Source organism: Trichoplusia ni, chromosome 25, assembly GCF_003590095.1.
Source record: "Trichoplusia ni isolate ovarian cell line Hi5 chromosome 25, tn1, whole genome shotgun sequence".
Classification (NCBI taxonomy): domain Eukaryota; kingdom Metazoa; phylum Arthropoda; class Insecta; order Lepidoptera; family Noctuidae; genus Trichoplusia; species Trichoplusia ni.
In genome coordinates, this window is record NC_039502.1 from 2,689,037 (window position 1) to 2,833,215 (window position 144,179).

Consider the following 144,179-nt stretch of genomic DNA (forward strand, 5'->3'; position numbering starts at 1 on the left):
CCCTTATTGCTTCCTGTACAATGAGCCATGAAAGTGCATAAGTCGCATGAGGCTTTATTTTCCTTTGACGTAACACTGTCAAGCAACACAGTTTGTTTAAGGGCTTGCAAAGCACACAGATAATGTCAAACATGGAGTGTTGGACATCTTTGTCTTTTCTTTTGTGTGTGTTTGCTCCTACTCGGTCACGGCAGACCTGTGGTTTAACGTAGGTCAAGAGCGATTTTAATCTTGATTCTATTTGTTATTTATTTAGTTTATAACCTGGGTATTTCAGTTGATGAAGTCATAGGCTAAGAGTACGCTTAATCAGTTTGTCTATAGTTAAACTATGTAATTTTGTTATGATTGCATCGTATTTTTTCCTAAAAATCCGTATGGATCCATTTTGGTTCAACAAGACGTGATTGATTCGTTTTTTTAAAAGGCGTCTTGCTCCTCGTAGTTTTTGCTCACAAAAATAGGTGACAATATTACTTTAATGGACTTATTATTTAAAATCAGTTTATTAAATAATTTCTTAACTTTGTTAAAAATACATCATTTAAAAAACGCCATGATTTAGTAAAATTTTGTTCGATTTCTGAGATTATGTATGACACAGATTAGAGGTAGACACAGTGAGACACACATATATTTTTTTGCTCCTATTTATTATTCTTTATTAATCTTATTCTAGAATATTTTAATGTTTTGATCGGCCCAGTTGCTTTATAGACCCCCCTTTACTCACTAATAACTGTTTTCAAGTCATTTACGCTACTCTTTAACTTTCACCTTTGACACCGCACTTCATCACCATGGATGCTAAACTAGCACTGAACCTGGAAGAGTTGGAATCCCTCTTCACTACAAAGATGGCTGCTTATGAAGCAAAGTTGGCATCCGCTACCGCTGGCTCCTCCTCCTCTGCTGCTTCAACACCAGTTGCAAGTCTAACCTCACTCTCGCAAGAATTTAGTGACTTCAAAAGCTTTGTTATGCAAGCTCTTTCAAAGTTCAAAACTCAATTGGAGTTACTTTCAAAAGGTTTTGACAGGCATGAAACTATTATGCGGCGCAAGGTGCTTTTAATCCATGGAGTCCCTGAAGCTAAAGATGAGAAGGTCCCTGATGTTGTCTCTCAAGTATTCCATGACAGCTTGAAGTTGAACGAGCTCTCCAGGGAGAACATCCATGTGTGCCACCGGTTAGGATCAGGCAAGCGTTCCAGGCCAATACTTGTCAGGTTTTTCACCACCGAGCATCGCCAACTTGTTTGGGATGCCAAGAAATCACTTAAAGGTACCGGTTACACTATATCTGAATTCTTGACTCGTATGCGACACCAAACCTTCGTTGCCGCACGCAAACATTTTGGAATGTCTAATTGCTGGTCGAGTGAGGGCAAGATATTAATCATCACTCCTGACAAGTCTCGTCACAAATTAGAAAGCATGGATGAACTTCAAAAACTTCTTTCTAAATATCCCCTGAGCAACGATGTCCTTGCGCAGCCGGCAGTTCCAACTTCGCCTCAGCCTGCTCCATTGTCTTCCGAGCCCGCTACACCCGTCAACAAGCTCCAAAGAAGGTTAAAGCGTCGCAATTAAGTAGTTTTATAATCATGCATGTTTATCTATAGTATCCGTTCTGACTTTGCTGCTTTGCACCTCTTTTTACTGCTGCATCATAGCTTACTCTTATATAACTTTTTGTTTCAACCACCGTCTTGCACTTATTTTATTTCCTTTCGTTGATACCTTCATTTTTATTACATTATTATTATAAATTAGTCGGTAACCTATTCAATATTGTTATTGACATAGAACTGACAGCTGTCAGCTGCCAACTGTCAAACGCAATAATGCGTTCTGTTCATTACGTTTCGTTTCATCATTAGTCTAGGTGCATCGCAGTGAAGTCTTATTTTACTTATAATTATTTTTTCTTTTTTTCCGTATTTTGTATTTTTCTTGAGAGTTGGGGAGGTTGTCTTTTAAGCAACCCATCGAGCCACTTATTGTATATTTTAACTTATTTTAAATTTTAATTTTATACATTTGTATTAAATTTATATATCATAATCTTACATGGATGTTGTAGAAAATTTTAACGATAGCTTCTTCTCATGTTCCACATCCGATAGTTTTGCTAGCGCAGACAGTCACGATGCATCAATCCCACGTTCGCTGCATGAAAACCTTTCTCATCTTTTTTCTAATTACCCCAAAAATCTCCATATCGCCCACATCAACGCTCAGAGTGTTCCTGCTCACTACTCCGATCTTCTGGCATCCTTTAGTAGCGTCCATCTTGACATCCTTCTCGTTTCTGAATCGTTCCTTAAGCCCTCCCTTCCTTCGACCCACTTTGCGCTTCCCGGTTTTGTGTTGATTCGCAACGATAGAACTGGGAAAGGCGGGGGTGGAGTTGCTATCTATCTCCGAGCCGATTTATCCTACAAGATTATTTGTACATCTCCTTCCCTTTACTCCGAATCGGCTGAATACCTTTTCCTTGAGGTCCTGGTCAATCACTCCAAAATTTTAATCGCTGTTTTTTATAGTCCCAATTGCCACATTAACTATTTTGATGATCTGGAAATGCAGCTCTCTAACCTTTGTCCCCTGTATCATCACGTCATCATAATGGGTGACTTCAATACATGTTTATTGAAGAATGACTCCCGTGCGAGAAGACTGCAAGGCCTACTATCGTCTATCAATCTTCATATTCTCCCTCTTTCTGCCACTCACTTTGCCCCGAATTCATCTCCTTCCTTGCTTGATCTCATGTTTGTATCGTCTCCATCTAATGTTTCTGACCATGGCCAACTTCCTGCATGTTTTTCCTACCACAACCTTCTCTTCCTTTCATATCGTATTCGTACCCCTAAACTCAAACCTCAACTCTTGAGGTTGCGTAGCTTTAAGAGTATGAACTTGGAGGCATTGCGCCATGATGCCAATCTTATTGACTGGAGCCCTGTGGCAGATATCTGTGACATTGACGACAAAGTTAACCTATTCACATCTCTCTTACTTGATTTATTCGACCGACATGCTCCAGTTCGTTTAGTGAAAGTTCGACGTGAACCAGCTCCTTGGATCACACCCACCATTTTGGATGCCATGGCTCGGAGGGACAGAGCAAAGCGCAAATTTGAACGCAGGCCTACTGTTGACAACCTTGTCCACTACAAAACTGCACGCAACCACTGTAACCATCTATGCCAGTCCGCCAGGAGAAAGCACTTTCACGATAACCTCGTCGATCGTGGCTCCAGCGACGTCTGGAAATTTCTGCGGTCAGTTGGAATCGGCAGGCCTAGCCTGAGAGCCGATAAAGAAATTGACCTTACTGCCTTAAATCACCACTTTTCTCTTCCCCCTATTACTCTTGACATTTCTACTAAATCTTCCACTCTACTCGAGCTTACTTGTCTACCGGCTCCTCGCTGTCCTCATTTCTATTTTTCTCCTGTTACTGAAGATGACGTCAGAAAATCTGTTTTAGCCATTTCATCCTCTGCGGTGGGTAACGACAACCTGTGCTCTCGTATGGTATTCCCCATTCTCCCACAATTACTCCCCATTCTTACACATTTATTCAACTATTCTCTCTCATCCAATTCCTTTCCCTCTGCGTGGAAACGCGCTCATGTTATTCCTCTCCCGAAATCCTCGAATCCCACCTCTTTCTCCCAATACCGACCTATTTCAATACTTCCTTTTCTCTCCAAAGTACTTGAGCACATAGTCCATCGTCAAGTCTCTGATTTTCTGACGTCTTTCAGTCTTATTTCTCCTTTCCAATCCGGTTTCCGTCCTGGCCACAGTACCGTCACAGCTCTCCTTAATGTCACGGATGATATCCGCTGGGCTATGGAAAATAAATCTCTCACTATCCTTGTACTTCTCGACTTCAGCTCTGCTTTCAATTCTGTGGATTTTGATATCCTCCTAGGTGTTCTGCAGGCTCTTAATTTCTCCTTCTCTTCCTTGACCTGGTTTGATTCTTACCTCCGGGGTCGCTCTCAGCGGGTCCGCCTTGATGAGACCTACTCTGACTGGTGCGATCTTGTTGCGGGCGTACCTCAAGGAGGCGTCCTTTCTCCTCTTCTTTTCTCAATCTTTATTAACTCCATTTCCAAATTCATATCCTCAAACTTTCACCTATATGCTGATGACCTGCAGGTTTATTGTCATTTTTCTTTGCCCGATGCTAACTCAGCTATAGATGCTATGAATCGTGACTTAGCGAGCATCGGCAAGTGGGCTAAATCTTATGGTCTACAAGTAAACCCTGCAAAGTCAAAGGCAATGATTATTGGCAGTAGGCACTATCGTAACGCTCTTGATCTGTCCTCTCTAAGGCCTCTGTGTCTTGATGGTGAGATGATCCCCTACTCGGAGACGGCTAAAAACCTGGGGGTGTTAATGGATTCACACCTCTCATGGCGTGATCAGGTAAACGAGGTTAGTCGCAAGGTCCACTTTTCCTTACACTCTCTTCGATGCTTACAAACTTTTCTTCCCCACAAGACTAAAATTCTATTAGCCCAATCCCTTATCCAACCCATTATTGACTATGCCGATGCTTGTTACTTGGATGCCACCGAGGAGCTGCTTAATAAGCTTGAGTACTTGCAAAATTTGTGTATCCGCTTTATTTTTGGGCTAAAAAAATACGATCACATCTCGCAGTTTCGCAAAGAACTCAAGTGGCTCCCGATTCGCCTTCGCAGGAACACTCGTATCCTATGTCTCCTATACAATGTTCTTCACAACCCACTATATCCTTCCTATTTGCGTGACCGCTTCTCCTATATCCGCCCTCCCGACGCCCTTTGCAGATCACACCTTAAATCCCATCTCAAAATTCAACCCCACTCCACCGACTTCTATTCCTTCTCCTTCTCTGTTCATGCAGCGCGACTGTGGAATGCCCTACCGCCTAGCATTCGTGGCTCCCAATCTGTCAGCCTATTCAAACGTCGTGTCAAAGAACACTATCTCGCCTCAGTAAGATAGTCTTATTTCCTCATCCATGTAACTTTATATATATATATATATGTATATATCCATGTATATATTTGATATAAATTGTACTTCTTTTTTTCCTATATATTTTTTTTTTTTACACACTGTGTCTATGTTTCCTTTTTTCTTATCTCCTGTCGCAGGTCTGCTGGCAGAAATTTCTTAAGAAATAAGCAGTACCTTTGTACCTATTGTATTTTCATTTTTATACTTGTTTTATTCCTACAATGTTGTGTGTACATAAATAAATAAATAAATAAATAAATACAGATGGAACTTTCAATCAGGATCTTTTAAAATTAAGACGTTTGTCCTCAATACGATGGCACTTCTTACTTTCAAGCTTTCCGCGTCTTGTGTGGTACATCGCCTTTCTTCGCCAGTCAAACCAGCGACTGTACAGCTGCAACTTAATTTAAACAGAACCCACAAGAACAAAGAAAACGTATCAATTAAACAAATACAGGAAATGAACATTCGCTTACGAAGTTAATTATGAAGTAAGTTGGGCGATCAAAAAAAAGATTGTCACGTGCGAAGGAGGTACACATTAACATAGCCCCGTTTTTTCGTCCCAGATTCGTGACACATCGTGTGTGAGCCCCGTGGTAAATAATAAATCTTTCTAATAAATAAAACAAGGGAACGTGAGCGAGATAAAGCGCGTATGCCCGTTCGGTGCGCCCTAAACGCCATTGTGGACGCCGACGGCGGATCGTTAAACGAAGGTGAAAATATTTTGTGCCTTTTTTAGAGATCAACTGGAAGTTGGGCGTTGAATGTTTCGTTTGTGAAGTACATGCCTTTACGTTACGCTTGCCTGAAGTAATTGCTTGATGGTCTATGACCACGCGTGGAGAGTAAGGGCGGTAATTTTCGTCCGCGTCAAACTGCGACTTGGACTGTGCTTTCTGCTCTTTTTGCTTCATCTAGTTGCTTAGTATTCGAATCCAATATTTTAAATATTCAATATATTAGTTTTTTCTAGGTGTTGTAGTGGTTTTGGGTGGTTATAGTTTATAACTAATTTAAATAAAAATATTCTAAAACATTCTAATTGTTAAAAAAAACAAACCTGTAATAAGACTACTACCTACAAAACCACGTATCCCAGTAATCCTACTAATCAAGTGTCACAAACAATTTTTTGCCGAAAAAAAAAGTGAACTCACTATGTGGTAGGTCACCCTCATTGAGCTAAGGTTGTTAATGTGTAAATATGTGTTTCCCATTTACACGGCCGCGACACCGGCGGACACAATGACCCGGAATGTCACCCTTTGCCTGAGTCGGGGGCCTATCACCACCTCTTGAAATCAAGTCCAGGGGTGGAATCAAAACATCGTAGAGGAGTATTTCTCTTTCGCGTAGCCAATAGTCTTACCTCGGAGGCAGTGATGGCCCCCCTAGATTGTAGCAAGTGGACTTGTACAATCACTGGGTATTACATTATTCTATGGATATTATTTTTAGTAGTATCATTTAAGTATTAAGTAATATAATAATATTTGGATATTTGTCTGTGCATCCTATCGTGCAATTTTCTCATTTTGTGTGGTCTACCTTTCTCATCAGTCTGTGATGAGCGTTATTAGCAAATGGTATTTTTTGGTATATACAAGAAAAAAGATTGATCAATTTACCATCATACTCGATCACTTACAAATAAGCAATTGCAAAATCCTATCATTGCGTATTCACATACAATACACCGCTGGCATAGACATCGTCCAGGTTAAGGCATTATCTTAATTAAGACTGTCTTGTTTTATAGCGTAATAAGTACCAAATTATACCCGTATTTGGCGCCACAATTATCTATTTACGACTTGTAATTAACATCAAGGGCCGCAGTATACCAATACTTACCGACCAACTAATTTGACAGTCCTTATTTACTGTGATCATTACAACGAGGCGATGCCTTCATTTCCTTCGACTCCAAATCTAACACCCGCGGGTTTTTGACGGCTTATAACGTCGTCGTCACAACACATTAAACAAATATGGCGGGAGCCGTTTGTCAGTTCGCTTTGAGATCAGTAGCGGGACGTGTTACACTACACAAACAAACATACGCATATCGATCAGAACATTCGATTTTGAACTTTATGTTAAAGATATAGAGTTCCATGAATCTCGTTTGGTAGTAAAAGTAATATTGTGTGGTGACTTTTTTATTATTTTTCAGGTCCCATCGCCTTGGTCGTACTAATTTGTCGGAGACCAAGTCACCAATGCAAATATGGCGGGTGTTGTGAATACCTTGTGTAAAGATATGAAATTGTTTCGAGTCCCGGCTCATGGGAACATGCGTGATTCGACCTGTGTGTGTTTGGACAGACGACTGTGACTTAGGAATGTTTAATGAATATTTGCTTAAAAACTTTTTATGGCTATTAAAGCGTTCTACATTACTAAATTTTAATTAAAGGTATGAATTTATAAGTCAATAAAATTACTTTTAAAACTCCAGGTAACACAAAAATATTTTCTTTTGAGAAATTATATTTTTTGAATTGAATCTGTCTAAGGTTTGTGTGTTTTCAAAATAGGTTATAACTAGGAAGTTGTAGAAAAAATAAAAATAAAAATCGTTGAAATAAATGTAATAATAATTTAATTTCACAAACATAGAAGCTATGTTTGTGCTTCAGTTATAAATAGGTACTATTTGAACTATACAAATAATGATTAAGTTATAAATACACTGGCTCTGTATTTTTACAATAATATAATTAACAGCTCTATTAAAGCTAGTCATATTTCATTGGATTTCTGTAACATATAAATAGTTAACAAAGAGTCAAGTAATACTAAGGAAAGTAGGAATATAATGTACAATTAAAATTATTCGTCTCAGCCTCAAGCTACCATGTCTAATATGGATTAATTAATATCGACAACAGCAGACAAGAACTGTTCTGATACATCGTTTAACGCATTCATATTCCGACTCAACAATTTCATCAACATAGTCCAAGTGCTGGAATGAAGTCTAATACTAAAATCTAAATTAAATAATACAAATAATAAAGAAATTGAAACTAAAGTGGAGTTAAGCGAGAAATAAATAAGACCTTGACTAGGATAATCGGGAAATTTAGAATGTTAATCAGCAGACAATAAATAATACATTTTAAATTCGTCACTATTTACAAAAAGGAACTAATTCGTTCTAGACCAAAATGGCAATGTAATGGCAAAGACAGTTTTTTTTTTCTATACATTAATTCGCTATATAACAGCCAAAAGATACAAATAATTCTACTAGAAAGAGTTTTTTTTTTCTTGGGGCTAACTATACTGAAGAATACTGCGCTTCGCTATGCGGTGCAAACACCAAGATTAAGTAGACTGCCAAAAGTGACATGGGTTGCAGTTTCTCCTCAAGTCGCGTTGTGAAACTCTTGTTGATACCCGCTGTGTTCAAGAATCCATGTCGTACAGCTTTCTAAACACCTGCTCAAGATACTGCAAGAAGTTCATGGTGTCTCTGTATAGAAGGACGCCCATGTTGTTGCCGAAGTCCGTGGGGATTTCAGAGTCCGATAGTTTCAAGATTTTAAGATTGCGAATGTTCATGATGTCCTGTAAAAAAAGAAAAGTTCGATTAGTGTCATGAGCTAAGCAAAACTGGTGTATCATATTTCTTTGGTTTGTTTAGTGTGGCTATTTGGACCATAGTATAATAAGACAACATTTTGTACACTTACATTAAAATAACAGAGCACAGCTCGCGAATCATGCATGGTCCGAGTGAGGTTATCTCTCAGTGGCTCGTCAGATATGAGGCCTGCATTTAGCTCCTCCGTTGTAAACGCGTACAAACCAGCCACAATCATCTTCAGCCCCTTATACATCCCCGGCAGCACTTCATCTATTTTTGGCTGTAAAAAAGATAGAAAGGAATTTAGTAAACCAATTTATTACACAGAAATTTTGAACGGTCACAAGCAACATTATAGTTGTCCTTCTAATTTTAAGCAACTTGACACATTGCCAAATCGTCTTGACTTAGATAAGGACAATCGTAATTGTGATAATCATCCTAAATTCGATTAATTTTTCGATTGTTAGCAGCACATTACGAAACCATTGTGTTCTCACGTAAGCGATAGTCGGCCGACAACAATGAGTGCCACCGACGATGTCAATTCTTTGAAATCGATTGAAAAACTCATACGGATGCACGTTTTTGGCATCAGCGAATTCGCCGCCCTTCGGTGATTGTTTTCGTTTAGGAAACGTCAATCTGGCAACGTCCGTATTATCAAAAACAAATGATTATGTGTACATCACTTAATGCAGATCAAGGGACATTTCTTTTACACTTATAGTGATACAACAACATTTTCCAACTAAACTCAGGTTATTATTTTCTAACGATTTAAACTAGAGTTAAATAATTAACAAAATTCGATGCTTACCATCAACTCTGTCATATATTCATCTGACATTGTTTCGTTTAGGACCTTTTCCTTGGGAAGTCCTTCTTCAGGTAGCCAGGAATAAGCTTTGAGAAACTCTTGATTACGCCACGAGGTAAGAAGTGCATCAAAACTTGGGTAACTATGAAGTTTCAGTGCCTGGAACAAAAGATAGACAACTCATTAGTTATCTTAAACATATGATTATAATCAATGAAATACTAAGTAGAGAAATAGCAGAGAGAACGACAAAACCCTTTAGGATTAACTCGTAATAACACAGTTGTAAGACAACGAAGGATCGCAGTGAATCAACTCTTATTGTGTGCAGTTGTTTTCTATGAAAGATAGAAATAGATCGAGTTAATACAATAAGTTGATTGACTTTCATGGAAAAGGAAGATTGAGCGGATGATGAGTCCGTGTGGTTTCCTGGAGTGATGGTATAAATGTGCTTGGAGAGGGGCTCGCTCTGCAGTGGCCAGTCGAGTACTCTTACATATCTGATAGATCTTTGAGTTAATTTGTTTAGTGTTTTTGTGCGTTTGCCTAACGGTATGTAGTCATTTTCATGTGTTCTTGTAACTCTTATTTAAGGATTCGAGATACCATAATTTTTATTTTATTCACTCTTATTGCATACATAATTTTGAACTTAGTTATAATAAAAAATATGCTATAATAGGAAATAAATCAATTGTACTGCAGAATCAATGTAACTTTATAAAAATCTTTCTTCAATAAGAACAAAGAAAAATAAATGTATATTTGTAATAAATGATTAGCAAACAAAAATATCAGCTAACGAAGTTGCACTCCCACGTAAGAACACGCGTTACCTAGTCGCAAATTGTTCTAAGAAATAACAAACGTTTACTGCCCTCTCGGGAAACAACCGCTCTTACTTGAGCTCTTCATAAAAGACACTCGCATTTAGATAATAGGTCAAGTAACAACGGAGCAATAGCCGGTCCTAACTGCGATCTATTTATTTCAAGACTCTGTCTTTCAATTAGATAATCACGAATAAAGGCTACGATTTTTATCGTTATTAATAGAATAAGATTCTATTTCGCAATGTTTGTGTCATAAATGATTTAAAGGAGATCACGAAGCCCATTTTCAACGAGTTTGATTGGATCATTTTTCATTCAATTCTATATTCAATACACGTTAAATACTTGACACTAACGTGTTTATAGTCAATTTATCGGCCAGCGAAGGTCGTGCGAAAGATGAGATCGAAACCGGAGGTTTGCGGCCGCCGCCGACGACATTTCACGTAACAAAACCGTTTCGACATTAAAATTTGACACTAAGTCGATAGCACACGTGATGTTAAGTGACCAAACAAAAACTGCTCCTGTATTAGAAGCGTAGAGTCGAAATAGCTTTGACACGTCAAACAATCGGTGCCTGGACGGGCAGATGTGTCGCGCGGTAGTTAAGTATCCCTTATGTAGGAAATATTGTTAGACAACAATACGACTAATTAAATGTGTGCATAACCCCGGCGAAACACCCAAAATATATTTGTGCAACCGTTTATCGGTGGCGATCAGGAAAGTTTATCCAAATATTAATTTGCTTCATTGAAATTGAGATACCGCTGATATAAAATTCGTTGATAATACGTGCAATGAAATAAATTTACGATTATTTCTTTGGATATAAACCGAGTTTCGGTGCATGAATGGACTCGAACCGGCGATGTTATCCGTTGCCGAAGTGGTAAGTAATTGGCAGGAAAATTAGTGTTTACAGTGAGATTATTTTAAAGATTGAAAAAACATTAAATATTTTATTTTTCGTTATGAATGTGAAATTTGCATCCTATGAATAAAACGAGTGCAGATGATTTAACAAAACAAAATAGAATGTGTAATTAGTAATGATATCGTTCAGAGATGGAATGTGCTATGTAGTCAGTGGCATACTAAATACACAGGTGTGCGTCCGGTCCATCGGACCATATCCAAAACATTACCTACTGTGTGAAGTTTGCATCGAAACTGATTCGAATCTACTTGATAGCTTATTTTACATTTGTTACATTTTCATGCTTTTAATGTCGCTGCTTTTTTATCTACAAACGCAAATGTATGTCTACTAATTATACGCACCACTATTACTACTACTTCTTCTAATTCATTTTTAACCAAAAATGAATTAGAAAAATAACCTTTAATTCTGAATGGCAAAAAGGGGAAAGAGAGGAAAAAATGCTGATGAAGTTATTTATAACCAGTCTACTTAAACAGCTTCAGTCATAGTAAAGTTTCTGTTGAAAATGTTTCACTTTTTTTTAAGTTTCATAACACTATTCAGTTATAAGTTGGTAGAAAATCAAACTATGAAATTAAACCAATTAGATTAAATAAGCTTTTACGAAAAATATGGATTCAGCGCTATGCAATTCCCGTGGGTGGGCCATCAACTAAGAAATTTGACGACCTAGCATCCGAATGCCTAGCTCGAAACATCGGAAGCTTATCAAATAAACATGCACCCACACAAACGCAGACATTGATATATTTACGGCACACGTACGCACCCAACGCCCGCAGACAGCCTGTCGCCCGTGTGAACAACGCTATCGTACTATGTACGTACATATTGTATGTATGTGCTATGTAATTCAATGTTTATATAGCGACGCTATTGCAAAGATAAGCGAGCAGATGCACACGAGTCGCGAGTGTTGCGATGTGCGACACGCCGCCAGCCGATCGCGACCGCCGATCGGGTTACATCGCGAATCCACTCTCGTTTATTTATCATAATTACTTTTAAAAGTTAACGTGCACTTTTTAAGGAAGCGAGTTGAATTCCACAGTCGAAAATGTGATGCGATAATATGACACCGGTGTAGTCAAAAGCACGAGTGTTATGACACATTCACACGGTGGTCGGTGGCGAGTCACACAGTACCGGTAGAGTTCGTTGAATTTGTTATTGCGTTCTTAGTACAACGCGGCCAGTTATTATTTATACGGAATGGGCTTGACGACAGATGTAGCAGTCTGATTTATTTAGGATATCTTGTCTGTCATACGTAACTTAGACGTTTATCTTGCTTTAATGGGATGACTAATATTAACAGGTCAAGATCAAAAATAGCGATAGGTACGCATAGTATTTTGTTCATTTAAATAAGTGGTTCAGAAAAGATTACATAGACGTCCTTGCCAACTAGCAACAATGGCAGTTCATCGCCACGATTTGCTTCTAAATCGCAATAAATATGGTACATTAGTAACGAATGACCGACATTAAGGGGAGAGACAGAAAAAATCGTCGGGCAGGTGTGTCGCGCAATACTAATGCGCAATCAGTATTCGAAGCGTACGCGCACCGTCCTGTACCTCGTTCCGGCTACTGTGAGTCGATAATGTCGTTTTACGAGGAGGCAGCGGACAGGACGTCGCCGTCGTTACGACCGTCGAGCCTATTACAATGCCACCATACCTCATACGCGAACATCACACTCGATAACTGGACGCATTCGACATAAACGCTTCCATTGTTCCGCTACCATTGACTGCCCAACTCTCAATAAATCGATTATATTGACAACGATCGCCGAAATGTATACGCGGTAGGTGCGGTTATCGTGTCACCGTCGAGTGCGTTGGTATGGGGTCATCCATAAATGATTCGAGGCGCGACTTCGACATCGCATTATTTCTCGTTGATCGGTCCACCTTACTTCCGATTCGGAAATTATTATATTCCTAGGATTGGAATGATAGAGCCGTCATATGAATCGTTGTATTAACATGCTAAACGTTTGTTTCTAATAATTCGTGAATGTTTTATGAATTCTTGAATGTAGGTTGAATTGTCTGCGATTCTTATGCGACATATTACCATCTGATAAGAAATGTAGGTGCTTTGTTTTTAATATAAACTGGTTTGTAATAAAACTGCATCTCATTTGTAAATGGACTTGTCGGGGCAAAAAATTAACTAAAGCAAGTTTTAAAGCTGGACAAGTAAACTTGGTGGGCAGATGAAATATAGTGTCGTTGATTTAATGTGATTTGGTCAGTTACATATTTTTATTTTATGTAACGTGTGCTGTTTACAAAGCATTTTATCGACAAGGTTGTCGATACCGACGTGGCGTCACAGAAATGCAGCGCGAAATTATAATTAAAAGGGAGGAAGCGGCCGGCCGGACGTAGAGACGCGAAACGGCGCCCGGCCGATGCAATCTCTCTTCCACGCCCGCGCCCGTGCACTCCACGGTGAGAAAACCGCACTAAAAACGTGCACGCCGTGAATCTTTAATGGGTCAAATTTCGTGTGAAACTTTTTGACAAAAGGACTTTAACATTTATTTGCTTAAATTCAATCGATTCTAAGCAAAATGACGATACCAGTATAAATGAATCAATTTTACACGATCATAAAATCGTTTCTTTTGATATGCTATGGGCAAGTTTCTTTGATTGATCTAGTCTACATAATTTTCCTTTTGATTGAAAGGTTTATTTTCTGATCCCTTTTACAGACTCTCGTTTTTTAATCAAAATATCTTCGTAGATACAAACGTTAAAGGCATGCGTCGACGTTAGGCTTAAGTTTTATTGGTATTGGTCGACCGCAAGCTCCGTCCGTTCATTTAGAGCGACGCGGCGGGCATATAGATGCGAACGCGAATACTACGCGACAGCCTCGTGCAAAATCGATGAATGAAAGCAAAGAAAGGCCTTTGCAGCCATCACTTCATATGCTGTGCTGTGCAATACGTTTGAACAATTGCTAGGTATGTAGTTATGGGTCTATTGGTTCTATTGGTTACAGAAGAGTATGGTAAGAGTCAACTTTTGTAGCGTTTCGTGTTTGATGTCTCTATGGTTTCTAAAATTTAACCTATTCCATGATAATAAAATTCAGTCTCATGTACTTACAAATTCCTCCTTGTACTTCGCAGTTTTTGAGTAAGTGCTTTTTGCTTGCACGACGAGCTTCATCGCGACCTCCCTTGCATGAGTTTGCGGGATGACTGGTTTTGACTGTAAAACAATAGAAATTTTGAAAACTTTCATTAAATTTCAATCGAATCGACAATCACACGAAATTGCATTGAATTATTTTGCGTCAATTCTGCTTTCTATTTATTCCATGTAATGCCAAATCTGTAGCTACTTACTTGAGAGTCATTATAATCGCAGGGGTTAGCCCACAGACTGTTCTCTCCATCTGCGTCGCGTCGTTCCCGGTCCATGCTGGCTCGTCTTCTATGAGGCGCCGCCGACGACCTCGGTGACAGCCCGCAAACCAACAATAGCAGGCACACCGCCGCGCAGACGTTGACGTATCCTGAAGAAAATTTACTACGTTACTAATAGCCCAAGGATTATATAAATATAGTTCAGTTTCAGAGGAAGATTGGTTGACATGCAAACTCTTGGTTTGTTTTCGATTCGAAAAGACGTAACTTTCCTTGACTACCTAGTCACTGTTTGGTATTAATGTATTCAGCATCACTATAATCAACAGCATTATTGTCGTACACGATGTTCAATTATATGTAGGTAAGCAGAGTACAACCGGTAAAGTACATCGTAGCTTTGCTTGTTATTCAATTTTCTGAATGAAAGCTCTCGTATTTTTCAATGCATCTCATTTAATGAAATCGCTCAAGAGTCACTTGTTCCGTATGCGGCACGCGCGATGGTATCGATTATGGTAATCGATGAACATCCGATGAATAAATACATCGCGGCCCAGAGGTGGACAGCCTTTGCTAATTGTCCAGTGAACCTGTGTGAATCACTAATGCGGCACTATTTAACGGTGGCGCGGTAATCGCACTCACATTCTTCAGATCGGTTACTTCATTGAGCTAATTTATCGATTTTATTATCGATAACGTAAATGGAATCGTTAACGCCCTTTTTAGTACTTTATTATTATTTCCTATGGCAATAATAATTGCACACCTAGGAGGGTGGCGTGGCTAGTATTTACGTAATTGTATATTATGTCACGGGCAATATGTAAATACCTAGTTATTTTGAATTTAACAGAAAAACAAATATTAATTGAAACTAACTACTGTCACCAGCAGAAGGTGTCCAACGTTGACGTAGAAGTATTTATTGACTTGACATTCGTTTTACTCGTTAAAATTGAATAATATTACCAACGAAGGAAATAATTTGAAGTGTGATTGACATAATTTTTTATTTGAATGTAAAGTTAACACATGATGCACCTGTCTCGATTACAGCCAAAAAAATATTAGCTTGGCAGTTATTTGAATAATTGGATATTGTTAGGATGATTTTTTTAAATGCTATAATTTGTAATCGCGCTCGTGTTGTGACTCGCAGTGTTATGACGAGCTGTCATTGGAAATGTCATCGTGAAGAGCAAACTGCTACAAAACGGATCATTTACGTCCAACGCTCACGTGTGCTTGCTGTGACAAAAAGATAATGTGTGAAATACATCATCAATAATTTCGGACGTTTTATTTTGAACATAGATAACAATTAGTATGTTCCAATGACGATAGTATTATCGCGTCAAAATACGTGTGATGTCAAATAATAATGTGCGGGTTTACGTTGACGTACAATTGAGATAAAACTATTTGCTCATTAATATGATAACGAATTGTCGTTGATTAACAATTGGAATAAATAAATTTTATAAGGTCTTCCATTGTTTCTTTTTATATAAATCACATTGTGTTCTTCAACTTAATGGTACCTACTGAATCGAGAAATTATGACTTAATTATTATCTTAAGAAAAATGTAAAAGATACAGTGTCAACTACACATTGATGATTAATTACTTTTGTGATTTAAATTAATTAACATTAGGGAACAGTTTTAAAATAAGCTTATTCACTTAACAAACTTTAACAAAAAGCGAAAGCTAATCTCAATAAATATAACCAACAATTTATTAATTTATTTGAACTAAATCATAATATTAAAATAAAACAATGAGCTTAACAATTATGTCTGTACTAATAAATCGAAACAACATCAAAGTTGTATCGAGTCACTCGCATAGAATGTTATTTATTTTTTCAGTGTTTTGACTCAAGGTGTGAATCACAAGTGTAGTGTCTGCCGGTTAGTGACTAACGTAGATAAAGATCTCGCTTATTTGTTATAGTAATGTAGCACAATTAGGAGGTGAAATTAACAGTCAGAATTCTGAAAGTTTTCGCAAAATATTTAGCGAGTGTCAAGGCAAGTAATGATTACGGATTACGAATAAGACATATCATTTTTTAAGGAGTCTTCATCAAATTGTGGTTTTTAATATCTTAGATCTCCAAAGAAGCTATCAATATTCGCAAAGACAGCGGCAAACGATCAAAAAGGATTTAAATCCAGATTCATCAATACACTCACACAATTAGCACAAACGTGTGCGTGTAATTTTTTTCATCATCTCGTTAGCGGTCTGTGGCGGTTTCGTTCCGAAGGCCGCAGGCACCGCGGACAAATAAAAGAAAATTATAGTTATAGGGCTCAGCCGCTTATTATTTAACTAGGCCCTGTGAACTGATACCGATTACCTCCTCTTACTAAAAAAAGAACAAAATCGTAACGTCTCACAGCAAGAAACATAAATGAATAATTTGCATAAACAAACCCCTCTCATTAAGTATGCAATCCGTATAACTAGCCGTGATTTAGTTGTAGGTTATATTGCCCTCTAATTGACACGATAATAATGTTGTACCAATTGGGTTACAAAAGGCGACCGCAAAGGTGGAGTCGGGCAATAACGATCATGTCAAAAGGAAGGTCCGACACACACAACACGCGTTAAACACACGATCATAACATTTTATTAGTGCTCCGGTCAAAAGCAACCGCGAGACCGCCGTCAAAAGTTCATGTACAAAAAAACAACAGGTCAGCTCGTAAAAGACGTAGAGTCACTGTGAGACAAATATTTTCACTGAGTAACCATGAGATGAAGATAAAATATGGAGCTAATTAAATTTTGAACCTTGACATGAAAACTTTTTAGTTCTGTTGAAAATTAATTTTCTTTATTAACTTTCTTTAAATAAGTAGACTAAAAAAGTTACATGAACTATTTAATTAAATGTTAGCAGCCACCTTGATTTTGAAAGGGTATCATACTTTAACATAATTAAAACAAATGGATGTTTTTTTTCTAAAGCGGCAAGTAATTGATATCCTCTTTATACCCCAACCACTTATACGTGGAGATATTTGAGATGAACAATGAGACTCGATCGAATTCCTTAGCCCATTGAAGAACTGACCGGGCGACCATAAAAACCGTAGATACCTACACGTAGGTAATACACAGGTTATAAGGGGGCATAAAAAAGTAGGGACCGCGTCGGAGGTCGGACCGACTACCCGAGAAACAAAGACTTCGTTTATTTTTTAACAGCTCGCCCGTTCACAAAAGAAGGCTTCGCGGCACGAAAAACGACCCAAACGAGACCATCTTGTTAACCTTTTTAAAAAGAAATCGCGCGCCCGCTAACTAGAATTTCGACTCGAAAACCGAGAAAAGTTTGCCGGCGTTGTGCGCACCGGACGTCGCAGGCGCCTGCGCAATCATTATGTAAATTCTGATTATTATTGTTATAAATGCGGTAAAAAAATTCGGATGAGAGTCGCGGGCATCATCTTAGCGGCTCGTTACAAAATTCCCGTCAGTATAATTTGACGGGTTATCTTTTTCGAATATCTGTGCTGTTTACCGTGAGCGTGGAGCGCGGGCGCAATGGGGCTGCTGCGCTAGATCATTAACGGGATTACTGATACCCGTCCTCGTGACATTAAATAGGAAAAGGCGTCATGTTTTAGCTATAATAGAGGTTTAATTTGAGTCCGTTCATCATTTTGTTAGTAGCCAGCTAACAACCGATGCGCTCGTAAAATTTGACTGCGCATAATAAGGGCGATTATCGCTCAAAGACGCGCGTGGCGGCGCGTATCACAAGATACGCGGTGATACCACTCTTCATTACCTGAAAATCGCTCTAAACGGTAATAGCGTCGCGAAGAAGATCGTTGATCGACCCCGTCTTTCGAATTAACGAAACAAGCGCAAATTTTTCTTGAATTAATTTTAATAAGCTAACAACTGTCATTATGCATTTTTAGTAACTGTTTTTTATCGACCGAACCTAAATGGAATATCTTGTTAGGTATTTACAGCGGTGTAATTTCAGTCCTTATTCGTGTCGAAGCGAGGCATATATATTTTTTTATATTTATCGTGCTGTAAAAAGAGTTAATTAGGCACGTCTAAGCTAGGATCGACATCTCTCACTAAATGAGTGACAGCTAAACACTGCAATTATGAGTCTCCCGTCTCACTGAAATAACTGTTTATAATTGAAGCGGCTGCCTTACTCTGCGTAAATGAACAACGTTTTATGTGAAAATGTTGCTAATGAGAGAGTGGATCGCGGCCCTAATGACGCGGACATAGTTCATGAAATCGAGCTTAGTGCGTGTACTTTGCTTTAATTATTATGACATAGCTTTCTTATGGATAAGCGCTGCGACAATATTAAAACATTGACGAGTATTGTGGCTACGCATTCTAAGACATTGTTTGAGGTGACTGGATATTCATTACTAACTTTGTTATTGCTTATCGCGATATTATGGCGAGCCCCTAAGCGCATAATAAAGGAACTTTCGCATTAACATAACTAACCTTACCCAACACTGTTTCCAGCTTAGATACAATAATGTAGTTCATTTCATTAACAAAGCATTATTCATATCTTCCGGGAAAATTAGAGCAAATATTGAATATTATATTGCTGGTTCAATATTATAATTGTCGATGTTTTCCCCGTGGGGTGGCTGTTTCATAATAATTGATATTTAATCATTCGGGTAGCTGCGGTTCTGAGCAGTAAGACAATTTACCGTGCTCTATATTGTATCATTAAGGGATTGTTCACCTCTGTTGTTAACTTTTTTTAAAGGCTGGGGGCAAAACATGATTGTTTTTATTTTACTTTTATGGATGTAATGTGATGCTGGTACTTATACAGCTTCACTAGAAACTATTTATTAAATGCTAAGTAAGCATCAATACTAATATGAAAGCTAACTGTTATAATTCAAGTAAATTTAAAAGACTATAAAAAGTCCAGGATTTACCATTTACGATCATTAATTTATCGGCAATAATATAATCGATGTCTCAATTTAATATCGAAATAGATAAAAAACTTGACGGCAAATGGGTAAATCAATTAGTGTTTGATACGTATAGGCATAACGTCACTATTAATGGCCAGGATCTAGTTTTTGTGGGTTGAAGTAAGCAGAGGCATCACCTATTAAATATAATTTTGATAGTCTAATGTAGTAATAACGATGACGATGGAACTACATCAGTGATTACATCATGGGGATATGGTAATGACTGCACGAATCGGTATCGATTGCCTTTTCTAACAATAAACGTTTTTCCTTATAATCTCATTGATGTAACGTGGAATATAGTCTGTAGTCTATTTATAAACGTTTTAGTGATTTATTGCTATTTCAAGTTTTAAAGTTATTACTTATCTGAAGTTCGTCATTAAAATGACTAATTGAATTTAAAATGAAAATACCTACTAAAATGTATTTTTGGTTATTTTTATTAACGCAACCTTTGAACTTATTAAAACATGAATCAAAGACGAATTTACCGGTATCGGTTTATGAATGAACTGTTTGCATGAGTAACACGTTATGGTCTCAAGCATAACAATCTAGTTCCGGACGGATTTACCCAGTTCTCGCAAATGCAGTGAGATTTATTAGAAGTCATCAACATTATATAAATAGAACCACACGTACAGTGTTAAGAACCTTTCCTACGATGCAATTAGCTGACTTTTAATGAACACTCTTTGTATTAACTCTTAATTTAAGTAATGAACGTTTATTCAAGAACCGTTATTAAGAGTTTTTCAACTCGTTACGTTGTCGCATATGCATACAAAAGCTACGAAAGAAAACAATCCTATCACAAAAAGAGAAGATACATGTTCCCTGCAAGTAATCTAATAGGCATAAGTTTTTTATTGCACGACACTTAAATCATTTCTTGGCCCTATATAGAGAGCGACCAAGCGATAGTACTAATTACGAAATAACCCTCTGCGCGCCGCTTGGACGTAACTGTCCGGCTCTTAAAGGATAGAAACATTTAGTCAGATATGTCATTCCGGTAACAGTACGTTACTTTAATTACAGTTTAAGCCTAGTTAGTTAGCTCTGATCTTCGTGTTTAACATTGTAAAGGGAGACTGAGCCAAGTTTTTGCGCGTAATGAAATTGTAATCTCGATTACCGCGGTGGAACGAGACAGCCCCGACAATGCGACGAGGATGCGAGAATAGGCGTGCGTTTGTACGGACCGGATACTTAGTTTATAAATAAATAACGCTTACTAACGCTGTGCCTAGCTTTATTATGATAAGGACAGTTTATCGTTGCGGGACTCTACCTGCCCTATTGTTATTACACTGCTGCGAGCTTTCATTGTCTTATTAAGTTTACATTAGAAACGCACGCAGAAGCAGCGTTTTGTTTTGTCGTATAAGCTTGCTGGTAACTTACAAAAGCTTCATCACTTTTAAACTTTGTAAGTTCATTTATGAAAAAATGAGTTAATTGATGTTCTTTGCCTAGCGCAAACTTTGTTAAAATTATGACATTGGGATTTAATAAAGTTTTGAATTTAAACTATTTTTTGCAACAAAAATATTTAGATTACTAAAGTTTGACAATTAATTTATAAATATGATAATTTAAAATTTTCGATCTTAGGGAAAGGTTCATAACATTGATAATCCTAATGTGAAATTAATTAAATATATGAAAAGTGTCAGAGAAAACTGAAAAGCACTGAAAAAGTGTAAAGTAAAAAAATATAGCTTACTACTTCTGGCTGCACTCGATCTATAGGGTCGACATTTTTCCACAACATCACTATCACAGTCACTATATTGGCTAATTAATCTAGTCCTAGTACATTGTTCACATCCGGAGGGCCTGTGCAGCAGATCAGCACAGCTGGTGGCCGGGCACACCTCACGCTTGCAACAACTCGTGTCCACATCCATCTTCTTCAGTCTTACTATAATAGTGCCAGTATTCCTGTACAACGCACACGCTGGTATGCTACTGTGATCCATAACAGACGATCGCAATTGACATCCCCCAAAATGCTACGATGTCGCACGCGTGGTGTCGTGTGAGAGACTAAATGAATTTGTGTGAACGCGCGTAAGATAAAGGCTAGTGCTCACCGAGGCACGTGTTTCTGTCGAAGGCAGTGGGGCACGGAAGAACGAATCGCAGGTGGGTTTCTCCCGTGTAGCCACGCCGCAACCAATGGTGGGCGGCTTAGCCGGGAGGCGGGCCTCGATCCCACCCAGTTGCAAGTACTATTATGTATGCGAGGGGTCCGTTTGCTCCGCTCCCAGTAAATAAGGGTTGACCTTTCTTGTATTCTTTTTTTTATATACGTGCCGTTGATTTTTAAATATTGGTTTGTTTTACAGTTGGTATTCAACATTTACTATGAAATTAATAAATTAATTATTGTTTTAATTTATTATTACTCACCGAATTTTTATTTTATAAATGTTGTTTATGATAACAATAGTTAGAAATAATTAGGTTACACGGTACTATTACTTTAGGTAATTAACACCTCAATACAATGATGTTTTATTTTTATTTTTAAAGTAAAATATAGTCCATATTCATTTGAGATTTTCTCATTTGCCAAATATACAAAATAAAAGAAAAAAAAAACTTTAAACAAGACATTATTCACCAGCAGTTTCTACTGAATACTGACATTATTTTGATTATTTTTAGAATTGATGATGGATTTCATTAATCTGGAGCAATGTAAATAAAAAATTATATAACGTCAATGATTGTCAGGTAAAACATATATATTAAAATTACTTGTATCATTTACTTAATACACGCCTACCTCAAATAGTCAATTATAATGCCAAAATGTTATCATGAAATATTTGACGAGATGATATAACAATTGTCATATCAAATTCCAATATTACAATTATCTGATTATTTATTAATCTAAAAAATATACCAGTTTTAAATAAAGTGTTATGAGATACGTAACAATGTTTATTTAGATTTAAAAATATTTAATGAAAGTAGAACGGATATAGTTTTATTTGTGTATTTTAATTTACTACATAAAATCAGTGGATATGTTTATCTTTAACAGAACATGTCTTTTTTTGTTTTTCTTCTGCAAAATGTTTTTATTTATTTTAATGTTTAATTTGATTTAAATTTATTTCAAATCCCCATTACACTGAAACCCGTACTTAGTAAACAAAATATGGGGCTTTCTACAATAACACAAAAACAAATATTAATTTCGTTGCCAACTTATAGATGTATCAACAAAATTTGATAAAATACTGTAAAACAAAAACATGGGCTTTCCCAGTTTTTCTCGATTTAATTATGAAAACAAACAGTTCGTTTTTGTTGACAAATATTTTTTTCACATTGAGTTAATTTTGTTTTGGCACTATTGACAATTTCTCCAGTCTTTCATATTGAGTCATGGTCCATGCGTTCTCATCTCGTTAGTCACGTTTCAGTTGACTCAGATTTAACCGGATTACGCTGAGATCGAAGAAAATTTCCTGAATTTTCCTTTAAACTGTTAGGCTATATTATATTTGCATTTCCAAAACATTGATTTGTTTATTCGATAGTGTATATTGTTTATCTATTCGATATAATAAGAAGGAGAAAACTAACGTTTAGGATCGATTCAACTATTACAAACAACTTATGAAAAATAAACTCAAAACTAGACTACGATTAGTTTTTCAGACTACTGTCCATGATACAGTATCGGCTAAGTATATGCTGAACCATTTTACGCGTCTTTATAAATTGACCGCCGAATGCAATTAGCTAATAAGTATTTTATTGATACAAGGAGCTTATGTGCACTACTAATTTGTACAATCTAATGATATCGCTTTAACTAATTAGCGGCTACTTTTGCAAATAATCGTTCAAAAATCATTCCTTTGTAAGAAGTCCAGTAGCGACCGGAAAGTTCTGCATTCATTTTTTAAACACTCATTACTAATAACCCTCTCTTTGTAAAGTCGGTCAAATAGATTAGTAAGGAATATTAAACATTACACTAGGTCTTTAAGCTCCTGTAATTAGTCATTGACTGTAATCCTTTGAATGAATAAGCTTGGGTATTTTAATGTTAATAAAAAAATGCTGGCTGCTTTTAAAACGTAGGAATAGTACAATAACTGGAATGATGTATGACGTGCCATATTTTAATTAACATATTCTGGTGTACTCATTCAGGTCCCTACTCATGGATAGCGTGAACGATGGGTATGATTCATACTCCCATGCACATATTATCCACATCCACATGATTTCGGTTGTGTCACCGGACATGGGCCACTAGTTCCGTGAAAAGACACCTGTGCTAAATCAGCGCGTACTTTCCGGTTGATATAATAACAACCTATTTTGTTTGCATACTTGAGATAAGAACGACGTCGTGCAGTCTGGCAACTTGGTTTCTTGTAATTGTATCAAATGATTTCGCGAATCGTCGCCGCTGAATTCCCGGGTCGATTAGATAATTTTTGTGAGTGGATTCAGTGAGGTTTTATATCAAATAAATACCTTATATTGATTATGTCAATTTAATTATTTAATGTGTATTTTACTGTTTTAGTATTTATGTTTTATCACTTTGATACTAAATGATGATTCATAGACAAAATGCGTTTGATACACTTTAAACCTTCCTTTAAAACTTCTTTATAGTTCTCATAAACTATTTAATTATCAAACTAATTTCCTCATCGTAAATTTATAATTCAAAAGTCTTAGTAAGCAATTCTCACATTCAATGCTTTTAATCGTAAATCATTGACGTTACCTGTTTAACAATAATTCAAATATAAATTCGTCAAAACAACTCTACAAAATTGCCTTTTAATGTTCCAAATCTTTCAAACAAGGAAAATAATACTATCATATTTAATTTAGTAAATAGTATACAAATTTCATTGAACTAATCGGTTGATATCAGTCATGAAAATACTCTATCACACCAGTAACGTTACGATAATTCAATGAAGCTAGTACGTTGACTCATACATATAATTGTTCAATTACACGTATTAGGTATGCCGTTGACATAACGATTTACATAAACAATTTACCATCACTACGATCGAGGAAAATTTACTACGGAAACTTATACATAAATAACTTTTACTACAATGTTTTTTGCTCAAGTGTTGATTCCTGAGTCATTGATGAAGTTTCATTCATAAAATGAAATATACGGAAAATTTTGTCAGAGTGAATTAATTGCTTACGAAGAAATGACAATCTAGCCACGGTTTTTGAGCTTAATGACTATACTAAGTAAATTTTTATAACCGAATTAGTTTTTTTAAACAGATGAATCAACGTCAAATACTGTTAAATAGAAATGGCGTCAACTGAAATCACGGTAAAGCAGGTGAATTTAGACATGAAATCGTAAGTATAGTAGGTACTATTTTTTTCTTCTAAACACTTTGAAAAACACCATTAGTTGCAATCCACTGATCGATTCAATCACTAAAGCTAAGTAAGCCGAAGATAACCGAACAAAAAACTATTTTTATTTTTATCTATTAAAGATTCTCTAAAGTTTGTATCGGAGAAAGACAATTTTGAACATGATTTTGTTGAAAATCTATCGTTAACGCACTAAGCAAGCTACTTCAACTTCTAAAGAAAAAGCTCACATATAAATAGAGTCTAAGCCAAATCAAAAGAAAGAACAACGTATTGAAGAATATCTAGTGCAAAAGTATTGACAGAAAGGGACCGGACATCCGAGTGATACACTTAGAGGCACACACACATAGATTGTTTCTATTTTAGGATGATAACAGGAATATCAGTCTATTACGGAACCTTATTTAATACCGACACACTGACTCTCGTAGCAAGGTTCATAGATATTATCGATAATACATATCTATATTGAATTTGAGAGGAAGGTTTTATTGCATAAAACCTCTTTAAAAGGTGTTCCGGATTGAAAACTATTTCGAATTAAACTTATTAAGGTTTTAAAATGTTATCAGGCTTTAAAATCGATGATGATCAAAAATAAATAGATTGGTATATTTGATGGAAACTATGTTAATTGTAATAATTTACTTTTGGGTATTAACTATTTGATACATAATTTTGGATTTGAATAGATTCGAATATCAATTTTAACTCAAGGGAAAATGAACTTGTATATAATATTAATATAATAATATTCCATTTCTACATTTAAAATGTGACAACATCTGTCGATAAAACAATGCAGTCCTGTCTAATTACAAAAAGCCATACATTACTTAATATATATTCATTATAGAATACATTTCAAAATACAAACATGCAAATTTTATTTGTGAAATACTCCACTATCCGTTCAAATCATTTAACGATCTCTCATGAACTGCTAATAAAATAGAATCGAAAAAAAATGCTCTTTAATAATATCTTCACACATTTTCTTTTAAATAGTAGTCCTTTCAAAAAGCCTAATGTGATGGGTTAATTACTCAATTTGCGCTTCAGAATATGTACAAAGTTGGTAGAAAATACCCATTTGTTTAGGAGAATTGCCCATTCTTTTAAATGTAAAGGATAATTGTTACCTGCTGTGACATAATTTACGTAAACTAACAATACAAGGCGTCCTTTATGAAGTGACTAACGTTTAACTATTATTTTAGGCACGCTTTAATATGTTTTGTGTTTTATCTTACGTATTTGATTAGGTATGCGAATAAAATATGAATACAAAAATAAATATAAGAAGTTAAGACTTAAAGGAACCGCCTGCAAGTGTTATGGCTAAAGAGTTTTAGTGATATCTTTATCATCGTTTGCCAGATATTTTATTTAGACAAGTTATTACGGATTTTCACTCCTAAAAATATATCCCCATTTAAGGATCGGTAAAATTTAAACGAGTACAACGTAAAATCTTCTTTGGATTCCATAAATATGACTCCATAAAATACCCATTAAAATTTCGCAAACTGTTCATTGCCTTGTAAAATAGCCGACTTCTGTACAAGGGCGAGCCTTTGTCCCGTTGCCGAATCATTTTGTTTTACCGTTAACGAAGTAATAGAAACAATAACTCTGGCAACTTTCACTACGTTATATATGACGCAATAAATTGCTTTGTCAACGGAGACCCATTTAAAAAGGTGCCATCTTTGAGTTTTGTTTTCGTTTTAACGGTAGTAGATTTTGGCCCGCTCTGAGGAGGTCCTAAAGTGACAAAAACAATGTGCGACTGCCTTAAAATTTCACAATTGTGACATTGTTCGGCGTGCACCGGCGGCTCTATAAAGACGCGCGCACAATGAGTGCAGTTCGTACGCAACACAATTAAACTCGCAACAGAGGAACGCCGTGAAATTTCGTTTAGAAACGGTGTGAATAGACGTATCATGGGATGTTTGTGTTTGATAAATAGTGCGTTAACAATACACAGGGGGCGTTTTATTATATTCCGGTCCGAGAACGTTGGAAAAAACTAGAACGCCGGTTAAGATGTCAAACTTGTTACGACATGCGGAGATAGATGTCATGGTTAAGGTTGAGTGGCGATTTCAAGGTTTTTGGACACGCGAACATACAATGGGCAAGAGCAGAGTCACGGTTCCGACGTATAGATTTCGAAAGCCGAAATACCGATAACTTCCTAATTTGAGCAACTTCATGGTGACGAAATTCTTGTTTTGGAAATTCAAAGACTCATTATCACGTTACCCAAAGTGGTGTAACATTAACGGTAATTGTGAATTTTGACCCGGATTAAGGAACTGTGTGTTAATTGGGATAGAACTCGCATTTTATGCAAGATTCATTCACCTTGCGTTACAACTCGTTACTACGAGTACTCACACGTAATATATTCAATCATTTATACGGTAATTACTACAGCCGGATTATCATGGACTTTAATCTTTTCCCATGTTTTGTCAATACTTATTCTTGAAAAAAATACTGTTACAATATTTGAAGTGTTTTAAAATTAGAAAGTTAATAATTACCCCACTTCAAATCACTACTGTCATACTTACAATGATGAAATTAAAATGTTATTATGAAACATGATAATATGGTGCAAAATCTTTATTATGGTGAAAGACCTATTAACCAGTAGGACACTTTCTGCAATTTTATTTCATTGCTATTGAAAATATTGTCTGTAATTTTTATGGAGAGAATGTACACTACACAACTTACACGACCAACTGCAATATAATACATATGAAGTGAAAATCAATCGTTACTGATTTGGGGTCAAGTAGATGACGCAGCGGCCGGAATCCGCATCTCAGTAGACTATTATAACATAACCTGTTATGTTGTACTACGCTTGTTGTGTCACGTACTATCCACAACCGATATCGTGAAGCAATCGAATTGTTACAAGTATAATGCGCGGTATACACGTCGCTTCATTGGAAATGGTAAAACACATGAAGCAGTGCACAGCAAAATGTGCGATTGTCTTGTTTATAGTAAACGTTAATACATTTTTCTTAATAAGTGACGTCAATAAGTAGCTGGGTATTGCTAAATTTAGAGGTCGTGTTATAAAAATCTCATTGTATTAAGTTATTAGTCATGTTTTACTGTAAAATCAGGATATTGTTCGGTGTTTCCCTGCTTTGCAAATATTAAGAAAACGTCATGGTTTGAAGTAATGGTTATTACGTACAGAGCTACATGGAACTCTTAATTATTCAGATACTGTTTATTTATCATATATATGCACGTAATAAGATTACGTTTAATCGTGATTACTTAGTGATAAATTGCTTATAAATTATTCAAACAACGATTATAGTGTAGCGGAAAATAAAGCCTTTGATTAATTATCTTTATAATTGACAATTATAGACAATACTTTCGCCTCTCACTAAAATCACTTTGGGGCAAGATTTTGTAGTTGTGCACGACAATTAATTAATACGTTTTAGTAAATACAACATTTTCCCAAATTACTAGGTCTTTCAGGCATTCGGTGAAAATGACTAAAACCTATTGAACACGTATTCATTCAACTTGGATCTCAAGAATAGGCTACTTTTCCACGATAACCGTCACCGACTACTTAACATATAATATCGATGATAACGAAACCAAATATAAAATGTCTAGGTCAACATAAGTATGATTCAACATTTACGCAACACCTATACAAACAATACGTTTTTTCATTCTCAATATGTTAATTTGGAAATCCATAGAGTGTCGGCTATGACGAATTTATTTTTTAACTCTTTAATAATTAACTCCTTGGCCAGTGCTCTGTAATTTGCATGAATAACGTCAGCTATGAATAGATTGTCAAAGATCTATTTTTAAACTTGGCCTTGAAATGGTATTCACCTTATGACACAGATAGGTTTAGTATGCGGATATAAGGAACAAAGCAAAACGGATTTCTGATAATTAAAATAGTAAATAAATACAAGGAAAAAAGTTGAATATCTTAGATTTATCAGACGTAGAACATGACAATAATTAAAAAAAAGGTCATGTGCGGGTCGCGCTCGCAAAGCGGGTTCCATAGGTACAACTAGGCTAAAGATAAACAAATCTGTTGGTTGAAAAAAATATGAACCTAACAGAGGTTGCCTATGCTCCATCATTATTTTTTTGGATTTTTATATTATAGCGGCTGTAGATTTACATGATCTATGAAAATTCGACTATGGCTAATCTAGCTGTCGCGGACGGACTAACGGTTCCGTTATTACCATTTAAACATGAACCGCTAAAAATATGTTGAAAAAAAATAAAGTTTTGTTGTCAAAGATGAAAAATTAATCTCTCATTGCAGAAAATATTTTTGAAGAATCCTTTAAAGGAGAAATCTCACTTGGGGGTATCCACGTAGGCATGTACGACACAAACATAAGCGTACCGCTATTAAACAAGATATAACAGCATAATTTCGTTTGATTTGACATGCCGAAACAATTTAATCATTATCTTCGTTGGAAAATTAGCTGGGATGCGCACAAAGGAATTTGGATTCAAAATGTGGGGGAATAGAGTGTTTATTTAAAAGTAGGAGGCTGTGATTATAAGCCTTGTGGACTAGGGAGAGAAATGGCGGAGGAATTGGCGGTATTCGCCAACGACCGCGGTGGAGCGATGTTGCGAGCCGGTACCGCCGACGGACTGGGTGGGCACGCCGCGGCGGTTGGCCCTTCTACGCTCTTTTTGTCTTCCATTTTCGAATTTTAAATTTTGAACTGTGCGAAAGCAATGTCTGCTCGGATACGTTTAATCTCTGTCCGATGGCACACGCGATCGATGCAGATAAACGCCATAGCGCCAGTTTATTTTATTTATCGCTCTTTCTTAACCACTTGAACTAAAAAAGATGGTCAGCGACGTTAGTAACTGCGTACACAGATGTAAACGCAGATAATATAATAATTAAAACCTAATTGGCAAGAAAATATAAAGAGAAGGGTGTACAATTAAAACATTACTTTGCCATCGTCAAATTATGTCGTAATTAGCCGCACAATTAAAATCGAAGGTCATTATGGTGGTAAAAACTGGAGTGGGAAGTGATCCTCTTTTTGTTGTTGTTGTAGAGCAGTTACGATATAGAGGGTGAGCAGGTTATTAATGTGCCTATCGAGAAGTTTGTATTCAGCTGCCGTGAACTAAATTATGCGATTACTTTACATTAATAACAATATCACACGTAATAAACGCGGATATTATAATAAGTTAGTTAATATTACGGACAAAAAGCTTATATCATGGAAGGGATTATCTAATGTTTTAACCTATTTTTTAATAATAAAAACATGTAAAAAAATGTATTTGTATTTTGAACATTCTGCTTCAAGTTACAGGTTAATTCATTAAATACGTTTCCATTGAAGGCTATTTATGAATGAACGACAAAATTGAAATAGACTCGCGCAACTTACGATTCATTGTATTTACCCCAACTTATTTACATATTTGTGCATTGAATGAATATTAAAAGCTTAAGTAACGTTATTTCGAAAACGCTACAATTATTTTTAGAACCATTTTCGCCATTGAACCCGCACAATCGAACATTCCAATTTAAAAATAAAGCCCGAAACTGCACTGTTTTGTCATAAATCATTGAGATTTATAAGTCAGTAGCCTTACTTAACCGCGGCTCAACCTCTTTATTAATGTGATAAAATAGTAAATTTTATCAGATAAATAATTAGGTAGGTACATTTCAAAGGCTATAGTTGGCTTTAGTCTTTAGGTAAACGGGCAACAGACAAAATTACTTATTCAGTTATAACATCAGATAGATCAATTTAATAATATTGCAAAATAATGAAAATACTTACATACATATTACGGCTAAAAATCATTATTTTTATTCATCATTCAGAAGGATCTACAAGTACAAATTATACGTTTAAACGTCGACTGTATTATACATATAGGCCATCAACGGAAAACGCAATGCAAATCACCTAATTTTAAGCCTACCCAACAAACGTACCTAGTTCCGTTTCTTGTTAACTATTCGAGGAAATGTGCACTTAATATTAATATTCAAAGGAGCAGAATACTCAATAAGTATGTACGTTACTTTATTGACCATTGTTGGCCTTAGATTCGGAATACAAATAAATGATGTACTTTGATTAATTATTTTTGAGAACTTGAGATGATGGCTTAAGTGATTGATGATGATAGACGTTTAATTTTAGATTTATTTATCAAGGAAATAAAGTAACAAAATATGTATTTCGGGAAGTCTCAATGAGAAACTAGACCTTTCAATGATATCGATTCGTAAATTTAGATTAAAAAAAAAAACGTCGGTAATCAAAGCTCATCTGGTATTAATAAAAAAAAAATCTGAAAAGTCTCTCTACAAACTGATAACCGTAAAATATATTCTTTTACCTGGTACATAATGAATTTATGACGAAACATTGCGTGGGTGTCTGCGTAATTCTTTAATCTATGTTTATCGGATGGTCAGGCTGTGTGAAAATACCCATCGGTTGCCGTCGCTTGTCAACATGTGTGGTGCCATTACTATAACGGTACCAGAACGGGAAAACAACACCGTTGGACTAAATAATGATAATCATTTGTGAAACACTAATAAGACATCTTGAACTTATTATCAAATGTACAAAAGATAAAAAATGTTACGCAATAATAAGGTATCGTATCCGTGAAAAACGATAATTGTAAGAGCGTTTTAAATGGCATTATTATGCTAAGGTCGATTAAAAACACAATTGTATCGGTAAAGATTTACAGTTACGTCGGTCGGCTGTCCTATGAATACTTATGCTTAGGCGACGCGGCAGCGGAAGCCGGGCGTGAGAGCTAGTAAACCTCAGAAACTGAACAAAATGTGACCTCAATGTATGTTGAACAAGCTGAAAAATAAGGGCACAGCAGAACTCTCCCCTATAAAGTAAATGCGTTAATTACCACAAGCATTTAAATGAATGTTAATTAATTTTACATCCTCGTACGGGCATAAAATTACACGTAATTAATCAATTTTTATTTTCAGAAATATGTTAATTGAATTGAGAAGTTATAAATTTAATAATGCATTGAGAAAGTACCTGAAAATTCTCTATGTAAACTTCTTTTATTCTTCGCTGAAACCATTCGTTCAACATGATGCCGACACTACGATCCCCCCGCACCTAACCAAAGATCCGATGTCCACTGTTTCCAATGACAATTTATAACACATGATATTTTACCATGACCTCACATAAATAAATAATTTCTTCAAAAATAGATTCACGAAAAATATTAAAAAATCAAATTCGAAATTTCACATTTACATAAAGTGATGTGAACGCAATTAAAGTCAGCGTGTTATGTCAAAATAGATTAGTATGTCCATAGACTATCTAGATGGCCGCTAAACATTTGAATAAAAAGTAAAAAATTTAAACAAAGAGGTTGCCTTCAAATTTTCCTTCGAAAGTAATTTATAAAAATATACACATTTTTTTATTGAAACCTTTTTGGTAATAATGCGATTTAAAAATGATTTTAAAAGTTTCTCTACACACTTTGTACAATTTATAAAATTCGGTCTCAAAACATGTATAATTTTGCAAACAGTTTTGATCAATACTAATGAAAATAAATATACGAAAAAGGTTTTTACCTTCTGATTACGGCGCCTTCGAAGTTGCACCGCTTAACCTGAAACAAAAACAAAAATGATTTAAAACACTCATGACTACAAACAAAGTGCCGCATTTAAAATCTACAGTCAATTTTATATTTTGAATAATTTTTTGTACCCTAAACTAATGATTAGTCTGCATTTGACGATAATTTAGTATTTAGGTCCGATGTTTAGGCCTGGGGGCTGCAAGCAATGGTTTTCGTGACCTAGATCTTTTTGAACACACGACCATTATATCTTGAACTCCGTGCAAATTGCCTTCGTCATTCGAATTCAGAGATTCTAATCCTTATGTTGCTTAATAATAAGGTCGGAGGTGGTTCGATAATTATGATCGCTAGAGTTCTTATAGTATTGGATGTTCATATCGAAATTACAACCTGTCATATTGCAGACACGATCATGAGGAGCAAGAGAAGGTCATAAGAAATAATTGTTGTACGAGCCCAGTAAGACAAAGATAAAACTATAATGTTTTACGTTATTGGTCTTGCAAAATCGTATAGGTGTTAAAAAGTTGATTGCGCCATTATTTTCAATTATTTCAAACGTAGGTCTTAAAACTTTTGTTTTGATTAAAAAGACAAATAGCCTACCATTCAGCCAGTATCAAAGCAATTTTTTTGGGCTGACAAGAAAAAGAGACGAGAAAAATCGAGTAAAGAGGTTTTATTTAAAAGCCCGATTCAGTGCATTTTTTTTTAAATAGTATCATGGTGCAATATTATTTTTTAATGACTCATTAAAAAAGAACTCGTTCAACATTTGTAATTATGCAAATATAAAATGTCAGTCATCTGTTTTTGATACAGTGGCCACATGTGTTGCGAAGGCGGTGACACTGCATGGCACAATAATTAATAAAATTGAAATATTGTTATCAGTGAAACTATTTTAGTGTTTGCGTCAATTTAGGTATTGTTAACAATTGAATTTGATACCATATTTACTATTGATTACACCTTTTACATTTACGTCAAGGTTTGATATAGATTAAAGTTCTGACGTTTACACCATCAATAGTATAGTTTTTTACCATTACAGAATATACTGGAAGTTTTTTTCTTATGATGTAGACCATTTTAAGATTCATAAAATTTCTGTGCAAACAAACTCAACAAGTTCAAACTCTACAAATGACTGAAGTCCTTAGATAAAACTAGTCATCGGATACAAATCTTCACGAATCCCTATCCTCACTTATGTGTTAGAACCTAATGAACGAGAGCCGAGTGGCATAGGTCAACACGCTAAACCCACTGAGCGTGATGTGTCGCGGTGTCGATCCCCGTATAGAACTAGCATGTGATCTAAGTCTAGGTTCCTGGCACATGTAAACTTGAATGTTTGTCAAACCGGAACAATAGGATTTAAGTTCCTTAGAGCAGGAGAATTACATACGTAAAATCTCTACGTGACAAATGTGATAAAAAGTACCGAGGTCATAAACAGCTACTACTGGTCAATTAAACACCTTGAATATGAACGTAACTCTAGAAGTGTATCTCAAAATAGCAGCACATTAGATGAGCGTCGTACCGGCAAACAATCGATCGTTATGCACATCCTTGTAGTAGGTATCCCGACATGATGAACTAGTATGAACCAGGATTTCCGATGACTTAAGTCGATTAAGCAAACAGGGCACAGTGTGCTTTATGCGTAAAGCCGTTTTTTCGTCTTGTCATTGTTCTTATTAAATTAACGCATTAATCAACAAAAAGTGAGTCGGGTGCCAAGAACCTGCTTACGGATCTTGTCTGGGGAGTCAGTCTGCACGCCCATTTTGCCGTTGTCGCTTCCTATTCCGGCTATTGTTGAGCGTCCTGTCACCAACAGGCATGCGTACACGCACACATTATAAACAACGCTAGAAATTAATGTAGAATACCGCACACAGGCACGTCTCTCGACTGTCTATCGCACACATGCGTACAGCAGCGTGTACGCGACACGACATGCACAGAGCGTGGTGTGCGTAAGTACAACACAAGCGTAAATCATCAATGAACTTGACGTATAGCTCAATGAATGAGGACCTTGAGTGAGGTTGTTTATCGAGGCGCTAGCGTTCGATATCGAGCAATGAACTTCGGAATGAGAATAGCTATTCTGATTTGATTGAGAAAAATATTCCGCTTTTCTTGCTTGATCCCGGAAGTATATCATAATTATGTTTATTATTAGACAGTAGGGAAGGAAAATAATTGTATCGACCCTCCATATCATTCATATGATAGTGGGAGGAAAATCTATATGAAGAGAAAAAACATATTGAGATGAAAGTTTCAATGATTAATCACAAGTTTGGAATCGTTGGCCTGTTGGTATAGTAAATATGCGCATGATTCACATAAACCACAACAAAACATTAAAGAGATCATGGCACGAGCATGGCACGAGCCGAACGTTTGTCATCGCGTGAACTAACAAACATGAAATTATAAATATTATAATTTTGAGTACAACTATGACTGATATCTCTACTATTTGGCAGCCGTTAGATGTTGTTGTTATTTTTCAAAGAATACTGCTATCAAAACATGTTTTTCTGCTTATCTCATATCGACCATTTAATTTTTTTTTGATGAGCTAAAAAGCTTTCTTTTATTGAAAAATGTACTCAAAACAAAAATAAAATAAATCGACAAGCTCCCATATGATTTCTTAAATGCAAAACTATGAAACACAAAATACTCATTTCAAAAAAGAACAGCACAATGCAATTCAAAATATTAAAACATTTCTGCATCTGCATTCCAAACGTATGAATGGACGGCGCCAATGCCAATTCAAAATTTAAAAAATATTAATTCCACTCACTATCATGAATGTATAATATCATACATATCAGTATCTATAGGTACCTACAGTATATCTATGGAATAATACATCACTAAATAAGGCCGCGTACGCAAGAGCTTCGGATATGACGTAAATGCGAACAAAATGGTTCCGTGAGTAGAATCCGCTGTACTTTCGCTGTTTGCACACACACACATGTACCTATAACATACGCGTATACCACACTGTAAGGACAGTTATCTAAGTTATCGCCTTAAATAGTATTGTAAACAGAATAAACGTCTGGCACACGGCTCTGTTTACAAACACTCCTATTGGGTTTTACGTCAGTGTTTAGAGTTTTAGATAAAAGCAAATACAATTACCAAAAATGCTAATAAATTGGGCAATATCGGTTTACTTTATGTAGGCGTTTTTATTCTTTATTTCAACATCAAATATGGTTTCCGATTATTACTAATCGATTTATCACGATCACGATTTTTTCTTGTGATTTCCGGAAGTTTTAAATACCATAGAAGACCCTAACCCTGAAAAAACTTGCGCGTGAAAGCGGGGTCCCGGGTCGGACTGATGTCAAAAAATAATAGTTTGAAACTAGTTTTATCTAAACAGTTTAGAGTGTCACCCAAACGCATAAAAAACATTGATATCGGTCTAGCCGTTTAGGAGGAGTTCAGTGACATACACACGGAGAGCAGAATGAAATTTGTAAAGATTGGTATTGTAACATCAATTCTAACAAATTGAGCTTTTTTGCATCGTACATGTTTTATGTTCGTAAACGCTTTTCCGGCGTGGTCATTGTTTTGAAGTTACACTATAGTTCACATAGAAAATCATTGAAGAATATAACATTCTTTGAAGAAAATTCCCACACAGGTCCAGTAAACTAAGATTTCTCTTTAAAAATAAATTTATCTTTGAAACTATAATATCTTATAGATAAAATATATAAAGACAGGTTGTCTTTATTTATAAGAAAAACGTAGGTGTACCTAATAGAAAATATATCCGTAAAGAACAACAATAATTTCTGATCGAAATTGAGACCATTTCCAACAACAGGTTAAAATAGACATTGTTTTTAATTTTAAACTGTAATTATAAAGAAAACTCTAGGAAAACTTAGATGAAGGTTACAAAGTAAAGGGCCTCTTGACATTCAGTCAATGAATGACGTCAGAAATCTATTTTCTCTCCCCTTTCAAAAGTCGTAAATAAAATGAATCTTTTTTTTAAACTATTTAACAAAACACTTCGACAGTATAGTAAAACCGTACCTGCTTTTTTGGATGCTTTATTTATGAAACCGACCGGAATTTTTGAGATTTCATCGATCGCTAATAAGTAAAAAAAAAGTTGAATATTTTCAGAGATTAAGCGATTTTAGTAGAACTCTTCATTTTGAGACAATATCTCATGTACGGTATAGTCGTCAAAAGTATATTAATGCCATACAGGATAGAAGATATCGATAGCTCTTCCTTGAAATGGAACAACAGTCTTATAAAATCTTTCGTGGCATTTTATTAAAACAAGCTGAAATAAATACGAATATTTCTACCAAGAACCCAATATGAAGTAACCAATTTGGCATAACCGGCCTTAAGATTGTTTAAAAATGATTCGTAAAGTAAACACTGGGAATTTTGGCAGCTACTTACAAATAATACACACATCCGTATTGCGAAATAAATTTCATAGGCATTACTGGCACGTTTATCTCATTCATCGATACAGCTGTGACGTCACTCACGAACTCACGATTTGGGACACCAAGTGCTTAAAACCCAATGACGCAAATTAGAGCAAAAACTTTCATTCACGAAGCTATTTCATTCAGTTCCGTTCAGCACAATCATGATTCCTATCTCGCTGAAATAGTAGATAGAAAAGGTCAAAAAATTGGATTTTTTGGGAGTACGTCATCGAATTTGGTCCAGATGACGCATAGATCGTGAGAACTCTCGTTATGATGAGTTGTATGGTGTTTCAATGGAACCTCATACAAATTCTACTGAATGCTTTATCTCATCTGTGAAGTATGTTTATCATGGGTTTTACGCTAACCCATCCCAAAACTATTATGGGAAAATGTATGGCCAAATTCAGTTAAAATTTGTTGACTAAACCTAATTTCAATTGTACAATATTATTATGCTGTGAAAAAATAATATGAAGCGTGAAAATATTATTATTAGTATAAATATTGATCGGGGCTTCATTTTTAAATACTATAACACATTCGACATCCGCGACCTATTTAACGAAACTTAACGGTAATCCAATGACATTCTACTTTCTCTGTCGACCAGAACTATGCAAAATATAACCATCTCTCGAATTATTTATTCAATTAGATCACGCCCTCATACTCATTACTCCTACGTCTAATAAAACTGTACTTGACATGTACATGCACAAGTCCAATCAACGCCTTACCTTAATTTTTATGAAGGCTAGTGGAACAAGGAGATTGTATACCTAGGAATTTAATGCAGTTTCTATAAAGACTACAATCTTAATAATTGAAATACACAGTTGCTCCATTAAGCGTTTGTCTGTCGGTTTATACCGGCCGATCTTTGAAATGACTGGACTGAACATGAAGCATTTTACTGGCACTTAGGATCTTCAAAAATTAATTTACTTTAGTAAAACAAAGTAATCTTTTGTTTAATTCTACGCGGACAAAGTCGCGGGCATAGCTATGTATGTTGTCAAAGGTTTAAGGAGTATACAAAATTTTGAAGATTGGTCAACATCTGAGATGTTTTTTCTTTCTTTTATGATTAACAAGTATAAAATTTCGTCTATATAAAAGTGTTTCTATCATTCTATACACAGGCACTGTTCGCTACTAATTCAAGTATTATTTTCAATATACAACATTATACAGTACGTAAGTATTTGTTTATACGATAACACAGTAAATGCTTTTCTAATGATATCATTAGTAAGTCAATTAAAACCTGTGCCAATGGAACCGTATTCAGATCAGATCGGCCCTGAGTCACGATGTAACAATTATTTGTTTTTGTATGTTTGTTCGGCCAGTCGGCCATGTGAAGGTCACTTTCACCTAGTGATTCACCGCACGCTGTGTTATGCGAAATATTATGAAACTATGCGAGGTCTTGAGATCTACACGTGGTAGCTGGCATGTATTCGGATGTGTTTGAGATGTTTTAGTTATTAATCCTCTTTGTATTATTTTTTTATTTGTCAGACAGTCCCGCGTTATGTGGCACAAATCACCGCCTCCCATGGACATCCGCAATACTAGAGGAGTTCTGTCCTTTTTTCCGTCAATTGAATCGCCTTCATACAAAACGCTTAAAAACTCTTGCATATTCTTTTAGGTTACAGGCTTAAAAAAAAAACAATTTCATGGCATTTTGAACTCTAATAGATTTTTCCTAGATCAAATATTTATCTGTGAAAGAGACATTTAATCAAATCAAAATTTCAGCAACCGAAAAATCTATTTTAAAATCAACTTAAAAGAAAATTTATAAGGAAGAAAAAACCTTTTAGTAGAGCTGAAAGCAAAAATTTGTTAACAAGTTCGTTTCACGTTTGACATCCTGTTAAGTAAACAACCTTAAGGTTAAAAGTAAAAAGCATAATAAGTGCAATGTAAAAAACTTAATTACGTCAACTTAGTGGTAAAAGTTTAAGTTTCCTTGACAATGTACTTTCTCGTTACAAATTCACCAAAAGGTTTTTTTGAGGGACATTTCTTGAAAACTAATAAGGAAAACCGAAGGTAGTATTGACGAAATGACAAAAGAAAGCTTTAATTTTAGTTCAAACAACATTTGTTATATTTGTGAACGTGCGAATATGATTAGTATGCAATCTAACAATGAGGTTACAATGAGCTGGTCTGAAGGTATTTTTACGAGATGCAAATAATCACGGGATTCCCTGGTCTGACTAAGTTTGGGCATTCTTTGCCCTTCGCTGGTGGCACGGCATTTAATTTAAACAGGTAGAAAGCTACTCAGAAACCCTCGAGTGCCGCTATTAGGAGTTGACGACCAGAATCAGCAATTTAAACATTCACATGTTTTAATTGAGATATAGAAATGATTGTTTGATAGGCGAGAATCTTGGGTATACCCAAGATGGCTAAGACTCTAACTGCCGACGTTTTAAACAATCTGGGTAATTGTTTTATATTTTATGTATTCGAAAGTCGTCAAAAAGCAACGCGAACGGTACAGCAATAATGTTTAACCACTTTAATCTGTAAGACATCATTAATTGTGGCAAAAAATATTGAGTAAATTAGTTTACCACTTCCGTCGGTTTGTCAAGTGTTCTATGGTCCACAGATATGTCCGTATTGACGCAGCATCTGCATCGCCCCGGATGATTCAGGACCGGTGAAATGCCTTTTACTTCTTGCATGTTTGACTAATGATGTCTCTTAGAAAGTTGGACTTCGACATCTATAATGTCAAAGCGATAGTGGGAATATCCAGATAATTTCCGTTCAAAGTCCAATTGATGGATGATAGATGTTTAAATTTCACAAATGGATTAATGCAATAATTGTAGAACGATTATACTACAGTAATATTTGTTGTTTTGTGCCAAATCTTTAGGTTAGTTAAGGTCACAAGACCATCACTTTCCATGAAAGAATTTAAAATTTCTGTACGTTGAATGGCTGTAGTACAAAGCTTTCATTTAAAAATAGACAATTATAAAGTTAACAAAACAGTGCTACTATTTCAAAATAAATGTATATTCTAGTGGGCTTTGAGTAGAATTTAAAAAATGCCAGAAATCTGTTTAACTTGGTTAGTCGAAAATTTGGCTATCATAAAACAGATCATTATTTTTGATTTCCACTTTCCCAGTAACCATACAAAACTATTTAAAGAAATAAACATTAACATCAAGAGTATTTATAGCAGAGAATTTTCCTTAACGGAAAACGTTATTTTCAGATAATGACACATTGTACTAGCAAGAATGCAGTTCATATTACAATATCAAATGCAGAATACCCATGAGTCTTCGTCAACTTTGATCACAGTTCTACAGGGACGGACCCTGTATCTGCATGTCATGCTACTGGCTCACGTACAAGTAGTGACGTAGTAAGTTACTTGACGTCACTAACCAGCGACCTTAATAGGAAACACATACTGTTCTGTGGTTTATTAGCACGACCGAAATAGATTTCAGTAAATTGGACAGTCATTGGTTCCTGATACCTAGCAGGATGTAGTTATCAATTGTATCGACTTTTACGTCATTATTGATACGAATTGTGACGTCATTGTCAGAGATTTTCATGGTGCATTTCTTATACCAGGATCTATAGATTAACTTATTTTCCGATAGAATAGAATAGAATAGAATAGAATATTCTTTATTGTACACCATGGAATTACAGCAGTGATTCTTAATACATACAATGTTAGGGTACAATGGCGGTCTTATCGCTAAAAGCGATATCTTCCAGACAACCTTTGGATGGACAGGAAAATTATCAGTATCTACAGAGGTAGGTGGTGCACTATTGTTAAAAACATGTAAAGGTATACATAAACATACATGACATAGAAATAAAAAATAAAATGAATACATACAATAATATGAGATTATTAGATCTTTACAGCGTTCTATTTCATCTCAAGTCTCGATATCCACTTTTCTCGTTTTTAAATAGATTAAAGGGCATCAGGTATTAACTTTATCGATTTGATTTCAATTCTGATTTTAGCACCGAACTATTTTATGCGAGGTTTTGATATTTAATTGTTACTTTCCTTGTTTATGCAAACTTATTTTTATAAAGCTTCCGGTTTAAACTTAATTGTAAACATCATTACACTCAGTAATTGTCAATATGAGAACTCTTGAGAATCAACGTATATTTCGATATTGTGTAGGCTCCGAACAACGATGTAAATGATTCTTAGTGCTTTAATAGAAACGCCATTGATACCAAAAAATAAAGCCTGTCTTTAATTGTTCAAATGTGTCTAAATCAACTCTCACTGAAAACATATCTTACAATGACTTGCTAAAAAGAAGCCAGAAAGGGCCGGCTAATTACTTCAACATTCAAGATTTCTCTTAAGTCTTTTTACTACCAAATGTTTATCCTTATAAAAAAACCGCGAGGCATATTTATGTGTTCAATTACAAGTATGCATAAATCGGCATAAAGAACTTTTATACCGCATACGTGTGCCTTCACAAGTCTCATGTTGGCACAGTTAGTCACAAATTACATAAATATTTGTCACCTATGTGTGGTATGACTTCATCTTTCATGATTGTTCATTTGCATTCCATTTTCGAATGCCTTGAAAATTAATTGTTTTTTATTAACGCTTCACGGCTTCGAGCCAATTGCTTACAAGGTATTAAAGTTTGCCAAAGGATTTTTAGTAACAATTTTTTTTCAAATGAAAATTGTTTCTAATGCGGCAAACAGAACAAAATTGTTAATTACTTGAAAGGCCGTTATTCTGAATACAAGGAGCTGGGAGACTAAGATCTAAAAAATTCGACTCGGGATCAACATCAAAACTTGTAAAATTGAATTAAGTGTCCATAATTTAACGGTTATCACAGCCACTTTTTTATTTTACGACTAAAGATATCAATTAAAAATAATACTTAAAGAAACACACGAACAAAAAAATATTCGTTCATACCGATCCGAGATCTCAACTAAACAGTTGGAAAAACGATACGAAAGGACTGAAATACAGAACACAAAAAAGTGCAGTACAAAAATACGTCTACGTATCATAATCTCAAATACCACGAAAGTCAATGTACTCATGAGGTACTCGTCATGTATTCAGTTAGTAAATATTAAGTCACTACTATCCTTATCACGCCACATAACGTTATCTAACACTACTTATGTTTTCTTAGTCTCAACGATTAGAACATCGTTTTTTCCGTATATGACAGGATATGACATGAGTTTATCAACAAAGATTTGTTAGGAAAACTTGAAAGCGAAGGATTTTCATTCTTTAATTATTGACGATATTCTATAATGTGTACTCCTTGTAATGTTTCACCTAATAATAATTGAAACTGTATGAGACATAGCATTAATATCAATCTCAAAACTTTCAGTACTCGTAAGTAGCGTAAAAAGGATTCCGTCTCATATAAAAATCTAAACCTACTGTGATTCATAAATGGTTCATGAAGGGTTTTCATGACAGGACTGTAAGTGAGTGTTTCAAGGATAAGACCTATCCCTAAAAAATACATACACGGTGATTTTCTAGTCGTCTTACAAAAGGAGTCCAGTTCATGTATCCGACGTAAAATACCCCTAGGCGCGATTCTTATTTTTTCATCATCAACTAAGACAAAGAAAAATTAAACAAGAGATATCTGAAAATACTCTTAAAAACAAAACGCCGCCCCTCGCCATTGCTGCAAGGCTCGGACCGCGCTCGCAACAGAGCTGTGTTTCTAAAAAACAACGAATTGCATCATGACATTGAATAAAAATTGATTGACTGATTGTTTTTTTTTTTTCGAATCTCATAAATACCTTTTTTTTATCATGAACGTGTTCTAGTCATTGGATGCATGAACTGGGCTGCTTTTGTTTACCTATATATGTATATAGTCTTTGGAAAAACAAGATATTATTTAAGTTATGTATTTGTAGGTTAGACCCCAGACTCCATATACGGTGTTAATTAGACGATATACTTGTCAAATTAAACTGACTCCAGACTTTCAATAATGCAAGTATCCAAACAATTTTGCAGATGAAACATTTATAAAGGCTAACACAACGCTAAATCACAACAAACCCCATACATTTTTCCTAAACAGGCGCTTACATTCATAAACATCGTTGCCTCGACAATCTGACATAAAAAGAACTCGAAATACTATCCTTATTTAAATATTGCATTATTTATTACCTAATATCCTTAATATTCTGTTACAGTAGTGTTGTCAAAATATCGTGTTACTCGATCGTTAGTTTCGTTCATTCATGAGAGTTGAATGAATGAGTCATGGCGCTGCGTCAAGTTATGTGGACTTTGGACGTTGAAACTAGTAAGGTTATTGAAGGCAAAATGTTTGTTTGCGGTCAAGTACAATGCTGGCTGGTGCGTTAAGAAATGTAGAGAATAAGTTCGGAATTTGAAGCTTTTACCATTATAACATTAAAAAAAATTGTCTCTTACTTTTTTGTTTTAACTATTTTTTTCAAATTATCTTTTTTCTTTCTCACTGAAAATTATTTTTAGCCAAGCTTGACTGATGATTGACGCAGCTTTTTGGGAACAATCAGTAAAGGAAGCCCTATACACGTGTATAAAGTGGTGTCCTTGAATCATAATATTAGATAGGAAAAAGGAAAAATAAGAACCTTATTTTGCGAAGTTTACAGTATTTTTATAATAAAAGGAAAAAATAACAGGAATTAAAGGAACTATGGATGACTGCGAATTGACGTCATTCTGAAATCCACCTTACTGAAGTATTCTGTTAATTGTCTGGACATTTGACCTTATTTCTTGATTGAATGTATCAACAATTAATGGAATTCAATATTTATCGCTATACGCTCTTAACGCACTGCATAAATTTATGAACATACTAAAACTCAAGTCACATTTAATTAATATTTCTGGTAAACAAAAAGGCAAAAATATATGAAAAGACAACTTAAATTAATAAAAAACTATTAAAGACTAACCCAAAAATCAACTAACTAAACGCCAATCTATCTAGCTCGCAATTGTCTGAAATAAGACCTATGTAGGGTTATATTCAACTTTGGCCTCAGATGCGACTGGTGACTAGATTCGATGAGTATAACCACTAAGGGGTTTACACTGGTCTGCCTTACCAGGGCCCCGATTCTGCTATTTACAATGGCCGGTGACTGAATGGCAATTGCATAAAATTTTAAACTATTTCTATTTTCATAAGCATTATGCCTATACAATAATTGGAGATTATTGACCGTGAGTGTTGCCCACCGTACTGAATTTCCAATTATTGTCTTACGAATGGCGCCAATTTAGTAAAATTTACATTCATTCAACGGCCATTATAAAAAGCAAAATTGTGGCCCTGCACTTATGATATAACTTCTGATTTAAAAACCAATGACGTACCGTACTTTTGTTATCATTATTCATTAAAAAATATTCTTAATTGCTTCTACGATCTAAATTTAGACGCATCCTGTTTGATCTAGTGAAGGTACTCTGGAAAAACCTGCATACACACACACACACACACACCTACACAGTTTGTTGATAATAATCGTCACGGTTGTTAGGTAGGCAGAACGTGATGACGTATTATGACTAACGTTACTAACTACTCAACGTGTAGATTTCAAGTGATTTCATAGGGATTTCCTGGTGATTTCATTGATTATCCAATTTTTAGGTAGTTGCTTTTACTTTTAATTCTTATGACATACGACGCTTGAGAGTTTTCCTTAAACAACTTATATTTATTAGAAGTGTACTTGCCATATTATTACCGATGTACTGATAGGTCGTTTATTAATTATCGTTTAAGTAATTATAGATTGTTATACTTAACTTTCCACTTTCATTATATGTATTTTTACTGTACGTGTGTACTAATCTCCTACACGTCAGGAACAATTTATTGTTAGTTTGTATGCGTTAAAGTGGTCTCCTGGATGATGTAGATTCACAAAATAGCTAAGGCCGTACGAAGGCGAAGAAAATCGTTTCGGTTTATCAATTTATAGATGAGTGTATGAAAATCTTTATGAAAAAAAATTGAAAAAGAGGACAGATATTGTAACGATTGTAAACAACATAAAGACACCATAAACAATAAATAAATAACTAGACGTACAGATCAGATACTAGAACATATAATTGAAATAATAACTTAATAGACTGATTGAGAAATAATTGCTCCAATTACAATTTTTCCTTAATGTTTATAACTATGATAATGTAATAAATCTTACGAGTGTGGAAAAATAGCATTTGTCTGTAGTTTAATATACTTATAGATTTAGACTATTGAATTTCTTTCGAATTGTTTTGGGATGCTTTGAAAAAGTAAAACAGACAATATAACATGGTAACGGATAAAGTTACTTTTTCAACTATATTTCTCAAGTTTACGCGAATGTTAGACATTGAAATGAAACTACTTTTACGGATTTTATCGCGGTTTTAATTTTAGATTGGCTGGAAGATATCACCTACTTGGGATCCAATAATAAATAAACTCAAGGCCAAACCCAAGAGCAGCGCTGCAAGACATCAAGACACAGTGAGCTCATACTGCGTAGGTCGGACCACAAATAATTAATTAAAATATGAAGGTAGAACGAGCAACATCTTCTGTCAAGACGAACACCATCTCAGTCTGCCCGTGACCATGATACCTGCAAAGGTTTCGAAACGTCGGGAACAAAAATCTAAAATTAAAACCGCGATAAAATCCGTAAAAGTAGTTTCATTTCAATATATTTCTCAAGATACACTAGAAGCCGACCCCAACATAGTTGGGAAAAGGCTAGGCCGATGATGATTTCTCAAGATCCATCTAATTTCTGAACTTAATTATTCAATTTAATAACCTTTGCTTTTGTACAAATCTTCAGTCATTATCATAAAATAAGGAAAATCAGGACATGTACTTGGGATCGCATGACTAAGCTTCCAACGGGACCCCATATCATAATTCCATGGACTTTGCTCAGCTATGTGGGTCATTAGATCATTACTAACGTCACAATGATCATTAAAGATCACTTTGACTTCATACAAAATATTCCATGTAAAAGTCAGTTATTGAAGAAGTTACTATGAGTAACTGATTACATCTCTTATATTTTTCCAGTTGTATGGAAATATTTATTAACTATTTAAAGGTAAATGCCTGGTATGGGTTTTCCTTACAAATTATGAATGGACTGCTAATGCATCTTATTTTATTTATATAGTTATTTGTATTATTTTATATTTATTAATTGTTAACTTACGGTACCTATATAATTAGTCATGTTACACACAGTTGACTAAGACTACGGTATAGTTGGTATTGATGACATGTATACTATATTCTTTGTTCTTAAGCTACACTGTCGAAATTTGGAATTGTGTTGGTAATTTAGTATACCCTATCCGTTTTAAGAAGACGTTTCTATCAGATGACGTAAAAAAATGAAAATGAATGTGTTTAAAGTCTTTAGTTGTGGTCGTTCGTTAATTTTTTTGTCAAATAAATTGAGTTAAAAATGTTCAATGTTTGTTAAATTAGGTGCAAAATACTTGCATTGTATTAATTGAAGAGTTTCATCTAATCCTTTAATATAATTTCACTTTAAACCGAATCAGTAACGTAATACTGCAAAAATAATTTGACTTCCTGTCAAGAGGTCTACTAAGAGCGGTATATATATTTGACCTAGTCTTAATATGTGCTTAAATTTACCTAAATAATTATTAGATAAAGTTAAAGACAACAGTCTTCCCAGTCAGCCCAGACTACGTGAATTGTCAAAATTCTATTAATTATAAATTCAATCAAAATCAAAATTGTGAATTCATAAATTTTATACTTTAAAGAATTACGACAGTCATCTTTATCTAAATTGTCAAGAGCATTCCCTTGTATGTTTCCTCAGTTGTATTGCCGATTGGTGCCTACCCTCACTTTAACTATAAGGTCCTTTTGAGTTTCAGGGACACTTTGAGTTCGTAAGCCCAACAGAGCAAGTATTTAGTACGGTAAGTCATGTGTACACATTATAAAAGACTTTACACATTTTCCACAATATTCATGATGCCAAGAACCTTAATGACGTGCGGCCAGGTAAAACAAATGACACACGAGGTTTTTATTTCATACCCATATGCTATGGAAACCTAGGTGTTCCTGACATCAACTCATTACCCATAAACGGAGTTCCGTCATATCGACATCCGTATTTTTTCTGTTAATCCGAAAAAAAAAATACCCACACAAATGGGAATATTTCCCAATCAGAAACTATTCCACACTTGTTATGAAATGGGAAACCCGTCAAACGTAGAATTCCGTTCGATTTTACTCACGATGCATAATGTAAATGTAAATGCACATTATATTAATAATGGCCCATGAATCATGATCGTTGAGTCGGCCGACTTGCCTAACAACCGTGAATTAACTTTATTGTGTTCTTTTGTAAATTTTCCATGTCTTTTCCAAACTATTTCTTGGTTTGTGAATTGTGACCAAAATTTTACACTGACCCAAATTTCAATTATGTCTTTGTTTGATTTTGACTGGCGCGTGAGTTACGATCTTAGTTTCACGCTTCCATAAATACGAAAATACTTATTATCAAGAGCCTTATTAATGAAGTACCAACCAAATTAATTAATTAAAGTGTAAATATTAAAAATAAACAAACATTTTTTTTATTTGTAGGTTAGGTGTCAAATCCATATAAAAAACAAAACTGGCAATGGAACTTACTTTGACAATCAAATGATGCATTAGCAACACATATCAAGTAATTAATTCCTATTTTATTTATAACTCACTGTGTTATCCACTGCAAAAATATGCGCATAGTTAATTATATGTTGCTAAGGCTTCGAGGGAAATAACATTTTCCATCTGTTATATCCAAAGGGTTTTATAGGCCGGAACCAGATATGCAACTTGCATATTTCGGTATTCCCAAAACGTCACTATTTTCAACATCGGCCTACCATTTGGCCTTGGTGCTGGCCTTTCTATGGCCTTCGAACTGCACCTTGTTTAATTAAAACCAACATTCTTATGGCATAATAGGAAAAGAAGGAAAGAAATCAAATTCTTATTTGTTCATTTTTATATGTGTCACACAAATTTCCTTATTTATATCTTAAGGACAATGACCTTTAAAATTCTATTAATAAATGGCAGTGTGATATAATCAAGTTCATTACAACGTTTATTTATAAAAACGATTGAAATCGATTTAATATGATCGTCAATACATTTTGATATGCTAATAGTAGGTAATTAACGAGTACATTTATCAGTCATTTAAAAAAATAACGTTATGTAACAATTATTTTTTGTGACATTCGAAATTCAAACCTAAAAAAAAAAACTCAAACTCAGCCAGAAAAAAAAAACAAAATCAATAGTTTAAAAATCGATCACATTATAAAATCACACAAACTTACAATAAAAATAAAATTATGTAACGCAACCGCATAATCAGACTATTATACAGTGTGTGACCTTGGCACGGCGTCATTACGTCATAACATCGGCCGTCGGCACGTCATGCCGTGTGTCGTAGGTGAGCGTCATTTTCCGCGGAAATAAACGTCACTACTACACAAGCGCCGCCAGTGGGTATTCACGGTATTAAAAATTTACTTGATTGCTACGGAGAAACTAAGGGTAATATTACTATGCCCCATTCATGATCATGAGAGTGGAATTTTTAATTTGAGTCATGGCTTCGTTCTGCAAATTGGTTGCGATACTTGTGATTTACAACACGGGTTACAGAATAACGTAGGATGAGTTGTACAGCATCTACTGAGTCTCCCGACGCTGTTTTCTTCTTCTAACTTCCGTTTCGATTCTACGGAAAAAAAATAGGTCACAGTGATAGTGCCCATTAATTATGTTATTTAATAATCGAACCCTTTGCTTATGTAAAAAATCCGCTGGGTTACACTATTGAAACCATAATCCACTAATAAAAGCAATTTAATCTTTTTTGTTTTTTTCTTCATCATCATTATTAGCTTTCGATATGTAATTGTAATATCCTTAATTAACTTACGGAAAATAAATTTAGAACGAGTATTTTAGCTTATAAAACCGACAAGTGGCATCAAATAGCTTACTAGCGACATCTAGTAGTTGTTTGAGAGCAGTCTGGTAAGCGCCATCTGTTAGGGAGTAGACTAACTAAGCTACGAAGTTAACATTTTTGTTTAGTTTAGTAACAAAAAAATTATACACAATAATTAAAGAAGCAATGTAAAAGATATTTAGAATTTTTGTATCTCTTAATTAAATAAACTTTAAAAATATATTTTCGAACTGAGCGTCGCTTTCAATTACTTGATTGCGACATCTATTGGCAAATAGTCAAACTGATTACATTAAACTTTGCACAAAGCGGGTGTTTTCCAAATGGCAAAGGTTGTTATAATTTTGGTATGAACGTACAGAGTGCAGTAGTCTACGTTACGACAAAGTATTATTTTTATATTTTGGACTACTTACGTATTTTATTTCGTAGTACATGAGCGTAAGTCATAGCCTCTTTCCCTAAGCTTTTTTACTATATTAAGTATTTGCAGAGACGTTCAAAGCTCTATTTCATTTGTTTTCTTGGTTTTTATATTATACATAATAATGTATTATTATATGGAAAAAATTGCGTTTTTCTTTTTCAAATATTTTTTAAGCTATCGTAAAATAATGTTTATCAATATTATAATTATATTCAATAAAAAATCTACTAATATTATAAGCCAGAGACAAATGATTATTTTTGATGAGGCGAAAAATATCGCGCGGTTAACAATACATTGACGGACGATGAGGTATCACTTTTGATTTGGATACTAGAGAGAGCCGAACCCGCAATGCTTTCATTCGCATAATACTTCTCGCCTCTAAATGTATCATAAATTATCGACAAAATTGTTTATAGTTTGAGTTGTCAACTGGAAATCGATTCGTATACTCAACTCCCTCCGTATTTGGATAAGGTATGTGTTGCAACTAATGTCTCACATTCTGGCACTTTATTTCACACGTTTGATGTGGTAAACAGCGTCTGGTGTGCGGAACTGATATTTCACCTGTACTTATAGCCGATTAGGTAACATGTGTTTTTCTTCCAAACATGACGGGATTGGACATCTGTATATCACAACAGTAAACTTCCTCCTTCCTCGTCCTTCTTGATCAGCCTTTTATATTTTCTTAATCATCCTTTGGCCTTCCTATCTTTGTGGAACCATCCACGTTGTATTTTTCTACGTTTTTGTACACTGACTTTTCTTGTTCGTCGTTCCGGTTGGATTCTTCTAACTAAATTTTGAGGCTCTTCTCGATAAGGTAGCAGGCTGACATTTTCAGGGAAGCTTCAAACCGACCGATTACGAAAAAAGTTGCGTGGAGTGGCATTTGAAAACGTGGGTTTTCAGATGTTTTAAATCTTTTAATTTATTTTCTATTGGCGTGTTTAATTCTCCAACCAACTATTGTATCAATTCATATCAGCTCAGTTGGTATTAGATATTTGCCGATTCAAATGATTTTAACCAAAATCAAGTTTCTAAGAATTGATTAAATATGCGTATTTCTATTTTTACACGTGGATCTCGCATGCTTGCTAAGTTGATGAACTCCTATTATAGTAGGCTTTATGTTACAACTTCAATTTCATGCGTGGGATGAAATAAATTTAACGTTTTTATGGCTCTTGTTTGTACTATGGTATCTATAAATGTATTTTTACAGGGTTATAGTGGACTATAGTTTTTTTTACTTTTTTGCTTTTTTAACGACTCCTACGATTTTAAATCTACTTTTGGGGGGTCTCACGAAACCGTCAAAAGACACTCAGACTCAGTACAAGAATTCGTGGGTCACGCAAATGCTTAGGTTGTCGGCTATCTAAGCTACGTTACTTCTAACAATCAACTTCTGCTCTCGTTAACAACATAAACATTAATTAAAAAATTAAAACTTAAAGCCTAGTAGCCTAGTAAAGACCTCATTAAATTACAAAAAAAAAGCAGTTGAGCATTTCAAACACTGCTTAGCCGTTGTTGAATGCTATTAACCTAAGAGAAATGACCCTGATCGCGTTACCATAGCAACTGCCCCAATGACGTCACATCATCTTGTTATATCTGTCAATTTGTATGTAAATGCTAACTCGGTACTATAAATAGTAGATACATTGTTCACGTCGGTCGCAGCGTGGCTAATTTTTGTAGCGTTATATTTGGTGCGTATGTTCAAAACCTTCGGACGATCTTCCTATATTTATTTAGGTAAGTATGTTATAACAACCTCATTCGTTATGTTGATATTTTAAATATAACTGGTCACTAATAACTGTTTTTACGTACGTTAGTATAGGTGCGTGAATTGATGCTGGATGGCTTTTTTTTGGGTTGGCGGCAAAGTAGAAACTTTTAGTATATATGCTGAGTAAATACAGTTTAGTATCGTATTACGATGTAGGTTAGATTGAAATTGATTTTCCATTTAGTCTATTAAAAGATGAGCCTTCTGATTCTCCATTTTCTTCTGAGTGAGATGTAATGTGCAATCTTCTTATGGAATGATAATATGTGTATGTGTGTATTTTTTACTAGTTTCTACTTTTGGACACAATTTGGAAACTATCAGCGACAGGCAATGCTATTTCTAAAGGCGTATCTTCTTATCCCTACTTAATATTATAAATGCGAAAGTTACTCTGTCTGTCTGTCTGTCTGTTACGCTTTCACGCCTAAACCACTGAACCGATTTTAATGAAATTTGGTACAGAGATAGTGTTGACCTTGAGAAAGAACATAGGATAGTTTTTATCCCGGACTTTTGAAGAGTTCTCTTGGAAACGCGATATAACCGACCTCGAGCTAGTTTCCAATATTTGTCAAATATTGTTGTGAAATATTGTGTTGTCCAGATTGTTGGAAAACCTTAACCTACACAGGATGGCTACCATTCAATTCATTAATAAAAAAATATTCAACCAAAAATAATCACCAATCAAATTTGTAAAAGGTACTGTAATAGCGGCAACAAAAATAAATCATATATTATGTTAAAAATAAAAAAGCTATCACATCATATCGAACAGACGGGCAAACGTATAAACAAACACTGTTCGTAACACTATAAAAAAACACTAGAGAGTGAGTGTGGAGCGCTATCTTGTTCCCACAGAGGCCACACTTTATAAGGTAATGGTAGACTTAAAAAATTTCTTTGCGGAAATACTCCACACGTTACGTTATAAACTATTTTTGACTACATCTCAGCCTACACGAAATCAATTCTAATCAACACCTACACTTTCAGCACACGATACCATTACAAATTAATTAAATTTAGCTTTCATCTCATAATCCAAGACCACCTTTATCACAGCATTAAAATAACTACATCTTTATTTCAAGGTGGTAAAGTCGATATTCGTTTGTCAATGAACTGTTTATGTTCACTTTAATTCCTTGTGACTAATGTTATAATATTCGTACGCCTACTAGTCGGTGAACTACAAAAATAATAGGTGTAAGTCACGAGCTGATTGTACTTTTGCACGTGCCTGTACTATTTCTATTTTCGTTCTACGAAAACCTAAAATTAACGTAGCAATGTAGTAATCAATTTATTTATAGATACTGGCAGCCACGAAATTATTAATCCGGTTACTGAACACTACCACTAAATTATGGAACGTCAAATTTTAAATTGGTTATGACATTGATAAAAAGAAAAACATTTTTTTATAGTACTGGCCAGTTGCAAAAACACTGAATAAAAGAAAATATTAAAATCGATTTAATTTAAATAATAAAATATTGTTCTTTCTTTAAAAGTTTTCATTTGTTTTTTAATTTGGCTTTAATGGCTAGCCTTTTTTAGAGCTCTTACAAAAACATCTTTGAAATCTGAACCAAACAAATCTGGCGTTTGGCCTTGGTTGCTTAAAGATCTTTCGTCCATATGTTTCATTTCAAACACGGTTTAATTTGTTTAGAGAAGCGACGATAGGGAAATTGTTCAATCTTAGTTTAGATTTCAGACGCGACTGCCGCTTGCGAAAATCTTGGTTTGAGACATTTTTTTTTCTTGACCATGCTTTTAACAACTAATATTCATTATGCTTTAGTAGTGTTCTTGTTTCAAGTGTATTTTTTACGAATCAACATTCATTATCATGGATGGGCAGAACATTCTACATAGGCACAAGGTTTAATAAAGCTATAATTCATAATACTCTCGCTGCGTATAACCAGGGAAAACGCGGCACTTGGCCATGTTATAAAACACAAAAGTCCAGACGATCGCCAAGCGTAAATCAGCAGCTATTACTTATTCTCACAGTGGTTTTTGTCAAAATTACGTTAATTTCATTTTTTCAACAAAATCAGCTTCTCTGGAACTAAAATAGCATTTTTTTGTATTTTTTTAAATGAAAATATACTAGTATTGTATCTTCCCAAAATCACCATTAAACAAGCTAGTTTTTAAGTTTGTTGTACAAAACTGTTTTCATAACGAGATTTTTCGGTATTTCGGAAAATTATGTAAATCTGTAGGATTTCGCTGAACATAATATTATGTTGTATTGATAGGTAGTGACCCCAGCTATGATCCCCTGCAGTATGTCGTGCTATTTACTGGACACCCTGTACGACATAAAAATATTCTCTCTCTCTATACTCTATTTCAGCGTTAATTTAAATTATAATTTAAAGTGACCTACTGGGGGCCTACCACGATATCTCAAAGAACTGTTGTAGTTGTAATAGCTAGATGGCGTTCTAAACATCGTAGAACCACAGTCTAAAAATCGTACAACATTGTCACTATATCAAATCAATAGTTTTACTTTAAAAGGGTTATGGTAGGCCTCCAGTGTCGAGGCACGTGTAACTATAAAACAGTATAATTATATACTTTGTAAGACTGGTAACTGTATTTCTGAAACAGTCGTATTTTCAAACTATACTTTACGTGCGGTTCTTAAATGTCTTTTGTCTCAACATTTCACTTTGGATTGATAGGGATAGCATGGCACTGAAGACCGACTTTAATTGACTAACATTTGTGATTACGGCTGGAATGCGCAAGTGTTCTAAAAGATAACTTTAGGCATTCTTCAGATTGTCTTTAAACCTACTTTGAGTTGAAATGTAGCATGACAGGTACTGTTATATTTTTTCGTGCACAACAGTGACGTCACGAAACCACACCTTATTTTAAAATCCCTAATTCATATTTTCTACTTTTTCCTTATTTACTTCCCAGTTCTTAACAGGTTTATTGCTTTACTTGATTGATAGCCTTCGTTATATCATATCACGGTATTGTGTTATCAAATACCACTGTACCGCCTTTGATATAGTATAGATAACAAATTGAATTCAATACAAGTAAAACAGTTCCTTTAAAGACAATCTGATAAATGCAACTGTAAAACGTGTGGCCTTGTGAGATAGTGATACACGATAAGATATACTTAGATACTTAAAACTGTAAAAACAAAAAATTAAGCTTTATTTTTGAAACATGAAATAATGCATAGTCCGAGTCGTAATTCCAAGTGCTATCATGCCAATGGGTTGATTGTTGAAAGATGGCGATCGATTGATTCTATCGTAAAGATGGATCGTTTGATATTCGATTGTCGGAATCGATCAACGATGGATCGATACGTGTGGTAGCTTTGAAGACTTTAACGTCTTAATTAGTTTGGTGAAGCAGTCAAAGGTCATCAACTGCGGTTAAACGTAGATCTCTAGAAAAAAACAGCTATCTAAAATCAACGTAAGACTGTCGCAAAAATGAATGTAGGCTGGGTACAAGAATTGCGAAGTGAAAGCTAGTTAAATAACTCTAAGTGTTAAGCCAACAAACTTAACAGGAAAATATTAAAAATATTAGTTATAGTTAAACAAATGAGGAAAACTTTTTAACATGATCGGCCTATATATCGCCACTCGAGACAAAAAATGCATGTGCAAGATTTGGAATTCTTCGTCTTCCCAAAATGTTGTTATAAGTAGGTCTATAAACAAAAGACTACGATAAAGATCATCAATAAAGGCCAATATTATTTTTTACAGTAATTGTAAACTAGTCGACTATTTATGTTTGAAATATAATGAAGTACACATTCGTAACACAACATGGAAAATCCCCAACCAGGACCAAGTAATCGTTTCAAGGAATTCTGAAATAGGGCATTCAAGCAATTTACGACCTGCACACTGCTGCATGTTTTCAAACTTACATAATAGTTACTGCTTTTCAAACGCATATTTTGCAGTTAGTATATATATACTTTTAAGACGATAGTCACTATTAAATAAAAATACTAGGTTGCCTGAACATAAAAAGAGGCGATGATCCCTGCGTTTGTTTCGTCGTTTTTTTTTTAAATTTAGCCAGAAAGTAAGGTGACATCGACTCAATTGTAAATGTAAGTTTTAATAATATTTATATTAAAAAAAACATTTCCTTTCCAAGATATGGCCTTCTAACAACTTTACAACACCTAATAGGACGAATATTACGACTTTAATATGAGTAAGTTTTAAAATTCTAAACATTAAAAAAAAAGATTATATATAATATTTTTAAAAACTAGAATCTGACGCGATACTTTTTGCTGTAATTTTTTTAATTGAACTGCGGTTACACGTATCATGATGTCACAGTCCAAAGTTGAACGCTGCAGGCATTTTATCGATCGATTAACTTTACGATAGCTTTACATATTGTTTTTATTGTAGGCTCAGCATTTTAGAAACCGAAACAGATGGAGTAACAGCTTTAGAGCACCCTCAGTAGACGGTCTAGGAAACATGCTTGTTGAAGCCGTTGAAGGATTACAAGTTTGGCCAAAAAACTCTTCCAAAAAATACGACTAGATTTAACAAATTTAAATGTTGAAATTATAGGCTCTTATTCAAAAATTGAGAATGAACATAATTATAATTATTGGACGTTAGAAAGTTGAATTTCTTCTATTACGTGCTACATGGAATTTTGAATCACTTTGGAAACCACATCCTGTTATTCCAATCATTTTAGTTGCTTTAAGGTTATTCTAGAAACTAAAATGATATTGGCTTAAGTGAGCACCGAAAATAGTGTGAAACCGTTAACTTTTGTTGACATGCACCCACAAATAGACCTACGTCATGTTAATTAAAAAATAAATGAATTTGTTCTAAAATCAAATATCTTGGGATGTTTTCTAAAAAAAATATTATTGAAATTAGCTGTCTTATAGCGGCTAGCAATATCTGTAAAAACCTCTATTATCGAGTAGATCAATATAATCTTTACGAAATCGAAAATAAATATTTCTGTTATCAATTTTCCTTATAAATCAATCTGATACCTAACAGTGCATACCTCACCTACAGTAATTATCAAAAAAATCATGTTCGATAATGCAATTGTGTATTTTTCGCCGGAAAAGGGCGCAGCCGGATAGGCAATTATTTCATTTTAACTCGCTACATGAGAATGTTTTTTACACGATAACACTTATTCACGTAGGTATAAGACTAGTTTGAATAAACGGAACAGCTAGAAAATATTTTTAAGGTAATTATGTTTATTTTAAAATTCTAGCATTAAATTATTACGATGTAAACTTAGTGAATTCGAAGGGGAAAAGAAAATTGAATTTCAATTGCCTGTTATTTAAAGATGAAAACAATATTACGTTTTTGCATAAGAACTTTTTTGATTAATTAATAGTATCTACATTTTACAGTTAAAAAAGCTAGATATGATGTATTGCCTAACCAAGCAGATCCTATATCCAATGTTGGAAACTTAACAAATGTAAATATAACTTAAATTAAACTAGACTATTTTCATAATAACTATCGTGAGACTGATTCATTATTAAATGACTAGTTTCGGACTGAGTTCGACTCGCGATCCCGCCGCGTCTGCTCATGATTAAGGACTCCGGTTGGGTCCGAAACTAGTCGGGCTACCCCGATAAATACGCGTGAGTAAACCGTTACATCATTTAATGATAGACTATTTTTATTTTGTACTGTTTTATTTTATACGGAATTTTTTATCCTATGAAGCCTGTTTGTTAGCCCAGTGCGGAAAGCCCTGAGAAACTTCTGCACTATGTTTCCATTAAACGTTGCCATAATAGTTCAAAAAAGGAAACAAGGGCAGCCATGCAAAAAGAAGTTAAGCTTGGCCCTTGCCGAGACGAAGAACGACCACGATCACTCTATCAAGAGGGTAACGACAAAGAAAAAGAATAAGCCTATGACAGCAACAAATAATAATAAAAAAAAAGAAATCTTTATTTCAAGTTATAAAAACTCACAGTGTACAGATACGGTTTTCATACATAATATATTGTGCTAGTACAAAATTTCAAATTTTGATTTATGAAGCTGGTAACAATGAAGCAATCCATCCTATCAGCGATCATAATGTAGTTCCAAAATTGGTTTAGTCGATTAAAGATTACAACGTCACAGACTTCCAAACTTCACCTCTATGCATAGATGTCACTGGGCTTTCCGTTCTATGAAAAACCCATCAATAATAAATAACTGTAGGTACACATGCAGTATTCTTCCACAGACTGTTGCTAATCGGAATATGACTTATGATAAGTACATACTTAATGTATCTACTGAGGTTATTATAATGAAACAATTCTGCCTCTTAAACGTTTTGCACAAACATGGATAACTTAAAAATTTTCTTCTAAACGAAAAAGAAACGGGGCAAAGGCATTGTACATGTCCAAATACATCGCCAAAAAAGTTGAAAAAGAATTACACAAATAATGCTGCTGCGTAATGTCACAGAATATAGAATAGTGTGATGTTTCATGGCTACTGTTAGCTTTTTGGTATTTACATAGATACGTTCGGATAGACTAAATACAATGTGTAATATACACACCTAACCTAGATCTTGAAAACAATAAAGGCACAAAACGAAAAAGAAATAAAAACTCGGTAGCCACTTTCATATTTTTAGTTTTCCTCAAACTAAGAAGAGATTTTCCTCGTATGTTACAATTTGATAGCACAATCGAATTAGTGGAAACATGATAAAAGTTTACTAGTTCCTGCTAATTAAGTGGACGAGTTTTAAATATTATCTAATATATAAAATTCCCGTGTCACGATGTTAGTTACCGTACTCCTCCGAAACGGTTCGACCGATTCTTACAAAATTTTGTATACATATTGGGTAGGTCTGAGAATAGAACAACATCTATTTTTCATACCCCTGAGTGACAAGGGTTGCCCACACTAAAAGTTATTTTTTTATTTTTTTGACGAAATTGTTGGTTTTCATTTTTTTTATAATTTTGCATTAAAAATACATACAACTAGAAAAAAAACATCGGCAAAACAACGTTTGCCGGGTCAGCTAGTAATATCAAATAAAAGCATATATATTGTTGTAAACGATCAAGATTTACCTTGTAGAGTTTTGAGAAATATCTATAGTGCCAGAAGATATTGACCTCATGGATCTCGGAAAGACGTAAGGAGGTGCGTTGCAGACATTAAAATCACGGTTAAAATATAATTATCGTGTTCTATGTTTTGCAAAATTGGTATTATTAACAAACCATGATTTAAAAAGTTTTTTTTTTTGTTGTAAATGGACTTACAATATGAAATTTCAAATAATTAGTTGTATGGTTTTGATGAATTTGATTTTTTTTTAATGTAAAGTATTTTCTAGCCAGCCAGTTAGTAGTTAATTGGTCATCAAATATTTTTTGTTTTGAAATTGGCAATTATAATGATATGATACAACACTTTAAATTACTGTATATCATTACTTGACCTAGTCAAGTGTTACAAATCAATCTAGACGCAAACCGGAGATATACCTACATTAACAGCTGATGTAGATAAGAAACTCATGCTCGATACATTTACACTAACACTGTTCACCCATTTAAATACAAAACGTGAACAGATTATGTACAACTGATAGCCTGTTGACGTACTTATGCAAATATAATTGTATACTAATTATCATTATGGACAGACAGAACAAATTAGTTTCTTACCGTTTGCCGCAGAAAACTAATCACTGATGATTTCAATGCAAACAGTTCACTTTCAAATTACACGCACAATTAATACTATTTAACTGGCGAATTGAACTAGCATACTGGGCGTAGCGTGTTCCTTCCTCTATGTTTTATTCATTAACCGAATTAGCGATATCGATTTCAAAACACTTTATAGATAACTGCACTTAAAATATCTTACCCGTGTTATACTTTCACAAAACTCTATCACTGTAGCGTGAAACTGATAAGAATGTCGGCCACCGAATATCAACCGAACTTCCGAAACCTTACTCTTCTAAACACTTTCACAACACTACAATTGTCAACCTCAAAATGGAACTGTCAAATTTAAAACTCGAACTTTTCTTGTAAAAAGCGGTTTTCAAATTCGAAATTTCAAAACACGTCGTCTGCCTTTTGTTATCGCAGCTGAACTAACATAGTCGTATTAATTTTACACTCACACGTCGGTAATCTTAATGACCGGCCACAATAGAAGCAAAAATAGGCGCCAAAACCGGTCTTATTGTCAATGACTGTATTTTACTTATGATATATTATATTATTATTATAGATCGTTGCGTAATGCAAACGAGAAGCGGTCTGGGCTTTCGCTTCTATACTACCGGCATGCGGCACCCACACTATACTTCATTTATTTTCGTCTGACCGACTATAGTCAACCTATAGTGAATAAAACACAGGTTCGAAGCGTTCCGCGGTCGTTAATGTATACCGCATAGCGCGCTCTAGCAGTTTTGATCCGCGCATGCGACGATTTATATCATCAGGCTGATATCCAAGCATAGATAATGAAAGATATACTACTATTATGTAGTTTACGTAATTGTCTTTTAGTCTTTAATTTACAAGTGTACTGCTCATTAGTTAAAGATTTAATCACTTGCTATTATTCATAATTTATCTATGAGTTCTAGAAAAAAACATCTAATCATTTTTTTGCAAATACGAGTATGTTGCTTAGATCCTATTGGGACAAACAGGTTTTGCCTATTTTTAACAAGGAAGATTTATTGCAATAAGTAGTTAAACACGTAAGTTATGTCAAGTTTGTCTCAATATTATAATTCCAAGTAAACTTCAAGGTCAAATTTATGTTGCGATGTTGCGGCCGTATCGAATTCGTGAACAAAGAATGAAATGGAACCAATTTATGTATTACTACTATAAGTTTGTTACTCATAAACTTAAGAAACAGATATTTTAGGAATTTTAAAATTTTTCGTTGCTTTAATTTGTATCACTTCAGGCTCGTTCACAACCTGATTTTAAAACCAGAGTTAAATATTTGGATTGTTAAAAGGTATATAGGTATAATGTCAAGACCGGTCACTACTAACAAATGTCAAGGCAAGGTTTAAGTCAACACGTTGCTGACTGTCTAATTAAATGTCAAGGGTCAAATGTACACTGATTAAAATATTCTATGGAACTAAACCATAAGTTAAAAATTAGCTATATGATTTACTTATTCTTTTTTCAGTCAAAACCAAATTTAAATAATGAAATTGACAAAAAAAACAACATTTCATTCAAAAATATTACATGTTTTACCTGTAAAGGCCCACCGATAAAGTATCAAGGAGTTTTAGACAGCATAGAGGTGATAATAAGACAAAGCAGAGTAGCAGAGGCCTTACAAGGCTGAATGCAAGGTTGTCGCAACAAATACTACCTAGTGTAAAAAAACAAATAATTGGAATGTGCATGTACTTTGAACACGAATCAAATCATTCAATTTGAATGGAACGTGCATTTGAATATCGATTGTTTTACTTTTTAGTGTGACAAGAGAATTCTGGCAGGGCTTTATGACATGAATCGAACTGCATAATGCCTGCGTGAATATTTTTTTTAACAAGTTTGAAAAAAAAGGTTTTTAAGATTATAATACTCTGTCTTTTTTATAAATTGAGTCCGAGTTAGTATCCTGGAACCTGAAACCAGTTACATTGACTGCTAAATATGCTGAAAACATGCTGATTCTGATGAATCGATACAATTTGAAGACCAAATAAAAGGGACAAAAATACCAGTGTCTTGCAAAGCCTTCAGCTAGGCTAACAGATTACTAAGGTTAGTAAACCGGTAGTATTTCGACGCCAGCAAGGCGGAATGCGTTTGTCACGTGACAAATTACTCACTATAAGTTTCATTCTTGCAATTAAGTATGTACTATATGGTAACTTGAATATACTTTTTCAATCACGAGCTCAGGCTGCAGTAAATACTAACTGTCGATAGTAAAAGTCGGAATATTTCAATTAATTGTTGTCATTTAAAAGATGTTACCGTGATGTTATGTTAGATGGTATAGATTAGCTCTTTAGCATCAGATTTCCCAATGTATTTTACCCTTTTTCGGGACCTATTATTGAGGTATCACTGTCTGTCTATCTGCCTCTGTCTCTGATATCTGATAGCGGTTGCGGAGTTCATAACATCCCTGGTACAAAGTCCTGTACTATAAACAACGGAATATTTCTGAATTTGAATTTGTTTGAATTAAAACATGAATAGGAAATTGCATTCAGGCTCGGCTAATAAGTCTTTCATAGCTGGCCATACACCATAAACTACACACGCAAGTTGACCCCAGTAACTATACCAAGATCTCTCATATTAAAATTGCTACTGTGGAAACAAGACAAAGCACCATATTCTAAATAGCGCTGTCTCGCTTATACAAATGCAAAGTTACTTTTTAAAGGTTTCATAATAAGAACTGGTCATGTAATGAGGCTACCAGTATATAGGTTAGGTTAGATTTAAATCGTTCCACGAATGGCCTTCACCAGTTTTCCACAAACTGGTCTAGTGTGAGCTGTTTAAATTGATTTTTTACTGACGTCATCATACGTTTGATATTCGATCACGCGAGCTCAACTTAAAAGAATTTGGTGTATAGGTTAGTATGAAATCATTTTTACTGGCAATTAATTGCCTGTCACTTTAGTACCAATATGCCGACTACTTAAGATTTACATTTCGTTAAATTTTAGTTTTCATAATCAAATATCAGTTAACGTAATGAACCTTCCGCATAGAAACAGACACGTTCCCTGCAGTTAGACATTTATTCAAGTTCGACTCGCGACTCTGCCGCGTCACCTCATTAAGGACACAGGCTTGGTCCGAAACTAGTCGGGCTAACCCGATAAAAACGCGTGATCAATCCTTTATATACATAATAAATTACTATTATTTTTTGGACGGATATTTAAAATTTTACGTTCAATCTACTTAGTTCTCATATCACATTTCTTTTAGAAAATGTTTCCAGGCAAGTGAGACTGAGTTCCTGATTTAGAAGGCCAAACGTCAAATCAGCGAGTTAACCGTGTGAAAAATTAACCAATTTTAGTCAATCATAAATCGATACTCATCATATATCAATTACCTAACTATTTAAACACTTGTCAATTATAGAAACTTTTAAAAATTACAAATAATTGTAACAGTTGATGGAAGCGTTTACATCGGAACGCAGTTTGAATTAAGAATATGTGGAGAAGAGTTGAAGGATGTTTGTAGGTTTTTTTGGAAAGCGTTTTTCGTTCAACGTCACTTAAAAATTAAGAAATTAAATGTTCCAATCTGAATCTATACTAATATATAAAGCTGAAGAGTTTGTTTGTTTGTTTGAACGCGCTAATCTCATTAACTACTGATCCAAGTTGAAAAATTCTTTTTGTGTTATAATTGTGTAATAGACCATTCACCGAGGAAGGCTTTAGGCTATAAACCATCACGCTGCGACTAATAGGAGCAAAGATACAATGGAAAATGTGAAAAAAATCAGGGCAGGTATAAATCATAACTTATATCTTCTACCCACGGGGACGAAGTCGCGGGCAACAGCTGTCAGCTAGTAAATAATAACATTGTTTGTATAATATACATCAATGAGGTACGTACCATCTATTTGACTGTCCAGCTTCCGTAATACTACACAACCGTGCTCTTACTTCGACACTTAATACACAACTGATAGCAGAACTCCAAAATATCCATTATTTCGTCATAAAATCTAATTAATACTTTTTGATTAAAACAGGAAAATATCGTCTAATCAATTACTTAGAATTTTTCACAATAAAACGTTAAGAGTAAGCACACTTCGTAGCAAAATTAAAAAAAAAACATAAAAATCTAAAAAAAAATGTGTTTCATTTGAAATTAAGTGAAGAATGTTAAGTGTTTACGAAAATTTATTAACAAAACTAGTTTGGATCGGGCTGTCATGAACTTTTTGCGGAAACTGTGAATTCATAAATTTTCAAACAGACCAGTTTTTAACAGTAAATCTTTTTTCAGTTGACAAGATAATGTGTTCGTCAGTGTCAGGTGACTACATAACCTGAAAAAAAAGATTGCACTGGCATGTTGGTGTATTGGTTAGTGGCCATGACTGCTGAACAGCAGGTCGTGGGTTCAAATCTAACCCGCGACAAATGATTTTGTGTTGTGTACTTTGAAATACAATATGAGTATGATTTTTTTTCGTAAGTACTTGATAATATTTTTTTGCATATCTACATATACATAAATATGCATATTACATGAATTTCCATGAAACGTCTCTAGATCGAGTTCATTAGCTATCTATTTATAAAAGTCCTCCTTATTTATAGAACTGTGTCAAATTAACATTAATTAGTTTCGCAATTGGCATCTTGCGCAGTACCTAGATTAGTATCTTCTGTTTGCTGTCTTTTAGTTAAAACAACTAAATGAAAAATCGAATTTAATAAACAAAGGTCATTTGTTTTTCTTAAGCCTTTTTTATCCGACTTGCACTGACCTGGTTTTTCGATTTAACCCACTACCTACTTACATGACCACTTAACATTATATGTGACAAGTTTTAACAATTGATCTACTTTCAATATTTTGTATAATCACTACGTCTTTCGTTCATTCATTAACTAAAAACTAGCAAATAATTTTGGCTATCGAAATGCTCATTATAGCTCACAGAGAACTGTTTCCTTAAACATTAGGTATTTTACTTTAAAATTTATCAAATAATTAACCACTCTATGAGGTCACTCCAGAAAAAATATAAATATCTGTTTTACATTTCAGACGTTTAGATCTCATACGTTCCACAATGAATAGAAAAAAGTATTTAAAAAAAATTAAAAATTATATCAATGATTAGAATAGTGGAGCAGGCCATTTTTTTCTATTTTAAAAAACGACTCAATCCTTGTGTCGCGGGGGACTTCACAAACATTCAAGTCACTTGCACAAAGACACCCAGGCTCAGGACAAGCAGTCGTAGATCATACAAATTCTTGACCTACGCGGGGATCGAACCCGCGACACGACGCCCTCAGTGAGTTTGGCGTGGTGATCTCAACCACTCGGCTATCCTTGCAATCAAAATTACATGCGTTGATACTCCGATTTAATTGTTTTATTTAAATCACTAAACCAATTCATCCCCCAATCCTAAAAAAGTTCCCAAAAATCTACATAAGTTCTCTAAATAAACAAACTTCAAATCTTGACATTCAATTTACTTTCCCTTTATTTGACCCTTCAATCAAACGACTAGATTACTTTAGAAAGACTAAACGGCGTCACAGCATAAAAACTCTTTCTTTCAATAGAACTATTAATATGACAATCGAATAGATTAGTCGAGTAAAGCGGGTTCATGGTAGTTGGTTCTTAGAAGCAGGCCTCACTTTCGTTCGATGGCGACGGCCTGTCTACTGGAATTCCCAACAATGGGCCGCTAAGGTGTAATTATGGTTTGATGACTGTTATATTAGGAGTCATGTTGGATAAAAATAATTAATTAAAGTTTTGTTGTGTATGTAAAGTGATTTGTTGCTTTTTTGCTTGTAAAGACATTTTTATGTTCTATATTTTTAAGGTTTTATACACAAAGGGTAAAAACGAAACCTTATTACTAAGGTAGCGCCGTTTGTCAGTTACCAGTTACCAGGCTGTATCTAATGATTCGCTAGATCTACAAATATTAAAAATATCGATCGAAGTAGCCTTAAATTCATTTGTCACCCAAACGATATATTTTTAACCTACTTGAAAAACGTACGTAAACGTTGTACGTGTGATGCGTGTGTGAAGTGGGTAAGGTTTCATTAAGAACTATTCAGAAGTTAGGTTCAAATCCTGTCTCGAGCTTAAAATTATTTTGTTAAGATAAATAAGACCTTCTATATGTTAGGATCGCACGCATCGCTATTTGATAGCACTACGACGATGACGACAATAGCAAGGAGGTTTGACAATTCAAACTAATCTATACTAATATATAAAGCTGAAGAGTTTGTTTGTTTGTTTGAACGCGCTAATCTCAGGAACTACTGGTCCAAATCGAAAAATTCTTTTTGTGTTGAATAGACCATTCATCGAGAAAGGCTTTAGGCTATAATCCATCACGCTGCGACTAATAGGAGCAAAGATACAATGGAAAATGTGAAGAAAGCAGGGCAGGTATAAATCATAACCTATATCTTTTACCCACGGGGACGAAGTCGCGGGCAACAGCTAGTATTAGATAAAATTGTGACCAAAAGCTTACCGTCTATATTTTTGCGTTACTTTTTTTATTATTCCCCCGTACCAAGGAGTTAGATCCTTGTATCGCACACACATTTACCTTATACATGAACAATGAACTACAATGCGGAAGAATCACAGAGTGATGCAAAAATAACAAGAAGTAGGAGCATAAATATAAAGATAGTGCTTCCTAACACCCTGTATACCAAAGCCGTTTATAACGTTCGTAAAAAACTCATAAAAAATAAAAAAATCAGGTCATAGTCCGCCGTTATCTTCCTCTTATCTCGCGCTTCATAGAAAAGCCTTTACGTCACGGTTTTCTAATAATCTTTTAGATACTTAGTAACTATTGACAAAGGTTATCAAATTTAAACAAATTAAAAGTATCATCGTTAATTAATTCTAGAAGGCACTTAATTAATAAACTAAAACTAAACATGATAAGACAAAATATCAGTTGTTTCTAGGAAAAAAAAGACTTTTTTTTTAAGTTTTTTAACGTCCCACTTCTTGATATTATTTTTTAGAGGTCACCTGTTTTTGGTCAGCCTGCTGAAGGTCAAACCTAAAGACAAGCTGTCTGTGCTTCTGTATCTCAAGAATGGCTAGTCTGTTGAAATTTTCGCAGATGTACTTCTGTTGCTAGAACAACAATTTTTTTTACTGTCCGTTTTTATGTCAATTCCCAAATATATTAGGTACTGTAAGAAGTGGCGGTAGCTCCTTGGTCATGTTAAAATTTTAATAGTTGAACATTTTTGAGCCTAATTTAAAAAAAATGAATTAACACAACAGAACAACGTGTATCATACCAAATCTTGTTATTTACTTAAACCGCTTTAAACCAAAGATAAAAAGATTTAAAACATTATCTGTTACTAATGAGACATTTTAAAATTACAGAGACACATTCCTTGCTCTTCGTGACGTAACCAATTACCGCTTATAATAACGCACGGCAATTTACAAAATGACATTCCGACCGATATGTCATTTGTGGACGAAATTACGAAGCAATTTGCCTCCGGCTAAGATGCGGGCTAGTTTGTGCTAATGATGAAAGGACTTTGGGCTTAAGGCTACTGACATCATGAGATTTACTCGAGATTTATATAGATATATTGAGAAAATGTCGTGGTAATGTTGCGGTTTTATGAGACGATATTTATGCACAAAGATGTTTTTAACAAAATGTAGGGAAGTGCTTTTGTTCGGGCTTGAAATGTTGACCCTTCTTTTTTAATTATTTAGATTCCACGAACGAAGTGTAGATCATCGTGAACCAATGTAAATTCTAAATGTCGTGAAACAATCTGGTGGACTACCGCCTCCTTTAATACCTAATGTTTTTGCAGTTTCAGATGCCAATCTCTGTTCTACAACTGACCGAAATCTGAATCGAAAACTCGGTGGGAGAGCTAGGTGATAATTCAATCCTTTTCTTAATAGGAAGAACTCGATTACAATGCAAATTGAACCTTAATGGGTTAAATTTATAGTAGCATTTGTTGAACTACTATGAAAAACCAATACGCCTTTTGTAGGAGTATATTATAATAATTACACACACTCTGTGTCAAAATTAATACAGAAACCGATATTACTTTTTTGTAAGTAGGTATAGAATTAGGTATAGCACAATCTGCGTTTCATTAAAATGAGCAGTCAATCTTCTAGCGTTCAGCTTTGTGAATAGATCTACGTTTATGTTTATTTGAAGACACATGCGTTTTAACGATTGTTTGACATTTGGCAAACGCTTATTTTGACTACTAAGACAATGTATGTCACAAACATTAATCATTAACAAATAAACTCGTGGCATGTAGATTTCTGATCTTAGGATATTTTTAATCCTACTCATAGTTTCATTTGAAATGATGTTAAAAAATCTACTAAAACAATGCTAAGATACATTTTAAATAGATCAACCTAGATCCACTTTAATATTGTATTGAGAGTGCTCTCACCGATAATTTCCAGGCTATCTATAAATATAGGGTGCGATAGAGACAAAATATTTGCTACATTGCTCTGTCTCTTTCAGCTACATAGTCGGGTTTGGAATTTTGTAATTAGAACATGATAAATTGAAATGATTGTTCTATATTATTTATTATACACCAGTTTCTTTCACAAGTGTGTTTATTTGTTTCAAAATAAAATTCTAAATGTTAAACTTTTATATGTAACTAAAAACTTGTATATTTTTATATGTCAAGTAAACCATGGCACATAGCTAGTATGCATAACCTTAAAACAAGGCCATTGCAAAATGACCTCTATGGACATACTTAAACGAGGTATAATTTATAGAGCGGTCTTTTTGCTCAAAGGGGGTAATTTTGCATGTCATTATGTAGAGTCCGTCGCTTGCGCATTGGTGGACGGCAGGAGGCGGCGCAGGCGCAGCAATGGCGGCTAAGATAATTGACACTTTGACGATATTTATTTAAATTGCTAGCTTTTGGTTCCTACTAGATGGATATAGTTATGCTGTTTTAATGAACTGGTATGTAATACCTAATTAACAGTGTTGGTCGGTAGAAGTAAATAGGTTGAGGCTGTGTAGCTACCACAGATGTTGAAAAGGTGTTCACAGAAATTTTTCAAGGACGTAAGAGTTGTTAGATTGTTACAACTTATACAATTATTTATCTACCTATTAAATTTTATAAGTGAAAGATCAAATTGTTGCCAAAGATCAATGGAGCGCTATGTTTCGCCTTCATGGCAAAACATAGCGCTCCTTATGTATATTTAACACCAGCATTTAATGTACCTATGTTTAACAAATAAATATTCTTGATTCTTGGTTGCTTCATTTTTGTTCTTAATAACTAGACTTTTGCGAAAGGTTTGAAAAAAAAATATTAGGTAAATACTTACTTGTGTATGATGTTAAAAGCAGTGAAGTTCGATGCGGATGTAGTAGTGTAAGTAGTCTTCTAGTTAAAAAAGATGCTTACATAATATATTAATTAATTATTAATATTTTTCTTAATATTCAAACAAGTGAAACATGATATAATGAAAAGTATTAAATTCACAAAAAATGAATAGATAGCAATAGTTTATTTATTTCGTTGCTTCTGTATTTGACAAAAATGTTGTGCCACATAGAATAATCAAAAATGTAACCATACTTTAAATATATCAATTAATTTCGAGTTCAATGATTATGTCCAAAGATTTATCATACATACATTAAAAGTGCCATCTAGCGGGGAGTAGCAGAAGCTTATGTAGCAATTGAACACAATGCTTTTAGTAGATTAAACGATAACTTATCAGATATAAATATAAAACTATCCTCTACCTTTAAATATCTATTTTACGCACAATTACAGAATACAGATGTCTGGTATTTTGTTCAGATTGCTGCAGACTGCAGAGCCGACAATATTAGTTTTAGTGATTAACACTAGATGGCAGTATTTTCAGTAAGCCATGTGAGTCAAATTTTCCTACACGATTTAGGTAGTAAATAGGGCAGGCGATTGTCTATTTTACGGAAACAGTAATTAACAGTATTAAAGTGGTATTTTTCTAATGCCTTATAGTTTAAATAGTTTCCGGCCTTAAGGGCAACTAGAAAAAGAAGCACAGGTCTTAGATCCAAGTATCAAAACATGCTAGTGAGTTGCAACACGGCTTTATTAAAAAAGGGCATAATGGGAATGGCACCTGTCATATACAATAAAATTCCGGACTCTATTAAAAACCAACCAGTCCGCGTGTTTAGACAACGACTTGCCTCGTTCTTAAAAGATAATGTTATTATTGTTTAAATGAGTTCTTAAATGATAATATTGTTAATTAAATAAGATGTAAAATATAGATGTAGATCTTAAAAAAAATGTATTTTAAAATTCTTATTATTATTCTTATATTATATAATTTGAAGTCTTTCTCCAGTTATACTGTTTGCATACCTTATGGTAAAATGTACAAGGTCCCTAATGTTTTTTCTGTAACACCACTAAATGTGTATTTGATACCTGCCTTTTGTGCGAATAAAGAGGTTTGAGTTTGAGTTTTATCCTTATACGTTTTAATTAACTAACATTCAAAACAACCGCGAACATCTATCATTAAAAAAAAACAAAGAATCTAAAAACAGCGCCAGATTCCATATAAAAGACAAGTCCATACAAATGTCCGCCGATAGCTAAGTCCTGAGGCGTTCCCATCCCTCTCTGCGGATAGAACACAAATACTAGATAACAAGGAATACTCCCAAAAGACGAACAAGTATTGTATTGAGAGACAAAACAATGAAACTTTCCCTCCCAGCGGTTGACTTTACGAAATTGATTATATTTTATTTTCATTCCATAATACAACTTTTTCTAGATCTTTTTGAGGGAAAAGCTTTCAGTTTCAGTGTTTTGCGATAAATTGATTCGATTGAAACGAATAAGTTTTATTTATTTGACTTTATCATAGTCTCTTTATTTTTGGCCTTCTTTTCTTCAACGGCTGCCACCCTAAGTACTTTTTCACATAATAATACATTCAAGTCATATGTATGGATAAGGACATCCAGACTCAGGACAAGCATTCGTGGATCACAAAAATGCTTGTTCCACTCGATGATCAAACCGCGGGTCGCGCAAGGTGGTTTTGATGACGTGGTGACCTCAAGCACTTGGATAGCCGTGCAATCGACTATTTGTACACCTTATATTCTTACTAAATCAAATTTTTGTAATGTCTGTAGTTTTTGACGCCCACTGTTATGCGCCAAAAAAAGGGGCATTAAAGACACGGATAGTTATTCTTAGCAACAAATTAAATAATAACGTCTCTATATTTTCTGATATAACAGGCGCCAGTCCGTTACTCAACATAGTTGGAAGACGATGGCGAGGCGATCGTGTAAAAAATTAATTTGTCCTCCGGGTCACCATTCCCGGCCAATGAATGCTTAATGCGTCGTGATTGAGTCCAGCTGGGACAGTTTATAAAAAAGTTTACTGCTTTTTATGAGTTTGAGGGAAGTTTTGCTTTCTAGAAAAAAAATTTCTGTATCCAGACGCTAAAAAAAACAGACCCGGCCAGATATTACTGAGGTTCGCTGTCCGTTCGCCTGTCCGTCAATCCATGCGTTCTTCAACAAGATGCATCTCATGAACCGTGATAACTAGACATGTGTACTTTTTTACAGATGATGTATTTCTGCTTGCACTATAACAACAATACTAAAATTAATGATCGAGGTAAAGCAACACATTTATTTATTAGATTTTATTCATGTAGATAACAAAATTACTGACAAAAAGTTGTCGTGAATCTTTATTGTCAAAGTTTCACACACACAAATCTTTCATAGAAATGTAATAGTACAGTGTAAGCAAAATTGTAACACTGTTGCATTAATACTAGGATGGTATTATAGTCCGAGAGTTGACGTGCCACCGGCCAGCGCAGCTTAATTATTTATTTATTATATTAATTACTCATGACAGAGACAAGTGGAAGAAGAGTGGGGAGGCCTTTGCCCAGCAGTGGGACATTCCAGGCTAGTAATAATAATAATAATAATTAATTACTTAATTATATTCTTTAATTGTTTCTTTATCTGGTTTTATTCTTAGTTAAAAAAAGGTTTCAGTTTCAGATGTTCCTACTTGTCTCATAGTATTTAGCTGCATGAAGAACGGTACCAACATGGACGTATGAAACTATTTGCGTACAGGTATGATGTAAGTATTTCTTTGTTTACATTTTGATTTCATTTTTTATTTTCTTGTGAGGACACGTCATACATAATGATATAACAGAGGACTTCTCAAAGATTTCAATTAATTTAATTTACCCTCATTGAATGCAGTCGGTTAAAACTGACGTGTGTTTATCTACACCAAACAAACTTTATATACACCAAATTTTACCGAAATCGGTCCGGTCGTTCGAGCGTAAAGTGGTAACAAAAACACTCATACACACATACACACATACAAACTTATAATATATGCGTTATGTAGCCATCATTAACAAAAAAAAACAATATTTTGCCAAAAAAGAACATGTCCAAAATATAGTTTACAAAATAACACGAACAACATTTAATCGCTTTGAATACAAAACTAAGTGAAACCACAATAAACACTCCATCCTTTGTACGGGTGAAGTCAAAGGTGGTAACTGGCAACCCTGGATCTGCATAAGTTCAGAGCATACAGCCAGTTCTGACGATAAGCCCGTGAGCTACCCCTAAAGCCTTTTGTGTGACTATCTGGCAACACTGAACACTGCACTCGATGATCCGGATTAGGCTTGGTTTTTAATTTACTTCGTAATGCTTTTTTAATTTCAATATTTGTAACAGTTTATTCATTGCATTTAACGTGGTTTATAGTTATTTCAACAAATTAACAAACGTTCTGCCAGTTGAATTGAAGAAATGAACTCTTGTTTAAACATTTGTTTTAAATTTTGCATTTCTTTATATAATGTGTATGTCTATTTGTTGGGAGCAATCTAACTACTCGTGGTACTTTAAAAAAATAACCGCCTTCTAAAAAGGAGGTTACTCAATTCTGCCGTATTTATGCTTTTTTTATTTATTTATTTTTAATTACTCTATCGAAAATAATATTCTAATACATCCTAACCTTCAGATCTTCACGATAGTTTGTAAAAAATAATCTCAAAATACATGCTTATTACCTAGACATGCGAGTCTAATTACCTGTCTGAATATTTTATGAACTGATTAAAACAAGCACCTATAGACTCTAATTCAAAACAACCACAGAAAGGGTTGCACGTCTGATCATAAAAACAAAGTAACTGTTAATTATGAAATACACCTTTATTTATATTATAAGCGCTCTAATTAACTAACTTTAATTAATCTCTTCGCGAAAGTCCGAAATTCGAAACTAAAGGGCAAGGGAATCAGTATTTACTTATCTCCAGTGCCTGTACCATGAACTCTTTGAACAAGACTATTGCTATTGTGTGCGAGAGATGGCGCTCTAAAGTTTACCTAGCATCGTCTCTTTCCCACAACGATAACGATCTTACAATAAAAAATCGTAGTAAGGTAATGTTATTAAATTAGATGCTTGGAGTTTGAATACTTTAAGTCTTGCACTATGCTTTAATTGTCTAGTTCTAACAACACCCTGATTCGCCCACACGACATTGGTTTTAAAAGTATTCTGTGAAATTAAAAACGGAAAACCACCTCTTTTTCTTGTTAGAAGTATTTCGGAGATGAGCATGAGAATATTAAAACCTCATTGGTGATAAATAGTTCGCAACCTCTTTCATAAAACCTATATAGTTACTGTTCGCGCCAACACTGGCTGGTTGTAAAATAGAAGCGCGGGTATATTTGAATTTAGAATAGTGGATTATAAGTTTGAAGATGGTCGTGTTACTAAGTGATTACTGCGTAATATTAAAGTTAGTAATTGTTGAGGCGTAATTGATGATTGTGTTGTTAATATTGTGAATATAGATTGTGTAAAGTGACTTAATAATGTGTAATGATTGGCCAGCGCAAGGCTGGGGAGTTTGTTGCGCCGTTTGTTCTCTCTAGCGCGCTTAGCAAGCGGTCACGGGCGGGCGTTGTTGGGAATATGTCCAGATAGGTTTAGGATTAAACGATAATGAGATAATGAGGCGTGAATGTGTGTTTTATTGAATATCCCTATCCCGATGTCGGATATCTTGACACCCAAAAGAGAGCCACGCCGACAAGTAAATATATATTTCACCTTAAAAATCACGGTTAAATGCGAAAACCATTTCTTTTGTGGATATTTTGATATAGGTACCGACAACAAAAATACATCATTTGTGAAAGTGCCATCTGTTTGGCTGCATCGGGCAGACAGTGGACCTTTAGCACCACCACCCTTTTGATACGAAACTTAAAAACGGAGACGGTATTCTGTATTGTAACTTCCTCACCGCGCTCTTTAATTATACCCATGTAAAAATTGTAAAAATTGTAATTTGCATTATATAATACCATAACAGCTGATAACAGAATGCTTATAACATTAATAATCGTTCACTGCAATTTGTCGATAAATGTTACGCAAATTGATATTACTATCCACTCACATAAATTGACAACAAATCAATCAAATTGTATTGTTAACATATTAAACCCTATGCCTCTACCCGCTAGCTGAAACTAAATGTAACAATTTGCGTGGTATTGAATAGAATGAACAACATTGGTTAGAACATTAGGTTCTGTTATTTCAATGTAGATAATGATGACAATATATTCCTATCATTTTCTACTGATATTTAACATGTAATCTACCTTTTTATTATATTAAATAAAAAAATTGAAAGAAAAAAAGAAGTTCTTACTGACATAAAAATACAGTTCAGCTTAAATGTAACCCTGACGCCTGTGCTAGGCTTAAAGCCTGTGTTACAGGAGCCAGTGTCTTCGCCCGTTTAGGTTATATATAATATCTTTATCTTAATACTAACTTAAAATTAACACTTTGAATTTATATAAAACTTATTATTGTTTAAACTGTATTAATGAGATCATTTTAAGTGTATGTATGTGTGTGTGGGAGTGTGCGTGCATGTGTGTGTGCGTGTGGTGTTATCATATTAGTCTTTGTAGTATGTTTTCAGTATGCAATTTGTACTTTATTACTTTTGAATTTGAATGTGTTTAAAATCCAATCGCCAATTCACCTTCCCACAAAAATTCCCCAATAATTTCGTGTTTTATGTTTGATCCCGAAAATTCACGGTTCGTTTAAGTTCGACTTATTAGATTTGTGCCACGTATAGCCTTATGAATTATTCAGGAGTTACATTCAACCTTTTCTTTGTCGAGTAATATAATAAAATAGTGGTTTCCAAGTCACACGTGACTGCATCTTTTATGTGAAGACGCCACGCGAGCGAATTTTTGAATCAAGAATTTTGCTTCGATTTTGTTCATTTAATTTTTCGTAAACCTTAGCCTTTAAAAGGGTTTTACGTGAGAAAAATATTTAAATATAGAATAGCTTTTTTTTTCAAGTTGGAATATTATTTTAATTATTCGTCAATTATCATTCTCATAAATGTAATGTACAAAATAGGCACGTAGGGAACTCATATTGTCTAATTTTTGATGCGTGAAGTCAGTTGTCTAACATTTTGTCTATCAAGAACACTAATTCGTATTGTTTTTCTCTTATATTTTCGCTTCGTTTATTTACAAAGCCGTCCACAAACAACTGACTTTCCAAACATTGAAGATCCTGTTACATAAACTCGTGAACTCGAACAACACTGGAGTTTTCTTTTCAAGAAAATTTTAGCATCACAAAAGGTATCCGTTCTGGGGAATGTTCGCTCGACTGCAGGCGTTACGAGAATAATGTATGGTATCGACAATGTCAGCGTAAGGTGACAGTTTTGAGTTTTTGATATAGGAGTGAATTAAATGGTCCAAAGAAAGGAAAGAAAACATTCATATATACAAATATATCTATACTAATATTATAAAAGCGAAAGAATTAGAATTTTTTTTGTCCGTCTGTCTGGTAATGGTATACCGAAAGTCTGGAGCCTGAGAAAGGATGGGAAGGTCAAAGTTAATACGAAATATGTAATATTCTAGTAGTTGAAATGAAAAGACAATCTATTTATAATATGTTTAAGTAGCTGCTAAACTTGTCCGCTGTCACTCCCAACTAGAAAAAAACACTGAAGTTGATACGATAACCAAATATTAATAAATCCATAAAATAAATGATGTTCACAAATATAACATACTTACTGTATTTTTTATCTCCAAAAGTTCCATTTTCAATCTTTCTCTCTTATAAAACTGTTGATTCACGAAATCTTAGATTCTGCGGACCCACGGTGACTCTCATTTCGTAAAGCTGAGTTGACAACCTCTTGTGTGATGTCTTAATATAATATTAACCACGAAAACTCTATTGAATGAAAATTACTTTCCTTATTCTATGAATAAAAATCATCTAGACACGTGTAGGCTTAATTTTTAATATCCATTGGGACACTAACTGAATTTCTTTAGCTGAATGTTTTTCGTCAGACTCCAAATACTTCTGAGAAAATCGAATCAAGTTTTGTTTATTTCATTTTAGATGTATTGAATTATTTTTTTTATAAATATTGATACAGCACTGTGTTAAGTCAAATAAATATGTGATGTTTTAAATTTGAAAAAGATTGACGTGTTATTTCAGAAAAATGTTTTATTAAAATTAATGTACCAATTAATTTATAGATACATACAGAAGGCATATACAAGAATAAAAAGTATTTGAAGAAGTTCCATTCCGGGTAATCGAAACCGAAAGACCAGCTATGCTGACAAATATTGCTTATAATATTATTAGGTAACGGCTCACTTAGGTATATGTATTACGTCCAGTTTCTGACCCAACCAGAGATCTTAGTTATGAACTAACTTGGCGGCAGACTTCAGTTGATACCGGTTGCTTGCTTGAAGAAAGTGGTTTACTTTCAATATTCAAAGAAGGTTATTAATACAAGGCCGAGATCTGTTTTTCATATTTCTATTTCCTTTATTTCATTAAAATACATATAAATTACATTTTTAAATATATATAAATAACAACATACATTTAAAAATATAAAAAATAGTGTCCAACCGGCAACGGGTACAGGGCCCAAGCTGCCGGTGGTCAGGGCTCCAGAGAGAGGAACCTCCTCACGATGCGCGCCGTGTCCAGAAGTACCGCTTTCTGAATCAAACCCTTGACCCAGACGCCCAACGAGAGCCTCCGAAGATGTTGATCGAGGCTCTTGGCTATTAAGCCATTGGCACTTACGACTATCGGGACAATGATTGCCGAGTCCACCTCCCACAAGTCGACAACCTCGTGAGCTAAATCCAAATATTTCAATTGTTTTTCTTTTTCTGCTTTCACGAGGTTCTCGTCATGGGGGATAGTGATATCAACAATCATTGTCCGACGCTCTGATCGATCGATCACCACTATATCAGGCTTATTGGCAACAATAGTCCTGTCAGTGATGATAGATCGATCCCAGTACAGTGTGATATAACCACTTTCGAGAACTGGGTCGGGCACATACTTATAGTACGGCACCTCAGATTCCACAAGTTTGTATTTCAGAGCAAGCTGCTGATGGATAATCCTGGCCACTTGGTTATGTCTGTGCAAGTATTCACCGTTAGCAAGACGAGAACATCCCGAAACTATATGTCTCAAGGATTCACCGGGACAGTGACATGCCCGACAGATGTCAACTGTACCATCCTTAATTATATATTTTCGGTAGTTATTCGTCATGATAACTTCATCCATAATTGCACATACAAACCCTTCGGTTTCTCCAAAGAGATCTCCGAAGCGTAGCCAGGCCACGGACGCTAAGAAATCTACATCGGCCCCGTGAAGGGTCCGATAATAGCGTCCGTGTAGCTCCTTGCTTTGCCATACATCTTTGCGGTCTTTGACGCTTAGTACGATAGGTTTGTGCCAGTTCTCTTTACCTAGAGAGAGCGGAGTGAAGCCCTTATCCACTGCCACCACATCTCGGTGCATCCCCACGTCCACTCGGAGGAAATACTCCCTGAGGTTACATACCTCGCGATTATGGAGGGTCTTGGCATTTAGGAAGCCACGACCCCCACACTTTCGCGGGATATATAACCTCATTATATCCCCCAGATCGCGGGTGGTGCATTCGATTTGCGGTGAGCAGTGTGCGGACTCTTCTATCCAAGGCGTCCAGTTCGGTCTGTGTCCACTTGAGTATGCCAAAGGAGTACATTATCACTGGCATGACCCAACCATTAAAGGCACGCACCTTGTTACCGCCCGATAAGGAACTTTTTAGTACCTTATTCAGGCGGCCAAAGAAACGTGTCTGTAACGATTGTTTCATGTCAGCGACATTAATGCCTAACGCCTCTGACATACCCAAGTATTTGTAGGTTTCCGTTGAGGAGAGGGACCTAAGGTTTATAGAATCCGAGAGCTGTATGCCCTGGGATTCTACAATCCCACCTCGTTTTACATGCATGACTGCACATTTGTCAACACCAAATTCCATTCTGATGGAATTACTGAAGCTTTCAGTAATCTTCAGTAACTTCATCAGTTGCAACTTGTTGGAAGCAAACAATTTCAGGTCATCCATGTACAACAAGTGGGAGATTACCTGGCTTCCTCTCCGCAACGAATAGCCCAGCCTTGAATTCTCAAGCAGAGTGCTAAGAGGATTCAAGGCTAAACAGAACCACAGGGGACTCAAACTGTCACCTTGAAATATTCCCCGCTCAATCCTAATAAGTTGACCGCTCTTTTGGATATCCCGACATCCTGGATAGTGAAGCACCGTAGTCCATTGCCCCATACATGACTTCAAAAAAGTGCGTAGAGTTGTATTGATTTTATACAACTCCAGCACCCTCATGAGCCATGCATGTGGCACCGAATCATAGGCCTTCTTATAATCTATCCAACATGTCGACACACCCTTTTTGGAGCGGCGAACTTGTTGGCAAATAGTCATATCAATAAGGAGTAGCTCCTTAGTACCACGTGACCCATTCCTACATCCATTCTGAGAGGCAGACATGATAGAAAACCGTTTTATTTATTTCTATTATTATTAGAAGATTCGGCTAACTCTGACACAAAATTCCAGTGACTTGTGTACTCATCTGTACAGTAAAAAGCACATTAAGACTACCGAGAGCAGCTGCATTGCGCTCTCCAATGTAAGTTAGTTTGGCAAACATTTGTTCTCTTGATGTCCGGTATCAAAACCCACTGTTCCTGTACCACGAGATCTTAAAGTGCGACTGCGAAGTCTGTGAAAGCAACATGCCGCTAGGCGTATTTTAGAGTGCTGTCTCACTTTCACGACGGCAAATGTACTACTAATTTCATTATCCGTTATCATAGTAAGGGGACTGGTCACATATTGTGGACAGTCGGGGACTGGATATGACTTGTTGAGTGTTAAACCGATTGAAGTTATATTTCAATGTTAAATCCAGACTGTTGAATCAAGTTGTCGAAAACGGGTATGTTTACACAAATTATAGACAGAGTTCTGTGGGTTATGTTTAATAATACTGTGATTGGTTACAGTGCAGATCCTTTTCTTAGTAATCGAAAATAACGTCGTATCGATGGAAATCAGAATTAAAAAACGGCTTGCCATAGAAATGTGGTGATAAATAACGTTATTGACTGGCCTATTGGTGTAGTGGTTAAGGGCAAGGGCAGTGGTTCAGGACATATGTTCCAAGTCAATATTTTCAAGGGTCAAAGGCAGTAAAAATAAGTTTGTTATACCTAATTTATATTTGTTGCTTTTAAAAATAAAAGGAATTTTCTAAAATACATTTCTTAAACCCATGTACCAACAACAACTTTAAATTGTCTGAAAGTGTTGCGTTGCTAAGTTTCTTTCATTTTCAGCTAGACCGTACAGTTTCAAAGTCGCATTCTGCAATTTTATGGTTTTGTTTGTACGTTTAAATTTATTATTCTTTTACTTTTCAAATTAATAAACCTGATATTGTTACAAAATCCCCCACCATTTGTTGCGACTTATCTTAGTTGGTTACTTTTGGAAACAAGTCGTTAAATGCTGACTCTTTTGTAACAGTTTCTTTGTTTTAATTGGTAGACAGAATCTGACATGGTGTGTAAAAAAATCAGGACGGTAGGTCTCGATGCTCATCATCAGCCCATATTCGTCCACTGTTTGACATAGGAATCCCCAAATTCACACCATCGAGATCTATCTTCGGCTGCTCGCATCCAGCTCCTGCCAGCAATCTTACGCAGATCATCATTCCATCGTGCTTGAGGACCTACACTATGCTCAGTCATGAGCGAACGTCACAAGGAGTCTCTCATTCTCACATTGCATAAAACTAAAGCAAATGATTAAGAAAAATTATCACAAAGGCCATAAATATCATTATTGACATTTCTTTTCAACTTGCGACTTAAATGAACGACGCACATTATTCGAAGTTGGTTCGAAAGTTTAACTGATATCCGATTCCACGAAGATGGATCGATACTTTGACAACAGTCGTTATAAAGGGGTATTGGGTAAGTAAACGTTACAATTTTCCTTAATTCGAGCTCCATAAAGTTTATTAATTTCTATGTTGATTTTGAAAGACACTTTGTGGGAAATCAATTTCGACGCTAATTATAACCACTTACATTTTTTTAACAATGTTTTCAGGTTTCTAACGTTTAATGCCTTGTTCTATGCTTTTAAAGGTCGTATGGGTACTGTTATATCCTAAATTACACGCGCAGGAATATAAAATTAAACCGATGACACCGCGGGTTTACACGTGTCATCGTGTATAGTTTCAATAAGTCGATGTCAGCATTTACTCGCCGCTCGTAATTTTTCCATAAAGATTAAGCAGTGTGGATTTGAACGCCGTCGCGGAACATATTTTATAATTGTAAACTCTTTAATTAATTAAAAGTATTTCAGAGTAATTTCTATATCCTTTTTTTTAAAAGTCATCTTGAACCCACCCCGTAACAGTACAATCATACGACCTCAATCCAAAATTTGAACTCGATGTATTCCTAATGAAAAGGTGTTAGATACATGAAAAATACAATACCTACCGTTGTAAGAAAATATAAATGTAACTACATAATTATGTGAAGAAAAAAACTGGGAAGTAGCAAATAAAACAATAAGCCTTCACACCTCAAATTACAGGATTCCTATATCTAATAACGAAATAACGTCAAAGTCTAGTAAACTGCTAACTCTTGTCAGTTTCAGGTAACAGTACCCGAGGGGTTACTTGTGGTGTTATTTGTGCCTAGACTTCTAACTGCTTGGCAGATGACGTTTTATCCAATTACGTTACAAGATTTATATTAATTGAATGTATTGTTATGAACGTTGACAGGTTTTTTTGGTATGTGATTTAGCGTCTTCTTATTAAAACCGGTTAAGTGAAGGCAGGACTCGCGACACTGAGGGTTCCGTAAAAATAGACTAAAAAAACAGATCGGGCAACTAATCTATGACCATAACATGAAACTCGATCGATTGCAGCAGCAAATAAAAAAAATAAAAAATCGGCCGCCTCATCCATGAGATACAGCCTGGTAACAAACGGACAGACAGCGGTGCTACAGCACTAGTTTACTCTTTGGGCACGGAACCCTAAAAATATGTTCCTATTTTGATGAATCAAAACTGCATAGTACTGTCTATATACAAAGAGGAACATAAATATATATCTAGATGTTAATATGAACTTAACAAATATTTCAAAACTTGCAGAGTAATCCACAATCATATGAAACGCATTACCCTAGTTCAAAAACCTCAAAACATACATGAGCAAGTTTTAAAGAAAGACAGGACTGAAGTAAGTATCAAGATTATATATAGGTATGTTTGTACTGTGTCAGACAAATCTAGGTACGAAAAGAGTGTCATTTTAGCAGTTGTCGCGTCAGTTGGCAAACGGGAGCTGTGTATGCAGAAAAAGTGTGAATGAGGACGTGATTTTTTTCTTTTACTTCATGTTTATAGAAATTTGATATTGTTTGAAAAATCACTATTGACTTATGATCTTTTGTGCACTATTTTCATATACGATGCAAAATTTAAAGGACTTGAACAAAAACAGCTGAATAGACTTATACTGGTTATTAAAAAAAAAAGTACTTGCACTTCTTATCACATAAGTGGCTTAAGAGTACTAGCATCAAAGTGATAAATAATAAAAAAAATACAGAAACTTTATTCCATTCATTGAAACAATCAGGTTTGATAACCGGTTAGAACTGGGATCGATTAAGCCGATCAGTTAATGGATAAGTTGTGTTTGCTGCAGAATGTTCGAGAACTTAGTCCAGCGACTTCCTTCTGATATCCTACAAGTCACAACTATCCACGGCATTCTGTCTTGTAACAATTGATAAACATTAGCCTGTTACCGAGTTTGTGTTGGGTTTTCGAAGCACTTGAACAAACTAATTGATTGAATATAGAAATTAAATATATAGGCGATGAAAAAAGCAAAATAGGTGGATTAGTTGTTTACCGTGGGTTTGCCTGCATCCATGGTTTATTTCTAGTCTAGCAACAAATAATAAAATATCTTTACAGACTTGCAAACATATTCACTCACAATCTTTCGCCTTCATAAAAAAAAGAAATAATTTTTTAAAGGCAAAATGATTTTAATTACAGATATTGACATAATTCACAACAACTTGTACTTAAAAAAAACCGGCCAAGTGCGAGTCGGACTCGCGCACCGAGGGTTCCGTACAAACCTGCAAGGTTTACAAAGTTCGTTCATTACGACAATCGAGTCATATAAATATATATGACTCGATTGTAAAACGTTGCTTCATGCCAAATTTCAAGATTCTAGGTCGACTGGAAGTACCCTTTAGGTTTTGATTCCCTTGCGAGTATTTGCGCGTTTCAAAATATGCAGCTTAAATTGCTGTTTCTTTTGATTGCGTTGACATAGAAGTTTGATTTTGTTACAGCTTAAAGGTATTATAGACCTGAGTATTTGGTATGAATTTCAATTTAATACCTCTACGCGTTTATGAGGAAATGGGTAGTAAGTTTAAAATTATTAAAAAAAAATATATTATGTGATGTAACTAAAAATTTATGGTTTTTGTAATTTTTCCTTTATCTATGGTATAAGACGTTGCTTCGTACCAAATTTCAAGATTCTGAGTTCACGGGAAGCACCCTGTAGGTTTTGATTCCCTTGCAAGTGTCGAAAATTTGCGGCATAAACGGCTGTATCTTTTGATTGCGTTGCCTTAGAAGTTTGATTTTTTCACAGCTTCAAGGGACAGTAGACCTGAGTAATTGATATAAATTTCAGCTTCATACCTCCACGCGTTCTCGAGAAAAAGGGTCTTGACAGACGGACGGACGGACGGACGGACAGACGGACGGACAGACGGACGGACAGACGGACAACAAAGTGATCCTATAAGGGTTCCGTTTTTTCCTTTTGAGGTACGGAACCCTAAAAAATGCAATGACGAAAAATTCATGCTGGCAGTTTATTTTGTTTATTAAACCGCCATTGTACACAATTAAATTTGGAACACGTACGTAAAATAAATTTGACTCTCTATTGTGAACATAATAAGTATTATTTACTCCTTCGGGAGAGTGCGAAGGTTTATTCTGCAAAATTTTGGGAGTTTTAAAGGAGACATTTAAGTTGAATGCGTTACATAACTTTAGCAATTTTATCGGGAATTGCTACTTTTCTTGTTGGTAACTTCTCGGTACTTTTAGTTAGATGTTTTGAAATTACGAGCAAATTATTATGATTTACGGTTCGCAAACGGTTGCGTATATGTTTAAGGAGAGCATACATATTAGTATTCACATTGTGACTACTCAGAATGATTTGTGTTTATGACTAAATAACTGGTAGATGATAATTGTGTGAAAGTACTGAAGTAACACAGGTACATAAAAAAAAAATGTCTATTATTCTAAAACTTGTGTAAAACAACAATAACGATGACCAAATCTAATATAGTATATCATTGAACAACTACAGTTATATATTTACTAAATATATGTTTGTTAAAAAAACCGGCCAAGTGCGAGTCGGACTCGCGCACCGAGGGTTCCGTACAAACCTGCAAGGTTATATAACCAAAAATTTAAGGTTTTCGGAATTTTTCCTTTATGTGTGCTATAAAACGTTGCTTCATGCCAAATTTCAAGATTCTAAGTCGACTGGAAGTACCCTTTAGGTTTTGATTCCCTTGCGAGTATTTGCGAGTTTCAAAATATGCAGCTTAAATTGCTGTTTCTTTTGATTGCGTTGACATAGAAGTTTGATTTTGTTACAGCTTAAAGGTATTATAGACCTGAGTTTTTGGTATGAATTTCAATTTAATACCTCTACGCGTTTATGAGGAAATAGGTAGTAAGTTTAAAATTATTAAAAAAATATATATTATGTGATATAACGTATAAAAAATTTTCCTTTATCTATGCTATAAGACGTTGCTTCGTACCAAATTTCAAGATTCTGAGTTCACGGGAAGCACCCTGTAGGTTTTGATTCCCTTGCAAGTGTCGAAAATTTGCAGCATAAACGGCTGTATCTTTTGATTGCGTTGGCTTAGAAGTTTGATTTTTTCACAGCTTCAAAGGACAGTAGACCTGAGTAATTGATATAAATTTCAGCTTCATACCTCCACGCGTTCCCGAAAAAAAGGGTCTTGACAGACGGACGGACGGACGGACGGACAGACGGACGGACGGACAGACGGACAACAAAGTGATCCTATAAGGGTTCCGTTTTTTCCTTTTGAGGTACGGAACCCTAAAAACACCAAAACTTAGATTCTCTATGCTAAGATTGTTTACCATATTTCAGTGCCTGAACAAATGTATTAAATAATGATACTTGTCAGTACTTTTCTTCTAGCTAACAGATTTTTATTCTTTCACTATAAACACAGCAATAGTCTTTATTCTAGATGCACCGTATAAGAGTCGTTGGATATTCGTCGTCCCTCGACACACAGACTGGCTTTTGCCGGGTTTTAAATATCTTATGTCTTTGAAACTTTACCTTGCTTTGTGCCAGGTTTAAATAAAACTGTAATTTATTTTAGCTGTGCGTTATATGGTTGGAGTATGACTTAGTTAAATCAAATATCATATAATTGTTCATCATCATCAGCCTTAGATGATCTAGTGCTACGGTAGCTTAGGTTTGGCAAACTAGTTTTCAAAGTCGAAACAATTTCATTTGTGGCATTGTACGCTCTCGATAACGAGCTCGAAGAAGGTTAGGTTCAAAACTAGGCAAGGTCTTGGTTATGTTGCGTTATATCTACGGACCTTTACCCATTTAAACTATCATAGTTTAAAATACTACCTCGTATAGTATGAAATTGGCACGAGAAAGGGGAGGCCTATGCCCAGCAGTGGGAGGACAAAGGCTGTGGATGATGATGATAGTATGAGAATAATATTAGCCCAGCACAAAGTTATCACATACTTCACCGGCGATTCCTAAAAGTGTTTAGAAATCGAATAACATACAAAAAGTTCCTTGTTTGTAAAATAATTAGGTTTTGTAGTACCATGAAAACATAGAATATTGAAGTTGACATCACTAATTTTAAAATTAGATTCCAAAGGAGGATCATGAATAAATCTTTAGAAGTTTCGAGGTTTTCATAAATCACGTTAAAAAGTTTCCCGGCCATTTGGGAAATTCAAAATTTTTATATCCGGAGGTATAATGGTTTTGCTTTGGTATTGAACAAAGCTCATGATTTTAATTCTGTTTGGTTTAATGACAAAAATATATTTTACTAAACATCTTATTAAGAAATTTTTATAGATTGATAACGTTAATTACTAAATATACCGAATTGTGACGTCAAAAGACAGTAAATAATATATACTCTGGAGTTCAATAGTTTTTCACCTGCCATAATATTATTTTCATCAATACATTATAACAACGAAAACCCACAAACACGATATACAGCCAACATAATAAAAATACGTGTGCCGGAACAAATGCTCAGCGCAAGTACCCCCGTACTATGACAAAACGGTGAGATAAGAACGGAACGGGGCACGACGTATACTAATGCAAGTTGTTAGAGCTCTACCCTACGGCGAGCTCCTACAAGCCCCTAACCCCCGTACTATGAAACTATTTACATAAGTCGAACAATACTGCTGTTATGCTGACGTTTCAAATCAAAAGTGTCGTCAAGTCATCATGCTGATGATGAAAACTTTAGAAAACAATTTGTCATATAGGTAAACTGTTTACACTAAAAGTTATATTATTGCAATTATGGAAGAGAGATGCCGCTCTACATTGTGTTGCTTGCTATCACATTTCCGCAAATACACAATAATGGAATAATGTAACTTTTACCATTTATTCACACTTTACGACGAGGTTGTAGCCTTATTTCATTTACTAGCTGTGGCCCGCGACTTCGTCCCCGTGGGTAGAAGATATAAGTTATGATTTAGGTATACCTGCCCGATTTTTTTCACATTTTCCATTGTATCTACGCTCCTATTAGTCGCAGCGTGGTGGTTTATAGCCTAAAGCCTTCCTCGATTAATGCTCTCTTCAACACAAAAATAATTTTTCAATTCGGACCAGTAGTTCCTGAGATTAGCGCGTTCAAACAAACAAACTCTTCAGCTTTATATATAAGTATAGAAGTATAGATATAGATTTGTGTACCTAGAGTACACATTTTAAATTTAAAATTAAAAACGTATTGCAACAAGTGGATAAGTCAAAGATAAGTAAAGATACAAAATGAGTTGCATACATTGGATGAGACTACGATATGATACGCTACAAAACCTTTCGATCCCCTAGTAACCTCTACTATGAAACTATTTGCATAAGCCCTACATTTGAAGGGAATTCATAAAGTCGAACTCGGAGATCGAATTAGATATTGGATAGATGTTGCGTTCGACGCTATTGATTTTCGTATCGTAAGTTTCAGTTTATCACATATAATACAAGTTAAATGATTGGACATCGTTAATGAGTGCTACTTTTTTTAATGTTGTTGGTCATATTATTTTGTAATATTATGAAGGTGCTCTTACAAGTTTTGAAAGCTTGATTTCTTTTTTCAATTTAACAAAGGACGATATCACATATATTGACGGCATTACCTCTGAGATGATTAGGAGTTCATCATAGTACAGGTCAAAAAGTTAGACATGACATGTCTCCCTGTAAAACACTGGTACTTAGATGTCGGTTAGACTGTAAGCTAACCTAAATATGTTTGGGAAAATGCTAAGCTGATGATGATGAAAGACATGATATATCATGCTAGATTTTTGAAGTATAAAATGTGTTCTTAATTTACTGAAGACTTGCTTATATCCGTAAGTACTGATACACATCTTACCTTATACACGTATGTATATTAAGCACCTCTAAATCTCCATCTACTCTGAAATTGTTGAGTCCATAATACTGACCTCAAAAATCGGTCAAAATTTTCATATAACTTCACAACCCTTTTTGTTTTCCAATTTCAGCCGATAAACTCAACAACATCCATTTATCCCTGTATCGAAACCATTCACTGTTTTGAATTGGTCTGTTTCACTGCGAAAGTAGTTGGAAGTTACGGAAAGTTGTGACCCAAATACAGTTTTGTGAGTCAAATTGTGAGAGCTTTACAGTATCTAGTCAAAATGTACTAATGTTGTCAAATTCTAACTATTGATTAAAGAAAGCTATTATTGCCACCATGTGTTTGGTGATTTTTCATGTAAGTAGAATTGAGCATTTTAATTAATAAATAGTACTTAGCCAAAGTTTCATCACAAACATACAAATTTATGGTTATTAAATCTGAAACAAAATATTTGTGTTATGAAGATCTTCACGTCACTTGTTTAAGAGGTAATTTTAAGAGTTAATGATACTTAGCATGTTAGAAGGAACCAAAATGTTTATTCTGCCTACCATTGCAACTACCAATGATAGGCAGTGTCACTTTTTGGTCGTCAAAAATCTTTATTTTCATACAAAATCTCCTTCAAGAAATCAAAATCTAATCAAGTCACTATCTAGTTAATCTTTACTTTATCTAGTGTATTATGATTTGTTTCAAACAAAGCCGATTACGAAGGCCTTATGAACACAATAACAAAGCTTTCATTACCATCGTTATGTTGGATTAATTGAATATAAATTGATGTAAGCATGTTTGATCATCTGCTTGTCGGGATGTGGTCGGATTGGTACGTTCCACTACGAGCTATTGTTTATTGGGATTACTTGAATATTTAACGGATTTATTCTGGACCTTATTGTTTTAAAATGATGTGAAAACAACCCCATTAGACAAACGATGTTTCTTTAAGCGCTAAAACTAAATATTTTTTGTTTACGAAAGGGTTTTACAAACATTCAAATCACATTCAATAAAACACCCAGACAGGCAGTCGTGGCGGGTATCGAACTACGACTATGATTTATGAAAGAATGGTTTTTTTCCATACAGTTTATCGATTCTATCAGTGTCAGCGATTCTAAAAATGGCAACGTTTTACAGGTTTTTAGGTTTTTAAGTGATATTGCTCGGAAACTGCTGCCGTGTGAATAAATATTTTGAATGTTTCGAATAGGTATTTAAAAGAAAAAGATTTTTCTCTACAAAAGGTAAAAAATGTACTCTAAAGAAATAGCCTCTTACCAGTGCTACGGAAATATTCATAAAAATAGTAAAGGATGAAGAAGAAAAAACTTAGATGAGAAATTTAGCGACTCATAAAGAATAGTATGCAACTCGAGGAAACTTCAATTGCTTTAAGATCTGCAAAGAAAACAGAGAATTTCAAAACAAATAAAACAGCAATGCAAATTGTTTTGTTGTTGTAGATTTGTAGTAATTTTTAATGGAGATACCTCGATTTTTAATAGACAGCAAGTAAAGAAAAGGATTTAAAAAATTGGGAATGGGAAACAGGAAAATAGACCTACAAATTATTTAATGCTCAATGATAGTATAAATAACACAAATTATAAAATACAAGCCCAAAATAAGAAAATTAAATTTACGGTTTCCACGAATTCAGTCGTTACTCGGTGGCCATCGTCATCGTCAAAAGGGAAATCTCAATTTACTTGTGATTATACAAAAAGTAAGCCTTTTTACATTATTTTTCCGGTACAAAGCGAAGCGGACCTTCCAACTGAATCGCTTAATTAATATTTACTCCGATGTCACTGGGTGCCTTAATAAAGTTTTTGGGCCTTTTGTGAACAAAGTGAGCCACGATTATGTAGATTTTGGGTTTGTTTCCTTATTAGTTGCAACCGACAGGGAGGTAAACAAGGTTATTGATTAATTTTATTTTGCGACGAACGAAAATAGTAGAAGGTAGGTGGAGTATGGGTGGTCACTGGTCACTTTAATTAATGATGCCATGGCGACGGCTATGACGTCAAAGGTTGTTATTTGTCGGTGTGTAACATGCAGTTCAGTGTGTAACACGTAGTATAATGTTACTTAAAGCTCTTTATGCTAAGTTATGTTCATGAGTAACCCTTATAAATTCAGAAGTTAACTCTTACAGACGAAAACATTAGAATGGAATGCGCGGATCCTGGCTATTTATTTTTATTTTTGTGAATACGAGAGCAATAGTTCTTCATCCGAAAAGTAGACGTGAACTAAAGCGATTTCCTACACCGCGGTTAGTAGAAACCCTTAATTTGATATTGAATATTTGATGGTAGGGGTATGAGGTCTTGCTTACGTCTCACTTAAGGGGGTCGTTAAGTGTTTTCAAAAGTCGCCATTAGTGTGAAATATGAATTAATGGCCGCAGAGCGACGTTGCGGCGTCATCGGTATACGGCTTCTCAAGAGGTGTCTGAAGAATAAGGATTACTATGGAGCCGTCGCATCGCCTAATTGTAAGTTTAATCCAACTGAAAATGTGTGACTACTTGTACAGTTGTGTGGGGAACGGTCTTAAACATTGAAAACTTAAAGATTAATATTTCACACCGTCAACACTGTGAAGTCGTACCTAAGTTTTTTTTCAAGCATATTTTATTAACACCCCTTTTATCAAACGATAAGCCTTAAATTACTTCTTAATAAATTTCAGTCATCACATTCTTAGCAATGTTTTTCATTCAAGAACGATAATGATGCAACACATTAACTCATTACCGTTACATTATAAGAAAAGGTTTAGTAACGACAAAAACAAAAAAAATGTACAGTTCGACTCCACCCCACGTTATTGACAAACGCGCATAACCAAGTAAGCTGAGACGGTTGGGTTATGATTGATTATTACCTATTCTGTTGCCAGAGCTTTCACAGAGCTCATTGCGAACGGACGAGGCCCTTACTGCCCGACTGTACGAGAACTCGGAAACAAAGGCATTATGAACAAAGAAAACCATGGGTTTCGGGTCTACAATCCCACGACCAACAATGATGTGCGAAGGCGGGAAATGTTCCAGAGGATTGATGATAAAGATGGGATTAAAGGTAGGTATTTCTAACACGCAACAATTAATTATATCTTGTATTAACTGACGATAGCACCAGAAAAGAAACAATTGTAGAATTACTTAATTTAAATAATTTAGATTAAAATTTGGGGGCAAAAATTTACGGTCTACAATTAATTTCCAAGCACAAAATTACATTAAATAAAACCCTTTCCTCGTAATTTTTCACTCAGATAAGTGATAACAATCATTGTGATGGATCCTTCATTTCTTTTTTTTTTTAGAATACGACGCGAAGGATCTCTATGGTCCGGAGATAACGGACAAAGATGGCGCACTTTTGGACGCTCACGACAGTTTCTATATCACCACGAAGAGTTTATTGGTGCTGTTCCAAATTATGGGCGTCATGCCGATCATGAGAGTACCTAAAAGTAAATGTCTTCAAATTATTTACACATCCATTATCACACGGCAGTGGTTCAAATTGTTTTATTTTTGCATCATTCTGTTATTAGCTGGTCCTTAGCTTTTGTGTATTTCGTTTTGAAGGGTTTATCCTGGACCTCAAACAAAGAAAGTAAACAAATGGTTAGAAAATAAATTAGGTTAAGCCTTGTAAAATACAATAACACTGACCATACACGAAGTTAAGTACATAATATGAAAACTTCAGACCGCCCCAGATTTAAAATCTTAAAATGTTGGCATTAATCTTCATCAGATATAAAATGTGGTCGTAAAACTAAGTTTAAAGTTTAGCACATATAAAGTTCCAAGGATAAATTGTGTTGAAATTTCTAGAATCCAATAACTTTCAAACAATGTTGGAGTGCACACTCGTATGTCGGTGAGCCATAACGTCCTCAAATATAATAAAATTTGTCGATAAAATTGTCGATGATTTTTTTATCTGTGGCAGTTTTTTTTATATTTCGAACGGTGTCTGTTGACGATGTGTGAATGTTAGCGTGGAACGCAACTGGCGCGTTTTTAAAACTGTATTCGTTTGACTTGGATATTTTAAATTGGAATGTTTTTAAATTAACAAGCTAGTGTTGCGTCTTGTTATTCCAATACTGCAATATTATTCTTGTTTCAATGTATGATTAAAAAAAATGATTTAAATTGTAAACTAGCTATGCCAGCGTTTTGTTCGCGTGGAAAAGCGATTTTGGACAGTATTTTTTGATAAAATTTTCTACGTGATTCTCTAAATCACTTTTACTCATAAACTGTTTGACATGGAACAATCACTAAATGTTTTGAGAAGCTTACCACCATATATCAGAGAAACGCAATTCAATTGGATAAACCATTTCTCAGTTTATTGCACACAAAAGCACGGGCAAAAGGACGAAAATTAAAAAAAAAGATATCTTAGGTATCGTAGGTATCTTCAGGTCAAAAGCTGCGTTAGAACATTAATTACTATAAAATTAACCTTTTGTTTGTTTTAGATGCGCAAACAACTAAACGAACAACTTTTAATTGGATATCTAAGGCTACGCTGTGGGCTTACTTAGTATGGAGCTTGGAATGCATCATTGTTGTAAAAGGTTCGACAAATTTTTAAACACAATTATTAGCTACTGTTTTTTCTATAGGAGATTTGATACTCCGTAATATTATTCCAATAGATTACGTAGGTAATATGTAAAACATGGTCTCGCAAAATAATTAGGTATCGTACACGCGATTTTCTTATTTGTAATTATATTCAAGTTAACGTACTTGTCTTATGCATTATTAAAAAACAAATCATTTTAATACCAAGCTGCCAATTGAATTGCTCATAGGTTTAAAGGTGTCTTGTTTCCTATAAGATTCAAGAAGACTTAAACGTACATGGTCAATATCAAAAATTTTTATTGAAGCGTTTAAAAAGTTACTTAACTATCACTTCTAATTGTCCCTAATGCCGATTGAAACTTTGTAAAATTTTTGTAAGACCAGGAAACCATTATATAAAGCATCTCTCTCTTTTCAGTGGGCAGGGAGCGCTTAGCGAATTTCCAAAGCAGTTCCAACAAGCGATTCGATGAGGTTATTTATAATATTATTTTTCTCAGTATTTTGATTCCGCATTTTTTACTGCCGATTGCATCTTGGCGCCATGGACCGCAAGTTGCCATATTTAAAAACATGTGGACACATTATCAGGTAATGTTTTAAACGACACAACTTTTAGGGTCAAATACAAAATAAAAATAAAAATGGATATGGAAAATGAGCAAGAATAAATTTGAGAAATTTTACACTGAAGAGCGGTCGTATTTTTTTTTCTATTATATTCGTATTTCATAGAATCATTGAAAACGATGGAAGCCTTCATCATCTTGGTAACTTCCTAACTTCAAGATGAAGGACTCTTTCTTAATAGAGAAGGATGTATAATAATTAAAATTTATCAAAACTTCTGCACAATTTTAGTTTGGCTACAAAAATATTCTTTAAGAAAAGAACACCCTTCTCAAAACCGCTAGTAACATTAACTCTACTTCATAACTTCACTCTAATAATTAATATTGAATCTACCCTACATAGTACCATGACCCTTAAGAAACAGATTACTCATTGCGCTGTCCTAACACAATAAGAGTATCAACATCCATCTTGTAATAAAGGGTTCTTATTGAAAGCTAAACAATTACAGGTATCGTGTTTCACCTCGTTTGTAATACTTCCATTAGCTCCTAATGGGACTATTATGTTTTTCAGACTACCGTATTAAGTTCACGTTTATACCTACTTAGTTCAATATTAACATGAAAAAATCTGAAAGTGAGTTTGCGTGTCGATCTGTCCCACTTTTGTGATTAAACTGCACAACGAAATTTGATGGAATTTGATGTCAAGATAGCTTAAACTGGAAGTTAGTACATGGAGTTCTTGTTGCGATATTCGATGATCATACGAGCGTAGTTGGGTGTAACAGTTAGTATTTAATGAAACCAACTTGTAAAATATTTCAGCTCGTGTTTGACTAACCGAATCATTAAATATGACCTAAAACCGAACCGGCGCGGAAACCCACATATGAATAATCGATCCTAATCGTCGTTTATGTTCAGTGCGCCGATAAATAATTGCCGATCGAATGCAGGGTGACGTATTTTAGTGATGAATTGTTTTATTGCTTAACACTTAATGCTCCAAGTTTGATGCAAATATTTAATTCACACATCATCGGCCTAGCCTCTTCTATGAGGTTCTGAAACTATGTTGGATGATGCGCTGCGATGTCGCAAATACAAATATTTAATTATAGAAAAATATTGAAAAAGCTTCTTGTGACTTTTATCATTTTGGACACCTTACAAAAAACCACAATTAAAACGAAACTAATCTACGTATAACATTTGTACAATATACATTGCCATAGATTGGTTACATCTTAAAATGTTTAGTTGGTTTCGTCCTCTTTTTGCATGTCAAATAGGTACAATTAAATGTTGTCAGCTTACAAATAACACAATATAATTACAATTGTTCATAGTGTAACTATAGGGATATCTACCTACAGATGTATAGTAACTCATGGCAATCAAACAGTTTTAAACACATTTATATAATTTCTAGCTAAAATACCTGAAGATAACTGGCACACCGATAGTATTCCCCAACCTGTACTCGTTGACGTGGGGGCTCTGCGTGTTTTCATGGGGGCTCAGCTTCGCTGTTATACTATCCCAACACTACCTACAAGACGACTTCGAGTTATGGCACTCTTTCGCATACTACCATATTATTGCTATGCTTGATGGATTCTGTTCATTATGGTATGTACCTAGTTAATAGATTTAAAATATCTAAATATCCACGTTTTTAAATATCAAATTTTATCAAAATCGGTCCAGCCGTTTTTATATTTGTAATTTTGGCTTGAAGCTACTCTGAACATTTCAGCCTGCTAGCTTATCGGGAAATGCCTCAGGACGAGAAACTCTCTCTCTCTCGAAACGACAAACAAACATACAAACAAGAAGTTGAGTGTATAAAGCTAAGGAAAATTGAAATTTTGTCAAGTTTAGTAGGCTTTGGTTCTTCTTACTTCTTCCAAGTAGTAGAAGTGTTACTTTATATATTAGTTTTGTCAATTTTGTTAATACCTAATAATGAAGTTTTACACGATTCTATAGATTATCCAGTGCCTGTTGTGTCCAGATCACAGATCACCACTTAAAAAAGCCCTATAAACTATCTAACAATCTATCTATTTTTAAAAGGTACATAAACTGCAACGCGTTTGGCACGGCATCGAGGGGCTTAGCAATGAATCTCCACAAGGCCTTGGAAGCTGAACACCCGGCGCTCAAAGTGGCTCAGTACCGACATCTGTGGGTCGACCTATCGCACATGATGCAACAGTTGGGTTCGTTATTTGTTCTTGTTTGATATTGAAATCAGTTTGCTTTCCACGTAGAACATCCTGAGCTCGTATGCCAGTTACTTTTTAACGCCACTGATCGGATCGTTTGATCATATTCAACTGACAGTCAGTCATGTGACTTACTGTCTGCCTTAGGTTATTTCAGGTGTATATACTATGTGATAGTGGCGTCAGATAAGCCTTTATCAAACCTAATTGTCATCTCCTTATACTAATAACATAAGTTTCAACTCCCTCAGTAATGATACAAGCTACCATATTACAGAAAAATAAAAGACTAACGAAAAAAAAATGCGAAAAATAAATCAACATATCCATTTGATCTCTCCGTATCAAATGTCACGTACGCAACGAATTCTCACACAAAAATACTGTTCACGATCCGTTTTCAAGTTTAGCAAATTGCTCTGCTTATTGTCTGCCTGTTGGTGCGAATTGGTCTCTTTGTTTTAACGAGCGCGAACTGCGAGCCTACCACCATGTCATAACGTAATATTATTGAAAGCGTGGAAGCGAGATGCAGCTCTACAATTTGTTAGCGCGCTGTCTCTTTCTCTCAACAGATGTAATATTACTCTATGTGTTGGTAGTAGGACCCGTGCTCTGTGTGTCCTGATAGCAGATTTCGTACATTTGTTCAGCTACAACGATTTATATTCAATGTACGAACGCTTCACTGTACAATACAATTGTTTTATTTCCCTAATAGTTATCTGTACGCTTTGTGTCGGTAACAATGTGAGTTTTGTGTTTAAATTTTGTTTGGGACTTTAATTTAACGTAGTTTTAGGTAAACCTTTTTGTGAGTGTTTGTTGTGTCTGGTGGAAATGGAAACTAAATAAATACTGGGTACTTAGCTTAAAAACAACATCTTTGTTAAAAATATTGTGATCTCTATGCACGAAATATTTCGAATTCAGTAATTGTCCCTTGAGTCAAGTAAGTAGGTACGATACTTGAAAAGCACCACACAGGTTATCTAATACAAGGTTTTCTTTTAAAATTCTCCTATTATTTCGATAGGGCATTGATGGCTTTTTGCTTGCAATTTACTTGTCGTACTGAAAACTTGGCTGTTTAATCTTGTAACATGATCTACTAGCATAACAACTTTGCAAAATAACACTACAATAATATCTCGAATTTTCTTTAAGCCTATATGTACCCATTACATTTAACATATAATGGCTGTTGCAGGTACATAATATATTTGAACAAATTAATAATACGTTTACACGTAAATGCACCTTCATCGAATCATGTTTTTCAGGTCGTGCCTACTCCAACATGTATGGTATATACTGCATGGTAATTTTCTTTACAACCACCATTTCGCTATACGGTGCGTTGTCAGAGATATTGGAACATGGCTTGAGCTACAAAGAAATGGGCTTGTTCGTTATAGTCGGGTACTGCATGACTCTACTATTTATAATATGCAATGAGGCCTACCATGCTTCGAGGAAGGTAAGATGAATCTTGATCTGGGTGTCTTTGTTTGTGAATTGTGAAACAATTCGCGACATAAAGGGATAAAATTTGGGATAAAATTTCTTAGTTCAGGATGTGCTTTAAAAACAAATTGTAGAGCGGTCATTGTGACTCCTGTAAGAAGAATGTTGTTTCGGTAGAGTAGTTTTCACCAACAAAACAATAAAACTGATATTCATACGATTACAAGCCGCCGCATTTTAAAATTAGTATTCTCCGAGTAATTTTTAGGTTGCATGATTTGAACTAACCACATTGATAACAAAATAATGTTCATGCATAATTTGAAGGAAAGTACCTAGAGTCCTAATTGTCTTGCTGTTACAATGGCGTGCAACATATCTTCGTATAAATGTATAAAACGACTTTTGAGAATTTTTACTTATTCTTGAAGTTTGTACGTGTGATTTTCAAGATAGTAAACGTAAACTACAAGAGTTATAGCCAGTATAAAGTTTAAGCAACAATTTGTAGAATGAAATAACATCAGAACTTTAAGTTTTCTTTTCGTAGCAATAAGTTTATCACGCGAAGGTTTTAAGTGCGAATAGAGTCTAACCTATATTAAAGCATACATCATTTGAAATTTCATTCATAAGTGGTTGAATAGGAACTACCTACTGTTAAAGTAACGAAAAACCTAGGTTTTCTTTTCTATTATATAATATCATTAACCAACTGCTGAAGACGTCATACAATTTCAATACCAAATAAGATTGATAGTCTTTTGTTTTTTTAGGTTGGCCTAGAGTTCCAAGTTCGTCTTCTGAATATAAACCTTGGAGCTGTAGACCGGAGTACCCAGAGAGAGGTGGAGATGTTTCTGGTGGCTATTTCTAAGAACCCGCCTATTATGAATTTGGATGGGTTCACTAATATTAACAGGGAGCTCTTTACAGCTGTGAGTGTGACGTAATGATTATTCTTTTTTTTTTTTCTTGTTTCTGTTTTACACAATATTTCGTCCCTCTGTAGACCGAAGGCTATATACTTGTCATACTTTAACTTAATCATTTACCACTGTCACTGTGACCGATTTAGATTGATTTGCAAGAGTAAGCCGTTCTTGTGGTTAAAATAATGTTAAATCATTTAAGGAAAAATAATTCGTTCATATGTATATTCAAAGTGTAATTGGAATTGGTTTGTCTACGTAATAAATTGATGTAGGTTGACGTTTACTAAAATCAACCTTATTTTTGGATATCATCCAGAATGGTCAGTTTTTTCACTAGTTTGCTGTTGACCATTGGACGTAAAGGTAGCACACCACATCCGAAATTAGTCGGGAGATCCCGATATATACGCGAGCGTTTGCTGGTATGAAAGCCTTTCAGAGGGACTGACACCACTTCTTAATGTAATATTCTTGCAGTTGTGTGAGAGAGAAGCCGCTCTATACCTTCTAGAACGCTATCTCCCTTCCATTAAATTAATAAAATTACTGTAAGATGTGGTGGCAGGTCCCATGATCCAATAGACTTCGTAATCTATTTTAATTAACATTCTGCCGTAACATAAATATTTGTCGGCGCTAAATCAACAATGATTACAAAACTTTCTTGCCAAGCAAACATTAGTGCGGGAGACATACAGGCTCTTAGGGTGAGCTTAACTTTTGATATGTGGCTGTGTGTGTGATAAATAAATAAACTTGACGTTTTTTTAGCAAAAAAATAATAAATTTGAATGTTGAGTTTTGTTCAAAAATTTTCGAACTGGCGTAGGACAAGAATGATTGTGATCCACGATTTTTCGTTCTGAGTCTGGTAATTTGTGAAATCCCCGCATGCACATTTAAAAAAAATGTACTGTTTTGTTACACAACTCTGTTTAAATAGAGTTATTCAAAAAGAAAATTCAATTCCAGGAAGTCAATTGCAGTTTGTATTATAATATTTAAATTAACCAGACCGGTAAAAAACTGAGAAATACCCATTGAGTAGATATTAAAGAATTAAAGTGCCTTATACTATTATTCTTATGCCATATATACCCGATATAATAACATAAGAAGTTATTCATAAAGTACGCCAACCAATGAGCCGTCCAAACTGCTATTACAGAGGAAACTAATTTTATTGATAGAGGAAGGAATAAGTGGATATTATCCATAAAATCACTGATCCAAGACAAATGCCTCATCTATAGTTTGCAAAAGTATTATTTTTATTTCAGAGTTTATTATAGTTAGTTAGTAGAGTTTAGTGTAGTTTAGTAAGAAATATTATTTTAATATAGGAAAGCAATTTAAGTATGATTTTTATGAATTAAAGTTAATGCTATATCTGGAACCAAATTTAAATGGTTCCAAATCTTACTTTTAAATTTTGAATATGGCAAACCTGCGCATTAATGCTTAGGGTATGAGATAGTAAATAACCAATTTGTATACATAAGTGGGTAAGGCATGTAAAGAATCAGGTAATAAATATAAAAACCGGGCTACGAACCATATTTTTTTACATTGTATAAAAATACATCATCTATGAAAGTAGCAAGTTTCTAACTATGACGTTTCATGAGACAGGTCCGTATTTAACCATTACAAAACTCTAAAAACAGACCTTTGTTACTAGATATCTAGATAATTTGCGAAAGAATACGTCATAACATAGTAACATAGCCATAAGTAGCGTGATTCAAATTTAAATTGAAGCACTCATAATCTAAATAACTAACATAATTTTCCTCATAACCATAACATGAGACATGTTCATTTTCCAGAACGTATCCTTCATGTCAACCTACCTGATCGTTCTGATGCAGTTCAAGCTGACTCTACTGCGACAAAGTGCCAGGAAGACTCTCAGATCCTTCGTCAGAGCTGTGTTCAATACCACTACCACGATATTAGATGATGACGTCACCGAAGATGACGTAGAATGAAGAAAATTAGAAAAGTGTATACGTGATTTAATATTCATACCAAATTATAGTGATAGTTGAGTCGATAATGATGTACGCTTGCTAAATAATCGACAATTTAATGCTTAAGATGTAGTCGTGCTAAAAATATATTTTTAAATTTATTCGACGAGCTTACAAGTATTTGCTTTTATGGTAATAATATTAGTTTTGTCATTGAATATTCTAGTCATGGAAATTATTTCCTTAAATAAAGTTTAGTATATAATAAAGTATTAAAATGTCTATTCTTCTTCTTTTCTAAGTAATTTGTCCGATTGCATAAATAAAGTTTAATTAACTTTCGGATAGATGGGGTGAACACAGAAGCTTTTAAACTTCCATTTTAACAAATACAATTTTATAAATTGCAATTTGACACTGAAATGCAATAACGTTGTTTCTATACGTAACAATTAATCTAAAAACATTAAATTAGCATTTACAAGTTGAACACATACAAAAAGCCGTTTCAAACCGTATCGTTTTGATAACGAGTGTTGTCAGCCATTTTGTAGAGTTTTATTGCTAACAAAATGACGTGCCTAACTAAAATGTGCTCGCCTAACTAATTGTAGTTGCGTGTCCGCATGCCAAACTACGTTATAAACAATTTGCTAATTATGCTGTTCAGTTTAACTTACAAGCCGTTATACAGCAAATTATGCATAACTTAATTCTTGAACTTGTTTTGCGTTGAAGGAATACTATAAATTAAGCGAAATTATTATATGATGCATCGGTTTACTCACTCCTTTTTATCGGGATTGACATGTTTGGGACCCAACCGGAGTCCTTGATCATGAGTTGACAAAACTGTTGAAACTAGTCGAGAAATCTCGATAAATATAAACCTTTGAATCCATTTCGAGAAAGTTACTATCTATACTTCTATACTTATATATAAAGCTGAAGAGTTTGTTTGTTTAAACGCGCTAATCTCAGGAACTACTGGTTCAAATTGAAAAATTGTTGTGTTTTGTGTTGTGTTGTATAGACCATTCACCGAGGATGGTTTTAGGCTATAAATCAATAAAAAGCCTTCGCTCCTACTAGTCGCAACGCATCTTCATACAGTGGAAAATGTGGAAAAAACAGGGAAAATTATTCATCTTCGAGGGCTTCCATTCAAAAATTCGTAACTTATACCTAACTTCTAACCACGCGGACGAAGTCGCGGGCAACAGCTAGTTTAATATATATAGAAAACCTTTATAAAAAATTAAACAACTTTAAATTCGATAGAAGTTTCATAGCAAAAAGAACATTAGTAGGTACCTATAACTTGATTCCATGTAATGTCAGGGTGGTAGGTAAAAGGTAGGTTGGACAATAGAATATGTATTTGAAAGCTGAGCAATTGAACATAAGACATAATAGACACAAACTCCGCACTTAAAAGCTTAATTTAATATTTAACCGCAAAAGTAAATAGTCATCGTTGTTCATACAACATGTATACTTTTTCTGTGGCTACAAATGTGTCTGTGACTCTTTTTTTGATAAATCTCTTTTCGACTTTTCTACATAAACACTGTCAGATTATCGTTTTACTCTTGAATCCCAAAGCTTTTACTCACCAAAACATTCTCGAAAAAATCTTGAACCTTAAAAGCAGCTTATAAATAAAACATTATAAAATTATTCAAGGTACATACTCCCTAAAACAACATTGTGGGAAGAAACTTCGTAAAACGTATACGGATAATTAAAACAAAACAGATTTTTGTTATTGGAAATTTTGGTAGCTAATAAGGTGGTTCATGTGCACTGATACTAGGTTGAGACTAGAGTTACTATAATCTTATTTTATATTTTTTATTTTTTCTTTGACTGTGAAACAAAATATACGAAACGAAGGCGGTAAGTGGGTTTAATCAACCCGATTTTTGGGTGTGTGTGTGTGTGTTTTTTTTAAGCTTGGGAATGTTCTTGTCTGTTATTAATACATATATACGATACTAGTAAAATGTGAATGAAGAAGATGGCGGGTTAAAACGACGACAGAAAGCTAATGATATAAGTGTATAATTTCAAAATCTCAACTAATTCGTTAATTCTTGGTTAAAGTAATTTTATCCAATATTTTATTCAGAGTTTTAATGTAAGCAGACAGCGTCTGTAACTTTAATATCTCCCAATCTAATTTGACCTTTCTCTACTGTTATTAAATGATCTCACTTTCATAAGCGCTATTAATACTGCTAAAAAAAGTTGGTAAAATGTGTAACAAAACTGTAAACAACTGAAGAATGATTTTGAATTTGAACATCTTATGTTGACGTTTTTTAATACTGAATTAAACCTGTTAGAAAAATAATGTGGTTTTAGGAAAATGATTAAGAAGCCCATTGCTCAGAAGAGTTAATAGTAAGCTATATATTGCAGTTGTGAAAGCGGATGTTAGAACGGAGTTTTTGTGCCTCAAGACACAATTGGATGATATTCGGAAGAAATTAGAATTTTGGAGTCATATGTCATATCTTAAGGGAACTGGGAAAGGTAAGAACGCTGCATCGAAAAACTGCAAACCTCCGATAGTTGGAGGTAAAAATAAGATAAAGGTAAGGTAAGGTCTATAATGTATTACGATATATAACAAAAAGAATTTACGATCTTATTAGTTCCAGCATACTTTAAGTAGAGGAGTATTAAGTACTCCTTTTAAATATTATTTGTCCTCACAAAAAAGCTATCGTAGAAAATGTTATTCGTTGAGGGCGAAACACTGAGTTAGACGATTAATCAAATGTCATATTTCATCAAAGTTACAAACGAGCTTGATACAAAATTACTTGTTTTTCTTGGTTATTGAATAATATTGGAGATGAAAACGTTTGTTGTTTTCCATAGAAAAAATGTTTAGAAACAATTTATCCAAAGTACCAAGGATTATTTTTTGTTATTTAATGGCTTTTTTGTGTAGGTATTTAAACACAAGCTATAAAAATCTTTACGTAACACATTAACAAAGGTTCCAACGTTTTGTATAAAATTTAAATGAGGCTTGAAAAACTAATTGAAAAGTTACTTAAATGCGCAAAATGAAAGCGCAAAAATCCCCACGGAATAATTAGGGCAACCAAAAATTAGATTCACTCAATATTTCAAAGTTTGATTCGATGGAAAATTCTTCTGTCGCCAGCTAAAATATTCGGTCGAAAACGAAATTAATTGACTTTTATTTTAAAACGGGGAGCATTGAATGAGTTGGGGCATTAGGTCGTTATACTGACTTCGATTTATACCTTTACTCACGTTGGTTTTATGTTCGAGTTCCCGATTTAATGGTGTGAAGTATTTTGAAATTTATGTGGGTTGAGTAAGCATAATAAACGCGGTTTGTGGGGCAGTTTTTATTTGTATTGACTTTGTGGAAAGTAAATTATGGTAGGTACCAGTATGTTAGCTACACTACGGACGTAAGCAGAATTAAAACAAAACACACATATTGATATCAATTCAAAATACGTTCCAGGCAATGTGGTAGTATAATAATAATTCAAAGCACCTTCATTAACATCTTAACAAACAAATGAATAGCGTATAAGGTTAATATGAAGTTAGACTTTGCTAAACCAAGAGACATTTACTTCTCTTTCAAACACTTTTCACCTTCCGCGTCTTTCAAACTGCAACCCAGCTTTCAATGTCAGCCTTACAGAGCACCCTGTCTATCTGACATTGACAAGCCCCTAATGAATGTTATCTCAAAATGAAAAAGTACTGGCTTTCATCGAAATGTCAGGCTAGGGCAAAATTTTGCTGAGGAAAATGGATTAATTTTCGTAATTGGTGTTCGCTGCAAACGAATAGGTTCGCATTTATTTTATCTAAACTAGAAGATAACGAGGTTAGCATTTTTTCATATTCCAATATTCAGGTAGAATCACATTTATATTGTAAATGTGAAAGTACGTGAGTGATTGGACCATTTTCAATAAAATTTGGCAGAATGGATGTTTGCTGACACCTTAGATTAACATTTAGGGTACTATTAATCGACTGTGTTAAATAAAGGTCTATTACAGACATCCAGGTGGTAGTTTATTAATTTCCACTAATAGACACGTAGCCAGCCAGACAATGGATATAGGGGAAGAGGACGACCAAAGAAACGATGGATGGATTGTGTGAAAGACGATATGGCTGTAAAGTGTGTTTCTTGTGAGATGACGGCCGATAGGAAGGTATGGAAGAAGATGACATGTTGCGCCGACCCCAAATAAAATAATTGGGATAAGGGCAGGGGAATGATGATGATGAGACACGTAGCCAGCCAATATTTAAACAATCTGAATTAGTGAGCTAGCTATTCCAAAAAAGTCTTAGAGATATCATCACGATTGGACATATATGTATTTTTAAATTTTTAAAACAAAATTTTCAATTATTCTGACACACTCCCATAATTCTCATAAATCGTTAATCTTCAAATTATAAATCTAGCAATTAATAAATCTAAAGATTTCTCAGTAAATAAACTCCAGATTGACCAAGTAATGTTCCAGATATTCCCTCTGTATACAAACCGGTCGTGTCTAGTTGTTGTCGGGGTGTGCCCACTCACCTTAGTCAGCTTGTCCGCACTGCGGTCTATCGTATCGCTCAAGTGTAACTGATTTGCCGAAAAAACATCATTCAATATTCCACCGACTGGCTATTTTAGGTATCAGCGTTATTTGTGGACGGTATTTTTGTTTACTGCGATGGAAGAGAGCGTTTTGGATCTTGTTGAGGCGTTAGTACGGTATCTAGACAATTCTGATCATGTTTTTAATTTTTGACACATCCTAGGCTAACTGGGTTGAAGAAGTCAGATAGGTAGTCGCTCCTCGTAAAACACTGATACCTGGTTCTTAGCTGAATCCGGTTAGACTGGAAGCCAACCCCAACATAGTTGGAATAAGGCTAGGCCGATGATGATCTTATGTTTGATAATACACCACTTATATTTAACCTTGGAAAAAAAATAGAAAATTCCAATTTGGAGTAAGATGCAGCTTGATAAGCTTATGCTTACTGGCTTAGCTTATCAGTTATAAGCTCAATCGATGTTAGAAATTAAGGTAACAAAGAAATTCATCTTCTCACGTTTTTTAATTATTTCAAAAACCTACGGTTATAAGGAGCAGGCATTACCTAAATACTTTTAATCTCGTAAAATTGGATTTTATAAATAATTAATTTCTAAGTAAATTGTATTTCAATTTACTTCAAAACTTTAGTTAAATCGTTTGTAAGCTTAAAGTTGAAAAGTAAACCCAGTACTTATGTAGGTATTTGTTATTTAAAAAAACCCAAGATCCTTGTTATTCCAAAAACAACGTAGTCAATATTTCTGGAAAATTAAGTACGGCTATAAAATAAATAAGTCTATCAAGTAACCTCTCGTATTAAAAGATCTAGGCAATAACTCAGGCTTAGCTTGGCTGGAGAACACGGTGGGTGGATAGCCAACGGTGAGGGAACCACTTGTTGCCATGGTAACGGCAGAGACAATAACCAAACACTTATTTTATACCTTAAGCCGTTCTAAAAAAGATACAATTAGCGGAGCAACATTTTTGTAGATGTCGAATATTGTTACGCATAGGTGCGTATGTTAAGAAGTTTTTTGTCTTTTTCTTTTGTGCCTTGAACTAAACTTTTAGATTTTGGTTGGTTCCAAGAATATTTTTATAATATTTATATTTGATCTTATGATTTAGACAAGTATTTGCGTAGCGACAACCTTGCAATATAATAGGAGACTCCTTTAATTAAAAGTTCTCTACAATTACCGCTAACCATTTACTTACAGAAACCACAACCCATTATCCACGTTCCTTCAAGGAATTGTTAAAGGAATAGTTAAAACTTTTAAGTATCTATGATAGTCAAGTGTTTTCAAACGTTTAGCCTTCGAATAGAGCTCAACTTTTAACAACCCTGTAATGGTTACAGAGAATTTATGCTCTTATATCGTTATAGAACATATACGTAAAGTTTACACGCGTGTAAACGAAGATAAGACAAGTGCCTGTACCATGACTCTTTAAAGCGGGACTCTTACTGTTGTAAGAGCGAGAAAACGCTATACGCAGCATAGAGCATGTAATCACTCCTACGCTTAAAAAAAATCTACTTTATGAGTTTAATGGTAAAGTTAAACTTTACTGTAAACGCGACACTAGTGAGCACTATGGGTTGAAGTTTAACTGTAGCTCGCTTAATTACGGTATCAGCCCCTTGCGACAGAGTTGGATAAAGTAGGCTTTAGATATATGCCTTTATTGTAATTGCGAGGTTTTAAATACAGCTTTACATATTTATATTTTATGGGTCACTTCTGAGAGATAACATAATTATTGAGGGTTTTTTATAGAGCCAGAAAATTAACCGTGGATGGCAATGGCTGAAATTAAAGGCCATTCCATGGAGGTCTGCATTGCGTCGGCGGGGCACCGCCGTATAACAAATATGCAACGGTACTCAAAAGGTAGGAAGGCAAGGGACATGAGTTGGTTTTAGTCAGTAAGAATTCGAGGTTCCTTTCTACTCAACCCAAAATGGGAGAAGTCATTTGATGATCCTCATCTGAAAACGGTGTATACCTTGCTCGATCTATTAAATTAAAACATATTTTTTAAACGTCGCTTGAATCAATCATCACACGACACATCACCCAAACTAGCAATTGCCACGATCTGTACCACTGACATATACAAGTTAATATAGTTATATCACCTCGAAGCAAGGCAGGAAACCAACGTGCATACATAAGGTAAACAGCGGTCGGCGGTGGTCGCGGTATTTTGCCAAGTCACTTCGGAAACCGCACGGCGGTGGTAACCGCGCCGTCAAACGGACGTGTATGATAATATTTCAGTTACCTTTTTACTTGAAGAAAATATTGTCGAATTAAATCAGGTTTAAGTCTTAAGTAGGTTTTAAAATTTTCTGTATTTTTGGTTTGTATTAAATTTGTATGCTTTAAGGTATGAAATAATTGTAGTTTTTGAGGTGAAATTTCGTCTTTTAAACTATGGGCTTTCACCTAATTTTATTAATTCTGATTATATATCTATAAATATTTAACTCCGACTATTATCGCAACATCTATGCCAAAGATCACACAAATGAGCTTTCCCAATCTCGCGCATTTCAAAGCCATCCGCACCAGGGTTGGCAGTAATCTGTTAAACTCACGTCGCTGGCAGCTCCCCAAACAGTTCGCCTAATCTGCATTGTAATTATCTCCGGTAGCTCACCGTGCAATTTGTCCAGCGAGGACGGACTTAGCTTGATAAGTGACCATCGTGTCAATTTTAATGCTGGATTTATTTGCGCTAATATAATATAGAGAGAAAATTATTTCGGTATATTTGGAATATTAGTATGCTGATGTTTGCGCAATGCAGAATTTTATAGCTTTTCTAAGCGGTTCTAATGTTTGTCCATATTAGAAATTTGCTTTTAAAATTTTACTGCAAGTTGTGTCTTACATCTGTCATACTTTGATCTTTGTTAGTTGTAGTTCTGTAAACAGTCTTATTTTAAGAAACCGTGATATCCATTGAAATAAAAGGTCAGCTAAATAGCCTACGGACAGTTACATCTGAAACCTTCAAGACAGAAAGAGAAAATATGGCGTACATGAAAAGGCTGACAAAAGAAAAAGACTTTACTCCTTAAGTCCAAAACGATTTATTCAGGTCCTAGTAAATCTAAAATGTATCCTACTGTGTGCTATAAACGTTTCGAGCCACTTTTGATCCCCGTGTAACGATTTATGTCCACAAATAGTTGGCAAGTTTTCTTAGAAACGATTACGGGTGAGCAGGCCATATTGCAAGCACAGCTGGTAAATGTGTTAACAATTTTTTAATATCATTTTCAGACCGAATTTTTTACATCGTTGCGCCTTAGTTTTACTATAGAATATTTATTTATATCTAAGTAGTGTATTATCAAGGCTCACTTTTGCAGATAATTGAAATACAACATGAATTAAAAAGATAAACATCTCAAGATCAACCTTTAAAATAAGACTTGCAGTTTTGGAAGAGAGATGAACGACGAAAAATGACAAGAGGCACTAGCACAGTCCTCTCGTCTATGCCAGATCTGAAACATCCTTGCTTGAAGGAGTGACCTGATAGTGCCAACAGCGGTTTCCGATTGTATGACTTGTTGATCTAGAGCATATTGCGAATTAAATATGTCCTTAGCACTTTTCAGAGTTGCTTTTAAATTTTTTCTCATCGTCGCTTTCTTTTTTTCTTCCTTAAGTTTATACACCTCTTCATCACCTAATACAGGTTTCTTTAACCAGAATGTTGTTTTTTAAAGGGACGTGATATTGATACAAAAGTTATCGAATTATAGCTCACATTTGTGACGCGTTTTAGAAAAAAATTAACAAGTTTTGGTAGTTATTGTTAGTACAGACATTCAATTATTTAACTACTTAATGATCAAACAGAACTTCATAAGAAAAATAAGTTGGGTTTACACATGGCAAGAAAAGTGATATGACGTCTGTCACGTTATTTATTGTGTAAGCATAAAGAGTTATCATACTTATAGTAGTATCCACAAGATCATATTATTACTGAACACAAAATATTCACCGCAATGCAATTAAAATTTATTTTCAACAAAACGTCACCCCGAACCATTTCTCTATCAACAAAGTGATACTTTACCTGTGTCTCCAGACTACCAGGACGTGTAAAAACACGAACGAAGTAAACAAATAAATCCCAAATGTTCAGAACGAACAGTTACCTCCTCAAATTTTATAGCAGCCATTATTTCGGATCTTTTCGATTTGCGGAATAATTTTTACGACATTCCGCCCTGTGCAATTCTCCTATATCTGGGTAAAACTTGTTTGTCTCATTATCCGCGCGTCATAAAATATCAACTGCTACTGTAACTGTGTGATATAAAACGTAAAAGGTTAGTATTTACGATCGATAATAATTTAATATCAATTTTACTGTTGAAGGCATCTTAAGAAGTGTTTTATTGCGAGAGTACGTTTTATTTGTATTAATGAAGGTGCCATTCAGTGTTATTAAGTAATGGACGTCAATATTTTTAATACTTCATATCGACATCACATATTTTATGCCTTAATATTATAGGACGGGACCTAGTTGTTTGTTACTTTGAAATGTTTAGTGAAGAAAGTGAAGATAAAAGAAAAAGCTGGTCAAATTACTCATAATATTATGTATTACCTATTATACTGTGAAACTTATCTTTACATGAAAAAAAAATCCTTGCACATTTATTTACATAATCCCGACCCATATTAACGCAAAGGGGTATTTTTAATTTTCGTCAAGCCATTAATATGCACTGAAATGTACCTACAATAAAAATAACCAAAATATAAAACCAGTGATACAAATTACCCCCTACCTATACAAACCAAAACGTTAACATCAGATTAAACACACACAGCGCCAAACTCAAACAATTCCTATTAATATTTATGTTAATCTAGTCCATCACTCAAGAGTCTCCAAGGCCTAATTAGAACGACGCAGGGCATCAATTTGCTTGCCAAAGTAAACACTCGGTGGCCACGAGTCTCATCCTATCACCAAGAAATTCAATTAAACCTGGTAACTCTGTTGCATGTCCTTCGTCCGTTACCTGTAGATGTATACGTACCTAGGTATAAGTATGGATGTTACATGGAAGTAGTGTAGACTAAACTTTGGCTGTAGAATATGATCAATTTGGGCAACGTAAAGATTTGATTGGAGAGGTTTTAGAGAATCGAAAACTTTATCTTATTTTAAATCGTCTTTTTAGCCTATTGTCTAGATATTAAACTTATAACTAAAATTAGAACCCCATAACGATTTGAGCAATTTGTTCGGTACTTTCATTTCTTGGATGCTATTTTTCTATATTTTGTTTGCGGCTTTCTCATTAATTTCTACTTACTACTAGTACATTCAACTAAGAACAATTTATTATTAAAAAATAAATAGTTGGATAAATTGAATGTGCTTAAATACAGGTACTCTTAGCTCCTTGTTCGTAACATATATGATATAGTAAATGGCAGGAGTCTAAAACGCTTCAGCTGACGTGTACACTATGCTTAAACGTAGCTTAGGAGCGAACTTGCATTTTCCAGTAGCACAGGGCACATATATTGCATTCCGTGAAGATGATTTCGAAGTTATATTGAATGAATCCTAAGCGTTTTGAGAGCAGTATTATACTGCATTATTTGGCAATAGGATTAGATTTCAAATCTAGCGTGATTTAGCTACGTACAGATTTTCACGTGACTGACAATGAATTAAACAACCCAGAACAAGGCATATCTGTTTATGTAAAATTAAATTTGGTAAGCCTGTTACTGCCCAATGTCCTGAACTCTTGTGAAGACTCTTTAAAGATGACTCCTAAAATTGAGAGACAGGACTGTGGAACACGAAACATTTGTGGGACATATTTGTCGACTTCTAGGAAGGACTATGTCTACAAATGTTTGCGCTACCGTTGTTTATGAAACGCGTTAGCGCGAGAGAGTTAGTCGCGAACCATATGCGCTCGAACATCATTAAGGCGTGGACTTTAATATCTGGAAAAGTATGTAAAAATTAAGTTATTCATTTTAACTAAGTAGTAATCAAACAACCTTTACATCATATAAATCTTGGAAAGGCTCCAAATTAATAAAAAAAAATACAACAATGAACTCTCATTACTACTACAAAATATTCCAATAGATTGGTCAACTAGAATTTCAATGGCGCACATGTTACGCCCCATCAATGACATGCATTGAAACGGACAGACAAATAAAAAGCGAAGTATCGGAATTGTTTCATTCTATTGTAACATACGGTACTGAAGTATATACAAGCGGTAGGTAAATAAAATCATAGAATACGCAGCTTATAATTAAATCAATTTTTACCCTTCGCCTTTGATTAAAATTTATTATTCGTAAAAATTGAGTACTTATATGAAATTTCAAGTTCTCACCGTACTAAACTTAACCTCAATTAGTAATTAGCCATGAAAATGACAAAATTAATCTAGAAATGCAGAGTTCTTTTCTATGAAAACCAAACAAATTCAAAAACGAACAACAGCTAATTTTACATCCAATGTGATAAACCTATTCGTTTTAAATAAAAAAAGTGTTGAGAAGCCAACAAGTACCTACCTACCTTTCGTTCACAGTTCACGAGTCATCAAATTTTACTTACCTAATATCCATATTGCTGACTCAGAAACGACGCCAAGTTCCCAGCTTCTTCATTAAATTATTGAGTCAAACTCTCAAGTTAGAACGAATATTAATTTGTAGAGACACAATTTCGAAATTCTTTTTAAAGTTTGTCTTTGCTTCGAAACCAATTTCTTCAATATCTGGGTCAAGCGATACATATTTTTGCATGCCCAAACATCGAGAGTTCACCTCAAAGGCATGCCAATCGATGGTGATCAATCAAAATCTCATTTAAACACGTCACTTAGGCGGAACCTTGCTATCCATCTTGCGTAATTTTGCTACACATTAGTGTGTAGTACTGTTTGACAAGACACAATCGGTGTTTGGTGAAAATTGATTTAATCTGTTGCCGTTTGAGTCTCTTCAACAATGCCCAAACAAAAAAGTGCAAGCTTAAGCAGTAGGGAGTCCGACATGGGTTGAAGTCATTAGCGTTTCAACCCGGAACAAAAAGGTTTCATAATATTATTTATTCCACCATACCTTCTGATTAACTACCGATTAGGGTATCTTTAGATTAGAATCGTAGTAGTGTATTGCTTTTTTTCCAATTATTTTTAACAAGTCAAAATGCAGTGATACTTTCAATTCTCTACATAACTAAGAAAGTTTGTTGTTATTCTTGTCTACCTACTGCAAGTGAGCAACAAAGCAGTAGGGTATGCTTTTTGAATTGAACTTGACTGAATAATAGGGACTTGATTAAAATACGTCCTTGTCAATTCGGAATCGATTTTCATTTCGTTCAAATGTCTCCTTATCGGTTCCCCGGCCTATTTTCTCGTCAGTCAACATACTTTATTCACGCGCAAACTTTTCCAATAGTACTTTAAACTTTGGCTTTCTCGAAGACCGTGTGTGATGTAAATTGCGTTTGACGATGCTCACCTGAATTGAAAGGTTATTAAAAGGAGTGGAATGCCCTTGAACGCTTTTATTCAGTATTCATTTCTGTATGTGATATGAAGGTATTTTGTGAGACGTCAAATCGTTAATATTTGGTGGAAATTCATCATGTGTATGCATAATTATTATTATTATGTATGCATTTGCGACTGAAACAAAAATGTTAGCTGGATACTCAAAAGGCGTTTGTGTAAAAACGAATCATTAATTTACTTTTCAAATGTTTTACAGTAAATTTAAATTTTTAATAGGATTTTTTCAACTTACACATATTAAAAGGCCAAATTGAAGCAAACGTTAAAATTGGCATACTTACTAGTCGAAAAGCAGATAATCACTAAAATATAAAACTATCAAATAAATTATAAATAAGGAACACTCCTGTCATCAAAAATTAAATAAGTAACATAGTTAGGAGCTACTCCGATAGCATTCACTAAGCAGATTAGTATTTCAATTACGTACAACTTGGACGGTTGCCATATCACACAACTTATAAGAGGTTGTACACAGACTATTATGGCACTTTCAGGGGATACGTTACAATAACTGGCAACTTGTCATGAACTAAGTGGCGTCTTTGGTGCCTGGCATTTCAGTGTTGCCAAACTAAGTATGCTTGTGCGATGACAAATTAAGAGCATTGATATTTTTATGGTGCAAATGGAAAATATGTAACGGGAGAGTTGATTGATGATTTTAACAGAAAAAAGGGAATTAGTAAGAGCTACAGTAAAACTAAAGCTAGGTAACATAGATTTAAATAAATAAAGATTAATAAAAAAAAATTGTTTTACGAAAATATGTTTGAAAATTTTTTCATACACATTTTTTTTAAAACTAGAACTTACCAAAAAATAATTGACATGGGTTTGGGATTAGCCTAAAACAACCATTCTTAAAAATGACTCTCAGTAAACGGGAGAAAATATTAATAGTTACATTTGAATGACGCAATTCAGTGAAAGCCTTATAGTATACGTGGGTTAGTTAGTGGCAAACTGTGAAGTGAAAACGGAAGGGCCGATGGCTGTTCCCGGGACTTCCAACGAAGATAGATGAGGATAGCTTGTCACTCCGGACGAGACCTTAAGATAAAAACACGACGATGATAAATACGATGAATTGATAACAGCTTGAGGTAAACTTAAATAGGATTAAATTTATTTTACAGTAACTTGGGAGGCATGTTTCGTGACCGTTCTTTCCGTTCGCTTCAAAAACGTTTCGAGCAGGGTATTAAATATGTTGCAGAAGCTGGTGCCGGTGACTTCGTCATGAAAAATACTTTTTTTGCAAAGGTTTTTTTTTGTGTGCAGGTATTTTGAATCCTGTTCGAATTAAAAAAAATACATCGAATATCGTCAATTGTTTCACAACTTCTAAATTACTAGCAACTCAAGTTAAATGCACTTTTTTCACTATTTTAGTTGCTACGTTATTTCTGTTTCAGCTGTTTAAGTAGACAATATACGGTCTATGAAGTATCTGCTCAAGAGGCTTGTTTTCTCTCCCTAATTTTCACAAAATTGTTAATCATTTGGTAAAAAAAATCATATTATTATGAGACTACGAAGTAGGTACCCAGATGTTAGTAGATGGAATCTGTTTATTTTTCCTTCATATAACAAAGGTACTCATTTTTGCTTCAGCAGCAGCTGTAGCGTGCGTCGAGATAAATAAACTTGACTTTGTTACATTTAACTTGACCTAACGTGTTCTCGTAGGGCATTGTCGTTTTTTACTGAATGAGGTTGTGAAATAGAAATAAATTCTTACTTCATATACAGTATGTAATGTTATACTTCACTGGGTTGAATACTGCGTGTATTTCAAATTTCGTAAGATTAGCAAGCATTTTTTTTAGGAAAACGACTTTCACATTATTGAAGTGAATCATTGTAGTACGGGGCGTTTCACAAACATTAAAGTCATATACCCAGACTCAGGACAAGCATTCGAGGATCAAACAAATGCTTATCTTACGGACGTGTCGCGCGGTTAGGCGTAGTGACCTCAACCACTAGGCCACAATGTTTCTCTGTAATTACTGACATCCATAACACAAATAGAATAGGTACGTATATGTTGTATACAGTTTAGCATAGACATGCACCACAATTGAGATCTGATAAACCCCCGATAATATTCATGCCGTGTATTGTAGATAGCTAATATCTGAATAATTCTAACGTTGATTGCCTTGTTAGTTCACTGATTAGTGTATATTATAATATTCATTTACAGACCTTAATAATCTGCATAGTTTTAAGAAAAAGGAGTAGTGAAAAAACAGTGTACTACCGTAACACAACTAATGAAGTTTTATTTTTATCAATGACAAAGATAAAACGATTAAAAAGGAAATTGGAGACTCTGAGTTTCCTTTTTTCAGTACCCTTATTTTTATTTTGTTTAATTTGGTTCTCAATTACAATAGCGTTATATTTTTCTTGGCTCTAAAATTTGTTATTTTTAGGGTTGCGTCCCCAAAGGTAAATACTAAAGCTCCTTTTTCTGTGTCTGTGTCACTTGGTTTATCTCATGAACCTTGATTGCTAGACAGTTGAAGTTTCTACAGATAATGTATAATACTGGTGCCGCTATAACAAATTAGGCAACAAATAAATATCAAGGGTCTTACAGTTGTTACCGTCATTTTATTGGTTACAAATTGTGGTTACCATTAAATTCATATGTCACTTATTAAAAAGTGTTTTCCAAAGAAGTTGCATTTCCTTTGACCTATGTATGTACATTTACATAACATTTTAGCTTTGGTGCCAGAAATGCAACTCAGACCATGTCAATACCGGTCGTGGCCTGTTTTTCAGCACGCATGGTATCACATACAAACTTGTTTTCAACTGAGCTTTTACCACCAGGGCATCAAACAGTGACACTTTACAATTAAACAGACTACTACTACATGCACATACTTACTACTTGTCATATTTGTCTATAATTCGCTAAAAAATGTATTTTCATGTTAAATTCTAAGCCCCCTCAAAGTCTCTTCAAAATATTTATTTACCATTATTTATCCTATATTTTAACGTTTTAAACTTCCAGCACCTTGGTTTTATTCCGTAATCTTGAGCATCATATCTAAATACCTTCGCAGTTCAGTGAGATAGAAGCGATACTAACATGAAGTTTTCCACCGAACGCGTGTAGTCATGGGTCACTTGATCGCTCTAGGGTCATACCGGCTTGATTGATTATGGAAGTGTGGCAGTAAGGCGTGGTGTCCGCCTCTAGATGAGTTTCGGCACGCATTTAACTCTATATGTGTATGTATGTTAGGTGTCTATTTGTTGGAAAATTTGTTGCTATATTGTTTGAAATATTGCTAATTTGAAATTAGATTGCGATTGAGATTTTGTTTTGTTATGGAACTCAAAATTTAAGGCTTATGTTTAACTCACCACCAGATATAGTAACAAATAGCAGACAAAAATAGTAAATGATCACCAAAATAAAACTCGCATTTTAATGTAAAATTAAAACCAAAGTTTTAACACTTTGCTCTCCTGTTTAAGTAAAATTACTCCAAGTAAATCATGAGTAAGCCAAGAATAGTAAATGATCACCAAAATTAAAACAACATTTTAAAGTAAAATTTTAACCAAAGTTTTTAAATTCTGCTATCCTATTTAAGCAAAATGAGTCCAAATAAATCATTGTTATCCCAAAAGTAGTAAATGATCACCAAAATTATACCAGCGTTTTAATATAAAATGATAATCAAAGTTTTTACACCTTGCTATCCTGTTTAAGTAAACTGACTCCAAAAAAATCAAACCCAAAGAGCCGAGGGTTGCATTGACTTTGCACGTTTTTCAATGCTCACTGAAATTAATGAACGGGAGATGATCCGCGACTCGTGAGGGACGATGCGCGTTCGGCCTGATACAATAAATGTAAAAATATTATAGTGGGGCGGGGGATAGACTGCGCCTTTTCCTGCACTAGTTTTTTCTAAACAGTGCGATAAGAATGTGTTTTCGAGGGAGTGTATTGAAAAACACATTGAACAAAGAAAAAATAAAACTCTTACAATTTTAATCATCCTTTTTTTAATTATATAAACAAACATAAAAAGTTAGTCCTCTAATAATTAATTAATAACAAATATTAAAATCTTAATAAGAATCAGTCTTCTGTAACAATTTACTGCACAATTAACGCTTTTTTGGCTTTGGCTGGTCGTCCTCTTTTGCGCTTCATGCCAATCGGAATAGTTCTGGCCTCTGAAGGTGGTTGGACGTGCTTAAGCCGAATCGCCAATCCAACGAGATGCTTACAAATGTAATTTTTGAGAAACTTTGGGCAATTGCATGTGCCTTGCAACCAATTTTCCTTTTCTCGGGGCATTATAACTTCCCACTCTTTAAAATGTTGCTCTTTGTATTCGTCAAAGGTTTCCCATGGCTTTTCAAAATTTTTGCATTCTAAATCTAACCCAGCTGGAATTCTGTATGAGCAAACTAGTTCAGTGCTATTCTTTAAAGGCACCTGCTTCGACAGTTTTGCCCATTGGTAACTTTCTGTCCACGTCTTTAAAGATACTGTCGGCAGTTTAGCGAACCGTCTCTCAGTATTAGTGATGTATTCATTAGACCAGTCCTTGACTATATCAGAAGCGATTACTAAGAACCGCGCCAAAGGATGACGCTCACGAAGCGTGCCACCATCTTTTATTGTTTTATTAAAGGATTCTAGAGCATTGTTTGTAGCAGGAGTCCCCGGAGATGCGCCCAAATACCAGAAACGATTTAGTATGAGCCACTCGTTTTCAAAGTACGCACTAAAATCGTTTTCAGATTTCCACTTGTCCAAAAATTTTTCGCTGGCTCGATCAAATATTTCCTGAGTTGAGGCACACTGTAAAGCATCAATATCTTCCAAGATCTCTTTTTGGGATTTCTTTTGCACACTTTGCTCTACTCTTGTCTGCATCTTCTTTTTCGCATGCGCCCAACACATTCTTATGACTGTATCTGTTCCAAATGTGGACGCAAAGGCTGTTTGTATAGCCTTCGCTGCGTCACAAACCAAAACTTTACAAGTTAAAGGGTATGAGAAAATTGAGAAAACTGCTTTCTTTAATTCAGAAAATAAAAAAATAAAGTCTTCCGTTCGTTCTGCTGTTGTCACCGCTAGTCCAAATGGGTGAAAATGTTTATCTCTGTCTGTAGTTCCAATCACAAGTACTGGAAATCCTTGCCAAATAAGCTTATACGTGGCATCCGCATGCAGAACAGAACATTGACGTGATAGACCAATTAAATATTTCGTCGTTAACATGAACCGGAAGTTCTGATCTAAATCATCTTCAGAAATTTCATAGGCCAAAACAAAAACTTCGTGATCGTCATCAGGTATCTTAGAGTTTTCTTTTAACCATAACTCAAGCTGTCCCAAGCTTATTACCGATGGCCCGTATTTTTTCTTACGTATGATTTTAAGATAATTGTTTAACTGTAACTTAGTCGGCAGAACTAGTCCATTAATTTTACTTAAGTTCTTCATAATAGATTTAGGTTTCAAACGCAGTTCGAATAGTTTTTCTATTTCCTTTTTCGTTGCCTCATTTATTCCACTAGTCGACCGACAGTCACAATTATCATGGTCGTGACATTTTTCAGTACGAAATAATAATATATCATCACATGATGCGTCAAATAAAAGATAAATCGCAGCAGAACACTGAACTTCAGAACGAACCTTCACTTTGTTACAACGATAGTAACGTTTAACTCCTTCTTCAGTCATATGATTTTTTTGTATTGACCATGTCTTCTCATTTTTAATAAATTCCTCTGCGCTCCGCACAGTTGAAAATTTTCTTTCAAAAACCCAAACTTTATTTTGCCTTCGACGTTTTTTCGTATGCTCTGTGATGTCTTCGTCTTCATCTGATTCCGATGAAGAACCCAACAATGGAGCACACGAACTCGGTCCCGCTAAGTTTTCATTCGCCATTGCTAAGAAGATTGATACCAATACACAGAAAACAAAAGACACCCAATAGACGCAAGTGCACGCACGTGACTGAATTATGGGGATCGTGTCCGGGCGGGCGCAGCGCGGCGTTTGCGGTGCGGTGGGAGGAAATTGCAAGCCGGAGACATAACTTAATATGGCATCATAATACTTTATTTGATAATAAGCCTACATTTTATGGCAATCACAGTGATTTATTTAGGCTAAAATAATACATTAATTTGGTCGTCAAGATTTGGTGATCATTTACTAAATTTGGTGGTCGAATACAATTCAAAGTGGAGTCGTGTCTAAAATAGCTGGTACTATTATATTTTTAGACTTTATTTTTCTGGTGTTAAGTAGATATTTTTGGTTACAAAACTAAGGGTATCAAAGCATTTTATGGTGGTCATTATATTTATCCCCAAAATTTAATAAAGGTAAAAATCATAGACTGATTTGATTTTACATTAAAAACTGCATCAATCACATTTTATTTTAGTAATTTTTTTTCGTTTATCTGGAAATTTATTATAGTTACTATTTTACTGAAAACCGAAAGTAAGAAAACCCCTGTAAAACTTCATTGTAGTCGTTTATAAGGTAGGCAATATTGAAGGCGCGGTGCGTTCGTTTTTCTCCATTTATTTACGTCCAAACACAATTCGATTTGCTTGAAGCAATCTCAGCTGCAAAATGTAGCTCCCATATCACAAACGCGATGAGCGATGTTCACCCATTTACTACTCACGTTATGAGCAAACAGAATTTTCTTTTATGTTTACGCACTATCGTAAATTCCATATTGTTCATGAAACAATTTTCCAGAAATGATAATATAAACAAACTTCAAACAAGGTAGTTTGTTTTCAATTTCATTTATTGATTGAAAAACTTCAACAGGCGTTACTTGTCTCTCGTCTAGTACTTACAGAATGATTCACATACATTCCTCGCACGTAATGTGTCCGTAACATTCATTGGAACGACCATTTTGATCGATACCAATAACATTTCAATCACACACAAATAGCATATCAAAAGCATTTTATCAGGAAATTGCTGAAGAGCTATTACGCAGACAGTAGCAGTTATACGTAAAACTAGGTTGCGCGGCACTCGTCTAGGGCGGCGGCTGAGGGGGGTTGCAATGGGTGTCGTATCGTAGCAACGGGCAGCATCCCTCTCAGTGAGCTCCCGACGCCCGTGCCGAACGCCCGCGCGCCCCCGCACACCGCTCCGCTACACTCAACTTGAACGAACCCAACTCGAACGTTTCAATAAGTGTGTGTGTTCAAAATGTTTATATTATTCATCCTGCTGACTGTGTACCTTATAACTCTCTGTCATGGTTAACGTGTATTGGGAAGATGGATTTGAGATTATCGGCGTAAGATAAGCCTCGCCTCGGAGTTGACGGTCCGTTGTATGACTTTTCAACTGCTTCGACAGTTGGTGAGTTTGTGATTAGATTTTTATCTCTTACCTACATTTTACAATGCATTTAATATTCTCTGTTGTATTTAGTTTGTCCATATGTTGTGTACATACGAAGTATGGCTTCGTATAATTATCATCGTGCGCAATTACCTAAGTACGGCTGTTTAATGCCGTCATTTGTTACGCCCTTCGGAGTTAAAATTAATTGCTTAATGTGTATTACTTTTGCTCCGATATTTCGTATAGGTATAAATATTTATATTTTATAGATAATGGTAATTTGATTTGATTGCGTCAACAACGTCGTAATTAGTTTTGAGGGTTGAATTTCAAATCTTTGGCGATGGTGATATAATTATAACCCTCTTTCCGGAGTGACAGATTTGAACCCATTTATTATGCTGGAGTATAATATTAATATTACAAGTAGAAAGGTACATATATCAACTTTATGATATGGGTAGCTATACAGGGTGTAAGGAACACCGTACCACCAAAGTCGCATAATGACTTTAAAATAACGTGTTAATTAATATTAAAGAAGTCGCTACCGTCGGAGATTAATATTTATAGATTTAGTCATTTTTGAGCACGCAATGAATTGGTTACCGCGCGATCCTTACGCTCAGTACGTACTTACACGAACTGTAATGTGGTAGGAGGGCGACACTCGGCGACACGATCGAAACATTCGAAACGCGCGCGCATTTTATAAAAATGTTGTGATGTAACGAAAAACAATCACAAAAAAATACCAATCAATTTACACTATTCTGACTTCAATCTGTGTCTTGTGTATTATTAAATCAAACCTACTCTTACCTTAATCTCGCTCACTTCTAACCAGATAAGGTTCGAAAATTTCGAAATGTCCGCCATCTACGTGGACACAAATTTTGGCGCGGCGAAAAATCTGCTGCTGAACCCGGGGCAAAAAGTACCGCGTCCAGTAAATGTTCATCGCGAGACTTGCATTGCCACGTGCTTCGCCATAACACATTAGCATGTTGCCATTCTCCCGGGCGGTAAAATAACCTATCGAGCTACTAGGATCGTAATTTAAATAATACACACACAACACACGCACTTATATCACTTAACACAATAAAATTGTCTGCCTACACGATAATTAGTCCGCGAATTACCCGATTGCACATGCACATTCGATTAGCGTAAGGAACAAACTGAGTAAAAATAGGTACTATTTTGAAAAAAGCCGAACTTTCGGTTTTACCTTTGAGTAGTGTTGGACCTGGGTACCTATGATTCTTTATCGATAAATTACATGAGGTCGAAGTGAATATCGTAAAATTATTCTTGACAATAAAGTACTTAACTTAAACCTTTAAAATTGATTAATCACAAAATGTACTTTTGTGTAAGAACATAATTGTTTTATGTGACTGGAATAATTATTCAGCAGTTCGTAGGAAAAAAAATGATAAAAATTTTTAGGCAGGAATTTCATTAGTAGATGATGGATATTAGTAACAAAACAGAGTTTAATTTTAGAAAAAATAAATTATTGTTTATAACAACATGTTTTAGAACTACAGAATTCTAAACAATAACAAACTGTTAATAATAAAAGGTTTTAATAAATTTCGTAGTACGATAAGTTGATAAACGCTGAGAAGGTGATTTTCTATTTTATAACATGGAACCCGTGTAACAAAAATCGATGTACTATTTTATCCAGTGTCACAGGTACGTCACTCGCCGATACCGCTGTAGGTGTCGGCGACGCGCTGGCGGTGTCGACAAAGGCGGCTAGCGGTGCCTACAAAGCGCGCGGCTTTTTTTAAAGGAATAGTAGGCAGGATTACGAATAATGCGTGCGAGTGCGCGCGCAATAGTTGCGCTATCTCTTACGCTTGTCGCTCATGAGTATTGGTTCGGTTTTGACGTCACTTTCGGTTAGATTTGCAAGAGAGCGACGACCGACGAGTACCTTTACGAATCAGCTGATCGGGAGCAGTTTTTAGTGTTTCATTTACATTGCCTTTTTTTGTGAAAACGGCTTAATAATGATTTTGTTTATGAAAATATTATTGAAATACGTAGGAAAAATGATTTTATGACACATAAAATTAAAAAAACGCGAAAGAAAACTGCAATTTTCATGAAAAGACCGATGAAAAATTCCAACGCAGTGGGGTCTGGAATCATGTCTAGAACTCAGGTCCCACGGAAAAGTCACGGTGTTCCTTACACCCTGTATATTATTGCTGCTTTGTGCAATACAAAATCACGGATAGCTATAAAGAATCATTATAACCAACAAATATCTAAAAGAATACAATACTTGTGGTTCAAAATATGTCTACTTTTAGTTTCATGCTCAGTGTAAAAAACTACGAATATAAAACAAACATTCCACATAAACGATTGATAAGAAATAATTCAAAAGATATTATTTCAGGCACTAACGAATTTCTTAGTTGGAGCTTGTAGGTATTTCATAATATTAGACATAATAACACAATCCAACTGTTTCTAAACACCATATGAAATGTAAGATCAGTCTAATTCCGGCTATATCTTAAACAAAGCACTTTCTCTCATAAAGAAAGAAAAAAACATGCCTAATTCAGCTAAGGTACCTGCAGCGTTACACACAAATAAATTAATCAAAATATTACTCTTATAAAAGACAACATTATAAGTCTACAAAAGCTTAGGTATACAATAAGCTTCAGTCTTGCCTAGTTTTGTAGTTATTGCCTTAGATAAGTCTTGGTTTACTTAACAGACTTATCGGAGGCTTATGATACAGGTAAGTTGCAGCTTTATTGAGAACAATAGAAGAAAGACTTGTCATTACTTCTGTCATCTTAAATCTTCTGTGTAAACCAACTTCATCTGTTTCTTGGGATAGGATCGGTGGAATATACCGTGTTTCGGAAGGCACGTTAAATTGTGGGTCCCGGCTGTTATTACTACATCTTTAACAGTCGTTACAGGTAGTCAGAACCTTGAAAAGTCTGACAACCAGTCCAAGGGGTATCGTGTTGCCCAGGTAACTGGGTTGAGGAGGTCAGATAGGCAGTCGCTCCTTGTAAAACTGGTACTTAGCTGAAACCGGTAGGACTGGTAGCCGACCCCAACATAGTTGGGAAAAGGCTAGGCCAATGAATGAGAATCGGTGGAATATGTTCTATATGTGGATATCGACCATTGCAACAGTATCGATTAATATAAACTATCGTCATATTGTTTTTGACCTTGCTGTTTCTGGAAGAGCCAGAAATAACGTCAACTTTTATAATAAGTCTACTACTTATCAATTTCAGTTTAAATCGATTATATAATACGTATGAATAACTTTGATAAATTTAAAAATATTAAACATAAATCCATTCCTTTAAAGTAGGTAAGAAAGCACTCAAAACTTTCCATTGTTAATTACGAAAGAGACTCAGACTTCAAGTCTATGTTATACTCTATGATGTGAATAAATAATTTCATTTCGGGGTTTCCTGGAACAGATCTTGTGCTAGCTGGAAGAGTTCTTGAAGCAAGACTGAATATTTTACTATTATTATTATTGACGATCCAAGACACCACTTAACACTTCCACTCCAAAAATATTCAATGGTACTAGTTCAACCCTAAATGGGACAGCGATGTGAAGTTTTAGATCTTCGAGATTCAGTATTATTCGATTTTGTCTTCAGCTAAAAGCTTTCGTTCGTGACATGAGGATAGACTAGAAAAAGCAAATCAATGAAAGTTCCTATTTGATGCAGCATTTGTTTCGTTTTTAAGCTATATTTAATAATGATGTGATGTTTTGCTTATTGTCAAGTTTAAGGAGAAAATAAAGTATTTTTTTAATGCTGAGACAACAAATAGAAAGAAAGAAAAACACTTTTTTTATTGACGCCTTATGGTAGGGATGAAGGATAAAAGGAGTCGAAAACAAAATTTTCACTATCCCAATTAATATGAAAACTCTCTTACACCAAGCACATCAAATGCATGTAAACGATGTCTTCTTTCTGAACTTTATTCCTGAACTAACAAGTACAAGAAAAATCTGACCATTTACTATTTTTGTATGAATGAAATATATCTTACAGTTCGCTTTACATATTTTTACATCAGCTGCATATTTTCTATCAGCTGCACCGTCCAATGTTTTAAAATGAGTTTCAATCAGTATTTGCTTGTGGATTATGATTTTATAGATACTGTGCTAATGTTAAAAGCCGATGATTTTGTCAGTGCCATAAATAAATAATAAATATATTTTAATGACTGAAACATATAATTGATCAATTATTAATAACGAATTTTAGCCGAATTGGGAACAACGTATTATAAGAGTATTTATTAAATGATGATATGTTTGCAGTAGTTGTTTTTTTTAAAGATCCTGTTTGTAATGCTTTCGAATAGAACAGAGTACTTACGTCATATCAAGATGTAGGTAACTTAAATTTAAAACCTAATTATAATTTAATTCTGTCACATAAAATCTATTGGTTACAATCTTTTTCTTCCGTACATTAAAACTGCAAGAATCTGTCTATTAGCCTGTTGCCAGTTTCATATAAACATATAAAACTGGCAACATTTATCTGTGCAAGCTGTGACAGCAGTGCGAGTGGGAACACGGGTTAAAATGTAAATAAATTTTCTAAAGTGAAAATTGATTAGTCCATACAAATTTAATTAAGTCTACATTCACATTAATACAAAGTAGCACTTAAGTGTAGACAAATACAGCTATCCACAAAGGGAATATTAATGATGCTTCATACTAGAGGCTTACTTCCAATAAATAGATACACCATTTGATTAATTATTTATAGTCATGCTAATAATTTACTATCAGTTCACACTGGAGTTGCGATATTGTTTCGGATGTTCTCACTTCATTGGGCTCATAGAGAATGATAGGATATATAATTATCTATTCTAATATTCTATTATTATTAGGTGAACTGTACAGAGTTTAGAGGCATGGTAGTTAAAGTAAAGGTATTAAGGCAGAAGCAACAACATTATGATTAGGCGCCGATAGACGACAATTCAAATATTGATTTTTTTTCCATGGAAATAAACGATTCTAAAAATATTACAAAACAAATGGTTTAAAATTTGTCATCAGCTGATCTAAAATAGTATGTAGCTATTCAAAAATTTGTTTACAGTAGTCTAGCGCTTTTTGAGAAAGCTGTTTATTTCCAAGGCAAAGGTGGGTCCGAACTTTGAAACTGAAAATTTCTAGCCGCTAAGCAAAAAGCTATTTTACAAGTTTAAAGTGATATTAGTGCGCGACGTATCATGGGTTTGATCTCCGCATTAGGTAATCTTTTGTGTTATCCACAAATGCTTGTAATAGGTCTTTGTGTATGCGAATTGAATATTTGTGAAACCCCTAAAACCCAAGAATCAAATCCCTATGAAAGAAGCCTTGCTTAATAATGAAAAGAAAACTGCAATACATAAGTGCCCGTTAATTGATGATACAGTACTGGATAATAAGAATTTATTTTCATAAGTATTGATAAAACCAGTACAATATTTTTTTGTGGACGTGGAATATTCAAAACGGCATTCTGAATATTCAATATGGTTGTATGATATATAAGGACATGTTATGCTCAATGTGTAGTGAAACTATCGGGATAGAATATGTTATGATGGATAGCTACGAGACAAGTTTCCGCAATACATTATGCTAACTTGTCTTTATTTTCCCTTACATAAAATAAGATATATGTATTTTAGTACAATCTAAATATCGATATCAAAATAGAACTTTGTGTATAGGGAATATTGTTGAGGTGAAGGGCAGCTGAATGATAGCGATGCCCAATATAATCCCGATTTTTAAAAACTCCTAGGTGCTAATTAGCAAAAAAAATAAAAGTTATAAAAAATGTAACCTACAACGCGCAAAAATATTAAAATTATTAAACAGTCAAGACGCAATATAAAATTTATCGCCTACGATATTTGCTACGCATTCTGCTACGTGCTACGTAGGTGACGTCACAAAAAGAGTCTCGGTACAGAGAGACATATTGTACTGAATCACACGAGAGGCGACGACCTGTAAAGTTTGCTATTGTGCTACGTCTCTTTTAAGCGCTATACAGTCAAATCAAATAGTGTATTTATTTTCATAAAGTAGCGTCGAATATACATGTTTACTTACTATGGTAAATTGATATACATATATTAAAATAGACTATTAGTAAGATCAGAGTAAGTACTCCAATAAAAGGACAACTTATATTACATTTTCATAACAAGATTCAATTTTTCATTTTTAACCTTGATGGAGACTGCTATTGTCAGATGACTTTGACAAAATTTATTAAAAATGTGAAAGACAATATTATGCCAACATGACGCAAGCATAAAAGCTTTTTTCCAAAGCCAGGAAAACTCTTCAACATAGTCAAGAATTTAAAATATCCATAGAAGACACTTAAAAGTCGAGAACTAGGAACTGGCAAAAGCATTTTTCTACTCTTTCCAGACAATCGGAATGCTAAAAGAGAAAAAAGAGTGGGAACTACAAAGAACAGGAACATTCGCAAACAAAACAAGACGCCAGCGGGCACTATGCCCGACGCAAGCTACTTAGAGATACCTACAAGCTGAATAAAAGAGTAAAAAAACAGAAATATATTTTAACATAATTTAGTACAAGCAACAGTAACGAATAAGTATGGTAATTTGGATAATAATAGCTTTAATAATAAACAACACTTGGATTTTCTCGACAATAATGTTGTTAACTTACATGAAGAATAACAAATACTACAGGTTAGTTAATGATAATTTTTGAATTTAATCTCGTTGAGCTCTTAAGCGTAAAGGAAAACTGTTTCATTTTGACTCAATTCATCTATTCGATTCCAATGCTTGTATGCGTGCAATTAATCCCTTCATTCTTATCAAAACTTTTAACGTATTTTTGTTTTTTCGACTTCAATAAAAACACTTATAATAGTTGCTATTACATTAACTACTATTAAGTACAAAAGTGCTTCACAAGTACGAGTACGTCATCTTTAAACTCCACGTGACGTGTAAGCTCATCAATAAAAACTAACGTAAGTACGATACATTATGATCGAACGATAAAGGCGAGCGCTCATTTGAGACAAGATAGTCTTGGCTTGTATAGACAGGTCTATCTTACTTGGCTTCTAAAACGGATCTCTAGTAATAGCGCTCAGCTATCTGTCCGTCCGTTTGCAACTAGCCTAATAGCAGACGGATGGACAGACAGATGAGCACGTTATGTATTCCTGTTGCCGATATTACAGACAAACACTAAAAATAATTTATATTTCAAAAATCTAAATTTCCACGTTTTTGAATGATGGAATTTGAATGAATCCATACAAATTTTATCAAAATTGGTCTCGCCATTTTTACAGTTGTAAATTGCGTTCTCATCGAGTTTGGAGCTACCCTGGAAATTGCAGGCTGCTAGCTTATCTCGAAGTGTCTCAAAATTTAGTTATACAACCAACCGGAACGACAACCAAACAAGAAAGTGAGTGTATAAAAAAGTAGGAACAAGAATTGAGTAAGAGCAATGATTTATATTATTTATGTCATAATATTCGATGGTTGACCAATGTTAACAGATTTGTATGGAGCCCTTAATCTCGCAAATCCGAACCGCACTTACCGAGTTTTTTTCATTTCTTCTAGATATATTTTATTGTAAAGCAATAAATCTCTATCTCAGAATTGTTTTGTCTCAAATGAGCGTTCGTCCTAACACTAATAACACAGGTTTAATGATCGCTTCGCAACTTTCTATCACAGTTTACGACTTATTTTAGTGACAAGTGTTGTTCGATGCCATCTGTCTGATTTTGGCGATCGGTTTTCTTGAGTTGTTGTTAGGCTGTGATTAGGGTGGTTGGTTAAAGCAAATAAAAGTTAAGTTGAGATACGTTATTATTAAATCTTTAAGCAGCTTGAAAAAAGTAAAGAGAATACTGTAAAATGTGTTTCTAAATTAGTTACTAAATAGACAGTAGTCGGCAAATCTAGGTTGATTTGCCCACTATTTACTATTAACTCCTGTGCTGTCTTTTAACGTATAAGAATAGTTGATTTTTATCAGATATACGAGTTAATTACTTATTTTTCTTTACCTCTACATTTTTTGGGAAAACATCTATTATATGAATTGTAGCAGTTGCAAAAGCAAAAAAAGGCAAAGTTGTTCAAAAACTGCTATAAATCTTAAATAGTGACGTCATACACAGAAAGAGCTTTGTAATAGTAAAAAATCTTTTCTTATTTCGTCGACAGCCAGACAGTGACTGAGGCTAATACCTAGGGATTTATGAACTGCTAATTACTAGAAAATGAGGACTTATTAAATAATGTAGCGAATAAATTCCTATGAGATTTAGGTATAATCTGTTCAATTAATCTATTTGTTGAAATAGTTTATAAATGGGATATAATAGTTATTCATCATACATCTAACAATTTCAAACTACAGTATTCTGGTCAGGAAAAAAATAGGTAAATAATTTTGTTTTAAAAGCTGTCGTTTTCTATCTTGAAATAAATATTTTGAAACGAGCAATAATATAAATTAAATATGTATGCACACCCCTTTTTTTTTAGATGATACTAAGGACTTATGTATCGTCATTGCCTGACTAGTTTCGGACCCAACCAGAGTCCTTAATTATGAACCGACGCAGCCTCTGTGGACGATCGAATTGAAGCATTTTTTATAACACGTCTAACTTTACATGCTATATCTCTAACGAAACACACGACACCTTCGTGTAAGAAAGTGTGAACATATTCATAAAAATAAAGCCTAACTATAATTACCTCACACATAAGTAAGAGCGAATAAGCATATTAAAGTGAATGTATAAAAAGAACTAGGCACTAAGTAATTAGGTCCTTTATGCTTTCAGCGCAGCTTTCGTAGTCATTAAGATAATAATTCCATTAGTTCAATGATATCTAAAGAAAGAGGTCTCTAATAATTTTATATAATTGTGTCTGTATGAAATGAGATGGCCTGTGAGTAAGGTACATTGCTGTACATTGCATACAATGCTCAAATATTATATTGAACTGACCACTCCAAATGCTGTTGAGAAAAGGGAACGTAAATTTTGAAAATGTTAGCACTTGTCAAATTAAGAACATCCTCTTTTAAATCGATTAAATAATGTAATTTCCTGTCTTGGTAGTTTTCTATACGATATGGTAATGTAGTACCTAAAATGCACACAACCAAACATACTGTCTTTTTCATAACAAAACCTCTTCGGTTCTTCCATTTTAAATAAAACCAATAACCCAGAGTAAAATAAATTGCTTTCAAAAAAAAAGGTTATGTAAAACACGTATTTAATAAATCATTCGAAAAAACATTTCGTTCACGTCGTACTAATATAGAATTATGTGAGCTAAATCACATTTTGCCGCAATATACAATTATATCAATCTAAATACACGTTTCTTCTCCCCAGAAACCGTATTTATACCTCAAGTATGTACGTGATAACTGCTTTGAACCGGTTACCACGTACTGTCTGTGATATTATATGACAAATGTTATGACCTACAACTTAGGTATATAATACTGAGTTAGGTAGTTCTTATGTGGATCGTCTTACATAATCTGTTCTTTAAGTAGAAGTCATTTTGGATGGATCCTGAGAAAATTATTAAAATAGATTTATTGTCAAGACAAGTTTATACAAAAATACCATCAAACTCTTTCTATATTAGTTAATTTAGGAAGAGTTCTTAAAATGTAGTAATAATAAATTTATTTGAATAATTTTAGCAGTAACATCTAAGATGACTACTTAATTTTTTTCCACACTAATGATTTTATTCCATTTGTAACCATTTCCATAGGGAAACCTAGATATAGTCCTATTCCAGTATCCGAGACCCGAGGTCAATATTAAACTTCCCTTAATCCAGTTTCATTACCTTCAAATAGCTGCTAAAACTAATAAAAAGTCGATGAATTTAATAACTCTAGAAAATGGCTCTCTCGCTTCGATTTCGCTGCGACAAATCCATTAACAGATATTGATATCCTACAACGTATTACTTTACAATAGTTTGTTTTGTTACCAGTACCTATGGATTCAAAAAGGTTTAAGGCCTTCTTGTCATACTGTCAATGTTTTTTTTTATTATATTTAATATTTTAAGGTGTTTTGTAACCAGTACGATGGTGGAAAGGTGTTTGTACTAGGGTCGGAATTTGAAGATTTTATTTTATTTTACTGTATCTATATTTAGTACTAGCTGTTGCCCGCGACTCCGTCCGCGTGGTTAGAAGATATAAGTTAGGAATTTTTGAACGGAAGCCCTCGAAGATGAATATTTTTCCCCGTTTTTGGCACATTTTCCATTGTATCTTCGCTCCTATTAGTTGCAGCGTGATTTTATATAGCCTAAAGCCTTCCTCGATGAATGGTCTATTCAACACAGGATTTTTTTTAATTTGAACTACTAGTTTCTGAGATTAGCGCGCTCAACCAAACAAACAAACAAACTCTTCAGCTTCATATATTAGTATAGATAACGAATGCTGTTGTGAATATTATATGATATTGATTTTTCTGGGATGAAATTTCCATAATAATAAAAGTATTTAAAGAAACTGTAGGTTTTTAATTTAAAATTCAAGTAACAAGTTAAAAAAAAATCTAATTTAGAGTAGAAAATAGAATTCTGACAAATATAGTACGTAATTTTTGGATGTTTCTTAATAGGTAACTGAATATTTTTTGAATATACTATTTAACTTCGCCAGACTGTTACTGTTACTGACTCTCTCACTGCTCTACTCGCTGATTGCAAACCTTCGATAGGCAGAAACGTATAGAAACAAGAAGTCATTATTTCATTAATACCATACACCCAAGTACACACTAATAAACTTATTTTCCTATATAAATATTCAATTAGATTATTCTCGAAACTACCAAAAGGAGCATGTTTAAAGGGGTAAAATTTTATGCTTCCTTCCGCCAACTATCTTGCCTTCTAGCCAAAAAGCAAAGCTTGTATTTCTATCTCTTTTATTTGCACTCACTGGGAATCGAAATCACGACCTCTAGTATCGGAGTCCGCTAAACACTACGTAGACTATACTTAAGAAAACAATTTATTCAGCAACCAACAAAACTACGCAAAACCAAGTAGATATAACTATGAAATTGAAATGTATTCAACATTCTCATTTTAAATGCTCAAAAAATTAAACATGAATTTGTTATAAACGAAACAATAATTCATAATTTGGTCTAATACGCGTCGCTGACTGGTACACTTTAGCAATTTGCATATCATTTTCATTTCGGCAACATTCATTTGAATAATTGTTTAATACCAGCCCTATGTGCGAATGCATTCATTTGACTATATTCTGGTTTATAACGACACGACGACTGAGTTTTTTGAATCCGTTGATTATTGTTAAATGAAGTGCTTTTCAGGGTTTGACATAATATTTTATGGTTTTATAATAAATCTTAAAATCGTGTTTTCACATTGTTTTTTAAGAGGAACGGTTTTTATCACAGATATCACTATATTATAGATAGAATAACACATTTAAAGTTACTACTGAACTTCTCCTTACTTACCTGAATAACAGAAAATTATTTGTTAAAAATAAAACACATGATGCAAAGTGCAGCCTCCTATTCAAGAGGCGTTTCTACTACAATTGAAGTTGAACTAACTGATCTAATCGTGCAAACGTGATAAGTCCTAGTCACGTGACTTATCAAAGAGGAATATTATTATCATTGCTTGTTGCTATAGTAATAATGTTTCTAAAGATGCAGGAAATTGGTCTTTGTCCTATTCTTTTAGACTTCCACATATGAAAATCTATTTCTACATTCATCATATAATAACCAGAGAGGGTACCTAAAAAGCTCGAAGTCCCCTCTAAAATATGAATATGAACTACAAAAGGACATAGCAAACCATTCACGGAATCAATAGCGCACGTATTGTGATAGGTTATTGACCTAGGATATCGAGTGACCCAGAAACCCAATCAAATAACATTCGTCAGTTATATTCTAAACATCGGCCGATCTCGTAAATAGAATTTCGCATCGACTTAATTATAGATCATCTGCATTGGACCTTAATGTGGAAATAACGAAGTCTCTAGGGAAATTAAAAATGTAATGGTCATTGGTATACCGAATATTTTGTATGGTATTTAAACTAAACTTGTGTTTGATCTTTACTTATAAACTTATCTTAATACTATCATTGTAACCATTAAATAATGTGTAGTACCATTATTAAATTTTAGTCTTAAATTTTCTACTGCTGAGCAAACATTCACTCTTTTCGTGTCCAGCTTCAGACCCATCAGTTGTTGTTGTTCGTAGAAACAATTTAACCCAAAATGAAACGCAAGGGTCAAAATCCTTTATTCTGTTTCTTAATAATTTTTTGCACGTATCTCTCCTTCTTTTTTAATTCTATGAGTATCTTTGCGAAATATAAACTGAAACTTATGATTTGACGCCTATCGATCTCAATAGACTTCCGAGAGTAATAAATCATATTATATTAACATTGATCAACGACTGTATTGGAACACCATTAGGCGTAAATACCTGAAGTTATTGGTGTAAGATGAGACAGCTATGGGCGTATTCTAAAGCCACAATCAGGCCATAAGCTACTTATAAGCTAAGAGAAAGTAATAAAACAATATAAAAAAACTTAAATGATACAGTTACTATTTAATCTGATCGTGGGTCTAGTTCGCCTAGTTAGACAACGCGTCACTTCTTGATTAAGGACTCCGGTTGCGATCAGACGTAGTTAGACAACGAAAACTAGACGAGAGAGCCCCATTAATACGCGTCAGTAAATCATTGTTGTTATAGCTCTCCCAAAAGAAACTATGAAAAAAAACGTTTTCGAACATTTATTTTTTATTGAACTTTACGTTTTCTGAGGTGTATGTTTTTCTATAAATATCTCACTCTTGGGCACTGATCTATGTACAAAAACACATTTCAACTACAGAATTGTATGTTGTCTCACTATATAACCAGCATCATGCGACGATGATGTGCATACACCTTTATACGAAATTAAGAGAGTTTATTTATGTTTTTGTATTGTGAATGCTGACCTTTTGACTTTTATATCGACTATATAGCAAAGTTGACCTTATAAGGCCTTCTGGGAAATTTATAAACGAAAGTACTCCTACATACGTATTAAACAATGAACTCTTATTTTAAGAATAGTGAAATTTCGCGCAATCCTTTTTAAGGTCAACTTACAATAAAAATTCCAGTTTCGTACAAAAAAACTTATCTGTAATCCTTTATCAAAAAAGTTCCTTAATAAAACTCATAATTTGGAGTCATCCTGTTTATCATATAAATGACTTTGTTAATTAATTGTATTAATTAATAAATAAAGGCAATAAGTTTTATTACAGTTTTAATTATCTGTCTGTTTCGCACCTAAAGGAAAGAAAGATAAAAATTGAGTTACTTTTACCGACACCTAAAAGAAAAATATGATTTTTAGCGTCAATATACCTACTTTAATAGCCTGTGACATTAGTGCTTAAATTCTGGTCCCAGGCTAATGGGTGGTCTAGCTGTCTCGGTGTAGCTCGTTGAATTAGATTAGAATAGAACAGAAACTGAAGATAAAAAATATAAGAATGTTTTTTTATATTATCGACAAGTAGTGCGACTTTGTCTTTGGTTAAATATATTTGATCGATTCATCAGCGATAGCACTCGCAGAAATTTGTATGGGCCTTAAGACATAATTTGTAAACAAGTTTTTTAATCCTAAACAAGCCTTCAAAAGGCACGGTCTTTTGGGGATTATTAAGTCCAGGGAGTGTGGTTGTTTACAGGCCTAGAACGAATACTCTAGGACAATTGACGCCTTGGTTAATAATTTGCATCCCAAAGAGCTTTTCGAAACACGTGTAACCGGACTTTGCTCGCAACAAGGACGATCAAATTGGACAACTGTTTGATCGTTTGCGCTATTAGTTTGAAAGGTTTATCAAACATTCAAGTATGAAGAAATTTTGTATTTTTGATATCTAGCTATTTGTATTTCTGTTTTGCACTAGGTTATACGGTTACTTTAAAGGATTTTCAATCTTGTTTCAGCCAGTTTTCTTGGTTTCATCAATCAGATTTCATTGCGGAAGTGTCAAATCTCTCGTGATCTGTGGTATTTTTATGAATCGAGGGTAAGAATTTGAATGATTACATTCTTCCTAGAAGCCTCTCTGTTGTAAGTCTTTGGGTACAACGTAAATGATCTTTGTGTGGACGACGTTGCTGATAGGATTGTTAGGTTCAGGCTTTCAGTTTACTTGCGATTGGTCTAAGTTTCAAACGATTGGCGAAAATTGTATCATACATAGGTAAAAAAAAACCGTTTTGTCAGTTTTGACAGCTAATTCGCTTTCACTTGTATATTGTAACCTACAAAATCTTGCGAATCAATTTTAGTGTGCAGTGTATTTAATTTCTTTTGCCTTTGCCAATGGGTTGTCATAATGGAAAATAGCCTATTTTTTCTTGACATCATTTCTTAAGAAATTTCAAAAGCTCTGAATGTTCTGCACAGACCACTCAAATAAAACCTCTTAATATACTTACCAACTGCCACCACACCCATAGCAGTTATTAGATTTACCAATATAAATAAGAGAATAAGTATATTTATGCCTCATTCCGTTTCCCGCTTATTTCTCCTACTCCAGCCTCCTAGGTAACGTGTGCACAGTCGCCGTAAGCGACTCGTCTGGTTTAATTAAACTCTCGACTCCAGCGAAGGTAATACAACTGTAATTAGATCGCTACTACTTAGCATTTCAATTACGCTTCCACTACGATTTTATATTAATATTAAACTTAGTGCTAGAGTAAGTAGTCTTGTATTAATTGTTAGTCGTTTTTAGGTTACACATTCTTAACTAGGAGATAAGTAGTATGATTCAGATTTGTTCTATCTCGAAATAGTTTGGCATAACGTAACTTCAACACGACTTTCCTTGAGACTTTAATTTTTTTTGTAAGTTCTGCTTAATGAGTGAAAACAATCGTCGTGCAAATTTTTATGCGTACTCATATAAATTTATAAACGACTGTTATAAGCGATAACCACTATTGAAGATCCTAAGCAAACTTAATGTAATCTGTAATACAAAATATAGTAAAACCATATTATTGGTGGGAATAGAAAAAAATCTAAGCTTATTTTTATTTTAGGTTCGGAAAAGTTACCAAATAATAGATTCTACCTCCCAGTATGATTGAGCAAAAAGCCTATTGATGTAACAAACATGTTTGTTCCGCATTACTTCTTATTCATTTATTATTATTAGCTATTACTTGGACATAGTTTGCTTTGGAGGTTCTATAATATAGCAAATTGAAACATTAATCTGATTGATTATTAAATGATGTAACGGTTTCCTCACGCGTATTTATCGGGGTAGCCCGACTAGTTTAGGACCCAACCGGAGTCCTTAATCATGAGCAGACGCGGCGGGATCGCGAGTCGCGAGTTACTATCAAAATTAATCTGATTGGACCATTGCCAATGTATTGATAAAATATTTAGTGTGTAGATTGGACATTAATAAGTTTATTTTTAGTTTATTGACTAGGTTTTGAATATCATCATCTAACTATAACCTAATCGGGCTAAGACACTGGTTCCTGTAACACAGGCTTTAAGCCTAGCACAGGCGTCAGGGTTACATTTATACTAAACTGAATTTATGTCAATAAAAACTATTTTATATATATAATTATAATCATAATTTTAATTAATTTTTAATCATCTTCATACTGAACATAGGATTCCAAATTGCACGTTATTGAGATCTATATTCGGCTGCTAGCATTAGGCTCATGCCACATCATGTGATGGGTGCCCAAATGTTTTGCATTGTTCCCCCTATCTGTGATTCTTTTACAAACATATAGGTCATGTTGAATCTCGACTGTTAAAATTTGCAATAAAGCGGTTTAACTTCAAATAGGCTAGGATGATGATGATAAAACTAAAAGAAAGTGATTTCTTTTCAAAATTAGTTTCTCTCTAGCCCCGCAGTCCTATTCACTCCGCATTCTAAGCCTACAAATAATTTAGTGTCGCCTTAACCTTGTCTCTCTGTAACCATCCCCGGCTATAATTCAATTAACAAACAGGCAGTTTAAACTCGCGCTTATGCGAGACATCGGAACATAAATCACTGGTTCTAAGTACTGACAGCACGCACACAGCTGTGTTCTACGTATTTGGTTACTTCAACACTTAAAACTATTTTGTTTGTGTAGTTGTGTACTAATATGCTTCTTGAATAATTATTTATTTGTAAATAAAATTAAAAATTCCAAGTTGATTTTGAAAAATAAGTTGTTTCGTATTATTAATTTTGCCATTATTAATGTAGCTTTTATTTAATAAAACCTGGTGTATGGTGACAGACAAATAGACAGTTAATGGTACGATTGTTTTGTCCTATGGGTACGACATTCTAAACATAACAAAATATTATTAACCACCAAGCAGATTTCTTTTCTTAATTGAACGGATAAAAAAAATATATACTTTTTTGCTTATAAACCTCCTCGTATTAATAATTCGCATAAAACTAATGCAGCATAGAAAAACCAGGCAGTTAATTTACATACGAAGGTAAACAAGCAAATCAATCTCTTAGGTCAGTACGAAGCAGAAAAACTGCGAGCAAAGCTAATTACTAGTCACATTGTAGGAACTAATAGCGTCACATAAACTACAGTACTCGATAAACCCCGACCTTACCCTACAAATGACCTTGTAGGACGCACTAAACCTATTTACGTAAATCTGAGGACGTTTTTTTTATATTCTGACTTAAGTTCGCACTAATTAGAAAAGAGAGCATGGATATATGCAGTCTTTTACGAATATCGGTTTCGGTAACGGGTGTGAAATGATTTAGGAATAATATTTTTTGTTTTGTTTCGGATAAGGACATTTTTTTCAAGTAAGTAAGATGAATAATTTGAAGAATGGGCGTCTTGTGTAACAGCTTGGTTGACAACCTTCCAAAACCGTGTTTTGTTTAACGCCGCATATATATGGGTTTCAGGTACACTTTCAGCTCCTTGCTTATTAAGAGGATAATGGATATTCACGACAGAGCGCCTTAGGTGATATTCCAATTATTCTAGAGGTCGTGGGTTCGATTCCCACACATTTCACGATCATTTGTTCAGTGTGTCATGTAATATACCTATATTATTAATGTAGTAAGAAACATAAGTATAGGTACATTTATTAGTTGTCATGTATGACACTAGATGGCGTTGTGTGAAAGTTACCTTCTTTTGGCGTTTTTCCTCACTATTTGTTGGGATGGTATGACCATGAACGACCTTTGCCTTTGGCCCGGAGGTAGTTTATAACAAAGGCCTATATTTAAGTGACCCGGGAATACGAGACTTGGTGCAGACATTCATTGTACAACTGCAAACGGATCCCACCACTCCGTTAATTAATATCAGAGAGTGCGGTCAGAAATTGCATAATTTTAATTATAGTAACACTGCGTTGTTCATTTATTGACGTGTAAATATGTATTAAGATTATTACTTATGTGTGCGTGTGGTGTGTGTTGTTTGAGTATTTCAATTTCTATTCTAAATAGCTACATTCGTTTGTTTCATACTTTCTAGATTTTTATAAAAAGAAATGAATGAGACAAATAAATAAGCTTATACTTAGGTCGATTTATTCGATACAAAAAGGATATAAAATCCGAAGTCTATAAAACTTTGTCTTTATGCCTAAATGACGAACGTGATCTGTATATTATCGAGTATTTTTACAAGTCTTGTTGTTCAAAGTTGTTCGTCGTATATTGAATTGGTATTTGATTTTCCACTCTCGATTTTTCTAACAGCTTTAAAAGGAAATTAGTATTGTTTCAGTTTTTAAATGGTTACGGATATTTTTATGTGTTTTTTTTGCACTTGATATGTACTTAGAGAACTTCTAACCATTAATAAGTTTGTCTTTTATAATTTAAACATTTAAGATAAACCTCAAACCTTTGAGTGTTAAATAATAGTGTACACAAAGGGCAAAACAAGACTTATAACAATGGTTCCGCAGATTTAATATAAGAGCTTTATTAAATGTGAGGTTCAATTAGTACCACACCACAGCAGGGTCAAATTCGTCGTTGCACTTTGACTTTACCACGGAACTGGAACGCTATAATTCATTTGTTATCGCCTCAATAAATTAGCAACAGATTTACGCGTAGCTATAACTAAACGGGATGTTGACTGGCTATTTAATCTATTTCATTTGTGATTTTTTGACTAATTTGAAAATTTGCTTTATACATATTATAAAGCAAATTTTCGTTTTTTTTTATTAATAAAGCATTCTTTTTAATCAACGATTGGTAGTAAGTTACTAAGTCAGAACAAAAAAGACCTTAAAAAAACTGATCTAAAGAAAAGTAAAAATGATTTTTGTAATGTATCATTCCCATTATACATACACTTGTATTTGACAGAACACACAAAATAGGTCTTGATACTGACCACTAATTCTCTTAGTATCGTTTTAACAGACTTTTAAGGATTAAGATTGTTACGTTACTTGGAAATTAACGGTATTACGGCTTAGGTTCCTAATCTTTAGAATTTCGGCAATTATCTATTACTTGCTCACAAATATGTTAGGTGTAACAATTGAATTTGTGAACGAAATACACACAGTGGGAAAAGCGTAGTGAGTTGACATGATTAAAAAAAGTAACGATGACTATTGTCCAACTTATATTTATGAGTTGGGGTGTCTTTGTGCATGTGAATTGTATATTTGTGAAACTCCCCGTGAGGATTCAATTCCTTAATACGGGATTTCTTTTTTTTATACTATAGGTAAATATGAAGGTTTGTAAGAACCACTGACTTTGCAAAAATCACTGACCCGTCATTTAATAAATGTATCGACTAATGATATTTTTATCTAGCCCACTGTATCCCACTGCTGGGTTATATTATTGTTCAAGAGCTAAAGCTTAAAAAAATTACCGTTTATCTATTAACAAAATTATATACTAGCTAGTTGCATAGTTTTAACGAATTTCTAAATTTCTATCGAAATTTGTCGGTGATTGGAAAATTGGGTCTTGTTCCGACATGAAAATTAAACATAAGACCGAGTTTGATGCAGCTTGTTAACAATAGCCGGCAGCTCTTATTGCAGGATATTGGTAAACCTCAGTAATTGGTTTGTGGCATATCAGCAGTCGCTGTATAGGTATATACGTGGGTTATAATTTTCTTTGGTGGAAAATTACGTAGTCGATATAATTTTGGTAGAATAGTTGGTTTAATGAAATATAGCTAGGTATATTGATAGTTATTAAATGTTACAGTACTTAAGGAAACATTACAACTCTGATTATTATTTAACCTATTTACTACTATTTACCTAAATTAAGAATATTCTTCTGTAAGGAAGCTTAAAGGTAAAAAAAAATGAAATTCAACGTTCTAGCCATACCTTATTAATGAGAAACAGTCTGGTGAGAGACGGATGGACGGACAGTGGAACCTTAATAATAGGGTTCTGTTATTACCCTTTAGGTGCAAAACCCTAAGAAAGCTTAAAATACTGAAACAAGACTCTCTTACAAAACAGCGTATCAATAGATTGTTTGTTTAAAATCGTTTGTTCCATTTTCCGAGTTTTCTCATCCATGCTAGAGTTAATATTGTTGTTTGTGTAAATACAAGCGTTACGTTCAGGGAACCAGTAAATTGCCTCGAATAAACAGTGAAATGTTTTGTAGAAAACCAAAGTATAATTTAAAATTATTTACAATTCAAACATTAATGTTTTACTAACTTCGAGTTGCTATGAATAAAACTTGTCCAGTTCTGTTAAATCGTCGTTGCTTCGTCTCTATTTTTTTTAAATAGGTATACCTGACTTGTAGAAAATCCAATTGTCTATCTCGTGGTGACAGATGTATCAGATGTATGATACACACAAAGAAGACCTCAACAAATGGGTGATGATCGGTTGTAGTTGTCACTGTTAGTCTAAACTAAGAATAGTGTTAATCGGTATTTGCGATCTCTTATTTATTACGAGACACCGCTGGTATTGAAAAAACAATGTGAAGAACCCATATTCAGTCCAGTATTTTTGTTTCATATATTTTGAATTTATGAATATTCACATCTTTTTTAGCTATTTATGTCCAATAATAAATTTTTGGCAATAAGGCATAATTCCTTTAAAATTGGATTGTATTTGAAATGAACAAACTGAGTCGATTTTTTAATGGTACCTTAATCGACGGTTCCTTACCTAGAATTCTAGATAATTTCGTGTACCTATCAGGCCTACACGAATCCTCGTGTCGGCATTCAATGCACGTGCCTGCCAGATCTGCGTTACACTTCAGTGGTTTGGCATTTGTTCGTGCGAACCTTCCGCTAACGGACTGCCAATTGTTCCTAGCTGTGGTCAACCTAAAATCGAGTCTATTAAGGTAAAGAGTTAAGGCCAAAGGTAATGCTATATATATTCTGTATCCGTGTAATAACATTATGATATGTTTTTATTTCTTATCACAATTTTACCTAAAAGTTTTGTAAATTATACACTATCTATTCTTGAACGTATTTAATGAGTTAATAAATATTAGTTTAATTTTTAGGGCACATTCTGGAAATACAGTTAGTCCGTATTTAAATTGTATTGACTTTATTTTTCTAACTGATTCTAATACGTTTTAGCTTCAAAGGCACTACAACTCAGAACCTAGATTTCCCTTTCAAAAGCTTCGAGAGTATTCTGTCGAATTTAAATTTAGCACGAGCGTTGACTATCGGTTATACAATTCCATCCCGTTTCCTTCTCACGTGGCGTGCAAATCATAGTAATTGTTTTTCCCGTGAACAGTAGGTACCACGGAGTGGAATATCGTGTTGTTTTTGTTACACACACATACTCGTCCCTGCTCACACACACATACAGACCCTATGTGTATCTGATATAAGGATGTGTAGTGTTGACCCAGTTTTTGCAAAAGTTTACACGTGTTAACTTTGTTAGGATCGCATGCATATTTCACGGTTTCTTATTTAAATATAAGGATAAACTACATCGCTTGAATAAGTAGAGGCTTTAAGTAGCATCCTGAAATATTCAGTAGGAAATTTTCATATACATTTTGTTAACATTGAAGAAAGCCTTCTCCGAGATAGCCTTTCAACCTGAGTCGGTCTAAGACGCGTGTAACATTCTTTGCTTAATCAAATTTTGATTTTGCTTTGTTCGTAAAATTCACGGTAATTTTAACTAATATATTCATTACAAGTAACAAAAGAGGCTGTTTAGCGACTGTCAGTCATCATTTATTTAATTTGTAAAATTCGCACATGATCCTCATTTTGTAATGTTCTAATATATAAAATTCCCGTGTCACGATGTTAGTTACCATACTCCTCCGAAACGGTTCGACCGATTCTTATGAAATTTTGTGTACATATTGGTTAGGTCTAAGAATAGAACAACATCTATTTTTCATACCCCTAAGTGACAAGGGTTGCCAACACTAAAAAATTGTTTGTTTATTTTTTGACGAAATTTTTTTTTTATAATTTGGCATTAAAAATACATACAACTAGAAAAAAAAGTTCGGCAAAACAACGTTTGCTGGGTCAGCTAGTTTACTTATATTTTAATACATTTTTATAAGCAAAACAGAGCTTTTGAGAGGCTTTTCCGCCCAAATAACTCGTAAATTCCAAATAATACTACTTACCCAAAGCTTTTTAAACATAATTAAACTAAAAATGGTTATGAAAGTACCCAACCTCATTTCTGTCGCAATAGCTATTACACAAATAGCTGGCACCAGTGGATGAGCCACTAACTATATGGAAAATTAGCGCCAGCGTCTCGCCCGGGGACTACAACACGCTACGGTTACATTGCAGCTTTAATTAGTGTCTCACTTGTGCTACATAAACAGGGCACGCAATGTATACTTAAGTATCGGATACTGTCGCAATTTTGACATGGGTTGTAATTTGTTATTAAGATATAACGTAGGCTTGTCTAAATAAGGATTGTTTGTTGGGATAATGTGAAGTCCGTACTTGACATTGAAGGGTGGGTAAATAAAGCTGTATAAATGAGTGGGATACAGGAATGGAACTAATATGGGAAGGTATAATATAATAAATGATTGTGTAGTTCGATGAGTCGCGCGACTAGGTTCGGTTTATACCCGACCGGATTCCATTGCCATGATCTGATAATATCTTGTTTAGTATCCATTCCTGCTCAACTCCTCATCGGTTTACGGTATTGATAAGTTATTGAATAAGCTTCACAGACGAGACTTTTAAGTTTTATTTATTGTATAGAATTAATTTGAAAAACATAGTCATGTTCCAGCAAGCAAACACATTTTTTTAATAAAAAATAAAACATCACTCATACATTTGCCGCGTAGGAATCAACGGAATATAATTGGGCGTAGTTCTGAGACTACCCCTTAATGGGTCGGTGGTACGTCGGTTAACTACGCTCATTATTGCCGAGCGCTGTACGGTCAGCACGGAAACTAAATTGCTATGACTTCATTGAAATCACCTGAAATTTTAGTCAACCAGTGACAAATTTTGGTGACTAGTTTGTGACTAGCATTGTATTTTCATACGGTATATAATTAGTGTGCATGTTAATTAATATTCGTTATTGTAATGAAGCTTTTTTAAAAATGGAAATATGGCGAAGTTCCTATTAGCAGGATATCGATAACTATTAGGGGTAAGTTTATAAAAAATGAGATTGTAAAATACGAAAGAGAACACAGATGTTCACAATATTTCTGTTCAAAATGAAAATTATGTTTTTATCTGTATCTTTACTAATATATAAAGCCGAGTTTGTTTTTTTGTTTGAACGCGCTAATCTAAGAAACTACTGGTTCAAATTAAAAAAATCTTTTTGTGTTAAATAGACCATTCATTGAGGAAGGTTTTAAGCTATGTACCACCACGCTGCGACTAATAGGAGCGAAGATACAATGGAAAATGTGGAAAAAACAAAGCAGATATAAATCATAACTTATAACTTCTAACCACGTGGACGAAGTCGCGGGCAACAGCTAGTTTATGATATAGCCTTTGCATCGCTCTTCTAACTACATAGCTATTTTAATTGACTAAGTATTTTCCTCGAAATGTTCAGTAAATAAAACCCACAAATATTCGTTTAGAACCAGTTACTAGTTCTATGTTAATTTGGGAATGGCTAAATGGAATTCGATTGTAATGAAAATCTAGAACGGGGAACATTCGTAGAATTGAAATTGGAACGTTCATTAGTACTAGCTTACGACTAGCCCAGAATCTAGTCAATCCTAACTATTGTTAAAATTTCATCATGTACGTACTTTATATGTTAGTTAGGTATTTACTGCATCTCATTAAACTACAAATCAATGATTTGCCATATACTTTTTACTTTTTTCGAGATCTGTTTTTTTTTCAGTACAATAATGAAAAAAGATATAATAAAATAAAATAATTTACTTCGGAAGTTATCTGCATATCTTGCAAAAAAAATCTTTAATACGCAGAAAGCAATAAAATAAATAATTGCAATTAAATACAAGTAACTTAAAAACTCAGGCAGGACAAGGACTTCGGTATCTACATAGTTGCTAAAGCGACTGGCGCTTATAGCCAGGAGTCCCAGGTTCGAGTGCAGTCTGAGGTTTTCATTTTTCTATTGTATTTAATTTTATAAAATAATCGCAATTGTATTTCAGTACATTAAAGAAAGAGGAAGTTATAATATTCATAAATAATTATATTCAGAGTAATGACTTAAACATAACTGACTAAGTACTGGGTATAATTTACATTCAGGTGTAATGGTTAACGGTTAAAAATTAACCATTACACCTGAAAGTATAATAAATAAATAAATGCGGACAACATCACATACATTGTTCTGAACCCAAAGTAAGTTGCTAAAGCACTTGTGTTATGGAATTCAGATACAACGAAGGTACCACAAACACCCAGACCCGAGACAATGTACAAATGTGAATTTTTACATTGACCCGACCGGGGATCGAACCCGGGACCTCAGAGCTAGCGACACCTTGAAACCGGTGCGTACGCCACTCGACCACGGAGGTCGTCGTATGATACGAGTTACGAAAAAAAATAGTAACTGTATTGCGAACGGTACGAGAATTATTATTTTTTAATTAAAAAAATGAGTGTGTGAAAATAACGGCATCATAATGGTTTTATTATTTTAATGATACTTTTCTCTTCATTTACACATTCGTTATTCCGTAACGTATTATATTACCTAATGAAAAATATTATTTGGAATGAAAATGTTTTTTAGTATTTTCTAAACGAAATAATATTAAAACGGGGAATTTTAAGCGACTTAAAAAATGAGGTTCTCTTTAATTATTTCGATTGTGTCTAATCTCTATTAAATAACAATAATAAAAGTATTTGACATTTTTGATAATGGGATTCGTAATACCAGTGGCAACCTAACTTTATTACTATTTTTTGTTTTGTTTTCAAAAATATTTCCTCTATGAAAGTTTTGACTATTTGGTTAACACATTTCGTGATGTACATACAGATATGGATGGAAAGACAGATATTAGATAGTAGACCCCTATCACATAGTTTCGTTTTGTTTTACAGTTCCAATTTTCCCTTCGGGTACATAACATTAAAAACGAAATGAAACGATGTGATAGCACAAAAAGAACTTTTTAGATTCTCTATCTCAACCGCGTTTTAAACCAAATGTTCTCAGTTAATTGAGCTGTAAAATTTCCAGTGCAATTCTAAGAACTTGGGAATGGTAACAGATGGATCCCCAAGAGTTCCTTACGTCTGAGCGAATAACATATGTGGGTATAAAAATGTCTCTGGGCAAATGAAGCTGAGTATCACGACTGTATCTACAAGGGAACTTTAAATAAAAGTATCTTTTTTTATATTTTTTGTAAAACCTTTGCTTGTTGTGGACATACGATGATTTTTTTTCGGTTTTCTTGCTGGCTGTTTGGAGAAATTTGGTAATAAGTGCACAATATGTAACGAGTTTCGGCAACACCCATTTAGTTTGAAGGAGCGTATTACACAACCCGTTGCCGAAAACCTATCTTCAGAAAGTGTAGAAAATACGTACAAATACACACATATTTCTTCTTACAAAACAAAGAAACCCAACAAGTAATTGGCCGTGAAATACAAGTCGAAATGAGCCACGACTCCTCGAGTCACGAGTGCTAGTCTGTTGAAAATCAAGTGTTTCGAACGCACCAACTTAAATTGTTTCGCGAGATTGTTCCTAGAAATGCTTGAATTAAAATTGACAATGTAGTTCACTACGCTTGTGTCTGGGAATGCAAGTTACGTCTTTTGTTTTGTATGTACTGCCTTTATTACATTTACGTAGTAAGTATAAATACGAATGCAATTAATTTTCACAAGTATTATTGAAATAGTTATATAGTTATGGTAAATAGATGCACGCATGCTTTGAGAATCCTAATTTTTTTATAAATCATCCGACATGAAGTCTTCTCATTTTCTGTTGCTTTTTATGTTCACTTTAGAGTTTTCCAGTTTTGTCTAACCAATGCTATGTAAACAAATAATAACGTCTCAGTCTCCTGAGCCCCCACAGTCGA

General features: G+C 34.4%; 3 protein-coding genes across 5 annotated transcripts; 2 read left to right on the plus strand and 1 right to left on the minus strand.

Moving 5' to 3' along the window:
* The first annotated feature begins 800 nt into the window (after positions 1–800).
* LOC113505261 lies at positions 801–1,592 on the plus strand. The gene has a single exon (XM_026887880.1). The coding sequence runs from the start codon at positions 801–803 to the stop codon at positions 1,590–1,592; it is 792 nt and encodes a 263-aa protein (XP_026743681.1).
* A 6,026-nt stretch (positions 1,593–7,618) lies between these two features.
* Positions 7,619–60,145, minus strand: LOC113505292. 3 transcript variants are annotated; one of them, XM_026887914.1, is made up of 7 exons: positions 59,607–60,145; positions 32,746–32,783; positions 14,613–14,782; positions 14,371–14,475; positions 9,455–9,613; positions 8,741–8,914; positions 7,619–8,615 (listed from the first exon to the last, which is right to left on the minus strand). In XM_026887914.1, exons 3-7 carry the CDS (start codon positions 14,685–14,687, stop codon positions 8,454–8,456), a joined length of 675 nt encoding a protein of 224 aa, XP_026743715.1. In that variant the 5' UTR covers positions 14,688–14,782; positions 32,746–32,783; positions 59,607–60,145; the 3' UTR covers positions 7,619–8,453. The 3 variants fall into 3 exon arrangements, with proteins under 3 accessions (XP_026743715.1, XP_026743714.1, XP_026743713.1); XM_026887913.1 differs by having other exon boundaries at positions 59,402–60,145; XM_026887912.1 differs by lacking the exons at positions 32,746–32,783; positions 59,607–60,145 and adding an exon at positions 32,186–32,460.
* A 29,685-nt stretch (positions 60,146–89,830) lies between these two features.
* Positions 89,831–98,889, plus strand: LOC113505400 (gustatory and odorant receptor 22). The gene is made up of 9 exons (XM_026888077.1): positions 89,831–90,035; positions 90,283–90,432; positions 91,459–91,557; positions 91,989–92,161; positions 93,581–93,780; positions 94,228–94,373; positions 95,663–95,859; positions 96,623–96,784; positions 98,611–98,889. The coding sequence occupies exons 1-9, from the start codon at positions 89,930–89,932 to the stop codon at positions 98,770–98,772; spliced, it is 1,395 nt and encodes a 464-aa protein (XP_026743878.1). The 5' UTR covers positions 89,831–89,929; the 3' UTR covers positions 98,773–98,889.
* The last annotated feature ends 45,290 nt before the right edge of the window (positions 98,890–144,179 follow it).

What these genes read in the sequence shown, in the direction of transcription:
- LOC113505261 (XM_026887880.1), top strand. Translation starts at nt 801, where the DNA reads ATGGATGCTAAACTAGCACTGAACCTGGAAGAGTTGGAATCCCTCTTC.
- LOC113505292 (XM_026887912.1), bottom strand. Translation starts at nt 32,231, where the DNA reads ATGGTTTCAGCGAAGAATAAAAGAAGTTTACATAGAGAATTTTCAG. An exon ending in CGAAGTACAAGGAGGAATTT is followed by an intron (nt 9,614 to 14,370) that starts GTAAGTACATGA and finishes CTTTTGTTCCAG; the next exon opens with GCACTGAAACTTCATAGTTA. An exon ending in CTGTGCTCTGTTATTTTAAT is followed by an intron (nt 8,616 to 8,740) that starts GTAAGTGTACAA and finishes CTTTTTTTACAG; the next exon opens with GACATCATGAACATTCGCAA.
- LOC113505400 (XM_026888077.1), top strand. Translation starts at nt 89,930, where the DNA reads ATGAACAAAGAAAACCATGGGTTTCGGGTCTACAATCCCACGACCAAC. An exon ending in GATGGATTCTGTTCATTATG is followed by an intron (nt 93,781 to 94,227) that starts GTATGTACCTAG and finishes TATTTTTAAAAG; the next exon opens with GTACATAAACTGCAACGCGT. An exon ending in GCACATGATGCAACAGTTGG is followed by an intron (nt 94,374 to 95,662) that starts GTTCGTTATTTG and finishes CATGTTTTTCAG; the next exon opens with GTCGTGCCTACTCCAACATG.